The 138,093-nt window shown below is 36.0% G+C and overlaps 3 protein-coding genes across 16 annotated transcripts in view; all 3 read left to right on the forward strand.

Moving 5' to 3' along the window:
* Positions 1-30,280, forward strand: part of DPH6 (diphthamine biosynthesis 6) — a 177,631-nt gene extending 147,351 nt beyond the window's left edge. For all 9 annotated transcript variants that reach the window (XM_042813691.1, XM_042813696.1, XM_042813693.1 and 6 more), the window contains one exon: positions 29,969-30,280. In XM_042813691.1, the coding sequence (XP_042669625.1) occupies positions 29,969-30,084 (116 nt within the window). In that variant the 3' untranslated portion in view covers positions 30,085-30,280. The remainder of the gene's footprint in view (positions 1-29,968) is intronic.
* Positions 30,281-56,677: 26,397 nt separating this feature from the next.
* ZNF770 (zinc finger protein 770) lies at positions 56,678-64,896 on the forward strand. 6 transcript variants are annotated; one of them, XM_042814604.1, is made up of 3 exons: positions 56,757-56,771; positions 57,194-57,343; positions 61,467-64,896. In XM_042814604.1, exon 3 carries the CDS (start codon positions 61,599-61,601, stop codon positions 63,756-63,758), a length of 2,160 nt encoding a protein of 719 aa, XP_042670538.1. In that variant the 5' UTR covers positions 56,757-56,771; positions 57,194-57,343; positions 61,467-61,598; the 3' UTR covers positions 63,759-64,896. The 6 variants fall into 6 exon arrangements, with proteins under 6 accessions (XP_042670537.1, XP_042670538.1, XP_042670543.1 ...); XM_042814605.1 differs by lacking the exon at positions 56,757-56,771 and adding an exon at positions 56,961-57,029; XM_042814603.1 differs by lacking the exon at positions 57,194-57,343 and having other exon boundaries at positions 56,678-56,771.
* Positions 64,897-74,794: 9,898 nt separating this feature from the next.
* AQR (aquarius intron-binding spliceosomal factor) lies at positions 74,795-120,840 on the forward strand. Its single transcript, XM_042813985.1, has 35 exons — positions 74,795-74,906; positions 75,345-75,401; positions 76,435-76,475; positions 77,339-77,374; positions 79,034-79,154; positions 79,928-80,068; positions 80,901-80,969; positions 81,461-81,561; positions 82,267-82,343; positions 84,226-84,290; positions 86,113-86,229; positions 87,143-87,256; positions 88,008-88,111; positions 88,607-88,709; positions 89,678-89,798; positions 90,376-90,517; positions 91,244-91,422; positions 95,943-96,110; positions 96,537-96,706; positions 97,503-97,744; positions 99,148-99,291; positions 99,930-99,999; positions 102,245-102,355; positions 103,367-103,476; positions 106,146-106,281; positions 107,541-107,750; positions 108,047-108,184; positions 109,117-109,188; positions 112,818-113,005; positions 113,425-113,596; positions 114,651-114,821; positions 115,525-115,610; positions 116,505-116,679; positions 117,701-117,814; positions 120,335-120,840. Exons 1-35 carry the CDS (start codon positions 74,820-74,822, stop codon positions 120,572-120,574), a joined length of 4,392 nt encoding a protein of 1,463 aa, XP_042669919.1. The 5' UTR covers positions 74,795-74,819; the 3' UTR covers positions 120,575-120,840.
* The last annotated feature ends 17,253 nt before the right edge of the window (positions 120,841-138,093 follow it).

Genomic DNA, 138,093 nt, shown 5'->3' on the forward strand with positions numbered 1-138,093 from the left:
CATTAAGTAGCAATAAAAAGCATAATAGTGAGATTCTTAATTATCAGATTCCTTGAGAGAAACGTCCATACTTGTCCTTAAAGTCAGATTGTTTTCATTTTTACAGACCAAAAGCTTATATTTTCACATTTTTTGAGCTCTATGAGTTACTAGTAAGGAAGAACAACTTCATCTTTATCAGGTGATTTTGGAGGCTTTTTCTTTATTTAAAAGTATTTTTTATTTTTGCCCTGTTATCTCTTCAACATTTTCATATCAGTACTGTAAATTCAAAGTGTGCAGGAAAGCATAAAAAGTAAAGCAGTACAAGTTTGAGTAAAGTAGACAGCAATTACGTAGTGTATTTTTTTGTGTGCTGTCTCTCAGGGCAATGATGGAATTGTCTGGTATAAAGTTGTATGCTGTATGACTGGAGAATTTTGATTGAGAATATTTTTGCAAGCTAATGACTCAGTGAAGAGTAGATTTGTTGCTCTTGCAAACATTTGTCATATTATATAGACATTTAGGTTCGTAAGGTTCTTAAGATATTGGCAGATGCTAATGAAAGTTAGATTGGTACATGATCTCATGCATATTTCTTTCATTATTTTCTGGCTGAATTCCTAGGCTATTTCATAAAATTGGATTATTATTCCTTAAATATATATAATAAAAATAATATGTAAGAAGAAATAATCTTTTTTATTCTGTATTGTGCTATTCTGCTTCACAGAAATTCTTCAAAAGAGGCAATATGTAGTGTAACTGTGAATAAACTTTATTTGTGGTTGTGGCCAACAACGTCAGTGATGTGACTGTAGTATTATGTCTCACTGAAATCTTAAAAAACGTTGTTTTCTTAGGTTGGAAAAGAAGATAGATATTCACATCTATGGGTCTGAAAATAATTGCCACAATATTGCTTTTGCAGTTTTTTTCTGAAAATTTTATTGATGAAGCTGATTGAAATGTATAGTTCATATCTTACTTCCTTAACTGGCATTTAAGCATTATTATATATATTTATTTACATAGTAAAGCAAAGGAATTAAAAACAAAACAAATGCATCTCTTTTTAAAAGTATTTTCCCTTATATAGAACTAAAACGTAAAGTTGTCTCCAGAGCACTGAATAATTTAGAGAGATGAAAAAAAGAACTCCAAAAAATATACATTATTAGATCTATTTTCCTGGTGTATTATTCTCTTCAGTATGATTCAGTATACAAGCTATTGGGTTGAAACAGCATCTCACTTGTTTTACTCTCAAGAATATCACATCCATACATTGATGCTGTGGATGTACATTTGAAATATACAAACAGCATTTTGTTTGTGGCACAAAAGCATTAAGTGACTTGCTATCTTCATACAAAATGGTAAAATTATACAGCTTTATTTTTCCTGAAGCTCTTGGCTGAAGTTACAGATGCTAGGCAACTTTCAAAGTCAGGTGCTGTTTATAGGAAGTGTTCTAGTGAGACCAGGTAAGTAGAGCACTGAAGAATTGTTCATTGAAATGCATGCCTTGTTTCAGAAGGAGCTATGAGATCAAATCTGTTTTGAGATTGCTCTTCTATTGGGTATAACTATATAATTTTAGAATTGTCAAGGGATCTTGTCATTTCTATAGTGAGCATGAATAATTGAAGTATGCCTAAGGTATTTTCTACAGATATATACATGAAGATAAATATGTTCTAATTTAGCTGATTACTCTATTTTTTCTTTGCATTAACTGCATAGAATGTTATTGGAATTATTTTCTTTCATAACATGTAGCATAGCTTACCTGCTGTGATTTAATCAGGTATTTTGGTCACTCAAACTATAACAGTAACATAAATAATCAGGATCTCTATCTTTAGATTAGGCCTTTTAAAGTTTACTTTTCTTCTAAATTCAAACATCTTTTTTTGTTGGTAATTGTCTTTAACCATCTTGTATGCAAATCACTTGAACTTTTCATCTAATACCTTTAAAAATTCAGATGCACAAACCTCAGCTGTGTAACAGTGCTTTCATTAAAAGCACTGCTTGTCATTTTTGGCTTAACTTGTTTGAAAATGTGTAGGAGTTTTGCAAAATTTTTAAGCACATTAAGATTACCTTTTGATAGGAAACATGTTGTCTAATACTTCCTGGCTATGGAGATTAATGCTGTAATACTTGCTCTACATAAAGTTTACCATATGATATTTCTTAAAAAATGTCTTTGACGGGTATTAATTGGAAGGAATATTCTGGTATTTGGTGTTAGGTGGAAGTTATTCTAAGCAGACTGCATACAATGCTCTTTTACAATTTTCCTTGTGTTATGTTTCACTTTTCAATGAATACACTACAGACAGGCTGAAAAGCATTCCAGAATTTTCACCACAACCCTATTCAAAGTCAGTAATTATACTAAGGAGACTTAACAATTCCAGGGTACGCTGTGTCATATTAAAGAATATTTGATATAAAGAATATTTGGTATATTTTTAGCACAGAGTTGGCTTGAAACCCTCAATTAGTTATCTTAATCTTAATTGAAATATATCCAGTCAGTTCTTCCCACTACGCCATTAAGGAGAAAAAAGCAGACATCTTCTGTTAGATGGTAAGACTTATATATATTTTCCATAGTAAAGTAAAACGTAGGAAAACTTGTTTTTGTTTTCTGGCACACAAATAAAACTTGTCCAGGCATTAATGAAAGAGTATTATTCACTAGCCAGGAGGAGCTATGGAATTAGGGCAAGAACTTGGCCCTTTTGAACCAGAGCAATCATACTGAGAGATTGCAATCTCTAGTTCTTCTGAAGAATGATCCCTGTTCTCATGTATCACATGCCAAGACATGTAAAACAAGCCCAAGTTTCAGAAAGTACTGAGAACCTGGACTGTTAAATTGGAATCAATCTGAACACCAAACATCATTTGATATTGATGTTTTGTCCTTTAGGCAAAGGAAATCCTAATATATTGGAATTAATGGCAATTACATTATTAACATCATTGGGAAAGAATTTCAGCAGTGTGGAAGAGTGAAACTTGAGGCAGGTACAGTGTACCAATTGCAACAAAACAAGATGTAAGAACCAGCAGCAGTCTAAACTTCCTAGATCCAGAAAAAGGAGATGTGAGAATATAGAATGCAGAATATAACAAGCGGCATTATTAAGAAAAAGCTTCTGTTTTAAAAAATGTGTTGATCTGTACAGAAAATATGATAGGTAGCAAGTAGTGAGCAAAACTATGCAAAGTACAAGAGTAATTCAAAGCTTGGATTCTACTGGGTGTTTTTTTTAATTAAATTAGTAGCCATTAATATTTTTTTTCAGATGAAAAATAGTGGCATAAAACCAAAAGAAACATGATAGATCATACCCAGTCCTCACACCAGTCTACAAGCACCACGTGCTGATGGTTGTTGTTGATATTTTAGAAAGAACGGTTTTTTATTAACAGAAAGATAATAATTATATTAGTAGAAAATATCCTTCTTTAGACTCTTGATATAATGAAATAGTTATACGTCTCATGTGAACTGTTGAGTGCTTTCCATTGCATGGAGACATCTGGAATCCATTTAAAATAGGGATATGGTCAACAGCTCGAGTGGTTTATCTTTTATGAAGGAGGTAAGTAGTTCAGCTTTGCTTTAGATCATGATTCTTAAGCAAAATGGAGGATTCTTTTGAAGCACTTCTGATGCAATATGCAAGTTAGTGATTATTATGAACATACCTTGCATGATGAGGTCTTAAGTTTGGTTTTAATTTGTTGAATAGATACAAAAGTAATGTCACCTCTCATCATACAAAATAACTTCTTAGTTATTACTTTGTAATGATGGGCTGTTTTGTAAGCAGAACATTTCAAAGCCGTTTGAAATGTTCAGTTTCTTTGATTAAGTAGACTTTGAAAACGTGTCATTGTTGTCCCCTCTTTGATTCCATAAATTTAGCTGGTATTTGTGCAAGATCGCCAGATTGCTTAGAAAAATCGTGGTCTCCTATATAAAGCACTGAGAACAATTACTGAATTTAGATTTTGTTTGATTTATTAAAGTTTTTCAGAAGATTTTCTCTGTCCTTACAAAAGCAGTCTTTCACAAAACTTAATGTGTGTGTATTTAGGGCTCTGCCCTGTAAGTAACCTTATTTCACATTGATTTCATGTACTTACATGATTAATTTAAAATTTTGCCAAAATAGTAGAGTGAGAAAGAGGAAATTAACAGTGTATTTTCAGGGTTTTTGCTGACTCGTTACCTTGTAGTTTAAAAATAGAGCATTAAACAGCTTATGTACATTCACTTTATGGTATACAAAATTGAACTATGGCAGTACTAATTTAGCCTTTTATTCTTTGAATAAAATCAACTGATAATTAATATTGTTGTTTAAATGATTCTTACAGTAAACCTCATGTCATCAATTAAGAATGGCAAGGTGGTATGATTAGAAATGATTATGTTTCATTTACTGCAAAACACCCGTAGATAATGTGGTTTGTAGTGTAAATATCAATCACTTCTTTAGAATACAAAATAGCCATGAATTATTATTTTTCAGAAAACCCTTCAAAATAACAAATGAAATTGAAACCTTAAGAGAATAAGGGGAAGCTGCAGGAAATACCATTTTATCACTTATTAGAATATACTGGCATCGTGTCAACTGGGAAGCAGGGGCACTGTATGACAGTAACATGTACAGCATTATGCAAGAACTTCTTTACAGTGAGGTGACGGAGCACTGGAACAGGCTGCCCAGGGAGGTGGTGGAGTCTCCTTCTCTGGAGATGTTCAAGACCTGCCTGGATGCCTCCCTGTGCGACCTGCTGTAGGGAACCTGCTTTGGCAGGGGGGTTGGACTCGATGATCTCTGGAGGTCCCTTCCAACCCCTACAGTTCTGTGATTCTGTGATTATAAATTCTTCACATGTATATGCACACACATTGCAAATTGACAGACTTGAAACAGTTATTTTAAAGAGTTATAAATTAGTGTGTTTAAGAAAATTGATCTAGTAATCATGGCTCTAGGTGAGTATGTATGTACATACCTCATCCATCCATAAAGTAATTAAATCTGTGTGCACTTTTCTGAACTGAAGCTTGTCTAAAATTACCTTTCTAAAAGTGGCCCCATATAAAGACAATTGAAACAATAAGAATCCTGCAGCAGAGTTTTAACATGCCTGAAAAACTAAGTATCTAGTAGCTAGAGGATTGTGACGAATACCTTAAGGCATAAGTGGAAAATAATTGAAAATTGAAATTTTTTTCATTGCCTCCATAAACACAATTTATACATGCAACTTAGCCTTAGAAACACTTCTTGCAAAATGAATGCATTTTGAACAACCAATTATTAGTATTAAAAAAAGGTTATCTACCATGCCTTAGATACTTTCTGTGCTTAAAAGCACAATAGCTTATTCATTTTTCTGTACTATTTATGTCTTTACAATGTGTTTTTATAAATATTCATATTTTCTTTTTTTTTTCTTGTTATTCTCCTAAACAGTTAAAATTTTACTTCCAAAATGTAAATAAAGATATTTCAAACTTTTCCATGCAAATAAAATGAAAGCTGATGCTTAGGTATCCAACAGGATGCAGAGATAAAGTACAGTGAGTGTAGATCCTCAGGAGAGACTTAATTTAGACTTGATTTATCATTTTCTTCCTTTTAGAAACTTAAGATATTCTACAGCGAATTCTTCACTTTCACTTGTCTGGTTTTTCTAATGAAAGCTTGTCACATACTGTAGATTCTTTAGTACATTACAGTAAAATAACATCTACAAAACTAAAATATACAATTCCAATGTATGGTTATTAATAAAGGTAAAATATGCACTAATACATTTCTGTTATTTTTACCAATAAAATTTTCATTTTTAATAACTACTGGAAAAATTGATGTAAAAATGGATATTTTTTAAATGCAAAAAATCTTATATAAAATTGTGTTTCCTCTCCTTATCGTTTTACAAGTCAGTTTGATTTATCCCTGCTTGGAATATTAGACCAGACGTGAAAGGGTAGGAATATTTTACAGTTAAAGTACATATGTATGCACCATTGTATATACAGGTGAACGTTAATTTCCTCTGGCTCCCATCTCTGCCAAGAAAATTTTCCACTTGTCAGTCAATTGATCCTAACATTATCTTAGAATACAGAAAGCATTTAAAAATTTTAAACCACAGAATTCTTTTCCTTTCCCCACTCATATATTTAATTCCTACAGTGTTTGGAAAGGAAAAACTTTGTTTCCTGAAAGTAGATGGTCATAGTCAAGACTGAAGAAAATTAAGAGAGGATGTTGAGGGAATGCGATGGGTGGAAAGGTCTGTAGAGGCAAATGGGAGCCTGATCATACCATCTCAGCCACCTCTAATTTTTGGCCATTTTTCCTGTCATTATGGCTGCTGACTGTTGCTAGAAAGGAATGAAGGATGATTCTGGCCCCTTTCAATTTAATTCCTCTGCTTACTTCTGAGTTTGCTTGCATGATTCTGTCATGATTACATGATTACACAGAGGAGGATGTCATTCAGGTCCTGTGAGGTTTTAATATTTATATGTTTAAGAAAACACTTAGGTGACAGTTGTTTCTTCTCACTCCCAAAGTTCACTGGATTAAAATAGGCGATGCAAGTTTAGAAATGAAAGTTGCATATCAGAGTCCTCACTCTCTGGAATTTCTTTGCCATTGTCCCGATTCTTTCTAATATTATTTATGGCTTCTGTTGCTGATTTCTGTTGAAATTTTTCTGCATCATTCACATAGTTCCAATAACAATCTGACAATATAAAAAGACCAAAGAAACATGAAATCATATCAGTAGAGCAACACAGTCTGCTTTCTTTACATTTCAGACCGTACTGTTTTAACTATGCTTTATAGGTAGTTTAGAGTTTTCTTTTTACCTTTTTCTTGCTGAACTGTTTCACGTTTTCTGTGTTTTTCATGTGTTCATTATTTGTCTAAGCAGGCTGTTGACATTTTCATTCTGAATTTTTAAGAAATTTCAAATATTTTCTCCTAAGCTGGGATTCAAGCTCACTGGTTTTTGGAGTTCATTTTAAGTTTTCAGTGTTATGAAGTCTGTCTTGAACATGTTTTATGTCATTCAGTTTTCAAGCAAAACGCATCTGACTGCAGCTTAGCAAACTCATCTTGGCTTCTTCTTACTTTGCAGTGTCTAGCATTTGAAGTGTCTTTCTCTTCTTAAAATAGACACTGGCACTGACAGTCTTTGCTCAGGATTCTGCAAGTTCATTTTCTAATATCCTACTTGGATGCACTATTTCAAGTAACGGAAAACAAATGTTGGCCCTACACTCTTGGATCTTGTATTTGACAAACTGCTTCTCCTCCATTATTCTAAAGTCTATTCATCCTAGAGGACTCTCACAAGAGATGCATAATTTTTCTTGCAAAGGCTGAGTTACACCACAATGAAAAAACTCTGCATAATTTTCATATAATTGCAAGATAAGCTGCAAGTCTGGTAATTTGTATCAATTTGTACCAATATGTAACAAGTACTTTCTGATCATTTAGAACTCTTTCGAAAAACTTCACAACTTTACATCTTTTTACAACTTTAGAAATCTTAATGAAATCCTCATGGAACAGCACTTCCCCACACTGATCACCTTTACTGAAAAAAAAAACAAACAGATTTGCTGGTACACTGTAATCATTAGGCAGTATTTTGCCAAACAGCTGCTGGTGTTCCTGCAGCCACAGTTTCTTGATTGACTAGTAGTGTTCTGTTTGCAAAGTGACAGTTCCATATTATCTCATTTGAAAAATGTTCTTTGACCAGATATGAATCTTTATCTCCTCCTACAGGCTAAATATTTCTGCATGTTTGGAACTAATTGCATCAGCTTCATTAATCTGTTTCGCGATCTTAAAGCTCCTGAGGGTGTCTTAATCTGGTGTTTGAGGTTTTCTTGATCAACCCCTGAGCTTCATCCTGTAGCTGTGAACTGGAGTTGACTAGTTCACTAGGTTGAATAAAGCTGTTTGACTGTGATTGCTATTGCTTGCCTTCTTTATGGATCACAGATTTTATATCTCATAAATCTCATAAAAAGTCAAATAATGAATAGTAAAGAAATAGAATTTATCTCAAATTTATGAAAACCTTTTGTTGTCCCTAAAAGCATAATCATGACCTTCTGCTGAAGTGAGTAAAACTTGTAGCCATAGGGAACATTTCACACAGACTGTATTGCAAGACTGAAGCTGAAATGAAAGTCCAGATAGTTTACAGCCATTCTGTAGGCTGTGGACCAAAAAAAATTATAACTCCTGGAGTAAGTTCAAACTGTTAGTGATTACAGAAAGGCTGTCATCTTGCTCAGTGTTCTGTCCATGCAGAGCTTGTTGAAATTTCATTAAATGCAGCATTAGTGACATTTCCAAAATAATGTGAAATTTACTGTAGCGAAGAATTACCTGGAAGTAGAAATTCCACTGTTCTGACTTTTTCTTATTAAGCATATGAATTGTATTTTGATCTTCTGTTTCTCAACTATTTTCTTGTTATTTGTTTAAAGATGAAATCTTTTTAATAGCTGCCACTATTATCATCAAACCATTATCAGTTGATTTTTCTTTCTTATGTATTCTCATTACGTTTTTTTTTCTTGTGCCTTCAGGGATATTACATTGGTCTATCATGGAATTTAGTAGACAATGTTTTTAGTACAATAAAAAGATATATCTAGATGTAGCACAATTGCATCTTTTAATTGCAGGGTACCTGAGAAAAGAGTTTAGCACTGTCCAACTGTGTTTTGTAGAAAGAGCCTAGAGACAGGCGACAAAAGTAGTGACTAATTCAGGTTTTCTTAGTAAGCCTGTAACAGAAATTGAACTTTTGTCTACTGAATTCTTGCCAAATATTTTCTGCAGCCTACTCTCCTGCACAGGCACCTTTCCAAAGTGAAAAAAGGCATAATAGGAAGATGATGTAAACAGATTTAAATTAAACATATACATGTTCATGAAATTGTGGTTTTACTTAATTCAGTGGTAAAAAGCCCTTTGACTTTAGTGGAGTCAGGATTTTCTTCAGGTCAGATCTTTTTTACACTCTTAGGTCTTTTTTCTTTTAATTCCTTTTATGAAAAACGCACTGATCTGAAGAGGAATAAGTTTGGTTTTGTCACCATTATTCTGACATTTCTCTTTTTTTGTTGGGGTTGCTACTCTTCCATTCTCATTATATAAGTAGTATTTTATCTTTTGATAACTATTAATTACACCTCAGTGAAACACACAGTCATTTACATCGCGACCACAGAGTAATAGTTAGGGTAAGGATAGATTTTTAAAATTGAAATTAGTATGTTTTAAACTTAGAACCTTCTTGTTTGCCATTAAAATTATGGACAGCTTTTAAGGTTAGTGTGAGTTCATTTTGTTAAGTAGGATATTTAGTGACAGTTTGCAGATTAGCAATCAGAATTTTAGATGAAAAACATGGTTTGCTCCTGATAGTTAAATTTGTGATATTTGCTCTGGTTACTTTCTGTTTCTTCTCTGATTTTATTTCTTTAATTTTCTTCCTGAATTCCTATTTCCTCCTATTTTTCTCCTAAATGTGTTATGGCAGTGAAAGATTAGAGTTCACTGAGACATAGAAAACAAGAAAGAGACTTGGTGGCAAAATGGAAAAAAAAAACAACAAACATAATCAATGCTTTTAAAAGAGTCTGAGAAAGAAAGGTTTTTTCGTTTGTTTCGTGGTTTGAGTTGTTGGGTTTTTTTTTTCTCTGTAATGGTTGTAAATGATGCAACCACTGTAAGTAGTACAATCCAGATTGGGAAGTGTCATACAGTCACAAAATAGTCTCTTATGCAACACATTGACACCGGTTCTCATAAAATCAATTGAGAGAACAACTGCTTTCTTGAACAAATTATTTTTTGGAGGACTATATTCCTCCATTCTATTTCATCTGCTTATCATCTTCAGAGAATTCTGAGTTGTACTTGATTTAACTTCAATGGTTTCAAAAAGAATACAAGTTATTATTCAAGTTTATCAACTCAAAAGATGTATTCAATAGGTATACAAACTGAGAGAAGAAATCCTTGAAAGGAGTAGCCCTGCTGAGAAGAACTCAGGGGCCCTGGTTAATGGAAAACCTAACATAAGCCAGCAGTGTGTACTTGCAGCCTGGAGAGCCAATCTTATCCTGGGCTGCATCAGAAGAGGGCTGGCCAGCAGGGACAGGGAGGTGATTGTCCCTCTCTGCTTTGCCTTCATGAGGCCCCAGCTGGATTACTGTGTCCAAGATAGACTGCAGGAAGCCTGGAAAAGAGAAGGCTGTGAGACCCCATTGTGGCCTTCAAGTATTGAAAGTTATAAATGTGAGGGAAATCGATTTTTTACATGGGTAGATAGTGATAGGAAAAGGGGCAATAGTTTTAAACTAAAGGAGGGGAGATTTTGGTTAGATGTCGGGGAATTTCTTTACTGAGAGAGTGGTGTAGTGCTGGAAAAGGTTGCCTAAAGAGGTTGTGGATCCCCCGTACCTGGAGATGTTTAACACCAGGGTGGCTGGAGCCCTGGGCAATCTAAGCCAGTACTTGATATGGTGGCTGGTAACCCTGCCTGTGGCAGGGGTTTACAAGTTGGTGATCCTTGAGGCTCCTTCCAAACCAGACCCCTCTATGATTCTATGCTTATTCCTCACAGGATATTTTACTGTGGGGAGAAGTTATGTGCAGGATTTAAGACAAAATATGCTTATGAAAGTTTGAAAATTCCAATGAACATGGCATAAAATTTAAAAGATAAATTAAGAATAGAAAAATCTAATATATAATGTCAAATTTTAAGTAGTTTTAATTTTGTTCTATCTTGCCTTCTGTTTTGAGAGTGAGGAAATTAAAAGCATTAATGAATTATATCTGCACCAAATCACTTTCCATCATATCACCTCTAAAAATATGCCTCAGTAGTACTAAGAATAGAACAGTAAACATAAAAATAACTGATACAAAAATGAAACACATCTACTCATCCTGCAAAGGTGAAATTACTATTGCTTTTTTATTTGTGGTGCCATAGATAAGGCAGGGCATATATGTCATTTTCTTTTGACTGTTTGGTTTCAGTCTTTTGGTTTATTTCCTAACAATGTGTTTGATTTAGAAAATATTTTATTCCACTGAACTGACATGCTGTTGAGCAACAAAAAATCTTGGCTTACAACATATGTGTAAAACAATCTTTGAAGTGGTAGATACTGGCCTGGATAACTGGAACTTCAGTTCCATGTAAGTAAATGAACAGATATATAAATAAAGGAATATACTCTACTCTTAGCATGAAAGAATTAAGCCTTGACAGTTAAAATGGTTTCAGTGATTGTGATACAGATCAAAGACTAAGAATGAAGAATGCCATAGCTTTAGGCCAGACTTTTCAAACATGGTATATTTAAGACTAATTTTGCAATCATATAGGCTGTAGAATTCATAATTCTAGAACAAAATTAAGAATAGAATTCATAATAGCATTAACATACCAATGGAGTATTATCAAGAGGTAGTTGCATACACTTATTTCTTATTATCAGAACTAATATCAAAGTCATATTCCTATAATCTTTTCAAGTACAGACATGTCAGATGTAGTGTAGTATAAACATATGCCAAACTGTATCTTTATCTCAGAATATTTTCTCTGTGGTTTTTTTTTACATAATATGATAGACTAAAGCTAATCGTTGTGTAGGGTTTTGGCACTGATTCATTGGCATTAGGTGAAGATAGCATGCAAATTTGACTAGTACTCCAAGAAAAATTGAAGAGTACTCAATCTCAAAATAGTTCTTCATAAAACCATTTAATTCCCACCATATGATAATATCCAATTATTTAGAAGTCACATAATATTCAGTATTGAGGCATCTTTTGTTTCCTGGATAAAAACATAATTTTATGTGCATTTAAGCAACTGATAATTTATTTTCATGATGCTTATAACAAATAAGGTGTTCATATTGGACCCTACATGGATTTCCTTTAAAAGTAGTGATTCCTTTCCTTGAGTTATTTTGAGACAGCATAACTTAGCTCTGTTCTGCCTGGCTGACTTAATCTAGAAGACATTTGATTGATTCAAAGGTGACAGAAAACTGTCATGATTGAAAGACCTGTTATTAATTGATAATCAGTCTTCAGTGAAATTAGAAATTAAAACAAAAACTGCCAACCGGCTGGCATTGATTCAGTTTATTAAAATAGGGGAATGTGTTCAGTTAATATTGTTATGTAACTGTAGGTAAAGTTGACAATGTTGATGAGTGTAGTGCCTGAAAATTTTCCAAATTTTCCAAATTTAGAGTGGAGTCAGAATAATTTTCTTTAATTCTGTTCTAAACTATTTGGGTTTGAAGGTTCTTTGACATTTGTTTGTTTGCTTTTTTGTTGTTGGTAGTTTTGAGGTTTTTTGTGTGTGTGATTGCTTTGTTTCCTTGTTCAGTTTGGGGTTTTTGTTTGTTTGTTTGTTTTTGTTAGTCTAAGGTAAATTTGATTCTTCAGGAGTATAAGCATGTGCATATAGCTTGGATGTGATGTGCTTGAAGCACAGCTGAGTATATGATTCATCTATTTGACTTCCTTATGTACATGTTGCTGCAAGTGTTGCCACTAAGACAACCTCTGCTGTGCATGTCTTTGGGCAGATTTAAATAGCTTCCTTTATTTTAATTAGGATGTCAAAGAAAAACTTCTTTGTTTTTAACACTTAAAATTAAGCTTGGTCTGAAGTCTAAATTTAGCCCTACAGCAACAATAAATGCAAAGACAATTCACTTTCTTGCAGTTGCAAAGGTAAACTGGAAAAGAAGACTGCAAAGTAGTAGATCTGGGTAAGACGCTTCCAGTTTATGTAGTTATTTTTCTAATTATAACTGCGTCTAAGCAGCTGATCTATTTGCTTTAAAATTTCCCTTAGGCTAGAAATACTGAATTGCAAACTTCTCTATTCTGCATATTTTTAAAACTAAATTCTTCTGAGCAATAGAAGTGATAAGGAAAAGCTTACCAGACAAACAGATAGCACTATATCTCTCCATAAAGTGTGCCTAAAGTTTACTAGACAAATACATAGCACTGTATCTGAATAAAGTGTGCCTAAATCATTCTGAAATTAAAAGCGTTACATTGTTCTGCATGAACATTGATTGTATTTCCACTTGAAGCTGGTGTGTTAAGACTGGAAAGCCATTCAGGAATAACTTTGAATAGCAAGGGTTAGCTGATCATTTAATGTGAGGGACTATGTAATGCAGTTGTCTGCAATAATAACTCAATTAACCAGACACCCATTTAAATTCATTGTTGCTGTTAAAACTGAGTGTGATGCAATTCACAGTTGCCTGGACACCTAGGGTAAGATTATTTTTTTCTAACTGCCTGGAAGTTGACTGTTTTGTTTAACCTCATGGTCTCGGTTCTTTGTGCTGGGAGACAGACACCTTCAAGAACCGTTCATCCTATTTTGCAGTGGGATTAATAATCTTTTGGAACAGAGAGCTGTTTTGCTTTAGATGTCTAGCTCTTAAACTGTTAAGTTACGTGCAAATAGCTCCATCCTAAGTTTATAAATGAATATGTTCTTGGCCCACAGCAAGTATTTTTTGTTTGAACTTTCATATTTTAAAAATCATAAGACTCATGACTAATATCAGTGAATCAATATGTATTCTTGTGAAGTATTCCTCCTGAATATGATCAAGTCAGAATTAAAATAATAATTAAGACATTCATTTCAATGGCTATCCATTCTGGCAGGACAGTGTTGAAATCTGAACCTGTCTCTATAGATAACAGCCTATTGTCTGTACTGTGTCTGACTCTTCCAGAGGAAAATCTCAGCTAGTAACTTCATTCTGCATCTCAAACAGCCCCTTAGCCTTGTCTCTGTCATCTAGCTGCCACACTTCCCAGCCACTATCTGACAGTTTGACAAAATTATGTATAAATAACAAATATCCAGGTGATATGTAGTGAAAGATATATAGTGATATCCAGGTGAAAATACAGTGATAGTATAAAATACATTATTCTTGTACTTCAGTTTTTCTGTAGTGTATCTGATTGCATTCTTTATTTTCTAAGGTAAACTAATATCTTTCATTCAGGAGCTGCAAAGCTGAGTGCTTAAGAAATACACCAAGTCTTCATTTTAGCATGCTTACGCAATTGATTTGTAACTATTTAATTGAAAAAAAAAAAAATCAGTCTAATCACTTTTAGTGCATAAGTTATATTCAGCCTGTAAATTCCTCATTATTCATACACAGAAGGATGTGTTCAGTGATTATGACCCCAAGGATTTTGTTGATAGAATAATCTGCATTTCTAAAGAAAGAATAAGCAGCATGGTATTTAATTCTCTAAAAGAAAAGTTATGATGCACATCAAAGCATAATGGCATCTTACAGTTTTAAAAACAATATCCACAACTTGCTTGTCAATTGGCCTGTTCACTTGTCTATCTGTTCTGTACAGTCTTGATCTAATAATTGCTAATTATATCATTGTTTATCAGCTCATTTGAAACATCCTGAAATTCAGTCTAGTTCAGCAAATTGCTGTGCTTAAGGCATTTTTACATTCCAGGAAATTAGAATATCCCTAGAAGGCGAAGAATTAATAATAAAAATCCTCTTTTGTAAAAGATTATCATTACAGAGCAAATGGAGCAGATCTTCCCTATCTTAGTGCATTTAATATTCTCATTTTTTGCTATGAAATTTTGATGGAAAGACTATGTGGGGATCACTGTTTTATTAACTTGTTAAGAGAAAAATTTACTGAACCACTACAGCATACTGATTTCAGTATCTGCTATATGGAAAAGCGACAATAGTAATGGATGACATTTAGACATTTCCATATGGCAGCTAGCTCATTCTTCAGATGTTTCATGATCTTGACTTTTCTGACTGGTATTGTGGAGTTTCTTACTAATAGATCCAACCTTACTGAACCCTGGAACTTTGAGAGTAAAGCATTAGAGAAGCAAATCCACAGATTGTATCATTCTGTTGGAAAGGGGATTCTGACTGGTAAGTGGGCAGTAAGTAGAAATTTTAACAGTACATGCAGGGCATTTGTGATCAGTTACTAAATGTTGTTTGAATGATCACGCATGCAACTACCTCTAGAGTGGAGGAGATTAACATGTTTCTTGAAATCCATTATATATAGAGATGTCTTTGTCTAGTTATCTGCGTAACTATAAAATTACAAAGGTAAACATAATATCTAAGATATGTAATGAGAAGAAAAAAGGTAGATGTCACAATAGAGTGGCTGTCCTCTAGATAATATTCTTGGAGTTTCTCAAGTACATAGACACAAATTGTCTTCCAAGTTGTTTTTTTGTTTTGTTTTTACTGTATATTTTATTTAAAAAAAATATCTTGCAGCTTAATCTTGGTGTCCAACACTGTTTTTATTACTCATTTATTAATCATTTTGGCATTGCATGATTGGAGTCTTGGAAAAAAAGAAGACCTCTGTGATCTTTCATTTCATTCTACAAAGTGAGTGATCCTTGTAAGTAGAGAGGAAATCATTACAACACAATTCTGAAACTAATTTTGATATGTCTGTTCTTCTGTCAAGCTTTTAGACAAATAGTAGTTTATTTCTCAGCTTGTTATGTTGATCTCTTAGAAATCTCAAGCTGATTTCTACTATAAAATCTTAATCATTTAGGCAAAGTAAAAAGCCTTTGTATTAGTAGTATTAAGGTCATGCAGTTAAGTGATTTACAGGAATTATCTAGTTTATTTTTGCCAAGCCATTAGAAATATGTTCTGGAGATTATTAAGCCTAGCCCTAGAAATTGAAATATTTGACTTTCATGAGGTAAAAGAAATAAGGCATCCAATAATAATCCATTTTGTGCAGAAATGGTTTACTGCACTGGATTGTGAAGAATCTATACTATATCTCATAGTTTTTATCCTAAGTTTCAAAAATATGAATAATTACTCTGGAAATAGGGATACATGTGTAATTTTCAAGTCAGTAAGATTTACTTCTGACAAATTTATACTGTCAGAGTAAATCTACTGTCAGAAGACAGGGGATTTGGAACTTGATGATACTTGAGGTGCCTTCCAACCCAGGCCATTCTATGATTCTATGAAGTGCAGAGTCCTGCACCTGGGGAAGAATAAACACATGCTTGTTTAGCAGCTGACCTGCTGAAGAGAGGCTCTGCAGAGGAGGACTTGGGTTTCCTGGTGGACAGCAGGTTGGCTATGAGCCAGAAGCACGCCCTTGTGGCCAAGAAGGCTAATGGTATCCTGGGATGAATTAAAAGCAGGTCAAGGGAGGTTGTGCTCCCCTTCTACTCTGTGTCATGATGCCACACCTGGAATACTGTGTCCAGTTCTGGGATCGCTAGTTAAAGAATTTAACAGAATTTAACAGAGGACCTTAAAGATGATTAGATGCCTGGAGAATCTCCTTTATGAGAAAAGGCTGAGAGACCTGGGACTGGAGAAAAAAGAGAGTAGATCTATCAATGCTTGTAAATATCTGAAGGGAGGGTGTAAAAAGGATGCAGCCAGGCTTTTTCCTGTGGTCCCAGCAATATGGAAGAGGGGGCAGAGGGCACAAAGTGGAACACAGGAAGTTCCTTATAAACATGAGAAAAAACTTAATTACTTTGAGGGTAACAGAGCAGTGGAATAAGCTGTTTAGACAGGTTGTGGAGCTGGACTAGATGATCCCATGGTCCCTTCCAACCCTTACAATTCTATGATTCTGTGATTTGTAAGGTGCTATTTCTAGTCTGAAAAATGAAATTCTAAAATTTGGGGATTGAGTTTAGGAACCTTAAACTCAAAATACAGGCACAAAAGTCCCATCTAAGGCCTAAGGAGATAACTGCCTGTCTTTACACCACTGGCAGCCTTTGCAAAATTCAGTAAAGAGTAGCTCTATATGCATCATTGAGACCAAAAGAACTTACCTAAGGACTTCCAGTTACTCAGAGGCAGAGTTAGCAATGGCATTCCCCTCCCTGGATAATTTATGCTATGCCCTGGACCATCAGCATACTGTCTGAAATGTGAAATCATTGTTTTTCATATATCAAGATTAAAACAACAGGTGAGGAGTACTAAATATGAAGAGGTAGTTCATCTGAGAAATTCTGACAAGATCTACTGTACGCAAGTGAATCAGAAGCACTTTATGATACATTTAGAATTTCAAGACTGAATTATAGTTTTAGTAATCAGCAGTTCTCTTTCTCTTCTGTCTTTTTTTTTTTTTCTTAATATATTGCATGAAAGAGACTTATGGTACAAGTTTTATAAGCTTGCAATAAAAATATAACAACTGTTGTATTAAATTATTTAAGTTGTAAACCATTGTAAAAAGCAGAAAAAGTTATATTGACATGGAGCCAGAAAAATGATCATGATGGAGTATAAAATATATTGTGCTGATCACAACAGAATTTTTACCCAGTTCTGCATACAGTAAATCTTCATTTGGTCTCAAAAATGAAACTGTGAGTAGGATTGTAGCAAGTGGTTTTAAAAAAAAATAAGGTATAATAAGATTTATAATTTACAAACTAGTCAGAACAAAAATGCAACAGTAGCCAGAAAATACCTAAAAGGTCAGAGGAGAGAAGCGCGGCAAAGCTAAGGATCAATGAACTTAAAACTTCCAAATTTCCCCTGAGAAAAAGCTAGGATTCTGGAGGAATAAATAACCAAGTTTTATGTTTTGAGCAAGTAGGTTATGGCTTAAATACTTCATGTTATTTTTCATTAGAACTTTGGATCTGATTACATTAATACAGGTAGCATTTCAAACATTTGCCTCAATTGGTTGCTGAAAATGTAAACAGGACACAAATGTGGTTATATAGAGTTCTGACTATATATGATAAGATCCAGTTTTCCTCATTGCTCTTGGTAAGTCAAAAATGAAATCTGATCAATTATTGTTAATCATCATCATAACAAGCCTTTAGCATCTTCATGTTTCACCTTGTCTTACCATGATCTGTACGACTCTAATGAACCTAATGATGGCTTCTTGTGGCAGCTTGTAGGTGAGTTTGCTTTGCCCCACAAGGTGGTCTGGCAAAATTTCAGTTGGCCAACAATGTTCCGTTGTCTTCCTTTTCTACCCACATACGCATTCTGTTGTCGGCAACAGAAGGAAAAAAAAGATGTGCCTCATTCTGTTTGATCTTTCTGGTAATTGCATAATCTGTTTACCTAATGTAATGTAGAAGATACCAATAAGACCTTTACAGTGATTATATTCTTTCTGGGAGAATATCAGCCCTCTGTGAGCAGATTTTGATGGCTTTCTATAGTCTGTCTTTCTCACTACCATGTTCTGTAGTGCAGAAGGCAAGATATCCCCTGACAAGTTAAGGCCCATGGCATAAAGTATCGGTGTTGACCAAAGGGAGGGCTATGTGGGCATCTTTGCTTTAGTTTAAAACTGACATCTTTTCTTGAACAATTTATTTCCTTCTGGCAGTACAGCAGCATTGTTAAAACCAGATCATCTACCACAGATCACATTTTTAGAACAGCAGCAGGCACAAGGATAAAACAAGAGTATGTTTCCCTGTGCCTTATGGGTTGGCCTCCTTTCCATGGGAAAGATAAAGGTCACCTTTCCATCACTCACACTTTGTGTTTCTTATGAGTGATTAAAACATTGCATCTGTTTTTCTGCTGAGAATTTCCAGTTTAATTAATCTGACTGAGCTGACCTTGCTTTTGGTAGAGATGTGGCTTACAGCTCCAGAACCTAAAATTACTTTTGTAGAAACCAGTGTGCAGACAGAAGAGCTGTTCAGCACTGCTGATAGACTGCTCAGCCCAAGGAACAAGGAACCCTTGAGCTATAGGCCAGACCTGTACAGCTTTTCCATTCACTGAGGGACTATGCTATGTACTTTACCCATCACCCGCATGGCTATATAGAGGCAGTGCATTTTGTATAATATTTAAGCGTTCATAAGACAGTCAAGTTTGTAACATGATAGACTACTTTGACATCAAGACCTTACGTAACTTCCAGATATTCTGTGAACAACACCAGTGGATACTGTTGGTGAGATAATGAGAGAGGCTTCTAAAAAGTGAAAAGTGTTAAAACTCCAAAGCAGGTGAAACATGAATAGACAGTAGTGCTGTACAGGGGTGCAGTTTTATCTTTCAGAGATCCAGCAGCAAACCCCACAGTTCCTGGCCTTTGTATTATTGCTGCTACTAAATGTGCTGGCTGTGCTGTGCTCTCAAGAGGAAGAAGAAGAGTGCAGGGGGTCAGAGTTTGGGGTCAACTGTTTATTTTTCCAAAAATTGCATTAACAAATAATGTGTATTTTTGGCACATTTTTCTATGCCTCAGATTCCTACCCGCTGCACTTTCATTTTAAGCTCTATTTTTGTTTTTGTTTTTTGTTTTCTTATGATAGTACTAAACACTTTGTGGTAGACCTTGTCTGTTATTTAGTATTCATTCAGTGCCAGATAAAATGGCACATAAGTCTTAAGGAAGGCTTTTATAAATAATAATGTTAATAACTTTGAGTTAGAACAAAAATTACTCACAGCTCACATTGCTATCTGGCCAAATTTCAGACTTTTTTCTTTCATTTTGCTACCAGTTGACACAACTGCATGACTCTCCTAGTCTCCTGTTCCCAAATCTGTAAACAAACTATGAGCTCATATTGCACTGGAAGCACTAGCAGTGAGATTTATTTGTCATCTTTGGAGGCCATGGAGAGGAACAAAAGACTTTCATCTCTCTCATTTTCTTTCTTGACTGTAGGGAATAAGAAGGTACAAATATCTTGGGGCTCTGCCATATGGGATAAAAATCCAATTAATATAAATCTGCCAAATCCAGGGGAGGTGTCTGGGTGACCATCAGGAGCCTGCAAACTGCTGGATGGGCCAACAGCAACTTCCAGCAGCAGGATGTCCTGGCTGGAATGGCTACCAGATTTTGCTCCTTCTTTTTTAGCTTTAGCATACCCTTCTTTTTAGCTTGCTCCAGTCAATATCACATAAGTTGTCAGATGCAACAGTAATGAATTTTTAGTTATTTCTAGACTCTAAGATTAAATCAGTGACCTTGGGATGAAAGACGGTGAATGCCATGACCACTCTTTGTTACCTCTTTCAGGCAGCTTTGATTAAACTGTGCTGTGAAGCCAGACCTGGATCAATAAGAATGATCTTCATCGACCTAATAATGTATTTAACATGTTCTGTGCACTTTTATCTAGTTTTGTTACAACAAGTTGTTTGCGTTAATGTGGCAGATTGATTTAAAGTTTCAGAGCTCTCTCCAACAATAAACAGCTAGAAATAATCTCATTAGTCTGCACATGATACTATATATAAATATGTGATCTACTGTGCACGCTCCTTGGCAGGTGTATATTAGCACAGCTACAATGTACAAGAGTTAAGAATCTGGCCTAGAAACTGAAAATGCTTATTCTGACAATTTTATTTTAAATGATCATGGCATAATTTATCATAAAATAAGTACCATATTATCTTCTTTGTACCCAATCTACAGATTTTAGAATGTTTTAGAAATGTTTTTTGTTATTTATAGAGTGTATCTCCCCTACCAGTAGATGTATGTAATGCCCAGCCATTACATAAGCATCTCTTTGTGGTGGGGCAACTTATATATACCATGTGTAGTCAGATATTTCTTAAACCCACCAGTTTTAGAGACTAGTGGACTTGAATAAGCTATCAAATGTGGAAGCTGTACCAAGTATATATCATTCAGGGATGTCAAACCCCTTAACAAACACTGTTACAACTGAGTCCATGTGTAACCACTGAGGGACATATTTGCTTCAGTATGTCCCATGACAGCTTCTTAAAAAGTGTACTTCAGTGAATTTAACACTTGTGAAAGGTGCCAGATTGACAGGCCCTGGAGTTAAAAGTTCTTGAATTCCCAGCAGGCATAGCTGAGCTTCCTACACACACTGCCCCACCGTGTTCCCAGCCTCACCTGGAGGGCACAGCCGCCAACTGTCCTACAGCTTGCAAATCTGTGCTATATCATGCTCTTGAACTATGGGGCAGAAGGCAGTAGCTGAAATGTGACCTAAAGGTGAAAAAGCAAATTTCATAATTACTGCACAGGTGCTGTTGCAGTTGATCATTTTCACACCAAGTTTTCAATTAATCAGAAAAAAAAAAAAAAGTGCACATTTTTCTGATTTTGCATTGGAAAAATAGTGTACATGAGCCTCTAGTGAACCCTGCAGTTTTATATGATCACATAGGCACATTGAGATTACTATCTGAGCAAACAAATGCTTCCACATACTGTGAAGTGCATTCTGAGATGCCACTTGAAAAATGAGTCCTTACTGTTTTATATGTTTGTAATAATCTGTCTCCAGTCATAACTCATCCCTACTTGGTGTCATTATAGCCTATCCTCCCTAGAGATTCTGAATACAGCTAGCATACAAGTTCAATAACCATCCACCCCTTAAAGAGATTGGGTTCTTACAGGGTTGAAAGATAACACACAGAAAAAAAACAGGCTTGTGATCTTTGCACTCTGTCATGGTTCTAGAAAAAAACAGAAGTTCTTCCCTTAGTGATTGCACTTGGAAAGTTCAGTCCTCTGTTCTTTTTGAAATTATATTTAGACCTCACTGTGGGTACTGGAAAGGCGTGTTTAAGTGTTTCTTTATTTAGTGCTGAAGGTTAATGACATTTTAAACAAAAACCCACATTTATAACCTTGTATAGGCTGATTCTCAACCTGCATATAGGACATTGCTAAAAACAGAATACTGGAAAACAGAAAGAAATGAGTTTTCATGCTCTGCTGTTTTCTAAACTGTAGCCAGCAGCTTGAAAGAATTATTATGGAAGCTAAATCTTTATTCTTTTTACTGAGAAATAGCCATAACTAATGCACAGAAGAGCTCAGCAACATTTGTTTATCTTTAAAAGAGTCACATTTCTTTCTCTGGCTTGCTATTGATGTGCATGATAACATACGTCATTTGACTGGTACAGTGTACTTTGGAAGGTAAATCTATATATCTGGAGACAGTTAAGTGGCGTATAATTAACTAAAGGGCTGCACTTGATATGAAATTGCAATTCTTAGAAATATCAGTATAAATATGCATTTGATGATTATGTTTTCTGGATTTGCTTAACTCCTTGGCATTTGTGGTACATCTGTCACACCATAGAGCTTTAGGAAAAGCTCATGCCAGCCTTCAAACTAAGCTGAAGTTTAGAAATTTGGAAGGAAGTTTGGGGGAAACTGTCCAAGGATAGTTTACAGTGGTAGTATTTGTGAACTCAGTTTAAACGTCTTATCTCCACCTTCAGTTCTTCTCCTTTAGAGTCTGTCTGCTAGAAAACATAGATGGATCATTTTAGGTAATTTTCTGTAATCCTTCATGGGATTATTCTCTCTAGTATGTAGTTTCATATTTTGTCTAGTCTGGTTTTGAATATACAGTCTAGCCAAGTACCCTCCTTTGTAGGTTATATATCAGGTTTGTTTGGGCTGGGCTTTTTGTCTGGTTGTTTCTGTGTAGTAATTTGATGGCATTTTCATTTCCTTTATTTTATTACGTAGTTCCTTGTTTTAACAATATCATGTTATAAACTCAGCTTTAGTCTGCTACCTGGTATCCCCCAACTACCTTTTTAACATTGTTGAGCTAGGGGCTGGTCTTTTGCTTAGTGCGACATCAGCAGAAAGGCAAAAGGATTGTCAGAGTAGGAAGTGGGGTGCCAGGGCCCTTCTCTTAAAGAATGACTCCACACCCAGAAGAAATAGATTGTTTACCTGGTTTTCCTAAGACTCAGGCAACACTAAAGAGGTCATTTAGAAGCAAAGGCTTCCAACTCCATATTGAAGATCCGAGGATGTGTCTTAAGTTCATTAGTTTGAAAGCTCTTCATAGTTGTGAAGTATTATTTTTAATCTCATTTAGGCAAGGACAGAAAATAGAATCATATTAGGGAAGCAGAGAACAGACGTTTGTTCCTAGCTGAGTTAAACAGAAGCTTTCAGAAGTGTAGAAAGGGGTTGATTCATTCCCATCATCACGTAACTAGAATTACAAGGTTTAGTAAGGAGAAAGAATCATAAGCTAAATCTTTTGGAGTCCAGGAAGCACTAATTAGCACCCAGAGTAAGTTTTCTGAAATTGGTCCTTAATCAAAGTTTGCCTTGAAAACAAAACAGAATCACAGAATCACAGAATCACATAATCACCCGGGTTGGAAGGGACCTCAAGGATCATGTAGTTCCAACTCCCCTGCCTAGCAGGGCCACCAAACATACACATTCAGATCAGGTTGCCCAGGACGCCATCCAACCTGGCCTTGAACACGTCCAAAACAAGATATTGTGGCAACTTGATAAAAGAGATATATTGCCAAGGTCCATAATCAAACAAGTACTAAAGATAACTTTTTTGTCTACTAATTTTCTTTCAAGATGCTACAAAAATACATTAGCTACAGCCTAAAAAAATTTCCACAGTTATTCAGCCTAATGACTCTGCTCTAGAAAATTAAGATTTCTGTAAATGATAACACACTCTGTGAAGATGAGTGAGCCCTCTTTCTTCCCACACATTTCCATCTAGGCACTGAGGAACAGCAGAGAGTTCAGTGAGACTGAGATGGAGCAGGCAGTGGTTGGATTCCTATAAAGCTGGCTGTATGGAGCTGTCTGTTCCTCTTCACTTTGCACTGGTAGTGTGGAGCACAGACATTTTCATTGCCGACTAGTTTGGGCCAAAATAAATCAGTTGCTTGCCCGTCTTGAGTCAGCCAAACTGCTGCCTGCATACTCGCAACTTTTCCCCACACAGATTCAGAGAGCACAAGTTCTTGATGAGGCATGAAGGAAAGTAGCTCATTTTCCTCCTCTTCCTCTGATTCAGGAAGTGCTACTTGGGCCCTGATGCAGGCATCTATCTAAATCTACATCAGTTTGCATTCCAGTTTCACTCACTGTTGCCCATGTAAACACATTAGAACTGGGTGGGGTTTTTTTGGTTTTTTTTTTTTATTTACAGATTTGGGATAGATTTCAATGGATTAAGAAATACACTGCACAAACAGCACTAGCTGTCAATTATTAAAAAAAAAAAAAAAAAAAAAAAAAAAAAAAAAAAAAAAAAAAGGTAGTCTTCCTCCCTTTATAGAGGATTTTTTTGTGAGGTTGCATTCAGTGAGTTGTGTGCTGTGTGGAGTGCTACCCTGTTTTGTAAGTATTTCTGCCTATAACACATGGTATTTTATGACCAAAAAAGGCACTGAGTCCTATCAGTATGGGTGCTAACAAACATATCCTTAACAAACAGGGTTGCTATCTATGAGGATTGTTTGGTATTAGGAACCAGCTGAATGCTGTATTTGGTGTTTCAAATCCATTTTCATCAGTTCTGTGATTATGTGGAAAAGGCATTTTAATTTTTACTACTAAAACTAATTTGATGAGAGAAGCAAGAAGCCAATAGGCTTCTCATAGCAAGAAGGGTCCATAAAAGTGGGAAAAATCCTTGAAGTTACATTTTTATGAAAGAAAATGTTTGCAAATGCAGACTATGCAAGCCTGAGTGGCTGTTTTAACATCCTGACATGTATATCTGGATTCCTGAGTTCCAAATGCAGTCCTGCAACTGCCTCTGTAATTTCATTTATTTTCTTCTGGAGTAAATAAAGAAATAGGTCCATAATCAAACAAGTACTAAAGATTACTTTTTAGGCTTATCTAGAAATAAGCCTAAAACAATGCATTTGTTTTTCTTAAATATTCAAATTATGTCAGCTACTTTTTATTTTTTTTTAAACAGATATTATTAAGTAAGTTTCACAGCCTTTCCCAATAATTAAACTTAGGAGAGTGGAAATGAAACTTGCTTTGGAAGCAAACCAGTCTTGGTTATTTGTCCTGGCTATTATATTATTTTCCTTTGTCCTTCTGGTTTTGCATGAGTTACAGTCTGTCTTCACATATTTATAACATCAGGATTATGATGATTTCCATACTTGTAATGATGATCAGGGTATAACTGAGTTTTGTTAAGTGCTGGTAAACACAGCAGAGTTCTGTGACACGTATTGGCAGACCAGATTAGGAGCAGTTCTAGAGACACTATAAGCTCCTTAATGCAATACCGATGATGCACTTTAAACACTCTGGCCTGGAATGTATTTCTGAATAATAATTAAACAGATGCTTCAAGTTGCAGGGGAAGTCTGTTGCCATGATGTATAACACAGATGACCAGTCTGAATTTCAGTCAGGCTTTGAAACTGACTTAACTGATTACCTGAGCCAGTCTATGAAACTATGTAAAGCAAACTAATGGAATTTGTGTTCTCTGCTACATAACATTCAATATCCAGTTTGTGTTGTGAATATTTGTTATGCTGTGTCTAGACTTCCCTCTTTTCAAAATCAAAATGTGATGAATGAGCTTCTTATGTTACATGGTAAATGCATACTTTTCCTCTTTTTCTTCATGTGAATGTTTCCCACAGACTTTAAATTCAGTAATTTTGGAAGGTGTTTATAAAAGCACAGAATAACGTATCTTTGGCCAGTTTTCCTTGGAACTGATAGGCTCCTGGTAGATCAAGTTCACAAGCTTAGTTGTCAAAATGTAATCACAAGTATTTACAACATGTCACCTCAATTTTTGCTGTGGGCAGAGCAATCTTCATAGTTGCAACAACAACAACAAAAATAGTACAAAATCATATTTTGCAGAGCAATTCACTATTATATTCCAACAATGATTTTATTTGCTAGACTAGATTTTAGTTTGGACAAGGAAAATCAAGCAAGCCAATTGCACTGGTTTTAAAATCTTACATTCAAGTACATCATTTTATATTTTATATTATTTTTAAGTAAAACTGTGAGAAAAATCCTGAACTGATTTCTGTGACACTAAAGCCTCATAAAAAGCAGTACATACAGAATATTTTTTTAAAAAGCAAATTTTCTTCCCTTGCTATTGTTGTAACCCGGAAAGACAGGCAGCTGAATGCTTAAGGACGGTAAGGGGGGGAGCAGGGAGGAGGGGAGTGAGGAGCATGGTCTCCAGTTCCTTGTGTTTCACCCTTTCATTGCTCTGCCTGATCATTTAAGGCAGAGGCTTGTTCCAGGCAGCTTTAATTAAACTATGCTGTGAAACTGTATATAGATCAATGGAAATGATCCATAACAAGAGGCTAATAATGGATTTAACAGTGTTCAGTCCAGTTCAATCACCTTCTTCCATTTTTGTGTCTTTACATGCATGTGGAAAAGCCTTGGATGTGTACATGTATTTTTTAATCCATCTCATTAGTGACCATATGCTTTGACTTCAAGGGAGACAAGAACTGTCTGCAATCTGCCAGGGATTTAGGGACATCAATAATTTGTGAATAGTCATGTTGGTACTGGTCGAAGGGTTAAGTGTTCTGCACACCAGGGACACATCTTTTGGGACTGGAACTCTTAGTCAACTGTTAGGAACCTGATCCCCTGTGACGCATCTTTTCAAAGTACGTGCTTCATGTCAGACCTGTGCAGCTGAAGCAACTGAGCTTTATTAGCTCAGGGATTTAAAAACCTGCTCTAAGCATAAGAATATCTTTTGGTTAAAATGTGAAGGAAAGATAGTAGTTCTAATATGAAAGTGATTTTTTTTGTGTACTGGGCTAAATGTGATCTTCCTTTTTGTTACCGTTTTCCTTTTCAATTTGAGCTATCAGGTGGCTCCTCACCTGCAAATATCTGTTGAAATAAGCATATGTCACCAATAATAGGGACCTGGTTCTGTAAGCACCTAAGTGGAGTCTGTCATCTAACCTCATACTGGTTCAAATCCTACTGAAGCCAGTGACAGCACAGATGTGAAAACAGTCTTCCTGGTCATTTGGAATTAACCTTATAGGGACTACCAGAACATTGTTTTATGTACTTGGTGTGAAAAGCACCTTACAAAACAATAGCTTATGATGTTATATGCCATGTTACATGGAAGGGAGCTAAGCCAGCTTGAAATCATCATTATAAAGATCACTATTTATCTCAATATACTGTTCATACAGAAGAATGGCTGAAATAGATAATGCTAGAATTTCAGTTGAGAGAGGGAAGAATTTTTAAATATTTTCACATGATTTAGCTTATGGTTATATCCATATCCTTCAGATGTGCCTAGGTCAATAGAAAAGTGCATAGTGGATGAAAAGAAACTTGGTATGGAAGTTGTTCCATTGACTTTTGCTGTTTAGTTGGAAATAGAGGGCAATTCACTTTACAGGAGGAAGATCACCTGCTTTAGGAAAATGCCATGTAGTAATAATATTGAATTCTGTAACAGAAAATGAAAACATGCACATTATATATCACATGATTGCTGCTCACTAACCAGCTGCTTTTGTTTTTGTGTTAATAAACATTCTGCATAAGGGCAGACTGAGTAAATTTAAGATGATTATGCCACATAACTCCTGTTAGAGCTCCAGTAAACACACTATAATCCTCTGCCCTTTACACATTTTCACTTTCAAGATCACCTTTTACAAGTTCAGCATGCAACTAAGGAAACATTTCCCTAAGAAAACATTTCTTTGAATATAAAGCAAAGAAATTTTTGAACTCCAATGTGCATTTGAACAAAGAGTTTGAATGCGTCAGAAGTATCAGAAAGTGCTCACACTGTTGACTGAGATTCTTATTTATCTAAAAGCATAATTTGCAAGTTTTAATAAAGCATTGTGTCACATTAAAATATACAATTAGTACTGGAAGATTTATTTGTATGTAGTATTTATAGGAGGTTAAATGTACAGCTGTCCATTTTTGTACTGTGTCAGCCATCATTACACAGTCTGACACAGATTTACTTACTGTGCGTTATCTTTTGTGGGGACCTTACAATAAAATTTTACCTTTTTGGAAGACCTCATATCCTTTTTCCAGGGGAAATTTGCATAAGCAGACTTCTACTTACAGTTTTCAAATGTAAAATGTTGTACGTCTAAGGCAGAATATTTTCACATCATACCGTTTGATTTAGAACTATAATAAAACATTTAGAGACGTGTCCCAGATTTCCAGCTACATTTCAGTTATATGTGTAGGCTCTGCTGCAGTAGTTTGCACCTGCAGTAGAAAAGTGAGGAAGGTGTCTCTTTCTGATTGCTGAGCAAGTTCATTAGGTTATATTCAAATGTAAATATTTACAGCTATTTTGGCTGCCTCAAAAAGCAAAAGGATGCAGTTAAATTTCACATTCTTCCTTTGAAAGTAATATCTGGTTTTGTTATGGTAGCTCTTAGCACTGTTACACAACTTTTAAGGCTGTAAAAAGTAGAAGAATAAAATTATATTTTCACAATATTAATTGAAGAAAAAGAGGAAATGCTACTTTAGCAGTGCAGAATTGGTGATTTTTGAAGCTAATTTCCTTTACCTATTTCCATTTAATGCCTTCTGAGCTAACATAGCTATAAAGTTTACTGAAATTGAATTTTGGAATGAGAATATTAGCTGATGCTTAATTAGCAAGTCACTGAATATCTGAGATACATAAACAGAGCCAGTCTTTACACATAACATGAAGTCCTTTGGCCTTTGAGGTGACTGTTGATCTTTGACTCACCCCATCTGTTTTTGTCTTTAATGTCAATGTTGTTAATACAGGAAAGTCAGCAGAATTCAGAAGGCTGGTATCGTCTTTGCAGTATTTCATAGGCAGTGTTGCTTTGATTACATTAATTTATTATACTGCTGCCAGGTAACAAGATAGAACAGTTTTGGCACCCATGAATACAATGGCAAAATTCCTGTTTTATCCTATATGAGGTAACACTTTGACTGAACTGCCTATTCACAGTTACACAGGAAGTCATGCCAAAAAAAAAAAAAAACCAAGCACCACAGTTTGACAGTCTTCAAGTTCTGCCCTCTTTACACTCTCTCTAGCCAAGAATGCTTAGTGTTGTAAAGAACTGCAGTAATCACAGAAGCTACAGACAGAAATAACAAAACCAAAAACTATGCAGGTCATACCATGTCATTCAGAAACTATCTTTTGCAGGGCTGTTTGGAAGGGTTTCTGTAGTCTGCTTTACGGGCTCTGTGTGGCTGGATTCCTACCATGTCCATTGAGGTTGCAGCATGTCCAGAAATGTCTTAGTACTGCCTTTTAATTTTCCATTCTTTAGTTTTCTTCCTTTATTCTCCTGATTAGTTTATCTCTATCATCATTCCCCTAGTGGACATGGAATTTACAGATTTCTGTCACAAAACAGTCTTAACCAAGCTTTTTGTAGCTGGGTATTTTTAGTAGCTACAGATATGTATGCTGTCGTCCCTACACTTCCTTTGTCTTGAACACAAAATGCTTCCATTGATTTCAAACAGAAATCATATTCACGTTACTTAAAATGGCCCATTCTACATTCATAAATTGACGCAACAGGGTGAGACTTGAGAGCAGTAATTCACTTAGAGACAACCACACATTCATCATGCAATTATCAGAAATTACAAAGAACTATATTTCAGCTGGCCTTCTGTTATTTTTACTGCCTGCACTTCATCTGAGCTTGCTGTATGTGTTACTGACAGAGCACTCAAAGCTGGTCATGCTTTTAGTTATTTTGCTGAATCCTGGCCTTAAATAGAATCACGTACAGTTGATCTCAAATTAGTTGACTTGGAGGTTGGAGATGGTGATTCCTGCTGTATAAATTGAAAATTCAGTGTTGCATATCACTTTTGCTAATTTTTACTTCCTGATAGTTTTCAATATATTTTATTTTTGATTGGATGATTTTTAAGAGATGACACACAATAGTAAATAAGACAGGAGATTCATGAGTTGTTTTTTTCTGTTTTAGGGCTACAAGAAAACCTTGAAAAGTGCTTGGGCAAGAAGACCCCAGCTCTGATTTTAGTACCTGTGGTGGATTTACCTGGCAAGGAAGTTATTCATATAACATGCTGGCTAAGCTAGCAGCTTAAAAGAAATGAGCTGATATCAAAACACACATTCATCCAAGAAAGAACAAAGAATTGATCATGACTGTGTTGGATGCTTTCATTAAGAAACGTTGTTTGATTTAAGCAAAGTCGTATTTAGCTTGTTAATGATGCCTCATGATATGTGACAGAATCAGCTTTGTATGAACAATAAAGGTTTCTTTTCAAAATATTGTGCTTTTTTTTTACTTATATTTAGATACATTCTGGCAATAACAGGTGGATCTTGGGAAATGACAGTTGCTCTGATCACATCAGTTCTTTAGTTTGATATATTGAGGCCTGGTTACCACGAACTGATTATAACTTCAGAACCTTAGATCCAATACTGTTTTAAAGACTTTGTTCCCTTTCAATTTTATGTTGAATTTACTGACTTCAAGTGAACTCACAAATAAGTTATTTGTGGCCGGTTATTAATCCTTTTCTGGACTGAGGAAGTATTATTCACAAGGATATTCAGGACAAATATTTTACCAAAATGTGTGATGGAGGTGATGGTTAAACTGTAGGATTTGCCATCCCTGTATCTGAGGTGATAGTGCCTTCATGCTGTATATCTGGGAGACAGCTCTTAATGAAGAGCTACCAATATTCCCCAGGGCTTCATTCTTCCCTGGAAAATCAACAGGAGTTTTACCTCTGCTTTTATTAAAACAGTCTCAGACTCATAGGTGAGGCTCCTATTGATCTCCTTGCATTGATACTGTACTTATGACGTAGGATTGGTATAGGAGGGGAAGCCTTTTGGATATAGCATGAGGCAGTACAACTGTAAAGAAATCTTATTTTAAGGCAAAAGCTATACAATTAAGCCTTCAAGAAAGAAACTTTTGCCAGTGTTCTACATCTATTTTCGTTGCTTCTTTTCTCAAGTGTGAGTAATGGAGCTACATGACCAGTATGACATTTACCATTTTTCTATGCCAGCACGTATCTGAGGTAACTCCACCAAAGTCACATGAAGGGCAGGATGTTTATATAGGGTAGCACTGCAGCCACACTTTCTTCCCCAGGACCAGATAGGCACTTGGAGCTGATACAAAACCAGTGTCTAAAGATAAGAGAATTTTGCACTGTAAGATATCCAGCATGTCCAGCATATTATGCTGATTATTACCTGAAAATAGACTGTTAAATGCCATTTTGCTTTACCATTACATCAAGAAATACAGTAGAACTGCCATCCTCTTTTGTAACAATTATATTTGTCATACTTATTCAAATATTTTTAGAAGAGAGAAGGCAGAAAGCTTTTTGTACTACACTGTTTGAATACATGGATGCATTAAATTAAATTTAATAACAGGAAAAGGAAGAATCTGTTAACAACATATTGGTTTGTTTGCATTCAGCATCATTTTTAGGCTACACTAAAACACACGCATTTGATCTTTGCTCTTCCCCACAGTCAAAAAAAGATCTTGCTAATACCTGGATGTGCCTGTTTTATTTGAATTCTACACTTTTATAAGACTAAACCATTTTCTTACTTCTCCCTGGAAATATCAGTATTTTCTTTCACTGCAGTATGTCCACAGCCCAGGGTCTCACAAACTCACTTTTCCTCTAAGTTTTCCTTAAAGATTCGTGATTCAAACTATCCTTTTTTCCTAATACTGAGAAATGAAAACATAATGCATTGGTTTATAAAACGGTATGATATTTTCTTCTTCAACAGAAAGGTTGTTGGTTTTGGTTTGTTTGTTTTCGAGGCTAGAAAATCTTCAGTGGGTTTAATGGGTTTATTTTGTGAACAGATAAAAAAGAACTATCTGAAGACTTTCTCCTTGAAATGCTTCATACATCTTCTAAGTGTCTGAGTAACTAAAACTATAAGATGAGTCTGCTGAGCTTTAAGAGTGAACAATGTGAACAAGGCAATTTCTTCAACACCGATATGCAAGGTAAGTGGGTAAAATGCTGTTCTATATAGGAACCTAGGATTTTTATAATAGAAAGAAATGTCTTAACGCCATTTTATCTGCCTTATGCTGCAGATGCATCATAATTACTGGGTCCTACTGTGAATAAGTTGTTTCACAGGGCTTCTTCAGCTTCTTTGTAACACATGTGCTAGCTGAAGATAGACAGATAGGAGACAGGCACATGGGCACATAACTACACAAATGTTAGTTTTCATGAAAAGAGGGAAAGACAACAAATACTTAAAATTTATAGATGCAATTGTTTTGGTTTTTGTTTTGCTTTGGGTTTTGTTTGTTTACTTTTTTGTTTGTTTGCTTTATTCGTTTGAAGGATAAGCTTTGGTGAGTGTTTACATCAGCAGATGTTAATTTTGACTATATATATTCCTCCATGACACTAGTTTTGAGGATTATATATAAGCACACAGATTCTAACATTTGGGCTTGCAGGAAAATATGTTCTGCGTGTATTATGACACAAAAAAGGTTTGCTGATCATTCGAGAACTCAGAACTCAAAAAAGCTAAATAATTTCTGGGAAGATGTTTTTAAAAAGTAACCCATGAATTTAATTTCTTCTTTCTCTGATGTAACAAGTGTTAAAAGTATGGTAATCACTTTTTTTTCCCCCAAAAAGCAATCCATGCCCTCTTGCAGATCTCTGTGCCAGTGAAGTTCTGTCTCCTGCCTCTTTTAGAAATCTGTGTATTGAATTCTTTAATTGTTTAATATTTAATGCTAAAATGAAGTGGTCAAATGAGACTGCAAGACCAAAACTGATTTAATAACTTTGTGTGTTACTCATTTCAAAACCCAGTGATGTCTACAGTACCAGCGAGCCTTTACAATGCACATGGCTAAGCTGCTATAAAGTCACCAGGGCTGATCTTCCTAAAGAGATTTAAAAATGACATTGAGATATTTTAAGCAGAGATCATTTAATTTTTTCTCTGCGAGTTTTATAGTTAGGTGATTTGGGAGCTGATTTGTTACACCAGACAGCACTGGTGCATCTTTCCCCTTGGCTCTCCAAAGTCCAATGGGCAAAAGAAGCAGGATATCTCCTGAGTATTAAAGAGGTGAGCTGAAGCAGCTACTCACCTTCAAGGACGTTATGCTCAATCCATTATCTCCTGTCTACATGCAATAGTCTAGTCTATCAAAATACAGTGATTGAATAAAACTTTTATTTCATATAAATGAATGCAGTGATTTAATAAAAAGTTTGTACTGCACGGTATAATAGTTCTCTAAATGAATACTGAAATCCTAAAATATAGGCACTTCTCATGTTTCCAAGTTAAAGCATTGTTACTTCTTTCCAAACGGCTTTGCTGAAGCAAAGTTTATCCTATGCATTAAACTATCCTGAGCTCTCTGAATAGTATTTGACACTTATTATTTAAGTAACCTTCTTTTAGTATTATAAATGTCTGGCATTAGGAACACGTATTAAGAATACTTGACAATTTACTAATTTATGATCTCCTTAGTTGTATTTTAATATTTTTGGCAAGCCAGCCTGTGTTGATGTATTAGCCAAACATTCAAAATTCAGACTTGAAATCTTGAAAGTCTTTTTTTCAACTTTCATCTGAACGCTGAATATTTTTGACATATTTTAAATTTTAATTTTAAAAAACAGATTGGGTACCTGTGAACTGAACCCGTATGTTACACGCAAGTGCCCTTTTACTGATGACTCACTGCTCACAATTTCTTGGCTTTGACTTTTGTTGGATTAATTCATGGCTAGGTTTTGCCTTTCTCATTTTTTAAAGCACTGTCTGCTTTTTCCTTTTACTTCCAAGCAGTTAGTTAGGTTGTCCTGAGGATCTTCTCAAAGGTTAAGAGCTGGCAGCACTGTCTCGTTATTCCTTTCACTCCCGATTTCATGCAGAATTTTTGAAAACCATCTCTTGGACATGTCTGCTCACTGTGAATTTCCTGTTATATTGCTGTTTCGTGATTGTATTTTTAATCTTAAGTCATTTTCAAATAATTTTACAGTTTAATCAATCTGAAAAGACCTACTGTCCAGTAAAAACAGTAAGTGCTCAATAATGTGGTCATATCTCACTTCTCCCATCTTACAGCAATTCTAGCTCTTCTCTAAATTACACAGATCTCCCATTCAGAAGAAAACATTTTTTGAGAACAAAAAACTAAGCCGAACTAAATGCCCTGAACAAATTGACAGACACTCTGATTCAGTAACCTGTTAGGGGACTCTAGAGTCAGGAAATGTAAGTTAGGGTCATGCTACCCCTCTTCTGGTTAACTTTAAGCACTCCCATTACTTTTCATGTGCCTCTGTTACCATATTTGTATCTCTGAAATAATGTTTTCTCACTCTTGTAAAGGTGTTGGCAAAGAGATGCTAAGTTGTAGTCATACAACCTGCAGTAACAAAAAAGTTTAGACTGAGTGAACAGCACACCAGAGTGTGAAAATAATGTTGTAGTGGGAGCCATAATGAATGTGATCACAGATACCAATTTGCATGAGCGCAATCTGGAAAGCTTTTCTCCTAGCACACCGCCTGCAGCACTCTCAGATCGCAGGAGCAGTATGTAATCCACCCTGTAACACTAACGATACATTTCACAGCATGATTCCTCTGGTGGTCTCAACATGTCATACAAGCCCACGACCCACTGTCTGTGTGGGCCATCAAGGGAGCAGCCATGTACTGCAGGCCTCTCCTCACAGCACCGGCATGTTGGGCTATAAGCAGGCTTCCCCTCAGGGTGGACATGTTGGGGTTTGCTGCTCAAAGGGGAATTCTGCTGCTCCCTGCCATCTTCTGGGCAGGGATGTTCGTTTTGGCAGGAGCACAGTTGTAACAGAGATTCAGGCTTCAAAGTCACCAGGTAGTTAGTCTTGCTTTCTGTTGCTTGCGAGCTTTGTTCCACTTCAGATTTTGCCAACGCAGAAGGGAAAAAAAGCTCTCTGGTGGGTTCCTGCTATGGACAACTGTTGCCAATTCTAAACAATCGTAACTTCTCCAGTACATCCTTTTACTGCCATATCCCCACTTTACAAGGAAGATATTGTTCCTCTGACACAGAAATCATGATGTCGCATTAGGGGTGCAAGCTCATGCAAGCACAACTTCAGCTTCTGTGAGTCTCATGTTTTAATTGTTGCTGCCTTGACTTTATTTTGTTGCTGGTAGAAGAATATGAGTTCAGAAGGAAGAAATACATTTCTCAGCTGTAAGAGTTCTCTCTCCCTCTCTTTGCAAAGTTCAGCCCTTCTCCCACGCTGATCCATGCACTGCAGTGAGACCCAGATACATGCAAATGCAGAGAGGCTTTTTGTAACTGAACTAAATTCACATAGCACTGTTTGTACAGGTTCAAAGCAGGAGGTGTTAAGTGATACAGAATAATAGAAAGGAAATGCAGACAAGAGTCAGTGTAAAAAGAGTGGTGTTATTAGGAACCAGTAGGGAAGAGAAGCTAAAAGGCAAACAAAAGGTCTAAAGACCTAGTGGGATTATTCTTTATTTATAGGATGTCTTTGAAGAAGAGGACTCTGGGCTGCCTAATCACTGCTACTAGCTATAAGCAGTGCTTGACAAATGAAGAGGAATAAACAGAGTTTCCAGGAAAGAGATCCAGAAGTATACTTTTAAATGTAGCTCTAATTCTTCCAATAAGGCATACTCAAGGTAAACATCTGATTGCTCTAAGAGAGTGCTTTGTTCTGGCTTCTGAATGCCAAGATGCCCCAAATGGAGGAGCATGCAAGAGGAACCACACCCCGTGTGCCATGGTGCTGTTAGGGGTCACTTCTCCAGGTGCCTGGAGTGACCACATGGAACATGGTCCAGTTTGAGACCCAGAGCCCCTGGGTGCACTTCTCATTTGTATGCCTCCTCCACCAAGGCAACACAGGGCACCAAGATTCTGACTGAGGATTTGCTTTCCGCTGCTATGGATGTAGTTTAAAACTATTTAAATACCAAAATTCAGAATATCTCACATTGCCACATAGATTAGGCAAGGCAAATGTGATTCTCTTTATGCTGCAATCCCCAGTGCAGACAAAGCTTTCTCAGGTTAAGATCCTGCCACTCACATAATTATTTAGAGAGAGACAGCTCCAGTTCTTCAGCTCAAGTACTTCACGAGGGGAATGAAAACATTAGGAAAAGTTTTTTCTTTGATGTAGAATACACTGCCCCTTTTTTTGTTATTAAAATAGGAGCTAACTTTAAATAAATAAAATTTTGCCTGGAGGCTTCTGAAAACTAATGTTGTGTTTTGACAGTGTCACTTTTCTGATTCCTGAAAGCATTACGTGAGTTAACTTAGGACTTCATTATGATTTTTCTTCTATGCTACATACAGTGAATTATTTTTTCAGCTCTGTATCTTGATTTATTTATTTATTTATTTATTATCTCATGCACACATGCACACACAGCCACATCACTGCTCAATTTCTTATCTGACAAGTGCTCCCCAAAGCTGGTTCTTCCCCCTCTTAGAGGACAGGTGGATCAACCCCCTGCAGTGGAAGTGAGAGGGAGTGCAGTGGAGGGGAAGAAGGTACCATTGTTTTGTATTGCAAAAAGAAGTGGATGAAAAGCAGTCAGCTTTGAGTCTTTGAAAAGGAAAATAAACTACGGAAATGAAAGAAGGTCACACAAAAAAACATGTGAAGGGAGAGAATTTTGTTTTAAAAATAACACTGTCACTGTCCGACTTGTATGTAATGTCTCTTTAATTGGACTTACAGGTTTTATATCCTCTGAATTCATGCTTTGCTGTTAAGAATATTGATTCCAGGATGATATAGGACTTACAGCAGAAACAGGGTGTGTTCAAATAACAGCTGATTTCATACCCTAGTCTTTGATAATAATTTATGGTCCTCTTTTAAAAAGGTAAAGATTCTTTTAGGTGTATGCTCAACTAGAAAACTCAAATAATGTGTGCTTAGTGAAAGAAAAAATATTGCTAACAGCACAATGTGTCTTACAGCATAAAGTGCGACCCTAAAATTGCATGTTGCTGAGCATTCTTAATGTGCTGTGAGCAATTTCATTCACTGTATTTCAAACCCTGAGTGCACACTCTAATATGCACATATATCAGGGGTGGCCAAACTTTTTCATGTGTGTCACAAAGTGATTTCAAGACACAAAAAGAGCTGGCCGCAGGCTTCCAACTCCACCCTACAACTATTTGAATGAAAACAAAAATCTTTCATGTTTGCTTTTATTGTTGTTTGGGATGTGTGTATGTTATTTTGAGGGGTTTATTGCAGGAGGTTTTTGCATAATGGAATTATGTCAAAATACTTCTTTACTGAGAAGCTCAGATTTTCGGTTCAGATTCTCTTATTATCAGAAGTAACAGATAGCCTTGGATCTTGGAAACTTTTCTGTTGCTCATTTTGTTGTAATTTATGTCTCTTAAAAGAACCCACATTCTATTTAAAAGATATTTTTTTTTCTTATTCTTTGAGATGTCTTTTTTCCAATACAGAAAAAAGGCCTTATCTCTGTAATGTAAGTAGAACCAATTGGTGTGAGCTAAGGAGTGACTTGCTAAAATGCAGTGCTGACACTGAACTTTGCAATGGTTGTAAGTTATTTATTTATGATCTTTTCCTCTCTGTAAAGTAAGAAATGGGTTGTAATGCTGTGAGGGTTTTCTGGTAAGCAGTGCTAGGTGTACAGTAAGGTGTGCTGCAGGCATTGTATGTTAGCAGAAAGGAGAACACGTTGAGTGCTCATTAAGCTCTCAGTTGATAAGGCTGATAAGTCCTTACTTAGCTGTGAGGAACACAAACTTCTTAAAACAGTATACTGTGAGAGTCTTTACTTGCTTTCTTTTTTTAATTTTTCCTCTTTGTAGAAGACCTCAAAATGAAAGGGAGATGCTCTTGGCTGCACTGAGTGATGGAGAAGTGTGAAGCACAGCACAGCCAGGTGCTGCCTGCACAGAAGCAGACGAGCTACCCTCCTTTACATATCTGGACTTCTGTGTCCCTGCACTATGCAGCAATAGGTAGCATATGCATACTCTTTGACTTTTGGGGCACATTTTCTTGTTTTCATTTAGATCTTCAAAAAGCAGAAAACTCTGTTTTGGATATTACTGATTTTTTCAGATATTTGCTTTACAGAAAGGGGGAGGTTTGGGGTAGTAGAAAGTACAAAAACAGTGCAGGAGAAGTGAGAAAATTACTTATTCTCTACTAACACTGGATGTTCCCCTTTGGTCTTTAGACAACTCTTCTACCATCATGGGTCTCTTTTCTCCCCTTTCTATTCTCTCTGTATTCCCATTTCTTCCTTTTGGTGTTCTTTTCTCCTCTTTTTCCCCAGTCTTGATGTGCTGTTCAGTGTATGTCCAGAAAGAGGAAAGTTCCATACAGTATCTTTGTGGCCATTTCTAAGGACTGTAACATCTGCACTGGGATGAAAAGCACAAGGATAGGACAGCTGACACACAGCGTCACGCTGAGCCCCCCTGGGGACCAGTATATATATATGTATTTATAAATACACACTGCAACCATCAGGGAGCTTCCTGGATTACACTTTTATATAGTTTCTGCGCATCTCTCAGCAAGGAGACACGGCAGTGAAAGATTATCCACTGCCTTTAAGGAGCCCAAGCATTCTGCTTACATGTTTCAACACACCCACATGGCTGGGAACACCATTCTCATTTTGATCTGAGGTTGAGTGTACACTCCCCAATCATGTAAGTGCCCTTGACATAGTGCTTGTTGGGATGGAAACTTTTCATGACTCAGTAGCTTGAATAGAGATTACCAAAATTTAACAAAACAGACCTTGTAAATAAACTGTAAGATCAACATACAGGAAAAGATAAAAAAGAGGAAGAAGAAAAAAAAGGGGGGGAAAGGAAGATGAGAGAAAAGATAAGGGGAGTAAAGAGATTAAAGGGGAGAAAAGTAAAGCAGAGAAAAGGAGAGAAAGGAGAAAAGGAGAAGGAAAGGGAAAAGAAAAGGGAAAGGAGAGAAACACAACTTCTTGTCTGTATACTTGTCAAGGTGCAGCACACAACTCCTTGCAACTTCTTGTCTGTATACTTGTCAAGGTGCAGCACACAGCTCCAGGCTGCTCGGGCATGAACACTGGAGCCCAACACAGCCTGTCAGATGGCTCCCAGGCTGGGCGAAACGCGCTGCTTCCATAGGAGCGCTGCGCTGCCGGCAGCCTACCCCGATCAACCCCAAGCCAACACCGCTGCTGCAGGCGGCCCAGCAGCGCGCTGCACAACGCGGCGAGTTACCCGCCTCCTTTCCGCCCATCCCCTCTCGGCGGCCGCGCAAGATGTGTCGGGCAATGCTGCCCCCTGCTGGCAGCGAGGCGCAGGGCTGCTTCCTTGCCTCCAGGGCGGAGATGGAAGTGAGGCCGCGAAGCGGGACGTTGCCACCGGCCTCGTTGGCTGTGCGAACGCTCTTTGAGCACGGCGGAGGAATGAGCCCTATGAGCGCAGGGGTCAACCTCGAAGTTTCTGCATTTTGCTTTCCTGATGCTGCGCTGAGCATCGCGATCCACACGAAGTGGAATGTGTACTGAACAGTCTTTACCTCTTTTTCCAAATTGCAAGCATTTGTGTGTGTGTGTGCTAATTTTGTATTACAGATTGCATCTTTGTGGGTTTTGTTACCTTTTGTGACCTAGAGACAGAAATACAAGAATTACATCTGTAGCATATATAGAGGTCCAAGTACAATGTAAATAACCGTTAGGGCAGTTTACAGTTAGCAGAAGGGCTGAAGCATTGTCCAAAGAGCTAAAATGCACTAAGAGAGAAGTCTGCTTTGTTTTATTTATTCTTAAACATTCTGCTGGTTTCCTTCCCATGCTGCGCTCTCTTCCATATGTTCCCTACACCCACCAACACACCCACCTACACACACTCACAATTTACCAACATACTTTATGACTTTGCTGAATTAAGATCCACACCACCATTCAAATAAGATAAAATAAACAGCTGTTTTCTTTCTGCAGAATGAGCGTATTCTGACTTGGCACTTCTGAAGCATCTGAAAGAAGGAGGCTGCCAGAAATGTCTTACACCAACACTGCACTGAAAGCCTAGGTCTGGAGTATGTGCAGCTGTGTGCACTAAGGAGCATTGGGATTTGCAGTAGGAAAATTTCTAGGGGGATCTTGCACGCATGCAAGCCACGGTAGTGTGTTGTAGGTCACTGAGAAGCCAGAGGAGGTGCCCATGGAATCTCCAGGCTTGAACACATAGTCAAAATAGCATCAACAGGGTACAAGAGAAGCCCATTGCAGACATTTAATTCAAGACCTCCCTTTCTGCTGGAGAATTACAGTCCCAAGAAGTGCAAGCAGCAGAGACTGACTAGATTTGCCCTGCCTCTCTTATCTCCTGCATTAAGCTCCTTGATTTGGGAGCTGACAGAATTTTGCAGTGCCCAGCAGACACACAAATAACCTAGAAAGAGTCTGAAACAGGTTATATTACTGTGAATCCTGTTTTGCTATCCATTTCTGCTGCTTATCAGTTGTAGGCCATTACACCTCATTCTGAAAATCAAAAGGGCTGAAAACAAAAGCAGCATCTCAGATTGTCACCTTGGTATTTCTCCTTGCTGTATGTATGGTAACTGTTGAGTCACAACCTGAACTGCTGATTGAGCACCTGCAGAAAGAACCCAGACAGCCTTGGGAGCACAGGTGAAGGCAATTCTCCTGTGCAACTGGAAGGGGTGGAACCTGGTTGCACCTCTCTTAGACCACATTTAAGGGCTGATTGCATTTGAGGAAGGGTCTCTGGTTGGAGATCCCCCCCTTGTGGAGTCTTTTCTGTGAGCCTAGATCCTCAGAGGTGGGTGAGCACTTTTCTGTTGTAACACAACCTCATCTGTGTTAGTTGCTTTGCTGTTACACTGCTCTATTACCTTTCCACTGCGCTGACCTTTTTGATTGTTAACACCGTAACCACTTCATTCTGATTGAGCCTTGTGACACATAGCCACCACAGCTAGAGCAGGAAACGTTTTCCTAAAATGTGCTACTTCAGGGCTCTGGGACAGGGTGCCCTGGGCGCCTTTAGTTCAGACATAGGAATGGTAGCTAGTAAATACTAACTATGGGAAGCAGCCTGTTCCAAGACTGGTGGCAGTAACGGGTGAAATGAAAAAGAAAAAAGCGAAGAGCTCTCAGTAGTCTTTTTGTGGGTATTAGGGAGATAATTTTGGCAGCTTTGCAGGTTCAGAGCTCTGCTAAAATGCATTCCCTCAATATTTTAATGAGCTGAGCAATTGACAGTCCCAGCTGAGTACTTCTTTTTGTTGCTGTTGCTAAGCAAAATAAGGGTAAAAAAAAAAAACAAACAAAAAAAAAAAAAAAAAAAACAAAAAAAAACACCACCTCCCTTTTTCATCATGTAAATCATAAATACAACCAAACCATTTGATTGATATATGCAGAAATTCATTCCACTTCCATGCCAGATCATCCTACATAGCTTAGTTCATTTTCTCATATTTTTTTTATACGTATTCAATCTCTACAACATGTCCTGGGGCACATCATGATTTTATTGTCTTCATGTCCTGTACAACCTTCAGGCCCACCCAGTGTCTACTCAGCTTGGACTCTTTATTTGATCTCCAGCACAACCCGTGTTTATATGTACTGGTACAGGTTCTTTGTTCTTCTCTATACGTTTTTCTGTATTGTGCCTTGACAGCTCATAGAATTTTAGATTTCAGCAATGTTCTAAGAGATGCTGAGAGATTTTTTTTTCATTCTTTCTCTCTCCTTCTCCAATGACTTCCTGCTTTCCTCCAAAAGCTTCCTGTCTTCAAATTAAAGCAATCCTTCAAACTGCATACTCTGTTGTCTATTTATCAAATTTAAAAATTCTTATTCTCTCCTTAACTTTTCCCTTCTCTTCTATGCTTTGTTTAGCCATTCATCTGCGTTTTTCTTAGCCAACTGAACTTTCTTTCACCCGTGAATATTTTCTAGAAATTCTAGTACACGTATAGTTTGAGGAAGTCTGATATTGTCCTTCCAAACCTGTTCTTGGAGCCTACCATGTGTTAGTAAGAATGTCTTACCTATTATGATGAACACTTTTGGCCTTAATGTGTGTAAGGAAATTCCTGGTTTAAATGTTAGCAAGTCATATCTAGCTGCCAGGTCCAACTTTGCATATTCAGAAAATTTTCCTGGTCCCACTCTTCAATCTGTTATTGTATGTTTTTGTTTAGAGAAAACTCCGCTTAGAAGTTGTTGTTAGGATGTTTCCTCCACATCAAAAATGAAACAATCCCTCCTGAGAGATGTTGGTCTCTGATCTTGAACACTAACATTTAACACAGGCACGGTCACCAAGCATTTTGGAGGGCTGCAGTAAAGGGTTTTATCGTCTCGGTTAGAGTGGAGAGGCAGAGCAAAATAAGTAAGAGCTCCCACTGTCTTTCTACAGGTCATTGCTAAAAGAGCAGCAAGAGGGGAAAATCTCTACCTTCAGTGAAACCATCTAACATAAGACAAAGAACAGTCAGACAAAAGAACAAATGGAGAGAATATTTTAGTCATATTGCATCTTTAGCCTTTGTGAATCTTCCTTTGACTATGAAGCTCAGTGCTGCAATTTTGCTATTTCAAGGTTTTAAATATACTGATGTTACTCTAAAAACAACTCCTATTACTTTAAAAACTAGCAAGCAAACAAAGAACCGTGGCATATCATCATTTTTCATGTTCCAATGTAGCTGTACTTCTTGCTCCAGTATAGGAGTACTCCAAGCACACATGCACTCATCTTCAATGACCATTTCAAAAGCAGTCTATTGAACCTCAAGAATCTTTTGTGTATTTACCACAGTTCCTTTTTTGTTTGCCTGCTAAGCACAAATCTTGAGCAAGCTACAATGCTCTACCTCATTTATTTCTGCCTTTTTTGTCTCATCTCTGGATTCAACACCTTTCAAGTGCATTTAACCACTTGCACAGGAAAAAGGAATTTAATAAATCGCATAGGCACACTGTAAAGGATTTTCTTGCATTTCTTTCCTATGTAAACGGTCTGTAGCTTTTCCACAAATCAGGCTCATAGACTCTTTATTTCGCACTTCCATCTTCCTTTTTCTGTAGAACTGCAATTTAAATTATCCTGAAGCATTTGAAGACAATTACAGGTTAGCCTTGCAGATCAGTGACATCTGATTTCAGGAATGGAACAAAATATTTGTAGTTTGTAGGGATCCACAAGGATCATCAAGTTCAACTCCTGTCAACTAGTTCAACTACTAGAAAGACAGAATTGTACTCTGAACTCTAGGTAGGGTTGGCATATAGCCCCAGAAGACATAACAAAATAGCTACTTTCTATTATTTACTCAGAGCTTCACACAGTTCTAGAACACTTGTGGATTGCCAGGGCTTTTTACTTCCTCTATGTTGTGAACAATGCATAAATCATTAGGGGGCTTGGAATGTCGTTTTAACAAAATTGAAGGGAGCTTCACAAATCACGTTTTGGCAGACTATATGTTGTTACTTAACAGTATTTTTTTTTAAGAAATTGTATAGCCTGTAATCCCAGTGGCTGAAGTGGAGACATAAATGAAGCTGTCTTACAAAGAGCAAAGTTGTGACGGGTGAGAGATTTAAATTAGTATACCATACTGTGCAAAAAAATAAAAAATAAAAAGTAAAAAATAAAAACTGTTATTTCTGCATTGCAGCCGACCCACCAGGCCTGATCTGCATGGGTTCTTAAAGACAATGAAGGCAGCCTGACAGCTTGGAGTGAACACATGAGACTTGATCAAAGGTGGAGTAAGAGTTACCAACCAGTGGGGACTTCTGCAGGGATTGTAGCAGCATACATTTTGGAATCAGGGCTTGAAATACAGCCACAGAAACTGCCAGGAACTCAGCATTTAACTAGATGTTGAGTCAATTGTAAAATATTTGGACAAGATTCTTTTCCTTCCCCTTTAGCTCCTTCCAACATCCTCCCTCTGGAAAAACACTTTAATATGTGGAATATAAATTAAGAGGTCTCCAAAAGAGTTGATACGCGTTTGGGAAAATATTGTTGCACAGCGTGACTGGACAGTTTTATTCCATTTGAGACAGATTGAAAAGATGGAAATTACTGTGATACTGGCTGATGGAATAGCTCCAAACTCTTTCAGCTTTGTCTGGAACAGGCATGGCTTAGCTACTGTTGTTTTACATAGTGACTAAATGTAAATACTATAAAACATTTATGAATAATGAATGCCAAACTGATCACATTGTAGATTTTTACTGGAGCATGTATGTCTTGTTATTAACCTGACATTTATAGTATCTTGCCTCTTATCACTTAATCAAGTCATCTGTCCATATACTTCATCTTCTGAAATATGAGAAGTTGGAAACAGTTCTGTGATTTATTTAAAATCTCTGAGACTGTTTCTGCCAGTGTGTGTGCTGATAAATGTTATGTTAACAGGTTCTCTGTTTGTTTAACATTCTCCTGAGGAGGGTTTGATGTGATTTAAGCAATCTCATATATTTAAAGTACAGCATTAATTTCAAGTCTGCAGTGAGAACGACAGGAAGGGTCACAGGCAGCACAGCCACTAGTATGACAGTGGATAGCTTTTGTATTCCTAACTAGAAGTTTATTCACATCTCAAGCTACTACTGGTCTTGAAAATCTTGATTTAAGAAAACATAGTATAGAAATTAAGTCATGCATTGCAAGACTAACAACAGTATAGGAATTTGTCCAATAACAGTCTAATGTCTGTTGTTCAATTTTTGTCTGTCTGCATATGGTTTGCTATACATCAACTTTCCCTTAGAGGAATCAGAGGGCTTTTTACAACATATAGCTTCAACATGCGCGTGCGCGCGCGCACACACACACACATTCACAGCCTTGCTTGCTGTTTTCTAGAATGTTTTTTTCCCTGACAGTACTGCAGAGGTAATAAATCAAGCCTCAATTATGCATACCTGTTTTCTAGAGAGCATTTGGAATTGCTAAAACACTTCAAAGTCTCTGATTATTGCCTTTTTGTCGTGGATATCTGTTATGCTTTGCCTGCATTTGATGGACACCTAATTAAAATGGAAAAAAGCTGAATCCATATGATACCGCGGTTCATTATTATCACTGTATACAGACTGTAAGTGAAAAACACTACAGTGCAGAGCCAACTAGATCAAGTAATTCTGGTAAGTTTTAGCAAATATGGTTGTTCTGGTTTGTTTGTTTGTTTTTTAAATCAAATGTTATAGAAGACACAATACCATTGAGCACAGGCCCTGGGAAGCTCACACTTTTGCAAATAATGAAATACTTAGTGAGAAGAGCTGATAGAGACTCCTGAGTGCCCAAGTTTTGATTCAGTTGTAACTGCCGAAAGCCATGTGTCTGGCTCCAGGAGGAGAATGCTCATCTTTTATTAGATGATTTATTAGGACTTATTAGATGAAGCTGTCAGCTTTCCTTTGGGTTAAATGATAATTCTGATAAGCACGCAGTTTTAATCTTGAATCAGCTGGCTCTGAGGTGGCAGAGAAGATGCTGTAGCCCCTCTGTTATCTCCCCATAAAAATTACCTTTCATGTAATGTGGTATCTGGTGTGTATAAATTACCCCTAAAGTATATTAATTCTGAAAGTTGAATCTGCTATTTGTTCATAGGTTCATAGAACCATGGAATGGCCTAGATTGAAAAGGACCTCGAAGATCATCTAATTTCAACTCCTCTGCTGTGGGCAAGGTCACCAACAACACTAGACCAGGCTACTATTCAGATAACGTTCACTTGGTATCACAGCCCACAGGATAATTGAAGATTTCGAAAGATCAGAGACTGAGCAAGTCTATCACTGGACATACAACTTCCCTTAGACGTTTTTCTTGGCTTTCTACAAAGCATCAACTTACTATAAGGATCAAGATGATTTCTTTCAATAATATCTTGAAGATAGCTGACTACTACCTTCAGTGCTGATCAGCAACAACCTCTACTACCTGAGTAACTATTGACTCATCATTATCATCACTCCCTACAGCCCACAACAGGCTATTAGAGAAAGTTCAAAACATTTTCCACTTTCAGAATTACTAGAAAAGCTGGAAAGCTTCTCCTAAAGCATTGATTTAGTGACTATCATAGTCACAGGGAGAAGTTCTGATGCCTTTCAGTTAGGAGCCACATCTCTAGGCAGATGATTATTCCCATAACAGAAGGATTTGCCAAAAGAAAAACAGAAAAAGAAAAAATTCTGTAATGTTACCCCTGAAGTCATGTTTTTATTAGATGAAGTAAAATGTCCTCCAAGGGCATGAATTCTACCATCTTTCATTACAATTTATTTAGTTAGAATATTATGCATGCCCAATAATGCATTGCTTGTAAAGGCCCTTTGTCAAAAGTGTTTTTAGAGGGGAAATACAGAGATGCCACAACATAAGTAAATGAGGTTCTGATTATTCTGTTTACTATAGTTTTCAGTTTCTTCACCTGATTTGGGTGAAACCAAATTTTTGATTTGTGGATTTAAGTGCATTGGACGTTTTTGTACAGGGCATGTTACTGGGGACTGGATGCTCCCTAAAACACCCAAAGCAGGTGTTTAGGTATCTTAGAACACAGAATTATGAAAACTTTCTTCGCTGAGCCAGAAAATTAAGATTTTTATGTCTTAGAATTTAGTGATAATAATAATCGAAGACTGTAATACAGACAGTGAGGTTATCCTTACTATTAGAATGTCCAATTCAAACAAAATAAAAGTTAACAACTTACCAAATTAAAATAGAATCCACAGCATACCTACTCATTATGTTTTAATGGCATGTAAAAAGCACATGGGTGAGCAGTTGATTCTGAGAAAATCTTTATGTACAGTTGTCATGAGTAATTACTTACCTTAGCTCTCTTTTCTTTTGAGGAGCTGCAAATTTAAATCCAAATGTATCATTTCTTAGGGATTCTATGCCCAGAGAGCTGAATCTGATCACTTGTATGAGAAAATCCAGTCCAGCATAAAAGAAAACTTTCCCATTTTAGTACAGTTTAAGATTATGTGTAGAGAACAATATATATAAAAGTCACTCTCTTGTCCTAACATCAAAATCCTGGAGGTTCTTTCTGTCCTCATTAGAGTCTGTCTGATTCTTGCTATTAACCTCAGCAGGAACGGGACTTGATTTTAATACTACTTCAGGGGCCTCCTCCAGATTCAGTCACAAATCTACTTTTATATGTAAATCACATGAATCATTGATTTATTTAAAAATGAGGGAAGATGTCTGTGATTTTTCTAGGTGGAGAATCAAGGACTAAATGATTGTCAGTTCTCAAGAGTTAAAAAAAATGAAAAGAAAAACGAAACCCTCCAGAACAGCCAAAGTATCCAGTTGCTCATCATTCTGCATACTGGCACTCTTGATGATGTTTGCTCTTTTTCTTTCCCGTTCACAATGTTCTTAATAATTCAGTACTTTTTTCTTTAACTTTATTATTAAAGGCAATGGACTGATGATTCATTCTGCTTTCTTTGCTCTTTCAGTGATGTCCATTAATGAAGACTTACTTTTCAGCATCATTGGCTTACTTAACTAAATCATTTATTTAGTTAAGTAGTTCAGTGTACTTTTTTTTTTTTTTTTTTTTGCTCAGTGTAACAGCTAGTTATAGCTCAGATTAGAGTTGCATATTGATTTTATTCTAGAAAATGTGTATGAAATGGACTGAGCTTCATGTACCAAAAACTGGAAAATGCAGGGCAGAAGAAAGTACAGCAGAACATAGCTGCATAGGTAAGAATTATTCCCCTTTCTGTAGCAATTTTTTCACTTGTTCTCCTTTTCATTTGGGAAGTCATTCTCCTGCGAGTAAGGGTACTAGTCTAATATATGAAAGTAAAAATAACCTTTTTCCTACTTAATTTATTGAATTTTAATCTTTCCAAATCAGACAAAACAGAAATGAGTGCCTTTCCAATCCAAGGCCTATACACTAAATCATCACTTGCAGAAGACTTGTAAATTTTCATGGGAAGAATGTGACTAAGAACGTTTTCTTAAGAGAAGATTTTTGAGTTATTTCTTGCGCAAGTTTTTGCTCACTGCCTTGTTTCTCCTGTCTCCAAGGAAATCTTTGCTGTTTGTGGCTCAAATTCCTTTTTCTTTATTGGATGTTTTGCTTGTTATTTAATTTATACAAAGAAGCTTCAAATGCAGAAATATTGAAAAATTCTTCACATTAAATTGATTTCTTCCACTCTTAGCTACACCTGCAGAATGTGACTCCAGGAGAAACAACAGAAGCGCCTTCTCTGGATAGCAGGAATGTTCATTCACAGACATTATGTGCCACTGGATGTCACCAGCGTTTCAACACTTGAGAAGTAATAACTAATTTTATTTTAAAGCTTATTTTGATCAGGGAAAGATTTGCTTTCTCCATGTTTCAAAAAGTAACTGAAGTACAGGGGAAGTCTGAAAGTCATATTTTCCTTTGTACTATTCCATTTCTGTGTGGAAGATGATTTCTATCAGATTGAAAGGCATTTACCTCACTCTTGGGAGTAAATAATGGAACAAGATCGGTTTTTAAATGATTGATCCATAGTAAAAATAGAATTTTTTGTGTCAACAAACTGAGAAACATTGCCCAAATCTTTAGATCTTTAGAGCCCATAAGACACTCTTTAAAAATATATATTGGTAACACTAGGTTTTCAGTATAGCCTATTTTTGCTCCTAAATTCCAGCACTGCAGAGCAGATCTGTTCCTCATTACTACTGGTGTCAATTGTACAGTAGTTATAACAAATAATTTCCCATTTCACTCCACAGCAAATCATATACATATTATTCAAAGCCTTTGTAGTCCATGTTTTCAAAACCTGAAATCTCCATCTCATCTCCTCTTGAAAGATAAACTAGTAAGATGGAAAGAGTTTTGATAATGGTTGTCTGAGGGTTTAAATTGGCTTTTATTAAATATTTGTTCAACTTAAATGTCCACTGAATAATTGGAAAAAGATTGTCATTGTTAAAATATCAATGCTGTAACTTTTGAATTAGTGAAACCTCTCTGCATAAGATTCTAGACACTACTTAGGGCACAATGCTTCCCAGCCAGCTCTCCCACAGCTCAACAACTTTCTTCTACACAAACCTTAAATTAAAATGAAAGATGAGATGCCACTCACCTCATCTTGACTCTTAAGATGTTTCACCATAAAAAACTGATTAATGTGAAAAAAGTAACAAAGATAGAGGTAGGAAAAAACTGTAGACATTTATCAGTACCCTGAGTGCCGCCCCATGGGATTTGGCTGCAAGGGATTTGGCTGTCTATGCTTTAGTTAGCACAGAATACAGTGCAGCTGCACAAGCTGGATTCAAGCTACTGAGAGCAGAGTAGTGTGAGAAATAGCTGGAAGAAGGGGAGTGGTTTCCTCCTTGCCAGAAGCTGTGTTCAAACCAGTGTCCTTGCTCTTGGATCAGTATCCCTGTCAAGGATCCCATGCCTGACAATGTATCATTTATTCAAATTTGTCACAACCCACTGACTTGACTTGGACAAGTCCAGCTAGGATTTGGACCTGTCTCAACACCACAGATTTGTCTGTCAATCCCTGAACTGACGGCTGGCCCTCATAACACTCACCAGACATGCTCTGCTCTTCTTTGGGTACTGTGGGACTGCCCCTTTGTCAGTGCTGTTGAGGTTAAACATTTACCTTGGGTCACCTTTGGCTCTTGCTACCCAACCTGACAGAGGATTCTAATTCTACTGCTTCCCAAAAACTTGTTTCGGTGTTAAGAAATCTAGGCTTAATACACATACAAATGAGAGAAAAAATAGAAGACAAACAGAAAAGGATAAAAGTCTTTTGTGAGTCACCTTAGGCACTTCTTTTTGATGGAAAACAACTGGAATATTTATTGTTAGGCTAAAACCCATGAAAATACAGTTCAAAATGGGAACATTGACCCTTACCTATTGAAATGCTAGTGAATGCTCCCCAGTCAAAGTATCTGTAAGCTGCTTGCAATTAAAAAATAAAAATAAAAAAAACCTGCAAAACACAACACATAAACAAAAAACCAACATTCTCATAGTTTCAACCTTCTAAGTTCCAGTCCTCTGAACTGGTTAACATTATCAAGGGAACACTTGCCTGACAGAAAGTAATTTAGGATCCATTAAATATGATTACTTGGCCTTGAAAATGATGGATATTGAACAGAATTATAAGATCACTTTATAAAAGAAAGGCCTCTTTTACATCTCTTCTTGTGGGGCATTAAATAAAGTCTGAGAAAACTCCTAAGGGATTCCTGGCATTTATAGGTTACATTTACGAAAAGGAGGATTGATATTCATAGTAAAAACTCTAAAAATTGAATAGGCAGATGAGGCAAGCATGTGGACAGCTGTGACATGTCTAAAAAGTGAGTGACGTTCACCAACTGTTTTCCTTGCTTCAATTATATTAGAGATATGAAAAGTGCCTTTAATTTCAAACTAATCTTTCATGTTCCCTACTGGAATATTAATCCCAAGTGATTTCCTAAATTCTCTGTATTTCTCACTGTATCATCATCAGTAACTGAAGCAAGAGGTTTTCAAAATCTCAGGTTGCTGTTTTCATCATACTATCCATATTTGAAGGTGAACTTGTCTAAAGACATGATGTGCTTAAGCCACTTTAACTGAAATCTAAGCATGAGACAACTATATTTTAGGCAGAGGGGAAGTTTAGCTTTTTCTTTTCTAAAGGATCTATCCTGAAGCTCAAACATACAGTGCAAATCCATCACTTTTCTCCCACTTGTATTTCTGATCAAAATTGATAAACTGAATTCAGACTAACATTTATTTTTATTCATTTTCCTAAGGTGAGTGTGGGCTGGCTAATTTATTCTATGGAGACAGCTACACCTACACACACAGGTACACAAGGATTTAAACTAAAGTTTCACCAGAATAAAAGCACAGATGTGAACTGAGATTTTCCACATTTCCTATCAGTGCCTAAGCTATTTATTTGTTCAGGTTATGGTGGGGGTTTACTTTGACAGGAGATAGCTCACAAAAACACAATTTTAGTGAACCAGAATTTCCTGCTAAAAAGCTGATTTCCTTAAGCAGCCCATGACTTCTTCCCCTAATGTGACTGACCTCTTCATTAGTTTTGATAACTTCCTAACATATAAGAAAATGAAGAATAAGGGCCTTATATTATGAACTTGAAATACACTAAAAGTTTTCCTGATAGTTATCATCATAATTTTATAGCATGCAAACTAATGCAATATGAATTACATAAGCTCTTCGTATTTTAAAGGAATCTATGATTCTATGCCTGGGAATAGTTAGTAACAGGTAATGTTTCTTTTTACCTGATTATTCTTTTCATCAAGTAAGTAGATTTTCTTGGAGATAATAATATCTGAAAAGTTCTGGCCGCTAAGTGTGAAAGACAGGTAGAAGAAAAAGAGAATTGGTCATAAAGGAAGGAATACTAAGGAACCCTTGATTTGTCTACTGTGTTTCAAAATTTATTAACCTTGTTGCAATGTATGGAAATACATAATTCTAATTATGCATAATTCAGCTATTCCTTAGACTAGTTTTCCTAGACTAGTATTCCTTAGACTTATCTTGGGTAGCAAGACTATGGCAGAAGTGCTTTTTTTTTTGTGAAATAATCCCTGGCAAACAAGAGCTTATAATGGAAGAGCTGACACAACTCTCATGCTTCAAGTGCAAAGGGTGCGACTGAATTTAGAAACAACTGAATCTCATCCATTAACTCTCTTGTCACATGCTGGTAGTACTACAGGAAAGTAGTTAACAACGCATGCAAGCAAAGTAAACCAGGATTAACTGATGCTGTTTGCTGTATGTATTTCGTAAACATAAAGATTAAAATATGAAGATCCCAGTGTTTATAAATGTTGCCAACTATGATGCTGAAGTAGTCAGGCAAGTTATGTGGCAGTACACATTTTCTCTCACGTCTCTCAGTTCTTGCAATGAGCCTGTTGAAAAACCGCAACAACCATAATCATCTCATCTTTTTTTTTTTTTTTTAACTTTCTAAAACAGTGTCATTTTCAAAATGCTTGTAGATGACATAAAGAACATTTTAAAGACCTGTTGTTCTTTACTGTGATTAATATAAATGCTGAAAAAGTTTCTGAAGTTGTATTGTGATTGTAAAGCAAAGATGCTAAAAACATAAATGAAGACACAGCTCAGCACACATTGAGCAGAACTGAGAGAAACCCTATAGTCTTCTCAGAAAGCAGCATAGGGACTGCAGGACTGCAGTGAACAGCAGTAAATCTGTTGTAAATTGGCCAACATCTCTGACTATCACTGATTATTAAGTAGCTATGGTGGTATGTTCTAAGTTAATCATTCATTCCTCTCAAAAATTAGATATTTTCTGCTACTGTGTGTGTGCTCTGTCTCTAACTCTTAAATCAGAAACATTTCTTTGTGGTTATTAGGTTCTCAAAAAGTACTAAGAAAAGTAACGGGATAAAATGAACTATTTTCCTGTCAGTCTTCTTTTGGATTGATGCTTTGGTTTCTAATCTTTCTATACATTGCACTGGTCTCTTGCCAGATGACTTACAGTTGTTTGGATTGTCTGCTCTGTCTGTTCATTATCTGTACCTGTACAGTTAATAAACTCTGATTAGTTTTCTGAAATTATTGATTTGTTACTAAAGAAAAGAGAATGGTTTTATAACAAATGCCACATGTAGATTTGGACTTCATCAGTGGACCAGAAAATTATTTTGTGATTTTGCAGGACCAAAGCCTGACCCTTTCTGATAACATGGTTTCAGCTTTTGACTTACAGAGACAAGACTTTGAATGAAGTTACCAAATAGACCCCAGGAAGGTGCTTATAATATTTTTAGCTTTCTTAGTAAGTGATTAAGCTAAGTCAGAATCAAAAATTTAGATATTATACACAGCACATGCAACTTTATATCTTAATTTTTCACTTCTAGATCATCAAGAGATTCCTTTTAAATGGAAACAAACATACCTACAGGAAGGAAGTGAAGAGAAAGGAAACATTCTATGGAGTATGTCAATCTGTAGATTAATTAATAATTGATTCCATTTGAGAGTCTGTATGTACCTGTCTTCCCACTGAGATATCTACTATGCAATCAGTGGTAATTTGAAAATCAATTGCTCTTTTGTAGTACTTAAATTTGTCCATCTAAACAGATATAATTGATAGAGCCTACAATTCATTTCAAGGCAGTGATGGTTAAGGAATCCTAGAGATAAGGGATGTAAGCTAGCAAACTGGGAGGTTTTACCCAACAAATGACAGTCAAAATTAACAGTTTTGTATTGGTTTTAAATATAACATAGTAGATATGAAATCTGAATTGAAATATACTGCTAAAGTAAAATATATTTTTAGACAAGGCAAAAAAAGCTGATAGAAGTGACTGTATTTAGACAAAATTATATCTTATAGAATTATGTTTACATGTTACAGAACTAAATTGTTGTTTTTTAAAAATTTCATCATATTCTTTTAAAACTGATATTTTGAATATGTTGATCTAGCTGCTTACAAGTCTGGATGAATAAAGTTTACTTTTCTTGAAAATGTTATTAAAATTTGCCTTTTTTAGTGTACAAAGAATTTTTAGAGCTTTTGCCATACACACTGCTTAATTAAATACAATATGATACTTGCACGTGTTGAATACATATTTCCAGATTCATTAAACAACTATTTCCCCTCAAGGCAATTCATTGTTATGCACTAGAGGACTCTAAGATGGACTATTTGGTTGGGGGGATAGAGGGAGGGCAGGGGAAGGAAAAAAAAAAAAAGCAGAAAATAGGAAAAGAGAGGAAGGAAGAAAGCTAAGACTAGCACAAAATGTGTAGTCACAGTTCTAAAAGTCTTTGCAATTTATTTCAGCCCTGAGGTGGCATTAATTGACACATTAGCAAGTTATTTACCGTGTTATGTGCCTATTTAATCTAAAATTCAATGAAAATAACACCAGGGAAATAACTGTAACACATTGCATATACAGCACATGTTTAAAGTACGGAACACCTCTAAAAAGCAGACAAAATATTAATGGTAATGTGTCACAGTTAACTCACAGACTGTCCCTGCAACTCACATAATTGAATTACCAACTGTCAGTTTGCAGAGGCACCTTTACAATACTTTAAGGTAAAATCTTATAATTCCTAAAACTTAAAAAGAATTGAAAATTATTTTCATATCAATATACTGTAGTTTCCATCAACAGAGGAAGCAATCAATCATTTTTTACTAACAGTAATTAAATCCGAGATGCTAATTCCTTTCCTAAACATTGTACATTCTATAAGAAATGAAGAAATACGGATTTATGGTAAGATAAAAGGATTACATAGCTTATTTTGTTGTTGCAACTAAGGGGTAGCTTTCATTCAGAAAGGAAGAGATAATTCAGCATCCAAGATCTCAAATTCAGTTCTAGATAGCAAAACTATAGCATTGTCCAGTTTTACCAGTTTAGAAAGGTGGTTTTTTTTTTTTTTTTTTTTTTTTTATATTTTCCTTGGAAAAATAAACGAGTAATAGAAAAATCTTTCATGTGACACTATAGCTATCACCAGAGTCAGATTTACTTAAATTCTCAAATGCCAAATTAGATAGCAATCACACAGACTACTTCAGTATGTCCCTGCTTTATTTATTTATCAAACACTGGAGCCTGCAAAAGTACCTTATGCTTAAGCCTGTAAATGCTGTCATCTTCTTTTTCATTACTGTGTATAGAATCCATGAGTAGCCAACTAGTATTATTATTATACATTTTTTTTAGCAACAAGACATCTGTTTTCAGCAACAAGGAGGTAGAGGTGATTAGGCATGTCTTCTACCCAAAGAGGGAATAATAATCAAATTCTATGTTTTAATATCATTTACTCACATGGCAGTATACTGCAGTGGTTTGTACTATTTAAGTTGTATGCTCCAAGGTTCAGAATGGTGTTATTTTTATTGACAAATATTTATGTATATACATAGGTTTTGTATACAGCCCAGTTCTGAGACTGGGAAAAGAAATACGTGGCTGCTGTTCACAAAAAAGTCAGTGCTAGGGGCCATGACCCTCTATGGATGCAAGCTTGTCTGGTATGTGCTTTTGTTGACCATGCCTTTACCACACTGGAGAAGGGGGAAGTCCTCTGGTTGTTAAACTTGAGAAGAGTAAATATTACTAGGACTGAAATGTCACAGCATGTAAGATAAATGGTCTGTCTCTACTAGATTACATTTCCAACACCTTGTATTCTTTTATCTACAGTTTGGCTAAAGAAACTGAAAATCACATGTGAAGTCACTGGTCCAGATGGAAAGACTCTTCACAATGCCATTAGTCTGAGTGGATTTTTATTTTTTATTTTTATTTTTATTTTTATTTTTTGTTCTGAAACATGAATCTTTATGTCATTTCCAATCTGCCTCATTTAGTTATTTTTTTTTTTTACTTATTTATCTGCTGGATATTGCTGCTTTCTAGATAAATATCCAGTTATTTCTTGAATCCTGCTCAGTATTGTATCACAGCAAGAAAACACCAAAGACAAATGCTCACCGTGTGGAACCTTTTGTCACACCATATCAGAACCATTCTGGTTGCCCTTTTACCATTATTCCATTATTTTAAAACTCTGCCATAGCCCAAGACCCTCTTATACTATGCACTGTACAAAAACGTCCATTCTCTCTTTTGCAAAGAGATGTTGTGCAGTCACCCTTGGCGCTACATATGTGGGAACAACATAAGTGGAAATGTGGCCCCCACCCATATTTGCTATGAAGGTAAATATGTGTCTGTAATTTGGAATGTCTGTCCCAAAGTGGTTACATACAGTTTAGGCAGAAGGATGGAGAAAGCAGGCAGATAAAGGGAAGTAGAGCAGAACAGTGCCCATCAGCATAATAATCAGCAGTCTGAGCACACCACCAGCCTCATCCATATCCTTGCATTCTATTAATTATTAACAGACTTTTGTGGCAAATCTCTTATTCTCTGCTACACCATCTGCATGTTCCTTTCTGAAATAAAGAGTTTTTGCCTTTTTCTGGCAATTTTTGGCCTTTGCCTGGAAGACCTGAGGACAGCCGCAGCCAGGCAGCAGCTGATGGCCCTGCCATTGTCCCTGGCATTTCCAGCCACCTTCTTCTGCCCATGAGCTACTCTATTTCCATGGCCCCTCTCTTGCAGAAGAGAGGCTCTGAAAAAAAAAAGTTATTACTGGTGCGTGCACAAGCTACTGGAGATCTTTTTAGACAGTGTTACCTCCCAACCTCCTGGGCTACAAGCTTTGGCATGTTTGTCCACTTGGTTGTGTGACAGTGTAATTCCAGAGAATCATAGAATGGTTTCAGTCAGAAAGGGACCTTGGAGATTTAGTTCCAACCCATCAGAGGTGTCACATCAGCGAAAGTTTCAGACGCAGGATGAGGGTACCCTCGCGAACTGAGGTACCCACGTTTCGGTCAGGCCAGCCGCTCCCCGGTGTCCGCAGCAGGCGGCGAGACCGCATCGAGCATGGGAACTTAAAGCTCCTGCCCACGTTTCCGGGCTTCCCAGCGTCCGAGCGCCATCCGGGCGGAAGCGTTTACGCGACGGCAGCCACGAGTGGGCTGGAGGTGATGTACTTGTGGTGGATGTTTCTGTAAGGTTTTTCCGGCTTTTCCCCATCTGCCCTCGCCCGCTACCGGCAGCACGGCGCGATGAGGCGCGGCGCAGCCCCCGGGCACTGCCGGTGCTGGGCTCGGGCGATGCCCGCTCGGGCGGCCGCGGGTAGCGCTGAGCCGGGCCGCCGCGGCCCTGCAGGGACCCCGCTTGCCGATGTGGAAAAGCTGCCGGCGGTTGTGTGCCGATCTGCCGTCTGTTGGAGCCGCTTCGTTAGTTGCTTTAATTGTTTTTAAGAGGGTTTTGTTTAAAGGAAGGGGCGAAATTGTAGCAACGTTTGGGGTAGTTCAGTTTCAGGTCACCAGTCTCTTCAGCAAAACTTTATTGTGGGGTTAAACTAGTGCTGCTACTCCTCATCTACGTGCTTTTGTTTCAGATAATGCTTTAAAAAATAGATGGAAAACAGAGGCAGATGAGATGCACAAGCTTCGAGTAGCTTGATGCTGATTTCTCTGTTAAAGATCACGTTTCTGGTAAGCTTTTCCCTCAGTGCAGCATACCAACCTTGTCCCCTGAGGAAGGACAGGTGAGGAAAATAGGTGGAATGTGTTTGTTAAAGTAGGCAGAGTTGTGCTTCTTTTTGATCCTGTGTCTCATAGATAAGCAGCTAGATTTTCAATTGTCTGTTTTGCAGGTAATGATACAAGGAACACTTTATCTTGCTTAATGTGTTTATTGGCATTACTCTTTTTGCACCTATCTGGAGAAGTATATATATTCGTGTTTCTTGAGGCCTGAGGATAAACTAACAAGGCATAATAATTTCCAAAGCGGCAAATTTGGAAACACTGAATTTTCAGCTCTTAAGTTTTGAGAGCTGAATTAGTGAGTCATAGGAAAACAGGCTAGAACATTAATTTGTGTTTATTCCCATGCATCAAACCAGAGTGAGGGAATCTGAGATGCCTTTGTGCAGATTCTTCTTGAAGACGTTACTGGTGTGTTGGGAGACTGTTCTACCTCCAACAACTTAGTTATTGAGAAAGACTGTATAACTGTAAGGAAAATGTACTTGAATCCTCTCCTGTAATTTGAATCCATTTGTAGCCACAGCTTTATGTGGCTTGAGGAACAATTTTTCTTTTCAGCAGACTTTTTTTTTTTTTTTGCATGTTTGTCTTGCTTTTTTTTTAAATCAGGTCTGCTCTCCTTTAAAACATACATTCCCAATTATTTTAATATTTTTCAATATATTATGCATATAAGCTCTGATCTTTATTGATCCTCTCATCTAGTCTCATTCTATTAAGTTCATATACTTGATTAAATTTGAAAGGCATTGTTCAAAACAGGATAGGGTATTCCAGTTGTTGAATTCTAAGCAGTAGCATGGGAGATTCATGTGCCATTCAAGTTCTGTTTCTGCTTATATATCCTGGCATAACAGTATGGTGTTGGCATATTCAGCGTCTGTTCTAACTGCCCCCAGGTCTCATCTGTGTAACTGTTGCCTAGTAAGGTGTTCATTTTCCAGAAAATCTTGTCTTTCTTCTTATTGAAGTGTGAGTCCAGTTTTCTGGGTTTTTTTTTCCCTTTAGACCTTCTCTGATTATCAGCTTGCTGTCATCTGAAAAATAATAATATGTATTTAAATAATATTTAGACGTAGGAGAGTACTCTGTGGACCTTCAATGGCTTGCATCTTTATTTTATTTTTCTGCATGACCTTGCAGCCAAGATGAAAAGTAGTGTCAATTTAATATTAACTGGGCCTAGTCTACAAATGAAATCTGTAAACTAAATTTGTATTGCATAGGGAAGTACTTCTAATTAGGACAAGCCTGTGTATTTCCAGGGCTTGCAGAAAAGAATATTCCAAACTAGTCTTTTGTTCTTTGATCTTTAGCAGCAGTGTGTTTATTCTTTAGATTTGGAAGGCACAGTTCATGATGAAATAGATATGGAGAAATCTATCCTTAGTAAATACAACTTGAAAATGTATTTTGGCCACACAAAGCTGCTCTTATCATTTTTCTCCTTCCGCACTGCCTCATTTGAGCCTAAAGTTTTTCAGTGGCAAATGACCAGCTCTACTCTGCTTTTGACACCTTTTACTACAGAACACTTTCCTCATTCATCAGATAGAATCTTTAATACATTTATAAGCTAAATACAAAATCCCTTGTGTAATATGCCACAGCTGTCTTTCGCTTTGACTTTTTTCTTTGCATGTCACTGTACTGTTTGAGTCCTTTCCTCATGTGTAAATTAGATCTGTATGACAGCATGTTAGCTAAAATTTGTCAGTCTTTACAGTTCTTTCTCAGGAGGCTTTCCTTCAATTCTAATGGAGGTTGCCTTGAACCATAGCTGTACAGGAAGTTCCAGCACAGCTGAGAAGCATGCTACTTTTCTCAGCCTACCTGTCTCTGCATTCACTGAAGCACAAACTAGAAAGCATTTGGTGTCAGACATTTACTCTAAACTCTTTGCATTCATCTGATGTGACAAGTAGGAGGAAAAGGGAGTCTCCTAAGAGCATTGTTTTGCATCTTCAAAAGGCTGAAACTGAGTAGCTGTTAAAATTATACAGGAAGCAAATAGGAAAGGAAAAGTTGACTTTTTCATTTGCTCCATGGTGTTAAGTCTTATCTTGAACAACCAAGATTAGATAACTCCTTGGTACAATAACACCTGCATCTAAGGCACACATGCAAACATTATTTCATTAAGTATGATGCCTATGAGAGATGGAAAGATCTTACAAGATGAACAGGTTTCTTTCTGTTGAACATAAGAAAAACCTTGGTTTATCAAGTATTTTATTGTGCATATGTTTAAAATCTCGTCTTAATTTGCTTTACATTGCAGAAGGCTTTTATTCTTTGGAACTACTTTAAATGAACTTTTCAGGTATTTCTGAATTCTTAAAAATGAAGGACATTGTCTCCTTCGGAGGAGGCAGAGCTTTAGAAACGCTGAAACTTGTAAAAGCTTTAGAAAGGTTGAATAAATTAGTTCTGGTGGCATGTAAGAAAGAATAAACAACTTGTGAGTAGTATCATTTATAGTGTCAAAATACCACGAATTATAGTTGGTGAAAATGTATACCATAAAGTCGTTACATGCCTTCTTAAGCTGTTGTTTTGAAGTTTGTTCCTTACATCCTTTTCCCATTTATATAAGGGGATATAGATAATTCTGCAGAAGTATTTTCATGCTGTTATTCTTACTTTTGTGGTCTGGAGTACTTCTACTGTCTCAGATGCTGCAATTTAAGAGTTAATTGAAGAGGTAGTCCAGTGATGACTAAAAACACCTATCAGTTTTTGTGTTTTTTTTGTTGGTTTTTTTTTTTTTTTTTTTTTGAAGGGGAGGGAAGGACTTTTCTATTACCAAATAATAATAATAATAATAATAATAATAATACACAGAGTAGGATCAGGAAACAACATTTAATTGTTTTCCATGTTCACTGAATGAAGGACAAAGGAACTAACTTCGTAGTAAAGAGAGGTTCAGCTGAGCACAAGGAGAGCTTGGTGAGGAGTGGAAGTGCTTTAAATCTCTTTGGAAGTTGTCTCTGATATGAATGGAGGGCTTGGGCTAAATAGTTGCTTGAGATGTTCCTATGAATATTTTATTAAAAATACCAATAATTGAGAGCATGAGAAGTTTCTTATTTTCAAGTCATTGTGCTTCAGCAGAGACGCAGCATATTGCTGAAGTGTGCTCTGATTTGAAAATTCCAGGAGGATAAAACAGACTGGTTCATGACTTCAATTTATTCTAAATCATTCACTACAATGATTTAAGATAATGTTTATGTTTACAATGACATAAGAACATATGCATGGTTAAGTATCACAACTCAGATGTGCTAGCTTGGTTGTGGTATAGCAAACAGTCTGTGTTCCATCCTTGTTCTGATGGTAGTTAACAGTTACATTCTGCTGTGCTTTGTGGCTGGCTCTTGTGTGTGCCATTCTGAGCAAAAATGATTACTGTTTGTTCTGTATGCAGTTGAGAAAACATACAAATGTAAATTGTAACTCTGTGCTTTGTTTCAATGTATTGTTTATTTTCACTTCCTGCAAACACTGCATTCCCTTAATTTTGATGTTCTAATGCCAAGAATCCCTAGCTCTTACCTCTTTTTATCATTATGAATTCCATATGTGGGATTTAGAATTCCTGTTCTAGGGAAGAAATTTATTGTAATAAGTTTTGTTGATTTTTTTTTTTTTTTTTTGAAAGTATATTCTTTATAAATATATTATAAGTATATAATACTTATATTATATACTTACATGTACTTATATATATATACTTATATAAGTATATAAGTGTATATATATATAAATATATATATATAAGTATATTATTTGTAAATAATCTATATAGTATAATGTAGCTGAACTACACAATTTAAAAGTAACAGGCAAGATTAAATAATATCTGTTTTAAAGCATTGGTTACTTAAACTTGCTTCTTCTGAAAAGTAGAAAAGATTTCAATATTATGTAAAATAACAAGCGAATACTCTGTAATCAGGAAAGCATTTTAAACTAAACTAAATCACAAATATTGTTATCTGGATGTTTTTGATCTCCTACTGGGGGGGAGGAGGAGGAAGGAAGAAAAGGGAAGAGGGCAAACAATCTTGTATTAGTATAGGCTAAAATACTGTTCTTTTTCTCTTACTTTAGGGTCCTGTGGTATCTCTGTTAAGAAAACTTACAGCTTGTACATCCTGCTGCTTTAGTGCACAATTGATGATTTCGCTTGAAATACTCACCTGAAGAAATTAACAGTAGGCAAGGTATAACTGCTTTTTAACAATGTTAAGAATTCAGCATTGTGTAACAGCTAACAGGATACCCAAGAAAAAGCCATATATATGTGACATTTGCTATAAGCAGTTTGAAACTCCATCAAAATTGGCAAGACATTATCTGATACATACTGGTCAAAAGCCATTTGAATGTCATGTGTGCTATAAAACGTTTAGGCAGTTGGTCCATCTGGAGAGGCATCAGTTGACCCATAATTTGCCTTTTGAGTGTAATTTTTGTCATAGAAACTTCAAAAATGTAATTACTTTGTTGAAGCATCAGCAGCTTCATAATGAAAACTATCAGAATTGTATCAAGCAAGAAGAAAAATCTGTGAGTTCTGAGCAGGATGGGGTCACTTGTGGCATATTTCGATGTTCTGTGTGCTGGAAGTCTTTTACAACTGAAGAGAAGTGGATGCTGCATCAGTGTCAGAAGGCAGATTGTCTACATGGTACAAGAAGGAGAAAGAAAACTCACCCTTGTGAATTGTGTAACAAGACATTTCCATCGAGATCTAAGCTAGAACGACACTTCCTTATTCACACTGGCCAGAAACCTTTTAAGTGTTCTTCGTGTGGCAAATCTTTCAGACAGTCAACACATTTGAAAATCCATCAGCTCATGCATACTGAAGAAAGGCCTTTTCAGTGCTGCTTTTGTCAGAAGGGATTTAAAATACGGAGCAAACTCATGAAGCACAAACAACTCCATGCCAGAAATAAGGCTGTCTCCAATATCATACACAAAGGAAAAACTAAACATCTCAGACTACAGAAACTGTCAGAAGGAAAGATGGATAGTTTTGAGAATGCTGACACATTCAAATTGCAGGAGAATGACCCACATGATGTTTATTTGATTTATGTCGTACCATTTCAGTGTCCAGTGTGTGAGCAGTGTTTTGACACAGAGGAAGTCCTAAATTTGCATAAATGTTATCTAAGAGGTGAGAAAAGCTCAAGTTGCACAACAGCATGCAGTCGCACAGTCAGCATGAAAAGCAAGATCCAGATGAAGCTGAAGCACACTGGAGGAAAGCTATCAGATTTTTCTTTGACTGGCAGAGAAAAAATGAAATCAGGTCACTTTAGGAGTCCTGACCTGGTTGCAGTGAGAGAGCAGCAATCTGATAAAAATGTTTCCACTAAATCTTTCAAGGACTGCTGTAGCAAGCTTGACCTGTGCAAGGCTGTCAATTGGATGAAAAGAAGGTTTGCTGTGCCATTACACTGGCAAGAGCATCTAGAACCTCTCAAGGTAGGAATTAATTTAGAAGGTGTGCTTACTGGTGAAAGCATGTTAAGCATCAGTAATGGAGTGCATAACAGGGATGATGCTTTTTATGGTTCATCAGGTGATAGCTTCCTTGATAATTCAGAAATATTTCACTATGCTTTTTCAGCTCCTAAAAATATACATAACAGACACAAAGTGTGTAAATGTGACAGATGTGAAAAAATATTTCCATCTTCATCCAAGCTTCAAAGACATTACCTTATACACACAGGACAGAAGCCCTTTGGCTGTAGTGTTTGTGGGAAGACATTTAGACAGTCAGCTCACTTAAAAAGACATCAGCTCACCCATACTGAAAATAACTATAAAAGCCCTGTTTGCCATGTAGAATTTGAAAATCTGCACAAATTCTTCAGTCATCGGGAAGATCACATTGAATTTGAGTCTTCTCAGCCTGAGAGTTATTCAGATTATTCTCAAGCACCTTCAGAGGCACCTGGCTTTCAAGAATTTGAGCTGACTCAGTCAAATCAAGCAGCTGAAATCAAAGTTGAAATTGAGTCAGAGGCCTTTGTTCTTGACACTGGCAGTAGAAACACAGAGCCTTATTTGTGTAGTAAATTGATGGAAACGGAGCAAAACTGTTGTAGTTACTGGCCTGATTTTTCTGAAAGTGTTGAAAGAAGAAAACTATACCAGTGCAGTCTCTGTTTTAAGACATTTAAATCATTTTCTAAGCTTGAAAGACATTACTTCATACATGCTGGACAGAAGCCATTTGAATGTTCAATTTGTGGTAAAAGTTTCCGACAGTCTCCACATTTGAAAAGACATCACCTTACTCACTTTAAGGAGAGGTTAAAGTTGAGTTCCAGTCAGCAACAGTCAGAAACATTGTTTTCTCTCAACCTGGATACTGTCCCCTGAAGTTATACATTAATATTTTTGATTACATGATTATTAAAAGGATTATGTTAAACTGAACAACCAACTGAACAGGATTATCTTTTTACGTTGTGAAGATGACCTAATGACTTTATTTGCTCTTTTCAGAACTGCCCACTTGATTGTAATATCTGGTAACTGTGAGAAGATGGTAAAAACAAAACAAAGCAATAAGAAAGCTACTTCACATTTGTTTTCTTCACAAATGTATTTTTAAATACATATTTTTACTGTATTGATGGTGTCATGGCAATCCGCAGTGTTCTGTAGCTGTTCAGTGAGAATGATCAAAAAGTAAAGGCAACTTGTGGAATACAGGAAAAATGGTCCTGCTGCTTTCTTCTGGCTCTCTGTACATTGCAAGCATTAAAATGTGCACATTTGCTGTATTTAGTCCATGTTTTATTCAAGAAAGAGTAATAGTTAATTTTGGATGAACAAGATGCAGGAAAAAAAGAACAAGCTGAAAAAGTGGAAAATAATATTTAATGAGGAAAAACTGTTGACTAGAATTATAAAACAGTTAATAGAGGAAAAATAACCTAACTCCATATTTGTAATGTGCTTGGAGATCTATGGATGAGAAATTACATCCTTTCCTTATTAGTGGTAAAATGAATAGGTAGTGCTAAAGTAGCAGGGTTTTTAATCAATCCCTTTTAACACTTCATTATTTGCACTTCTTGCAGAATCCCTTTTTTGTATATTTTTTTTTCATGCAATAGTGAATTATTTTTCTGCAAGCAAAGAAAGCAAAAAAAATATCAAGGATAATACATGTGCAGTTATTTATTCCTTCTGTTGTGCATATTGCACCATTATAAAAAAATGTTCTCCTAGGTGTTATAAACCAGGCAAGTAGTTTTGTTGGGAAATCGTGTTCTTGTTACATTAAATATAAGAGACTAAAAATAATTTTTCGCTCAAATTAAGTAATTTTGGTTTTGTGAATAAAATCTGTGGTTATACTTCTGGTAAGTAGAGAGCTTCATCTGTTGTTCATGTGGGTCTGACAAAAAATGTAAGTGCAGTGGAGCTGTAATCATCAAGGAAAAAAAAATGAAGTTTCTCTTTTTTTTTTTTTTTCCCTCTGAAGAATCATTGTAGAATCACAGAATGACTTAGGTTGGAAGGGACTTAAAGATCATCCAGTTCCATCACCCTGCCATGGGCAGAGATGCCATCTACCAGCTCAGGCTGCCCAGGTCCCCATCCAACCTGACCTTGAACACCTGAGATGGGGCATCCACAGCTTCTCTGGGCAACCTGCACCAGTGCCTCACCACCTTCCATGTAAAGAATTTCTTCCTAACATCTAACCTAAACTTTTGGTACATTTTGCTTTGTTATGCAACTTCTGAACATTTTAATCCTGAAGTTTTTAATCCTACATCTAAATTAACAGAATTGTAAGTTCTGTAGGTAAACTTTTTTTTTTTTTTTGTCTTGAAGTTATTTCTCTAGGTCTTGCTGTGGAATAGCCTTTGTAGTACTTGATATAAATGAAGTGAAGGATGAAGAGAGTTCTTACCATATTTTTGAGTGTGTGTATCTCCACTTTCAGAGCAAATGAAACACTACGATTTTTATATGACAGGCTAGTTGAGTATCTTAAGAACAACTGTGGTTACGTACCGAGATTGTTTTTCTTCCCATGTGAGTTGTTTTGTATCGAAAGAGAATACTTCATAAAATATTTTGGAAGTGTATTGTAGAGCTCTTAAAAATATTTGTAATAAACTATTTTATTTATATTGCACTTTTATTGTATACTTTTTGCGCAAACAAAATAATGTTAAAACTATGTAACATTCAGTATGCGGAGAAGATAGACTAGATATTAGAATATAACACTTTGCATGTTAGAACAGAGGTTTTCTTTCAGAATTTTTTGCTATATAAATAAAGTTAAGTATTTTAAAAGAGAGAAAGTGGTGTTTTTTGTTTTTTTTTTTTTTAGAAGTCAGTCATTTGAAAAATATATTTTTAATCATAATATTTGGAGAAAAATAAACCGAGTGTTTTCAAAAATATTGATTTTAGTGAATGAATACAGAAAGCTAAATTTGAGGGATAAGTAGAAGAAAGAGTATTAATGTCTGATTAATTGGGAATCTAAGGTAATATGTGGGCTCCATGGGATTTTTAGAAGGGCAATAATGGTCATTTTGCTTATCTGGCTCTATTATTTTTATCAAAAGTTTAGTGCTGGATAAATTCACAGTTGTAGGGGAATTATAGCTTTAACCTGCTAGACATGAGTAAAAAGGTTTCTGCAAGTCCAGGGAAAAAATCTAAGGTTGAAATTGTCACTAAAATTCTCCAAGTTCTTTTGAGAATTTGAGCTAGAGTAATTTTTCCAAGTGTTAGGAATAATAGTTCATGTCATTTATTATTAGATTAGTCATTTTCCATCATGCTTCCAGGCAAGTTCAAGCCATTGATCTCAAGTATATTTGGTGGCATAAACATTGCCAGTAATTAATTTAGTTGGAATGAGCTGATAGATAGCAGTAATAACCCCATAGAAACATAGTGGGTTTTTTTTGTCTTGTTTGTTTTAAGATTATGCACAAAACTAAAGCATATTGTAAAGAGGAAAATGGAAGGTCCCCCTATGATACTAGCAGACTTCTTTCAGGAGAGCTTATAAAATGCATGAATTTAGCTGTGAGGAAGTTCTATGTGATTTAGAAGAAGGGACAAATAAACAGAAAAAGGTTAAAGGGATTTTTTTCTAAGGCAAATAAAGTATGCAATACTAAATTCATTGGAACTGCAGTACTACCTGATCACGGTCCATTTTCTGTCTAGGAAAACAGCTATGGTTAATTTTAAAACATTAATGATTTTACGTGGTTGTCATGCTATCCTTGCAATGCTCTTAGAAAGTCACAACTTTATGTACAGGGAAAAAAAATTATCTAGAAAAAAAGAAAACTTTTTTTTTTTTTTTTTCATTTTTCTAGCTACCTCTCACTAAGCAATTAAGTTTTCGCTTGTCTTTGATCTCTCGCTATTATTCCTATAGCCAACAAGAAAAGTTCATGAGGCAAATGGGAAACAGATACAAAAGAAACTTAATTGAAGGTAATAAGACTTTTAGGCTTGTGATTGTGATGTGAATTGTGATGCTGGTTTTAATGCTTAGTTTTTTTGGTTGGTTTCTGACAACAGTACCTCACTTAAATAACGTACAGTTGGATGACTCTTATATCAAATAGGCTATAGATTTGGTTTTTCTAAAGGCCCTGGTAATAATGTTCCAAATGTCTAGGTGTCCTAAATAACTAAAGAGGTCATGGTTCATGTTCCTAGCACAAGGTTTTGTGGATTTTTTTGAATGCAAATCTGAACTTAATAGCCCAGCTTTTATGGTCTGATGACTGAGAGGCAGTTACAAGGAAAATGGAAAATACAGAAGTGACTTCACTGTTATACACCTATGTACATGTACATATGTTCTCCAGGTTGAGCATTCTAATTGTGCCTTTACATGTAAGTCTGTCAACCAGCTTTACACAGCATCTTTTTTAGCATCCATTTAAAAAGTGAATCTTCAAAGTCCATTAATGTGTTAATCACCCTTGTATCAACAAAATTACAAGTAGAATTGATCATTTCCTTGTGCAAAAACTGTTTTTCTAACGTGAACGTTTTCTGCCACAAACCATCACAAGTTTTTAAATTCTGTTCTACATTTGTACACTTCACTATCTGAATTCCTGTCTTCTTCCGGGATCTGCTGATGTATGACTTTATTCTTGTATGTATCTGATAAAATTTGTATATGCAGCTAAAATTCTTCCTCTTCACTGGAATTCTTTCAGTATAACTGATCCTAATTTTTATGGATCTGTGAAACCTCATAGTGACCTCAGAGTCACAGAGTTGTTTGTCATATATGTGCCTCCATGGTATGCAGAATGGTGCCTTGTGTACGTGTCCCAAAAAGCTCCATAATTCTCTGATTGTCTAGCTATGGCGGACTATGAAGAAAATAAATTTTGGGGCTGTACATGAGATGCATGAGTAATGAAGAATATGGTATGCAGAAGGTGATTGAAGCTTTTGCATTGGAAGAGTTTGTAGAGGGAAAGTGTGTCTTGACAAGAATGTTATGTGAAAGCAGTCTGAGGGCCCATGTATGGGTCTGAGGAACTGGTGAGTTTAGGGCCACACACTTGAAGGAGTGATATGAGAAGCACTGCATGAGCAGACGAGAAGATGACCAGCCATGATGTAAACAGTGGAGCGTGTCCTTCACTGCAAGTGGTTTGCGTAATTAGGGTAGTTAAGAGCATATGGAAATGGTGGCTACTGAGCTTTGCCTCTTGCTGCTTCACTTGATGTGGCACTAGAATGTGAGGAAGGCAGAACGTTATTTGGTCACCAATGTGGAAAAAAAAAAAAAAAGTCTATACCCATGTTGTCTCCCATGTATACTGCTAATGCATTGGACTAATTAAATTTCTACTGAATTCAAGGGAAACACTACTTTCTTGGTGTGCAAATTCGTGTTATCTGTGCTTTTTTTTTCTTTCTTTAAACAATATACATTTTAATGCTTTGTATTTGTTTGAAAACATTGTTTGCTGAGCTCCAGAACCTCAGCTGATATCCTCAGTTTTTATTTCATTTTTGAATAGGATCCAGTTTGTGACAATGAAATCCTATTAAACTGAGTAAAAATCTGCTAAGCCTTCTATACACCTCAGGTGTCTGTCAATTTGAGGATAGTTTTTAAGACTGATGTTAGGATTTTTTTTCATGACGTTGAGATCAACTTTGAAGTAGTATCCTGTCAGCTTTGTTTGCCATAGCTAATTCTATATTGTATTTTATCCTGTACGTCTCAATATTAGCAGTCCTTAGGTACTGAAAATAGCATCATAAGAATTTCCTCAGGCATTTTACAGTGTGTCTGATGCCAGTGCAATTTGCAGAGGAATAATCTGTTTGACAATAAGCTCAATTTTTTTTGTTATGTAAATTGCTGTTTATATTACAGTATTTTCCAGCAAGAGTTATTATTACTTGATTTTTCAGTATTACACCAAAATGGCTTCTGTTTTCAGTATTATGTTTTACTCTCATTTTATCCCTTCTTAAAATCCTGTTGCGTTACTGAAAATGTCTACCAAAAAGCTAAAAAATATAAAGGCAAAGATGAAAAGTTCTAGGAATATATCCTACAGAAAACTCAACGACAACTGGAGATAGCTCTCAGCATCTTACAGTGGTTCTCTACTGATTAACTGTTATGTTACATATTAGACAGGCTTCAGTTTTCTCTGCAGTATGTTTTTTCGGTATTGTGAGAAAGGATATATGATTGAAGGTCTATGTTCCCAATGATTCTCCAAGTAGGATCAACTTTTCATAACATTTTTCATGCTAGTACTAGCAGAAAGGAAACAATTTGCTTTTAGAATCTCATTTCAGTGATAAAGTTCTTGTGTTCTTCCATCAAGCAGATTTATTTCTCATTAATTTTTTTCGTAAGAAAGAGTTGGTGCCATAGGATTTGTAGCTTGGACAGAATATCACTTGCAATGCTGAACTGATAGCATTGCTTCTGAAAACACATCAAGGCATATGTATATATTTCTTTTTCATTGTTATTATTTTTAAATCTAAGGTGTCTTAGAACTTCTTTGATTAGACTACTAGGAAAAAAAGGATCTGAGTTGTTTACTGAGGATGTATATAGTACATGCACTCAGTAATATTAACTTCATTGGTTAGAAATATTGAGTCTGTATTGTAAAGACTGTTTACTCTTTGCTCTAGTCAAAATGCCATCCTATGCTACAGTGAACTTTTTTATGATTAATAGCATAGAGTTGAGTAATCAGGAAAAAGCAAAATAAAAGGCTTGATAGTATACACAGCTGTGGAGAAAAGCATATCCTGAACATCTTTAGTAGTAACTAGTAATAGAATTCTAGATATTGGTGTAGAAACTTTGTTACAATCAGTCTGTCATATTTTGAAAGGACCATCTGCAATTTTGTTGACTTTTTATGCTTTTTATGATACTGTAATAACTAAGAGTTTTTTCATCTCATATTTCACAGTTGTCCAAATCTTCCTAAGGGGGTTGTCTACCTTTTTTTTTCTTTTTTTTTCTTTCCTGTTTTTCACTAGTAGAGAATTTCTACTAGATGCAGCATTTCTGTTACTCATATCTGGTTTCTGAGACACATAGAGAACCATAAGAAAATGATAAAAATGAGAAGACATTTTTGAAATGCTAGAAACTACATGTAAAGAGATTAAGCTGCACTACAGATTTAAGAAGGACACTTCCTCATAGAGATGTTATCATATACCAGTCTCACAGGATTTCTAGCAACTATTTCTAAAACATTAAGTACTGGCCACTGGTTTCTTATGTTTATATCACTATTCTGTTCCAATTGGTAGGAATCCAGGTAAAAGTATCTGAAGAGAATTGTGCTAGCCCATAATCTGCTCTAATATGAGCTGTTTGCCCAGCAACAGAAAGCTAAAAGTGACATAAATTCCCATACTTATCCATCTCCTTCATTAGAGGCACTGCTTACTGTTCTGGAATGTAAAAGCAGCTGGGCTGTGGAATTTGCCATATTTTTTTCTAGTTGTGAGCTCAGATTTTCCATTGAAGTTACTGTAAGTTTTGCACAAAAATCAAGGGCAGTACATTGGCCAGAACGTGTGATAAATAAATATTTATACACAAATCAGAATGCTACTGACGGCTGCTTTGCACTTTAGAATTCTAAATATTTTAAGAAGCATCTGTTACTAAACTGAGGCATCATTTCTGAAAGTACCCATATTTACTTAGTGAAAGTACACATACTTGGAAGTACACATATTTACTGTGATGAACATAGTGACAAACTCTTGGGTTACAAGAATACACTTAAAATTATAAAGGCAATATAATATGATTGAATTAAAATTATAATGAACAGACTGAATATTCAGTCTATGTGAATATTCTCTACTGTGAAAGATTAATGAAATGAATAACCCCTGATATTGTGCCTCAACTTCTTAGAAGCTGAAAGATTCCTGTGATCTATTTTGAGAGGCTTTTCTGATTTACTTACTTTTTAATATCTGAAAGTAAATATAATGAATACATTTTTTTCCTATTACTTCAACAACTAAGGGACACAGGAGGTTTCTGGTCTTCAGAGAATCACAGAATATTCTGAATTGGAAGGGACGCATAGTGATCATCGAATCCAACTCCTTTCTGAAGAGTAGAGTAATGACTGCAACCTGAGGGAAGTGCTGATGTTTATTATATTCCTTGGAACAAAGCATTCCCACTGATAGATACATGTTACCCATACATAATCTGTATTCCTCCATGCAGAGTTTTTTATTTCAAAGAACTGAAAGAAAACATTAAAAGGCTTAATTCCTGTATTTGTTTGAAAGAATAACAACTCTTTGTTTCACAAAGAATGAAACAACTTTTAGACTAGAATATGTAGCTGCTGCATCTAGTTTAACTGATGAAGAAATTCTAGTCCATATATATACTGCATCTTCACAAGTAGGATGGTCATGGTTGTGGATTCTTACCCCTATGTGTTTCCAGTTAGGAAAATTCCACAGGCATGGATTCTCTCTAGACTAGTACATTAGTATGACTTAGAGTAAAAACAGCCTGTAATTCAAACATGACATAATGTGTGTATATTACTGAGATTCTTTCCCACTGAAAGTGAATTAAGAATGATATTTACTCCTTACATAATACATATGAAATTCAAAGTGCTTTGCAATTTTATAATGTTCTTGCATCGCTAATTAGAGGTTAAATAATATACGTATACCAAATTAGCCTCATAGCTAAGATACAAGCCCACAAATTTATTACAGAATTGTCATCAAACTACTGAATTGTTTTAAAGAATCAAAACATCAGCAGTTTCCTGTGAATTAAGTCACATCTCACTATAGACCCTAGCATAACAATTTTAAAAGATGCAATACTATAAACATTTAGGGATGAATGTCATGATGTGCTCTCCCCTACCCCCTTTCTTTCTCCCAACTCCCTACTCTGGTCTCGCCTTGCACAGCAAACTATGAGTAACAATGCTGACAGCACTCATAAAAACAGAGTAACAACCACAAATCTGTCTCAAACTGAGTAGGCTGAATGAACTGATAACAGACACCTGGGTCAACAGCTGAGGGCTATTTGGGCATGTGCCTTTTTTAAAATAAATAAATAAATAAATAAATAAATAAAAGTACGACTATGAGTCAATCATCCCATAAATAGAGAGCAGCTCAAGACTCCCATGAGTTTGCCTATGTGGTAGCTGAATGCATAATGGGATTCTTCCTTGAGTGGAGATGTCTCTCAAGGCTACACCTGCACAGAGATCCCTTACATGTTGATGACAAGACACCTTGCCAGTACAGATCCTTGGTAAGTGACTAATAGTTTGGTTTAAGCTTTGATAGATTCACTAAGATCATATGTGATCATATGCTTCGTCAATTTTGCTAAGATTAAATCTTTGATTGATTGTGTACATAAAATCCCTCAGATGCAAGCTGTTGGCTAAGTCTAGGGACTAGGAGTGGATCCAGATGCAACTAGGCTTCTTACCTCCCTGGTTCAAGAAGGTTAGGAAGTAAGGGGGTCCACTCTGAACCTGGTGACTCAATGGGAGGGCCTCCTGTGTGTTTGTTTAACCCTACCATTTATGCAGTAAGTAATCAAGTGTACCCAGCTATCTTGAATCTTGTTAAGTCACTCTTAAATCAGTATATAATATTATGTCAATAACTATATTCCTTCTTCTCTTTTATAGGCAAAGTGTATAGTGCCATTATTTCCTTCTGTGATAATGAGCTTTTGAAGTTTCAGCACTACAAATTAATTATTTATGTGTCTCTAGGTAGAACCCAAAAAATCTAAAATACAAGATAGAACATAAACTGAATCCATGCTGATTATCACTAGATACTTCCTGAACCACACTGTATCTGGGAGAATATCATTGATATAATAAATAAATAAATAGACAGCTTATTTATGACATTGGCTTGTATACTTTACAAATAAAGAAGCTTTTTTTTTTTTTTTTTTTTTGGCTGCAATAATATGGAAGGGTAAGGGTCTAAAGCAAGAAGAGCTATGTAAGCACCAAAGCAGCACTGATTATCAATTGACCAGGACTATATGCAGCCTAAAAATACATAATATTTTGAAATCATTTAAAGCATCTACTCAAACGCATGGCTTCTTCATAAATGAATTCCCAGATTTATATATTTTTTTTAAGAAAGAATATTTGATGTTCTAGATGCATTAAGTCAGCGAGTACAGAAAGGTGGGTTACTTCACAGAAGGCTTTGTGGAAGATGGGGTACAGGGTATTATTTTTCCCTTAACAACAAAGCAGTTTGGGGTGGAAAGTGATAGAAGTGCCTCCACTCTGGAGAAAAGTGAGCATAGCATTCAAAAGATGAGCGTTAACACAGCTGTGAGCAGGAGTGAGAGTTACAGATGGGTACATACATAAAATTGTGGGTATCATGCCTGGTCTCACAATTCCTCTTTAAAGGTTCAGCAGCTCTTGAGGCTTGAAAGCAAAACTTATGTACAATCTTGATGAACAAAGCTCTGCATGCCATGCTTATAAAAATCTGCACGGCCCCCTGAAATGTGGTTTGTCTTTCACATTGTTGTCATCACTGCCGAAACACACTGCTCACTGTGCTCATATCCATTGTTTGGTCTCCATAAACATTCAGCAAGTGTCAATGAATGCCAAGAGGTGCCATTTTTTCTCACATGGAAGAATTCAGTGACATACCTTTGCTTCATACTCATTTCCAGGTCAGATGCCAATTTGTCAGACTGCTCCTCTGCTGCCAACTGTCATACAGCAACAAAATGTAATGGATTATTGGAGGGAAAGTTCAACCTCTGCTGCCACACCATCAAACATCTGCCTCTGGCATTGTGGACCAACTTGGTAAAATAGGAGGCATTATTTTTGGAGCAACCCTCGTACCTTATTTTGCTTACTTTTATCACCATTTAAGTGTCAGATAGGGTACGATGGTGTAAGTGTATTTTAATTGCTTTGCATTTACGTGTTGTCATTAATTGCAGGTCTCTCTAAAGGCTTCAGTCATCAGACAAGGCAGTGCTCAGCCCTCATTGTTCAGAGAACTTGTTACCAGCACTTTTGTGACTTCTTTGTTTTACTAGTTTCCACATAGAAAACTTAGCTTTTCTGGAACTTTCAAAGTGAAGGCACGAAGGAAGCATATTTATCTGAATACAGCCATCCTCTGATCCTATTCAAGGTACTGTCATTACTTTTTTCTCATTCCCATTGAACATTCTAATTCAACTTCAAAAAGAATGTTTAGTTTAACCTCTGCTTGAAGAAATGAAATGGTGATCACCTTGTTATCAAAACAAAGGAGGTCACATTCAAACAGACTTCAGTGGTGTCTGCCTGGAAGTTTAAAGTCTTTAAACTGGCAGGTGCTGGATAATGAGCACAGACACAAAGCACTGGAACTTCTCTAGGGATTCTGATAATTTCCTCCTTAATTAATGTGTTTACCGAATTCAGTAAGCTAACTGGTCTAAATAACTGCCAAGTTGCCGACTTAAGCACTGAATTTTGCCTTTTACCTTTGCTTCTCCTCTGCTCCATGGGTTGGCAGTATCTAGCAGGCAGACTACAGCTGTGCTTGGCTCTGGGTGCTGCCAGTGCGGTATCAGCAAGAGCGGGGGTCCGCAACACCTGGACCGCAGCATGCGCTCCGAACAACAAAACGCTAACGTTTAGCCTCCCCTCGCTCCAGCCTTGCCTGCAGGGCGGGGAGGGTACGGCAGGTGGCGCCACCGCCGCTATGGAGGCTCCGTCAGTGCCCGCCCCGCAACCCGGAACCGCTTCACGGCGCGGAGCCTTTCCGTTCCCTTCAGCGCCGGCACGCAGCGGGCCCCGCGCTGCAGCACGGGCCGCTCAGGCTGCCGGGCTGCCTGGAGCTCGAGGCGTGATGGCGGCGCCGGCGACCTCCGCGACGCCGCCGAAGAAGATCGTGGCACCCACCGTGTCGCAGATTAACGCGGAGTTCGTCACCCAGGTGGGCTGGTTGTGCCGAGGCGGGGCCTTCCCGTCCTCGGGAATCTGAGGCGTGGGCCTTAAGGCTGCAGCGCACAGCCACAGAATAGCAGGTCTTGGTGAGCTGTCTTTGCGTCTTGTCAGGTGTCTCAAGGGGTCTTTGAATGCCCTGAAAGGATGTGTTGTAGCTTTGAGGGATTTGCTAGAGGGAGCTTAAGAACAGCAGCAATTAAAAGTGTTATATAGCAGCCTCTGCATCTAAAACTAATACAGAAAATTGCACTTCAGTTCGAAAACGTGTAGGTGTAGAAACTTTAGCAGTGAGAAGCACTGTTGTACAAACATTGTAGTTACTTAGAAACTAATGCAATAAAACGTGTGCTTTGGGTCTGTTGTAGAGCTATCATGTCATTACTAAAAAGTGTATATGCTTACCATGTTTGTTTGTCTCTCCATACAGTTAGCAAATAAATATTGGGCTCCCCATGCGAAGAAAAAACTGCCTTTTGATTCAAAGGTAAATACTTCCATTTAAATTGTAGTGGGATGCTGACCAACCCTTTTATGACACACTAACCTCTGATGGTGCCTGTATCATAAAAGGGTGTGGAAAGCTGCTTGAAAGGTCATCATTTACCACACTGTAGTTAGAGGTTATCTTTTTTTTTTTTTTTTTTTTTTTTTTTTGTATTAAAATAGAGGCACTGTCATGAAAATGTGCTGCAACAGTGCAGTTCTTTTGCATCCTGTTTGGTTTATTTTAGCCAAGAATTTGCGAGTAAAAGGATCTTGGGGGTGGGGATACTCCTAGAAATTCATGAAGAGTGAAGGATAAATATAAATGAATGATAATGCTTATTAAAAGTTTCTTTTGAGATTGGAAAGCTTTATTACTGTTGTGATTGATATCTTTGTTTTTAACGCTTGAAGTTTAACTGTATATGTTTGGTTCTATGTTGGCATCCTGTAGTGTAAGATCCTCTAATGTTTTTTTCCCTTGTTATTTGGCTTAATCTCCCTTTTCAGCCTCTGCTTGATCTTTGTAGTATGTTGGTGATAGGATTTGTATGTGATTGGTAGAACTAGGATGAAGATAAGCAGTTGAATTAGAAGTCTTTATGATGCAATATCAAAGTGTGCATATTGCATCAGGTAGAACAGATTCTTTTATTCCCGGTGGAAAAGCTGGGTAAGAATGGCTGGTTTTGGTTTGATGCTGTTTAAAAAACACAGCAACAATTGATGACCAGGTTGATGCAGGCTCTTCAGGACTATTTTAAATTCGACAGTAAGACAAAGATTAGTGGTGAAAAAGACTTGCATATCATTTTGACTTTTATATAAAACTCTGAGTGAGACTTAGGTAATTTCTTCTTTATCTCTGAAGCCTTTGGTCTGACCAGAGCTGAGATGTGTTTGGTATGATATATTTAACCAAATATAGTTAATCAGAGAGTAACTAATGCACAGTAACTTGGAATGCATAAAACATATGAATGCATTTTCAATAATTTTATGACGTATAGTTTTTAAATTGTTCTTACCCATAGGTTATTGAAGATGTATATGCAAAAGAAATTGTCAAATCAAAGTAAGTACACTGGTCACTTTCTGTTAAAGACAACCATTTCAACGTTATGTGTATTGCAGTTATTTCTGATGCTTCATAGAGTGATTTGAAATACATTTGTATATTGAAAGCAGTCGGGAATGATATAAATGCATTGCAGTATAGTTGTAATAATAATAATTACGTTATTTCAAAGTTCAAATGTGACAAAAAGGAAGTTCATGAGCTCATACTCCTTGTATATGAGTGTTGGACAGCTCTTGTTTGGTCTGGCACTGTATTGTGATTTGTTTGTTTTGTGTTGTGATGATTATAGAAGGCTGATCTCTTTATTGCTAGTTGTAGTGCCTCTGGCTTTTTGCTTTTTATTTATTTGTTTGTTTATTTATTTTCTTTTTTCCCTAGTTTTTGTAACCAGATTTAAAGCAAGAATCCTATTTCATTGAATTTCAATGAATGAGGTAGACAAGGAAAAAGAAGAGTTCTTATTTTTACGTCTGTGTGTATAGAAATAGGTGGTAACAATAGAAGTTGGAAGCTCTTCAGGACAAATTCGAATTTTGAAGGCAATATGGTTTGTAATTGCTTTATGAAAGTAATCTAAAATTGCCATGCAGAATCAGAGCAAACTTGCATTTTCGTTAACTCAGAAGCAACGCTGTTACAAACTGAATTAGCATATAGTCATAATTTTCCAGAACATGCTGTTAGCTTCTACCAATTTATGTCTTCAAGACTGTAAGAAAATTGTCCCCGTACTGGAAGGTCTGGATGGACTCACTGCATGCAACAAAACAAGGGGGGGAAATAACCATTTTTTTGTGCAGCTGTGCACAGAAAGCTTTTTTTGCTATGCTAATTGATTACTTTTCTTTCATTTTTAGGTTTGCAATTAGAAAGATAATGCTTCTTGAATTCAGGTAAGCTAAATGGAGTAAAATTTTAAGTCTATTTTCTGTAGAAATTCATAAAAGTGGAGAAACAGATGCAGAGCAGTTAATCTGCTTGAAGTTTATATACTTGCTTTGTTTCTGTCTCGAGTCTTATGAGCAGGCAGAATTAGATAGATTTTGCTTGAAGAGGCTGAAATATGTAAGTAGTAGCACTAGCTAGAAAAATAGGATAATTTTTTATTTATTTATTATTTATTGTTTCCTGCTTCCTTGTTAGAAAAGGTGCAAGAGAAAAAATAAGCTGTCATTTTGGGTTTGACAGAGCAATACCATGGAGTTACTGTTTCAGTCATTTTTGTGAAAATTCATAATATAATAAGTTTGTAATGTGATTTAAGTACTTTTTGTTGTATATCCACATCTGCTACCATTTATCCTGTAAGTCATGTTCTCTGTTTTTTCCTTTCCTCTGTCAGTCCCTCAGGCTCTCTTGCCTTCACACACATGAGATTTTTCCATTCATATTTACATAGATTTATCCTATATAATTCTATAGATTTGGGAACATAAAAATATTTTTATTAAAATGTATTGGAAGTTTATTGGAGTTCTTGGATGGAATGAAATATGGAACTCCCTCTTGATTTGCGGGAGGATGGAGGAATTTCCTTCTCCTTGGAAGCAGTATACATCCCATATTGTATGTCTGAAGTTCTCATTTTCTTTATCTGATGCTACACATCATCTGGGGAATAAGCCACCAGGAAGTATAAATCCTTATCTGACTCTTATTGAGACTTCTGCTCCTGGCTATATATACGTACAAACCCTTGCTGTTTTGTTGTTTCCTTTTTTTTTTTTCCCCTCACTGTTCCTGGTACTTGTCTTACCCAAATTATTGGAAAAGTAAATAAGTAAAACGGGCTCGTAAAAGGACAAAAAGAATGTTAGAGCCAGCATTAAGATGAGAACGAGTAAGCAACTGAATTAGAAACAAACAAGAATTTCTGGAGGCATAAGGTGCAAATACGCTGTTGAAAATAATGGATTTAGAGATTTTTCTCCTAAGGAATAGCTATCCTGCATAGCTTCAGGGGGTAGCTAGAAGAGGGAGGCAGCTCTGTGTTCAAATTGCTTCTTATCTCTAAGCTAGTTTTAAGAGATTCTTCTGTGAGAAAGGTACCATCTTAATGAAGAAGCAGTGCTTGTTGCTGGATAGCTGCTATTTCCCAGAGTCCAGTTATTTTTTTCAGATTTCTTGAATTCACTTAATAAAGGTAACAGTTATATAATTACTCAGATAGTTTTGCATGGTGGTTGTCCTTTGCATCTTATGCTAGGAAGTGCATGTGACATTCTGTAGTTAAGTGAATTTCTTTTCCTTCTGGATAATCAGTATGAATTCTTTTTCTGATTATGTGTTGAGCTGTGGCTACTTAGGGCATTTTTAAACCTCTCTTATCAGTTTGTTATCCCGATGAGAAAATCATCTGTCTCTTGTAGCAGTTACGTGAATCTGCCATTACCAAGTTTGCTGAAGTGACCTGATTGAGAGTTAGCTTCAGGAACTGCTCAGTAACTTTAAAGATGACAAACCAACCTCGCCTGTGAATAATTGCTTTTTTGTGTGAGTGACAGATTATGTGGGTGGCAGCAACTAATGACATGTTCTTTGTCTTTTCAAAGCCAGTACCTTGAAAATTACCTATGGATGAATTATTCTCCAGAGGTGTCCAGTAAGGCGTACTTAATGTCAATCTGCTGTATGGTGAACGAGAAGTTCAGAGAGAATGTCCCTGCGTGGGAGGTAACCAATTACAATTACAGCTAGAATTGACTTTTATATAGAAATTGCAGTTTTTGCAGTGTGTTCTCTTATACTGATGGAAAGTAGCAAAGCTTGCGATGTTTAAAGTAAATGGTACTTCTGCTGGAATATTTCATATTATATAGTGTGAGTTAGAGAAAGCAGTACATGGATGAAAGATCACCTGATTATTTTTTTTCTGTGCATGAATCTTTTGTTCTGCTTCAGTGGCACTTTACTTTTTTTGCACTTGAAAAGGTCTGGCACATGCAGAGAAGTTATTTCTCTGATAGTAATAGGAAAAAGAACTTTTATATCTGTGCATATGAGAAGGCACTATTGAGAATCTGACATTTTATCTAATATCATTTTCCTTGAAACCTGTGAGTAATGGTTTTGTGGCTATATTGCATGAAATTTTAAACTGAATCTCTTATTGCTACTTCTGTGTATTGTTTTGTTTAGTAGCAGCTTTGGAAATGTTTTTGCGTTTCTACAAATGGTCCACTTTTCATGGTCTGTGTCCTATGTATTGCTTATGTTAGAGGGCAGATATAGTGCAGTAGTCCCTTTAAGAGTTCTCCCACATACTGGGGAATCCCTGATCAGGAGAATATCATTAAGACTGTGTGTTGCCTAGTAAGAATAAATGTCAGAAAAAAAAATTCTTCCTTTTATGCATTTGAATGAATCTGGAGATCTCAAGTTATGCTGTGTGATTGCAGTTTGAAATTTGACCTTGACTCAAGATTAACTTCCTTTTCTGTTCCTAGACATTCAAAAAGAAGTCAGAGCACTTTCCCTTCTTTTTCAAATGCATTCTGGAAGCATCACTGGTTGAGGATGATGATGAATTCTCTCTACATGAACAGACAGTTCTCCTACTTTTCCTTGATCATTGCTTCAATAGTTTGGTATGTGAAGTGTAACTTTTATAATACTTACTGTGTGGTTCTGCCCTCTTAGCAGCAGTTCAGTTTTAGCAATTCTTTAGGAGACAGAATTTTCATTTATAGATGATGGTGATGTTGGATGGTGTTTACCCTTCTTTTTGAGGCTTGGTTTCTCTCTACACACAAAGTTGCAAGAGACTCAAGATTTGAAGTAATGAATTTAGAGACGTATATTCAGTTACATTTCAAATGGTGCTTAAAAATATTTTTACTAAAAAATATGTTTTACCCTTAAATGAATTTGTTACTACAGGTCTCTTGTTTGGTTGCAAAATTGCATAGAACTATTTTTATTAACGTATTGCTGCATGTTATGATTTTTATTATTAAGAGAGATGATGGAGTTTTTTCACCTTTGAAAAGAGAATTTGGGTTATACTTGTCTTCACTTTTCATATGTTAGTCCTAAGGAACCATATGACCAGATTATTCTTAATCTGTACTAGAAGCTGGACACAGTTGTAGATTCTAATTTGCAAGTGTAGAGAGGAAAAGAAAAACAACATGGATGTTATATGAAATATGTCTCTGTTAACTCTCTTGTCAGTGTATATATTGGACACAAGATGTATTAGTCAAAATCAAGGTTTATACAAGCAGTGAACAGTTCTAAGAGTTACTGGGGAGTGATGTTGTGTAATTTCCTGTTAGGAAGTTGTGAAATCTAATACAGCAAATACATGTGGATCGCAATGTCCACTGATTATTTTACAAGATTATACTTGCAATACAGGCACATCAGAAAGTATAAACGTCCTTAAAAATGCTTTTTATATCTCTAACTTTCTGACAGGAAGTGGATTTGATAAGAGGTCAGGTGCAGCAGCTCATTTCCTTACCGATGTGGATGGCTCTACAACCTGTAAGCATAATAATGTAACCTTCTAGGCAAAATGCAAGTTCTGCAATGTGAGTTGTATAGTGACTGTCCAGTATTTGAAACGGTCTGCATTACAGTGGATCTGTATTTTTGTGTGCTTGGCAAACTCTTTTCTGTTTGTTGCAAATTTCTATGTTCATTTGCAATTGTATTTTTTTTTCCCTCCACAAATTTAAGCTTTATTGATCATTGCTTTTTTGAAGTATTGTTTGTAGGCTAGGACATGAAAATGCTATAGGACTGGGAAATTGACTTGCTATGGAAATGGGAAGCAGTGAAATAGGAAAGCAAAGAATACCAAAAAGCCAACTGAGAAGGGTGTATGTGGTACTACTGAGGGAATAAGTTTTAAATAGATGGATGATGCAGATGTGTGTCAGTGACTTCTATAGACATTTTTTTGAATTACTACTTGGTATTATTGAGTTTCATTATTTGCTTTTCTTGTAAGAAAGACTTTCTTACCTTTTCAGAAACGGCTGGAGCAAGAGCTGAAAAAGACACCAAAACTAAGAAAATTCTGGAATCTAATTAAGAAAAATGATGAGAAAATGCATGAGGAGGCAAGAGTGCAGTATGTTACAACAGATTTTTTTTTCCATTTAAATTCAATGGCCGATGTATTGGCCGTTGTAATTCAACTAAGTGGAGTTGTTATAATAATAATATTCATAATTAAAAAGCAACAGCGAAAGCCAGACAACCAATCAACAACATGTAAAGCTCACACATGAGGATCGATTGTGTTTTCTCTCTTGGAAACTATTTTGTTTTCCAGTAATCTTCATATAAATTAATGTTACAGAAGCTAACATTTTATTTGATCTGTGAGTTTATGATTACAAATTTTAGAGCCAGTGGATAAGGGCTATATAACAGTATTGTATTGTATAGTTGCTCATGTATTTTTTTCATGGCAAGGTCTTCACTCTCACTTGAATTAAAGTGCTTAAGTAAACTTGTGTGTATCTTACAGAAGTTAAATGTTCAAATAATTTTTGTATTATAATGTGATAAAGTGTAGGTGGTATCATACTTCTCTTTTACTTAGTAGAAGTATGGGATGTTAATCCATTTTTTTTTTCTATAAGTTAAGAACCAATTCTGCTAATCTGTTTGCCGAGTGGAAGAAAGTTTATCATCTAAAGAAATTAGGAATGGCTCAAAACAAGTCATTACCATTATGTATGTCTGAAAGCAGCTGACTTCGTACTTGTGAAAGATATTTCTAGTCTTCATTTCAGGAATATTAATTCTTTTGTCCTCTATTTGATTTTAGAGCATATCGAGAGAGAAGATTTCTTTCACAGCTCATTCAGAAATTCATTTCTGTGCTAAAATCAATACCTGTCTCAGGTAACTCCTGGTTCTTGTGTTATTTTGTTGTCTGTTAATGTGTCTTAAATTCTTTTCTTGTATTGAAGCATAACTACTTAGGATACCAGCCTGAGGTTGGAGACCTTATCTATACGGGGTTTTGGTAATAAGCCTGTCTGCATGGATTTCATGTCAAAGTTAATATTTGTATTTATGCTTTAAAAATGAAATAGCAGAAACTTACTTTAAGCATGTTTTATTTAGGTTCAATGTGGACTTAAAAATATTTTCAGGATAGTGGTACTCTTAATTGTGTACTTATATCTTCCATACAATATTAAAACATCTCAAAGCATGCCTATATGGGTTGTTATAAATGCATATCATGAAGCTGTCAGTAATATCATATTCTGTCAGTAACGTTGATTTATGGTGAGAGCAGAAACGTGAGTGAAATTAAATGCTGTGAAATTTGACTACTCATGATTTATGAGAAGTCACACTGACAAGAAAAAATTATATGCTTGCCTGATTGAGAACAGAAAAAGTGTTTCTACAGAAGGATAGTAGCATTTTGACAAATAAATAAACTGCTTATAATCCAAGCACAATTTAGATAACATCACTTGCTAGAATTCTGCTTTTGTTCTTAAGAGCTAAAACTTGGAAAGAGTTTGTGAGCTTTACGGAGAATTTCTGCGTATCAAGGCTTTTTCAAAAAAGGTACCTAACTCATCCAGCTTCCCAGCTGTGCAAAGACTGGTTTCCAAAGACTTGCTTTAACAGTAGGCTGAAGGCTTTTGAAAATAGACATTCATTAAAGCGGATTTCGTATTGTGTTCTGACTTGATCCTCTTAGCTTCTCAGCAGTCCACTTAAACTATACGCTGCTTTCAGCATTGTAGCGAAGCCCTTGATGATACATCTTGTAATGTTTCAGTGGGTCCGGTACTGGTGAAAGTACTGGTTCTTAGGTCATTTTTTTCTTTTTTTTCCATGCTTTTTAGATCTTTATTTGAAGAAAATCTTCACACCAATCACATTTCTCTTTTTTTATGTATTTTTTTTCTTAAGAGCACTTCGTTTAAATGTTTTCATAGGGTTGCAGAGTAGTTGAGATTGGAAGGGACCCTTATGTGTTATATAGTGTTATATAGTCCAACCCCTTGATCAAAGCACAGTTAGTTAGAGGAGGTTGCTCCAGACCTTGTCCAGTTAGACTTGAGTGTTTCCAAGGGAATATAACAGGCAGTTGGACAGTCAACTAAGGACTTTCAGCCAGTTGACCACACGTGCCACATACATACTAAAAATATTTTAGCTGAAAAGACATTTGTGGGAATGGGGTGAGATGTGGAAAGAGATCTTCGTGGGCCAAACATGTTTGAAAGATACTACACTTTACCTGAGTATATACATTGTTAGACCATTTGACCATTTAGGATGCAAAACTAATAGGTTGATTTAATGCAGCATTCAGTACCTTTGAATTTTGTGACAGCCTTTTGCTGATTTGACTGCAGTTTTAAAAGTTAATCTATATATATATATATATATATATATATATATGTATATTTTAATTTTTTAAATTTTATTTATTTTTAGGACTTGACATGAAAAGTTTTTAAGAAATGTAGCAGGCCTGGTGTCATGTGAAAGTGAGCATTTTTGTGTGGCATATTGTTTGTGTTTTTCAGTGGAAAAATTGACTTCTAGGATTCTAGCTTCTTTTATTTCTTATATCCAACTATGTTCTGGTTCACAGTGAAGGAAAGGATTGTTTGAGGAAAAAGAGAAGAAGAATGTCCTGGTTAGTTTTCTAACCTTGTTAGAAGCTGATACTGATGTACTAGCAACATTCTAGTATGTTTAAAAATATATTGTGGTGTGGATCAATTATAAATATTTTATTCCTATCTAGGTCCTGTTTCTATGGACAAAGTTCATTATTGTGAGAGATTCATTGAACTCATGATCGATCTTGAGGTAAATTGTTTTGTTTCAGCCTGTTTCTAGATGTGCTTTCTACTTCTTTTTATCATAAAGTTGTCATTTTAGACTTATTCCAGTTAACAAGTAGTTAAGTTACAGCTGTGCATAAGGTTGCTTAATAGTGGTTTTCCAGCTGTAAATAAGAGGTTGGAGCAGTGCAGCTACACTGGGACTTGATGGAGCATTTATCTGATTTATAAATGATTAGAGAAGTCTAAGATCCTAGGTTGCTCTGTGAAGACTCCTAATGAGAGCAGTAGTAATTTCAGCAATTGAAGAAAATGTGTGAAGCTTTAATCCATTAGGATTAATCTAGGAAGCTTCCTTTCAAAGCACCATGGGCTACGTAAAGTATCTTTTGTGTTGAAGATTATAATCCCAGAAGGCATGTGTAGTTCTGAAATACAATGTTTTTTTATTTGACTAGAATTCATTATTTACAAGGAACAGTTCTGGTGATCTGAGTTTGGTTCAGAATAATAGTAGGAGGCGAAGTGAGGTTCTCTGAAATTTATCTGCAGATACTGAGAAAATGGGACAGTTTAAAGCTTTGCAGTACCAGGATAAAGCATAAGATATTAATTGACACCTTCTCACATGAGTAACAACTTAAAGTAATTTCAGCTTGAAAAGACATTCTGGAATAGGACGATTTGCTGAAATGCTAAGCACATTTAAATTAGGGGCTGTTGTCCTATGGACGTAATACATTTTTGTAACGGATTGATGTATTTGGTGTTAAGCTTAAACCTTGTTTCTGGCCAAACCACTTAGAGGCAGTACATTTAATGTTGTCATTAAGTGTTAAAGGAAGGTTGGAATTCAGAAAGTTTATGAAGCCTAAATGACAAAAACAAGCATATGAGAAATTAGCTGTAAATTCAGGTCTGTTTGCCTCTGTGGCATGTATTGTTTTAATGGGTTTTTTTTTGGTTTTTTTTTTTTTTTTTTTTAGTTATACTGAGGTATCTATTTCTATTAAAGTTTGTACTCTAAAATAGAAACTTAGTGTTTTCATAAGTCAGAAGGAACAGTTTCTTAGAAAGTTCTTTTGTTGATTGAGTTCGCTTATTTTGGTGGTGATTGTATGTGACAATTAACATTCTACTGTAAAATCTTTTCTTATCTTTATCTTAGTTCTAAATGTCACGTTGATGTCTTTTGACTTTCTAAATTCATCTGTACGTTCCACTGGGAACAACTCATTTTTAAACAGCTTAAATTCATTTGTAAAGCAGCTTGAACAATTTTCATTGAAAATGTGGTCTCAACTTTTCTAAGCTTGAAATTAGTAATAAAACTGAAAAAATATTAGAACTACTGTACATACCTTATGAATAATGGAAGTTAGAGTACTGTAGATAGAAAAAAAGGGAGTTCTCAGTTCTGAGATGCTCAAGCTTAATATAAAAACAAAACAAGGCGACTGAAATGAGTGTAGAACATGCACATTTAAAACAGTATTGCAGCAGTTTGTTGTTATCATGTGTGGCACACAAGGATTATGTAGACACTACTGGTGGAACAGTTGCTTTATTTAATTTACTTTTATTGCTAACAGGGTGTAATCTCACTCATGATGAGTTTATGCCTCGTTGCCAGACTAGTAGAAGTTCATAGCACCCTTCCTGCATAAAACCTGGTCTTAGCACACAAATGCTGCCTTAGTATGAGGACCTGTATTAGGGTTTTAGATAAGTTAATAACTGCAGCAATCTATCATTGTCTGCCTTCATGTAATGGAGAGAAATTGAGAAACCAAGATTTCTTTAATTTTGAAGAATTGTTTGTACTAATATGACATTATTTACCACAGGCTTTGCTTCCCACACGACGCTGGTTTAATACAGTGTTGGATGACTCCCATCTTGTTGTTCACTGTTACTTGTCAAGTCTTGCCAAAAGAGAGAAGGAGGGTCATCTTTTTTGCCAGGTGAAATAAGAAGTTTTTTTTTTTTTCATTCTGCAATTCTAAATATTGCAGTTGTTTTATTTCACATTTGGTAGTTAAGACAGATTTTTATGAATATTTCTGATGAGTGCAAACTACATGTTTATCATAGTCTTTCAGGCAGTAGTCTTTTCTTGTCTATACCTATATGTGCCTGCTTTCATGTTTCTGACTTTTGTGCATTTTTGAAAAGTAGATCCTAGAAAGTGATGCAGTTTGTGGGTTGCTTTATCCCAGGTGTAACAGAAGATGTTACCAGTGCATTCTCTCCTTTATTTTAACCTCAGACAGTTCTACAAGGGTGCTATCTATCAATAATCTCCTTCAGTTTACTTAGCCACAGACAGTTAGTTGTTTACAGCAGGATCTGAAGATTTCTTCTTTTCATCTGCGTTTTTTTGCTGCTTACTGTCTCCTATCTCTAGTGTTTTTTCAGTCTCTCCTAGGGTCTTTGTTGTTGGAACAGAAAGCCTGAAGCTCATTGGTTTAATTTTCTTCTTTTAAGCTGCATCCCGTCATTGAAAAGTGCGAAGAATTCTAGGGTGGGCATAAGATAGGGATGGAGTGAGCAAGACTTTTGCCTTTTGATAGCAGAAAGCCATAAATTGGATTTGGCATCTCACTGAACCTCTTCCTAGGTCAATGCAATATACTTAATTTCTAGAATTGATGTATTAAAAAAAAAATGGTGATGATTGTTGGCTGTGCTGTAATTTCTGTGGCTGTATTTCAACACTATTTCATGCATCAGCCAAACTTGGATGTTACTCCCTGATTCATTTCTTTAAGTACTTTGACAAACTACTGTTTGTGCATGCATTTGTTGTGTTAAATAGTGTTTACATTTGCAGTAGAGCTATTGTTAATTGACTTAATTATATGTGTGTTGTCTCAGCTTTTAGATATGCTTAAATTCTACACTGGCTTTGAAATCAATGATCAAACTGGAAATGCTTTGACAGAGAATGAGATGACAACAATTCACTATGACAGAATTACTTCTTTACAGGTAAAGTGCTTGCAGGACGGAAGGGATGTGGTTTTGCTGTTAAAACTGTTGTGTATACAAATTAGAGTATTTCCCAAAGCATGCTGTTTATTATTCATTTTCATTATCAGGAGTAGTTGTAACTTGACTCTTTATGTCATTTGGAAGGTTTTGATTTATGGATGTGGCTGCAGCAAAATAATGCACTCTAGTAAAACAACGCAAGTTTTGAGATTAAGGTGAACTGCTTGTGTAAGGTTTAGAAGGGAATTTAATTCTGTTATGCAGTAGGTGGCACCATTTCATCAAGACCAGTACATGCATGATAATAGTAGTCCTTTGTACATAAGAGATGAAAAATGAAGTTCTCATCATCTGTTCTATATAAAGATAGTTATACTCGTCAGGGTTTTTCACATGGGATTTAACAAAAAAAAGGAAGCATGGTGAAAATAAACCTTTTCCGAGTTGACTAAAAACTTTACTTAGTTGACTAAAAGTCTACGTCTGTCTTTTTACGTTTTTGTTTTAATGGTAGAACAAGTACTAATATGAGCTCTATCAGAAAAACAGTACATCAGAAACACAGGAATACTAAATAGGTGGTGCTAAGAAAAATGGTGATTGTACCTGTTTTTTATTTCTATCCTGGAGTTGCCTGCAGGGTACTAGAAATACAGAAAGACTGTAGTTTGTGTAAATGCTTAGATTGTGATTAAACTGTTTCATTAATGTGCTTAAGTTCCATTTCTTTGGGGTGGATCTTTTATAGAGAGCAGCATTTGCACACTTCCCGGAGTTATATGACTTCGCACTCTCAAATGTAGCTGCAGTAGATACTCGTGATGCACTGGTGAAGTTATTTGGACCACTCAGGTAAATAATCAGAATTACATTTAACGTAAAATTGATATTCTTTGTTCTCAGTGTGTTTTAATTTAACAAAAATCTAGCCATTTTTCTCTGTTTTCTCATGTCAGTGAAATTAGGGTGTATGGGTTTTTTTTGTTTGTTTGGTTTTTTTTGTGCCTTTGTATCTGTTGAAAATACAGAGACATTTAGAGTTTGGGCCCATTAGTACAGTAGAATGGTACGAACTAGTAGTGAATTACTGGAGTTCCAGCATTGGAAAAATTGTTTTATTTTGCTAATGAGCATGAAAAGCAGTAGACTTCTGGAAAATAGCTAGCTGCTTTTAAAAATTAGACTTTAATTATTGTAAGTTAATTACTGCTACAGTGATTTTTAAATTCTAGTACTTTAGTGACTTCACATTTGAACTTCTTTAATTAAAAAAAAAAAAACTAACTGTAATCTTTAATGTAATTATTAATTAAAAATGGAATTTTTTTTTATTTTGTACTGTTGCAGCTCAAATGTACTCCACCAGGTGGCATCATACCTCTGCTTGCTGCCTTCCCTTCCAGAAGGAAACGATACCAGCTATGAGAAGGAGTTTCTGCTAGAGCTGCTGGTAAAACCATCATTCATGTAATTTAGCACCTACACTGTCCTAAAATAGCTGTTTAGGACCTTGGTAAACCACGTGGGAACCACAGCAGCATTATAACAATAATTTGGATAATAAGCTGGAGCTCAAAAAGATACAAATTAAGTATTTGAAAATCTTGAAATGTTGGAAAATCTTTCTTAAGAAACTAGTATATGTATTTTTGGCATAATAAGGAGAGTCTCAGCAACAGTTTTGAGCTCTTTGGGAAAAGCTGTTGTTTATTTAATTACCTGTTTTGTTAGTTGTTGGGTTTTTTTTCTTAAAAAAAAAAAAAAAAAAAAAAAGTTCAGTGTCTGTTTGGTTCCTCAAGCCTATTTGTAATTCCAGTTATTGCACAAGAGGGTCCTTTTTTTTTTTTTTTTTTTTTTTTTAACTATTCAATTATAATGCTCATTTTAGGCATCTAATCTTCTTATATCTTTCATAAATTTTTTTGTGGTTCCTTCTTCAAAAATTGTTTGCATGATTTTATAAGATTTAGGTGGGAGTAATATGATGCTTATTGATACCATAAACAGATATTTGTCCAGTTTACTCTATAGTAGTATTGGGTGGATTTTTTTCTCCGAAAGGGGAAATGAAGATTAGCTATTACTGGATGACTAGTGTTTCAGTCAGCTACTGAAAATGTGTGCAGTGCAGAACAGAACAAATCAAACCAAACAGAAACAAACAAGCAAACATTTTTCATCAGTTGAGAAAACAGATGATACTTTGAATGACTGATAGTTGGAATATATGCATACTCATCTTTCAGTATCTTTATGTGGATTTAGTTGTGTTTGACTGGAGGAAAAAAGAACAAAGAGGTTATTAAAACAGAGGAAATGGCAAGTGACCACCAGCATTCTTCTGGATTAATGCATATGTTTTAAAGATAGCTTTATTTTCGTGTTTTGATTTACAGAAATTTCAAATGCGTCCTTTAGGTTTCCCGTCATGAGAGACGAATATCTCAAATTCAGCAGCTCAATCAGATGCCTCTTTATCCCACAGAGAAGATTATTTGGGATGAAAATATTGTCCCAACTGAATATTATTCTGGAGAAGGTATGATTAGCAATTTATTGAAGGCTGAAAGGAGCAGTAATTGCCCAAAAAGGGATCCTGTGCTCGTTCTGTCTTCAGAGCTCATGCAATTATAAGGCGTTTTTTAATGAATAGAGTACTTAAATGAAAATCTGAAGGCTTGTGTTTATGCAAAGCCACTTCTTTACTTATAGTCTGTAACAGGTATGATATTCTCAGCAGTACCAGTGCAGGAGTCACCTGGATATACATTCTGTGCGTGTGTATACTAATCACAGATCTTACGCACACACAAATATATACAATATAAAAAATAAATATATGTAAGTGTATTAAAAAAAAGTATATAAATGTGCACTAATCGCTATGTATTGTTGAAAATTTAGGGGAGGAAAGGATGGAAATGTGCATTTGTTAGTAAAGTATATCTACAAAATGAGAAATCCTTGGGAGCTCCTATAATAAGAACTCCACCAGTTATAGCAGTTATATTATGTGTTTACGTACTTGTAATTATGTGGAATCAAAATATTCATTTTCTTTTTTTTTTTTTTTTTTTTTTTAATCATCAAATAACACTTTTCCTTCCCTTCCTTAGGCTGTCTTGCACTTCCCAAACTGAATCTACAGTTTCTGACTCTTCACGATTACTTGCTAAGGAACTTCAATCTCTTTCGCTTGGAGTCGACTTATGAGATCAGACAGGATATTGAAGATAGCGTCAGTAGGATGAAACCATGGTAATATTTGTTAAATGACCTGAACCAGTCAACTCAGCTTGAACTGTAAACAAAGAGCATTTGAGAATGATTTACTAATGTTGAGTGTGTACTAAATGCCTAGTAATGTGTTTTAAATTGTAAGATGCTGTGTTCTGTACTAACCTCTTACACAAGGTGTTTCTGTTCTGTGGGATGATTTTGCAAGAATGAGTTGGTAAGTATACCTGTAGTCTTAACTTGAAAGACTTAATGCTAGATATGGATGCTAACAAACAATGTTTGTGATATTATCAATTATGTGGTGGTTTTCTAAAAGCACTGAACATTGTCTGACTTTATGAAATACAGAAACACTACCTCTAGTTCTTCCATTATATAGTGTTTTATGGCCTATTCTTGAATCTGCCATATTTTGATCCTGTTTAGATTTCAAGGGGATCATTTGGTGTGGCATCTCTTATGTATTGTATCTCTCAGTATTTGCTTTTTGTTACCTTTTTTCTCTGTCTGCCTTCCGTTTTATTAATAACATTGGCATATGTTGCCCTCATGTCTTGAAATACATTTAAAAAAAAATCAGTTCATGTTATACAGTTTGAAAAAAATATGGGATTACATGAGCATGTAAAATTAACTTTTTTTTTGAGTTGACTTTGAGGTGAATTTTTTCACGCTTTAAAAACCAAATCTGTTATTGGATAACAACTAACGAAACTGATTTCTTATATCTTGTTTGTTTTTCAGGCTGTCAGAATATGGAGGTGTGGTCTTTGGTGGATGGGCCAGGATGGCACAGCCCATTGTGTCTTTCACAGTGGTGGAGGTTGCAAAGCCCAATATTGGTGAAAACTGGCCCATGCGAGTACGAGCAGATGTCACAATTAATTTGAATGTTAGAGATAGCATCAAAGATGAATGGGAAGGTACTTGTCATGTTCTGTAAAATAAGGTGCTCAAAATAACTGCTCATCAAAATGTCCTTTGCCTTGATTTTATCTGTAGGAAAGATTTTGTCTGAGGTAGACTTGTCTATCTTAGTATGCTTCAAAAGTATGTTATTCAAGTTCCAATTCTAAGAAATTTAGCCTTTTCTGAATGCAGAATTAAGATTATTGAAATATTTACACTTACGCTGGGGGCAGAATATTTACCATTTTACTGTGATGTTATTCAGTTGGTAACTGTGAAATTCTACACCATAGAGGCAGAATGGAAAGATGATTTAGCATTTGAAATTAACATGCGTGCTAACCATGTCTTATTGTAGAAGTGGCCGAGAATGTGAAATCTCTCTACTAAAAACACAGTAAGCACTTATTCACTGTACAGATCGCAGAGCACTGTCACCATTTGCCTAGGTTGCTTGTGAAGTCTCCTCTATAGAGATCTTCAAAAGCTACCTGGACGTGGTCCTGGGCAACCTGCTCTGGGTGGCCCTGCTTGATCAGGGTAGTTGGATCAGGTAACTTCTGCAGAGGCCCCTTCCAACCTCAAGCATTCTGTGAAAGATGAAAATTTTCATTTCATTAAGTGAGTAGATGTTAGTAATATTCAGTATATTTGAATGTGTTTAGGAAGTGCTGACTATACTAAGTAAGTAATGTTTTTATCTGCAAGCAATGCTTTTTTGCTTGAGGAATTGAACTTTACTTGACTGTGTTGGCAAGTGGCCTACTAGCATGTACCTGTACTTGGATTATCAGTAAATGTCAGTTCCTCTTCTTTTGTAGAGAAACATTGGTGAAATGTGCTGGAGCTACACAATGTGGTACACATTGTGGTACAATGTGGTCAGATCACATAGCACAAATGCTAAAGCTGGAGCATGTAATAAACAAACAGATACAAAATATTTTCTTACTAGTAATGTTAGGATTATTGTTGTCACATGGAGGATGGAAGCAGACTTTGCTATCCTGAAGGCAGTTAATGGCAGGTTTTAAAAATTTCCAGGTTTTATCAGAGTAATCAGTGGCAACAAAGTGATCTTCAGCCTTAACGTAATCAGGCATCCAGCTTCTTACATATGTTGGCAGAGCACTTAAAGAATTTGTATGGAACTTGGGGCAAGTCCCCAGAATTTGCAGTGTTTTAAAATAGTTATTCTGCAATTTCATTCTCAACATTTTCCTGTATTTTGTTATGTTATCTGAATCATAGAATGCCTTGGTGTGAAAGAGACTTTAAAGGTGATCCAGTTCCAATCCCTGTGCTGTGTGTGGAGTTGCCACTTACTAGATAAGACTGCCCAGGACCCCGTCCAACTTGGCTATGAATGCCTCCAGGGGTTGGCTCTCTCCAGCTTCGCTGAGTAACCCGCTCCTGTGCCGCACCACCCCCTGAGTAAAGAATTTCCTCTTAAATTCTAAAGTAAATCTCCCCTCTTTTAGTTTAAAACCATTCTGCCTTATTCTAATGCTATCAAACTGTGTAAACAGTCAGTATCTCTCCTGTTTAAGTTCTAGAGTGCCACAGTGACATCTTCCTGGAGCCTTCTGTTGTCTAAGCTGAATAAGCCCAGCTCCCTCAACCTTTCTTCATCTGGAGAGCAGCTCCACTCCTCTGATCGTCTTTGTGGCCCTCATCTGGGCCTGTTCAACAGCTCCATGCCTCTGTTTTGCTGGGTGACCCAGACTTGAAAACACTACTCCAGATGGGGCCTCACAAGGTCTGAGTAGAGGGGGGAAATCAGCTCCCTTACTTGCTGGCCACCCTTCTTTTGATGCAGCCTGGGATTATGTTGGCCTTTTGGGCTTATGCTTGCATATTGTTAGCTTACACAAGCTTTTCATCCACCACTGTTCATCCCTCTCTGTAAGGCTGCTCTCAATGGGATCTTTTCCCAGCATGTTTGCATATGTGAGATTGCCATGAACCCAAGTGCAACACCTTTAACTTGGCCTTGATATCTTATTAAGTTCTTGTGGGCTCACTTTTCAAGTTTGTCCAGGTCCCATTGGATGGCATCCCTTCCATTTGGTCTGTTTCTTCATGGAAGCCTTCAGTGTAAACAACGTTCTCTGATAGTAACCTATTATTTCTATACTTACTATCCTTGTGTTTTCCATTATAAGAATGATAGAAATTATAGTTACTAATTTATGATTATTTTGAAAACACAATCTTCTCATATGCTTTGATAAGGTTTATAGTAAGTCGCTAACGCTCCTTTACCATTCATCTCTTTATCTGTTAGGTCCATATTTGTCAGTAAAATTGTAATGTAATTTCTTAGCCTACTATTGTGTCAAAATAATTTTATATACTTCTAAGCACTTTAAGATTAGTTTGTGTGTTTAAATGACTGATACATTTTTCTATTCAATTATTAATCCTGTTAATAGGGTTAGCACCAAGGAATTTTGTGTCTGCATATTCCAAAAAGCTAGTTTTTGCCTCCAGTGTAGTTTCATTTCTCCAGTGTTTTCCAGTTATACATGAAAAACAAAGATAAATATAGTAAAATAAGTATTTAATTGATGATAGTAAAACTCTGCTATTCAGTAACATATTCTGTCCTAAATATTGTTAGATGATAGAAATATTCCAGTAGCTAATATCTTTTCTATGGCTCTTTTTTACCAGTGTAAGTAGATATAGATAGATATTATCTATATTATATTATATTAAGTTTGAAAGCAGTATTGCTTTAAGGTAGGTAAATTTTTAAAATTACTGCTGAATCGACACTGAGGTGAAGAATGGATAAATAATTGTCCACTCTGCTCTACTCTGCCCTGGTAAGGCCTCATCTGGAGTACTGCATCCAGTTCTGGGCTCCCCAGTACAAAAAAGACAAGGATCTCTTGGAAAGAGTCCAGCGGAGGGCCACGAAGATGGTGAAGGGCCTGGAGCATCTCTCCTATGAGGAAAGGCTGAGTGAACTGGGTCTGTTCAGCCTTGAGAAAAGAAGACTGAGAGGGGACCTGATCCAGGTCTATAAATATCTAAGGTGTGGGGGGCAGAATGGTGAGGCCAGACTGTTTTCAGTGGTGAGTGGAGACAGGACAAGGGGAAACGGCTGGAAACTGCAGCATAGGAAGTTTCGCACAAATGTGCACAAGAACTTCTTTACAGTGAGGTGACGGAGCACTGGAACAGGCTGCCCAGGGAGGTGGTGGAGTCTCCTTCTCTGGAGATGTTCAAGACCTGCCTGGATGCCTCCCTGTGCGACCTGGTGTAGGGAACCTGCTTTGGCAGGGGGGTTGGACTCTATGATCTCTGAAGGTCCCTTCCAACCCCTACAATTCTGTGATTCTGTGATTCTGTGAATTGTCTTAATGACCTTATTCAAATACCGTCGTATACCTTCTTCAAGTACCTGAAAGCTGATTGCAGTGAGAGCGAGGCTGGTCTATTCTCCCTGGTGACAGGGTAAGGGGAAATGGCCTCAAGTTGCGCCGGGGAGGTTTAGGTTGGGTATCAGGAAAAGCTTTTATACACAAAGGGTTGTTAAGCATTGGAATTGGCTCCCCAGGGAGATGGTTCTGTCACCATCCCTGAATGTGTTTAAAAACTGTCTGGATGTGGTGCTCAGGAACATGATTTAATGGTGAGTTGTTAGAGTTAGGGTAGTATAGTTAGGTTAAGGTTGGACTTGATGACCTTGAAGGTCTTTTCCAACCTGAGCAATTCCATGATTCTATTAAACTTAAGAGGGATAACAGTATTCAGTGAACAACAAGAGAAGTATCTGCCTCAGAAGATGATGATCCATTTAGGTCTGGAAGGATTTTTCTCTCAACTCTGTTTGAGGTTTCTGTTAATGATATAGAGGAGTACTGTGTATATTCATTAAATTTTGGAAGCTTCTCAAAAATGTGTGAATATGTTCAAAATGACAATGAATTGGAGAACTGACCTTTTAAAAGCAGAGTGTAATTTAAGAGAGATGAGTAGAAAACACTAAAGCAAGAAAATTCACTGCATTTTGAAAATAATTTATTGGGCAGTAGCTGTGCATGAGGAAAAGAGTTTGAGTTCAATATGCTACTACTGAGGGAAAAACACTTTATCAGGTCATACTGGGATTTATAAACTGTAATACAGCAAATAACATGAGTAAGTGGCCTTCTACCCTACTAAATAACTGACTTTGTTTGGAATTTTGTGCCTAGTTCAAGGCACACATTTTAGAAAACAATTGGGAAGAATATAGGTTTAGATATGCAGAAGCTTGTTGTTATGAAAAAAAATTTTCTTCTCTTTGTACATGAGATTGTAGCAGATTCTAGTGTGTAAGAGTAGTGGAAAAGAAAAAGACATTTCCTATGGTTTTGTATCTTCAGAGTTAAAAGCATATTTTGAAATTGAGTACATTATGGTCTAAGTAAGCATGTTTTTTAAATTTAAAAAGTCAGATATTTTATTGTGTATATTTTTAAAGAATGGGAGTTGAAAATGGCATTTTATCAATTTACCGAATGTTCCTTTTTGGAATCAGGTCTACGGAAACATGATGTCTGCTTTTTGGTGACGGTACGTCCCACACAACCTTATGGCACTAAGTTTGACCGAAGACGACCTTTTGTTGAGCAAACTGGCCTGGTATATGTTAGAGGCTGTGAAATCCAGGGCATGTTGGATGAGAAGGGACGTGTTATTGAAGAGGGTATGATACACCAATCTTCTTTGAAATATGGTTTTTGGGTATTTTTTGTTTTGTTTTGATTGATTGGCTTTTGCTAACAGCTTAAATTCACTTGCTTCTCTTTTGAGTGGTACTCAATGAGTTATTATTTAATTGAAAAACAGACAAACTAAGTTGATGAGCAGTCCTTGAGAGGTTATTTGTTTACCTCTTATACAAGTTGATATAATGAAATGGTATTTAGCACACTTTCTTTTTAGGATTTAGGGTATATTCTGAAACTCTCGTAGAAATGCAATGAAAAACATGGAACAATACCATCCATACAGTAATTTCATTATATGAATGTGTCTAAAATCTGCTTTAAGAAAGATAATGGATGACTTATTTGAGTACTAATCTGCTTTTGTGGTATATTAAATTCTTTTACTGCTTCATTATGAGCAGGACCTGAACCCAAACCAAGACTTAAAGGCGACTGCAGAACATACAGAGTATTTCTGGACCCAAACCAGTATCAACAAGACATGACCAATACGATCCAAAATGGAGCAGAAGATGTATACGAGACTTTTAATATAATAATGAGAAGAAAACCAAAAGAAAACAATTTCAAGGTAAGGTACCACTCATCAACACTTCAGCCATACAGGTGAACTGTTATCCTAAAGATTACTGAAACTTATTCATTTTAGTTGCACGTGGTGGGCTTTTCAAGTGGAGTTAGATCGGTTCAGCAAGTGATAATTTCCTGCTTACAGCTAAGTAATAGAGTAACTGAAAATCAGAAACTAACTCAAGTAATAATAAGAAAATGAAACATTAGTTTATAATTTTAGTCTTTTGCCAGGTGGCCTGCAGTGTAGTTATATTTGGCTTTTAGAGGCAGGGGAATATGTGGAATATAAGCCTTGCTTATGTTTCTATTCTATAGACATCCAGAACTTCTAATACAGACAGGATGGTCTGAGAATCCTGGAGAGGAATACAGAGCAGAAATATTTGTAGCTATTGATGTGATCTGGTAACTTATTGTATAAATAGAACTGCAGGATCATATCAGACACTATTTTCTTTCAAGATATTTGGATTATGCTTTCGTTGTTCTCTTTGTCCGAGTGTTCTAGAATGAAAACTTTACTAGTAATTATGGTACTCTTTTAGCTCTTCACTAAGAGAACAGTTTAGGATTTTTGTAGTTTGACACGGGTGTTTGTATTCTTTTTTTTTTTTTTTTTTTTTTTAATATATGCGATGTACAGATATAGACCGTAATTAACCAGATATTCATAAGTGGATGACTGATAGATATTAGTATCTTAGAATAACTTGATTAGTCTTTAGTGTGTTATATTTACTTAGTTAAAAAGTCATTCTCCAATCTTCTTTTTCCCTGTTTTTTCCCATTTTCAGGCTGTTCTGGAAACTATTAGAAATCTAATGAACACAGATTGTGTGGTTCCTGACTGGCTACATGACATCATTCTTGGATATGGAGACCCAAGTAGTGCACACTATTCAAAAATGCCAAATCAGATTGCATCTCTAGATTTTAATGACACCTTCCTGTCTATTGATCACTTAAAAGCTAGCTTTCCTGGATACAATATTAAAGTGACTGTTGACAATCCGGAACTACAAGTACCTCCCTTCAGGTGATCTCAAGATTTCAAATACTCGTGGTCTGTTATTCTTGCTGCAGTGCATTTTTAGATGGAATTGAGTTCATTGGTTGAAGGGAGGCGCTCTTTCTTTTAGGAAAATATATTCATATGTTAATATGGAGACTTACTTGTATAGCAGTATACATATAGTTAGTATATACTATGATATATATGGTACAGCATTGCTTGTAAATTACACTATTGCATTTATGGGGAAAGGAACAGTGTAAAATAGAATAAAGGCATGCAGTATTCACTCCTCTATTGGTATCCAGTCTCTCCAAGTTCAGCCTAGTAGTTTTTAAGTTAAATTGTTTTTAGGTCACATTAAAGCAAAAAACAGTGCAGCAGTTTCATAATCCATAAAAGTTTGAGCTTGTGGAAATACTGTTCAGTAAAAACAAATAATCAGGTTTGATGTGCTAGTATGCTTGCTTTATTTTAGGAATTATTTCTGAAAGAAGATGCCTACCTTTCTGAACACTAAATGAGATTTACATATTTTGTTTCAGTGGTGTCGTTGTCCAGCCCAAAACATTAGTGATTAATTTTTAGTTTTGAAAGTGATGTTCTTCATTCTTGGCTTCTTTATACTTGTGCAACTGAGTTTCTCAGTGTATGTAGCTTTTTCAGCTTTTTTTCAAACATTGCATGTAGAGTACATGTGGAGAAGGCAATAACAGTATGTCATTTCTATGACAGTAGTTTGAAGAAGTTGCATATACATACCACATGCGATTTCCTGTGGTGAACTATTGTTAACTTTCACATTTTTTTTTCTATATGTAGAGGTATTGCTGTATTTGTCTTATAAAGAGACTAAAACATTATTGATGCTATAAATGTCTCTCCATTGTTGTATCATGATGATTGGATTGTTACTGGAATTCCTCCTCCGTAATTTGCTGCTGAATTAAAGTATAGATGCTTGACAACATTTACTATAAAAGTAAAGCTGAAGTGGGTGGATAAAAGTCCTTGCATTGAAACTGTTTAGAACATTGACAAATTTTAAGGTGTCCATCAGATCTAGAACAAAATCAGGTTATTACAGCTGACCAGACAGTGCCAGTGGCTTTCTGTTCTATCTTGACTCCTGTCCCTTCCAGTTTCGTTTTTGAACTCTTTGCTATCAGCATTCTTTCACTTGTCTTAAAGCACTGCTCCTGTCTTTTCAAGCTACGTAAAGTACACTTTTGATGTGCTTTTGATGTACTTGTCAAATATACTCTCCTAGTCTGCTTAAGAGTCCTTTCTCTTGTCCTCATCTATACTTTGTCTGAATCTATATTATGATTGTTTAGCTCAACAGTGACAAAAGAAATCTTTCTGTATGAACTTGTAAGACAGTCTGGTGCATGTTTTGAAGCTTAGATTTGAATTATATGTTACAGGATAACTTTCCCAATAACAGGAGGTAAAGGAAAGAAAAGAAAAGAGGATGGGAATGAAGAAAAATCTGAAGAAGTGAAAACATTGATTGTAGAGCCTCACATCATTCCAAACAGGGGACCATATCCATATAATCAACCAAAACGGTAATAGATGTATGTGAATTTGGTTAAAAGCGCTAACAGTTCATTTTCATAACTAAACATACTTTTTTTAAAAAAATGTAATTGTGATATCATTACCAAAAGAGTCGAATATAGGAGTATTTCATCGGTGTTTTTATCATCTCTATTTTAAAAAAAAAAAAAAAAAAAAAAAAAAAGTATTATGAGAAATACTGGCATGTACTTCAAGCATGTAGAGTAGAGCCTTAGTAAAACTCTTCTTGCTTGTGGTAGTCCTGGAAGTGAATTTTTGACAGGCCTGTGTCAGATTCCTTACTGAAGGGAGAAAAAAGTAGTTCAGTTTTCTCTATATCCAGGTAATCTAATAATGTCATTTAACTTGGTATTTCAACATGTCACTGTATTATTCAAGAATTAAAAAGGAGAAATATAGCTAAATAATTTTACAGTACTCTCAGTAGATAGTAACTGAAGACTTTGGTTTAGCTGGGTGATTTTGTAGTGATTTGGCCAATATAATTTAGTGTCTTGTTTAGAGGCATGAAGTTCTGGAGAAATGTGTAGCCAATTAAGTTAAAGCAAATTTGTTTTTAAAGTATTACTGAAACTGTTGGCAAAATCTGTGGGTTTTTTTGATCTTTTATCTTGCTTTGTTACAGCAATACTATTCAATTTACCCATACCCAGATTGAAGCTATACGTGCAGGAATGCAACCTGGACTAACTATGGTAAGAATATTTTAAACTGCTCTTGTTTGTTTGATTCTAGCTTCTAGGTACATTAAATGAAACACCCATAATGCCTTTTTCTGTAGCCTTTGTGAGAGTTCTTATTAAATAACTTAGAGCAAGAGAAAATAATACATAAATATTTCATATTGATCTCTGTATTTGGCTGAATCCTCTCTTAATGACTGAAGACTTTACTCAACAACTGAATTTTTTTTTTCATTGGTTGGATTGATAATTTTAGACTTCTAGCTTTTGTCATGTCTGCCATTTTTAAGCCACTTTAAATTACTTAGATCAAAATAAAACTGATACAGGTTCGTTAAAAGAGATGAAAGTTATTGAGTTTTTTTTCTACTGTCCTGTGAAATTTATTGTACTATCCCTTATATCCTGCTGACTTATATCTATAAGGAGCTGTTAAAAAATAAGAAAATAAAAAAAATCACTTGCAGATTTGTTGGGAAAGTAATTTTTGATCAGTGAAATTCTGCAGCGGTCTCCAGGGCTTACCTGACTACAAGTGCCTGTATTACAGTGAAGTACAGATTATCCTGGCAGTGATTTCTCAGTGGAGTACTCATGTGACTTCTCTGCTCAATGCCGTTAATCTCTTCTTGGACTACATTGGCATTAATGCTAGTTCTTAGGGTGTTTTTTTTGTTTGTTTGTTTGTTTTGTTGTAGTAGTAGTAGTATTCATTTGTATATATTTTTCCTCCTCCATATTCTCATGTTTTTACCACTCTCTAGACACTGCATAGCTAGCACAAAAAATGCAGCTCAAAGGAAAAACCAAATTTCAGTAGAATTGTTGTACGCCTTTTGTCACTGCCTGACTAGATGTGCTGAAACTAGTGTTGTCTTGAAGTGTACATAAAAGTTCCTGAGTTCACAGTGTTTTTGAGTGTGGTATGTTCTCTATTACAGCACAGCAGAACTGTTTCCTGATAGGGTACTGATTTTAGGTTTTTTCATAAATAAAAAGTCTCTTTTTTAAATGCTGTAAAAATGCCACAGTGATAAATTTTAAATTTGATTTTTTAACAATGTTACAGGGTGTGGTGGTTTTTTTTTTTTTTTTTTTTGAGTATTTGTTTAAGAATGCACAAGAATGAATAGGAGTGTTTTAATAGTTTTATTTCATTATTGTACTGTCAACAGAAAGAAGACAGAAGTTACAGTCTTTACTACCATTATTGACTATTTAATTAACACAAAATACCAGGACCAAGGAGAAGATTATATTTCCATCACCTAGTGTCTTTTTTGATTGTATTTTAAATAGTATTGCATACTGTTTATTATTCTCACTTAGTATTAGTTGACTATAAATGACTTTCTAATACAACTGTATAATGCATCATAATCTATCATGTGTCGTGTTTGAGTGGGTTTTGAAATGATAATGTACTACACCTAATAGTCTATCACCTAGCATAAATCTTTGACAAGAGGGTTTTTAGAGAATTCTAAGTTTACAGCTAAAAAAATCATTTGTTAATTTCTTTTAAAAGGAGTCACAGGGTGGAGTCTGGTGGCCTAAAGGGGAAAAACAATGACAAAGCCATTTTTGTTTCTATGAGTGTTTTGGTTTTTCTTTTTTTGTTTAAAACATCTGTGGTATTTTGTGAAGAGTAGAAGCAGGCTACAGTTAAACAGTATAAACCTGTGCTTTGTTTTTTGTTTCTGTCACTTGTTTCTGTCAAATATGATTGAGAAACACAATCCTACTTGTTTTGAAGTCTAACAATTAATAAGATGCTCTGTCTGAATAAAACAAGCATGATTTTTTTTGCAGTTTATAAATTTTATGTGTAGATGTGTGACATCTGCTATTTTTTCTTCTACTGAAAAAAAAATATTTTGAAGTAGTTTATAATACCTAAAATGTCTTATGTATAAAATTTCTTAAAGTTGATAGTCTAATTGAGCCTATGAAAACATTAATTATTGGTATTGTATCATTAGTTACAAATTTTTCTGAGTAAGTGAAAAGAGTGAAGTCTGTTTTCTATTCTTTCCCTTACCTTATTATTTTTTAGTTATGTTTTCCTGTTGTTTCCTGTATACGTAGCCTGTCTTGAGGCTGAATTGTTTTTTGTTTTTTTTTTTCTCTTAGGAGGTCTTGTGAGCTTGCTCTGTTCTTCCTGGCAGGCTAAATTTCTGTCCTGTGGAATACTGTGTTAAATTGAGTGGCTTTTTTTGTATTTCACTACTTTATTTTTTTTTTGTTTTGTTTTTAGGTAGTAGGTCCACCTGGCACAGGGAAAACTGACGTTGCAGTCCAGATAATATCCAATCTCTATCATAATTTCCCAGAACAACGAACTCTTATAGTTACCCACTCTAATCAGGTAAGGTGATAGTAATGCATGAAATTTTCCCGTGATTAAAATCAAGAAGAGCAGCGTATGTTGAGATCAGTAGGTTTGAAGCCTCAGTTGTCTCTTAGAAGTGTAAACTTATGATGACTTGTGAGCAGTTTTGCGAATTCTAAAATGGTAGATGAAATTTTTGAATTTCAGGTAACTCTAAGATATTTAGCAAGATTTTCAGGGTATTTAACTGTTTAAGATATTTGAAATCAGGAAGTGTTTTTCAAGGGGAAAAAAGTTTATGCAGAGTTTTACAGTCACAAACATATGCATGCTAGACTTGACTTCAGATAACGAGTTGTATTTTAGTACCATACTTTAACGTGTTTGCATGATTTCCAGTTGAAATAAACATGAGCAGGCTCCACTTGTACTTCATTCTTAGTTTCATACTTTGATAACCCTGTACTTAAAACTTTGTACGGTTAATACTAAGCTTTAGAGAGCTGAAGAGTTTAAGGCATCAGTCATAGCTCACCTTGAAGTTTAGCAAAATTTATTTATCCGTATGGAATAGTCATGGTTCCTGCCAATCAGTACCAGATTGCATTCTAATTCTAATTTACAGTAAAAATTAAATGACAAAATTAGTTCAAAGTAATCTAAAAAAAAAAACCAAAACACAAACAAACAAAAAAAAAAAACAACCCAACCCTATGTTTGCAAAATGCAATTCTTTAAGAAAATATTGTGAACTGATAGCTTTATCAACTAGTGGGTTTTTTTTTTTTTTTTTTTTTTAACTAAGTGATTTAATCAGAATAAGAAATGAAAATCTGTGAAGCACATGAAGAGGAGTTTCAGTAGACTGATGTCTCTTGCCAGTGTCAAGATTAACACAATCAAACTTAAGCATACACTTCATGTTTTCTTTGGCTTTCATTGTACCATAATATACATTATTTCTTAGCTGGTTTATCAGTCATTCTTTGGTTTTCTCTACAACAGCTTCTAAAAACTACCTTTTCTCCTGTTCTTGTCAATCTTTAGGCCTTGAACCAGCTGTTTGAAAAAATCATGGCTCTAGACATTGATGAGCGCCACCTCCTGCGCCTGGGTCATGGAGAAGAGGAATTGGAGACAGAGAAAGACTTCAGCAGGTAAGAAAGAAGGTGCTAAAGATAGTTTATGTAAGTATTATAGCTAAGATGTGTGTTGTAAATGTGCAAGGAGCTGCTTGGCAAGTTTTTCATAGTGTTGAATCCCAATAATGCAGTTTTACTTTCAGAATAGAATTAAGTAATTTTGATTCTTATTCAGTAACAAAAGTATTCCCTTGAGAATCCAAAGGCAGATCTGGCAGTTACTTATTCACAAATTCAGCTGCTTCAATAAGAGTAGATTATGATGTTCTAGGCATGTATGTATTTTATAAAGTTAATCTGTTTTATTGGAAAAGTTTAATAAAGTTTTTGCAGTTAGAAATTTTTGTGCAAATATATCACCTCTGAATACTGTATGCACATAAAGTAGAAATAAAACTTTGTGCTTCCAGTTTTTCAAAATATTAAATAGTACTAAAATTACTTATTTTATTGGTAGTATATTTTGAAGAATGCATCTGTAAGGCAAGCTATCAAGTGTGCATCAGTACAAAGAATTAAGAACCTATTCTTGTAAATGCTTCTATACTTTACGTTACATGCCAGTCCAATTGACGTCAGTGGGATTACAAGCATTCATAAATGCAAGCAGGAGATATAAGGGTCATGGAATGGAAATAACTGGATTGTCTAGTACTTGATTTTATAGCAATACCTAGACTTCCAAAAGATGCAGTAAAAATTTTATTTAGTCATGAGAAGTTAATCATGTACACGTTATTGAGATTCATTTAGCAAAAGAAATTCTCGGGATTTTTTTCAGATTTGATTGGTTGAACATAATCTTTTTTTTTTTTTTTCCAGAAATTTGGTATCCAAAATCTTAGTGAAATGATATCATGGTAGATATGTATTTTAGTAAAATCTATGGTTTCCACTTTCCTGGAAGTGTAATGCTCACAATTAAATGAAATTTTCTATTATTATCTATTCTCATTTGCTTTCAGAGTAATTGTAGACCTACAGGTCAGTACTGCAAATTTCTGTGGGTTCTGGCAGTTTGAGAAGGAGAGTTGTAGTGAGGAATGTACTACAGGGAGAAGTTTATTTCCTATATACCTTTTGTTGTTTGTTTGTTTTCTTCTAATGTTGCTTCAGAGTGGTTTTTTTTCTGTGTCAGGCTGCTCTAGAGAGCTGGTACTGCTTGAAGAATTTTGACTACTTGCAAACTTCTTGTTCACTTTTTGCTCCCTCTGCAGACACAGAAATATTGGGAGTGTTAACAACATAAGATGGAGAGGAACTGTTTAAGCTGGTACTTAAGAATAAAGATGATCTCAGCTAAAGAAAATTCCTATATTAATGAATGAATGAAGCAGGGAGTTCTTATTAAATCATGAAAAACAATAGCACATCTGGAAGCATGGAAAAAAAACCTGATTATAGTAACTTGTAATAATGATGAATTAGTTTTGCTGAAGGGAAAAAAAAGATCTAATAGTACAAGGCTTTTGACTGTCACAGTTCCTGAGAAAGTTAGTTTTTTAGTTGTGAACAATACCACATTCAGTTGTCTTTCTAAATTGAAATCACCAATTTTAACTTTTTAAACTGTTGTAAATAAGACAGTAGAAGCCACTGAGATCCCAGGGATTTCCTTTTATTTTTCTTATTACAACAGAATCACAGAATGGCCAGGGTTGGAAGGGACTTCAAGGATCATGAATCTCCAACCCCCAAGCCACATGCAGGGCCACCAACCTCCCCATTTAGTACTAGACCAGGCTGCCCAGGGCCCAATCCAACCTGGCCTTGAACACCTTCAGGGATGGGGCATCCACAGCCTCTCTGGACTGCCTGTTCCAGCACCTCACCACTCTCTCTGTAAAGAATTTCCCCCGGCATCCAACCTAAATCTCCCCGCCCTCAACTTAAAACCATTTCCCCTTGTCCTGCAGTTATCAACCCTTTCAAATGGAGGACTCCCCTCCTATTTGTAGGCTCCCTTCAGGTATTGAAAGGCTGCAATGAGGTCACCCCGCAGCCTTCTTTTCTCCAGGCTGAAAATGCCCAGCTCCCTCAGCCTGTTTTCATAGGGGAGGTGCTCTAGTCCCCCGATCATCTTCATGGCCCTCCTCTGGACCCTCTCCAACAACTCCCTGTCTTTTTTTGTACTGCGGGCTCCACACTTGGATGCAGTATTCCAGATGGGGCCTCACAAGGGCAGAGTAGAGGGGGACAATTACCTCCATGTCCCTGCTGGCCACCCCTCTTCTGATAGAGCCCATCAGCAGTTTTTTAACACCCAAACAACGTACAAGGTTTTTCCTGAGCAGCATTGAGTAGAACAGTGTCCTCCTATGTATGGATGCAGACCTGTCTGTTATGGTAGGCTGAGCATTATTGCAAGGCACTTTGTATATTGCCAAAAGAAGTTAGACTTACACGAAAGCTTGGGTTATCAGTTTGGTTTCACTTGTGATTATCCATATATTCACACACGCACGTGCACGTTTTACAACATACAGCATACCACACCACCAGCATCCTCTGCTGATGTTGTGGTCTATTATAATAAAATAGGAAGCATTGCTTTTGGAGCAGCCTTCATAGTTGTGGTTTTGGGAGAAGTGTTTGTGATCTCTCTTTTTGATTCTTACGTAAACCAGTTTGGAACTAAATAAGTCTGTATACAAAATAAGTAAAACCTTAATTCATTTTTGTAGGTATGGAAGAGTGAATTATGTTCTGGCTCGAAGACTTGAACTCCTGCGAGAAGTTGGGCGATTGCAAGAGAGTCTTGGTGTTCCAGGAGATGTTTCTTACACTTGTGAAACAGCTGGCCACTTTTTCTTATACCAAGTAAGGATTGAAATACTTTACAGAGACTGTATGACCTCAGTGTGTTATGAAACACACTATGAAAATTAGAGAATTTTTCAGAATCAGGTCTCAAAAAAACCCATTTTCTTTAGTGGTTCAAAATATAAGATGTCTAAAGCCCTCTTTATTATTTATTTAGATTGCTATTGTTTTGATTTAATATTGTCTTAATTCCTGACATTAATTAAAAGACTAACACGCTTTATTACTACTGGCAAGATTTCAAACCTGGAGTTTTCCCTTCAATTATGAAAATCTGTGGAGTGCTTTGTATTTTGGACAAATATTACAGCTGCTACTTATTGCTCCTAAAGAAAGCTTTTGTGTTTGAAATCAGATGCATAGTCTACAGAACAGTGATTTTTCTGTATATTGTCAACCCCTCATTTCTGTTTGATATAGACACAGAGTCATCTTAAGCAAGTAATGTGGCTTAGGCAGACTTGTAGAGTGATAGTGAGAGTTAGGAACAAATTTCCACACCATATATGTTTTGAGAGAAGTTACCTTGGGTTAGCAGTAGCATGGTTCCAAACATTAAAGGAGTTGGTGTGTACTACGATAGAAGCACTGATCAAGTTCATCTTCTGTTTTAATTTCCTCCTGAAGGAATCCATTTTAGTATTTAAACAAAAGTATTTTAAGTAGAGATAATTAGGAAAATATGAAGATGGAAGATAATGTGAGAGAAACAGCCTCATGGACACTAAAGTCAGTGAATAAAGAGGGAAAGGAGAAGAGATTCCAGGTGCCAAAGCAGAAGTTCCTCTGGAGCTCTGGAGAAGAGGACCATGGTGAAGCAGTTTTTATCTTAACAACCTATGGAGGACTACAGTAGAGCAGATCTCCACGCTGCACCCTGTGGAGAAGCACATTCTGCAGCAAGTGGATGTGTCTTCAGGGAATCTGGAGCCCATAGAGAGTCTATGATGGAGCAGGCTCCTGGCAAGAAGTCTTTTTGTGAAGGACTGTACTCTGTGGGAAGGACATATACTGGAACATTTCTTTATGAGGAGTGTGGAAGAGGTAGAATATCTGGGAATGAAAGAGTAAAGCGTCAAACATCCTACTTTGTGTTAAGATTAAGTGCTAGTTTAGACATGTGTTTTGTGGTTAAAAGTTATTTAAGAGAATTGATTTAATAAAAATAACCATTTTAACTAGGTATACAAGATGACACATATCCAGTGACTTCATTATATAAAAACACATCTGTATGATACTTTTGTTTGCCATAGGTAATGTCTCGTTGGGAAGAATATATCAGCAAAGTGAAAGTTAAAGGTGGAAAATTACCAGATGTTACAGATGTGTCCAGTTTCTTTCCCTTTCATAAGTATTTTGCAAATGCTCCTCAACCAATTTTCAGAGGCAGATCCTATGAAGAAGATATGGAGATTGCTGAAGGGTGTTTTAGACATCTAAAGAAAATCTTCACTCAGCTTGAGGTAAGACCTGTATCTGTTAAAGGTTAATAATTCTGGTAAATCCTAAAGAAACTTCACGAAGTTCTAAAATTCTTATTTGTCCTAAATCCTAGAAGTAGTATATACCTCTAGGCAACTTCTTTAGCTTGAAAGGCATCCTGGTGAGCATTTCTCCCTTCAAGTAATTTAGACATACTTTGCAGTAGGGACAAGAGTCTAATCTGTTTTATTTTGAGCTTAGGAAGCACCCATTTTATGTGCATTTTGTAAGTTTGTATATAAATTTTCTCTCAATTCAATTATTTTTTCTATCACAGGAATTCAGAGCATTTGAACTTCTCCGCAGTGGCCTGGATAGATCCAAATACCTGTTGGTGAAAGAGGCAAAAATCATTGCTATGACTTGTACCCATGCCGCTCTGAAACGACATGACCTGGTTGAATTAGGCTTCAAAGTAATTATATTTGTAATAGTAACACTAATCATGTTTTTTAGATTTTTGTTGTTGTTTATGATGTTGTCACTTCCTCTCCTTCCCCCTCCTAGGCCACCTTATTCAGACCTTTCATCTGTCCTAGATCTAAGTGACTGGATTATTTTGAGTTGCGTGTTTTTACCAGTATGTTTCTAATAGTAATTTTTTGAAGAAAACTCTTTCTAACAGAATCAGAAGTTAAAGATGGTAACATTTTAAGTTGCACATATTGAAATGCTTGAAAGTGCATGCATATTTAAAAAAAAAAAAAAAAAAAAAAAAAAAGTTTTGTCATATTAGGTGAACTGCCATTATATGACTGGGTAATAAAAGAAAGGATGAACTGGGAAAGACACTTGTTACAGCATTGCTTACTTTACAAAGGAGCAATTTGAGAAGAGCTGTGTTACAGCGCTGTTTTTGCTCTGCACTGAGATTCATTTACTGCAGATTTCTGACAAAAATTGACAGATGCCCTCATCTCTTTCAGTGTTTTTCTCCTATAATGCACTGGATCACAGAAGTGCAACTTTTCACTGCAAGTTGGTTTCACACCAAGTTGGTTTGCCTCACTGCAGAAAGCTTTTCCCTTGAGGATGAATTATGGCGTATGGAAAGAGTATAATGTAGTTCAGATGCAGGTTGTTTCTAGATCTGAGGACTGATTGGTATGGATAGGTTTGCTGTTGATGTAATAAGATTTCACCCCCTGAAACTGATTTTAGTCTATTGGTGTTTTGCTTATAGAGTAAAATCCTGCTGTGTAACTGTCCTACTTAAGAAAAATAAACAAACTAACAGAACTTTTAATTCCCCAATTAAGCAACTGATGCTCCCTTTTGGTAGATTGAATAACAGTGTTAACTTGTATTATTTGACTGATGGACTTCTGTATACTTTTTCTTTCTCAGTATGACAACATCTTAATGGAAGAGTCTGCACAAATTCTGGAAATAGAAACCTTTATACCTCTCCTGTTACAGGTTAGACTTATAAAACATGCTGCAAAAAAATGAAAATTGAAAGTCCATGTTCTTGAATAATATAGCATAATAAAAGGAAAGTATCTTGTGTGGAAGGTAACATAGAACTGGTATTTCCTGTTTTGCCGACACTAAGAACTTTCACGTTTTTCTTCATTAGTTGTGTATCTTGTGTTTTGACCTGAGTGTTTGTGACTGCCAGGGTTTCACTTTCAAAATGTGAAGAAATGTGAGTGAACTAGTACCTTGGTTTGTCATTCTTTTATTCTTTGCTATTTCATAGCTGTTGTTAAATCTTTAATAATTTTATCAGTTTTTTAAATTGGCAATTATTGTGAAATAACTGTTTTAACTGCTTCCCAAGAGCATAAGGCCTATATAATTGCTCTCTATCATCTCATCTGCCAGTTTTGTTTGGCCAGTTGTAGTTAAAATTGAGAGATTAAGTGGATGTCTGTTACCTACAACTTTCAGGAAAACTAGAGCCTGGTAGAAATTAGGTATTTTAACTGATGTTACAACACTGCCGCAGGTGGGAGGGGAGGAATAGAAACTGGTTCTTTTTTGTCTACTTTTTACCAATAATTAAGCGACTTTTATCTGGCTGCATTGGTCAATGTCTAGCTTGGAATCATCTGTAGCTTGTATTTTTCAAACCTAGAATTGGTAGATAAAGTAATGTACATGTGATACAGTTGAATGAAAGTCTTATCCCCTATCTTTGTGATGGTAAGGGATTGTTGTGATAGAGCAGCTAATGCTGCTACAGTTGCAGTTGAGTGTCCAGAGATGTGTGGATGCTTGTTTCCTGGAGACTTTCAAGGCAAGGTTGGATCAGGTTCTGGGCAACCTGACCTAGCTATGGACGTCCCTGTTTGTTGCAACGGAGTTGGAAAGGGACCTTTGTACAACTCTGGGTATTCTTTGATTAATAAGTATCTTTTCCTAAAAGCATTTACTCTGATTGTACCAAACTCATTGTGTTTAGTTAGCCTATCTTTGAATTTGTTGTGCCTCAGGTGAAGATTGCTGGTCCAGTTCTGGGATTGCTTTTAGTGACCTCAGCTTGAGATGCATCACTTCCTTCTTTTAAGAGCTGTAGGCCTTCAGGAAAAAGAAAGCTGTGCTTCTTGCACATCTGTGGCTTAAATGACTTTCAAGTTTTAAATCAGCTTTCTAGTATTTTCTGTATCTCAAATTGTCATGAAATAAAATTTCACCATTGGAAGTAAAGTGTGGATTCTCTCCGGAACTGTTTAGCTGCTAAGCAGAAAATAATAAGTGGGAAATTAGTGAAACTAAGAGCCTATGTTGTTCATTTGATTCTTACTCTAGTGGATTCTGAAAAATACAGAGTCTGTGTTTGCTCATTTTCTAAAAGTGACTTTCCTTTCTGGAAGTTTTGTTTGAAGGTGGTGGTTTTCGTTGAAAAGGAACAATCTAAATTCTTCTAGAAAACTATATCCAAAGAATTTTAACAGAATCTCCATGGAGGATTTCTATATTTTAAATACAGCTCATAATTTTTCAGATAGCTCCTTAACAATAGAGTATCAAATACAGTTAGAAGGAGTTCATTCATTATAAGCCTAGTGCACAAGACAGTGTACATGTCCAAGAATGATGTTGCTGGTAAAGCCCATGCTTTCCCAGTTCAGTTGATATCTTTCTTCAGTTTGGGAGACATCAGTGTTGCATTTTATCACCTTTTTGTTGTGGTAAAGGCTACCACGTTTTGATAACTCAGAGCAAATAGGCAACTAATTAATTAACGCATAGATTTTAAATGGCCTGAACTCTGAGCAGGATCATAGATTTCTGTTATTTTGGGAGTGTCTGGAGAGAAAACAAATTCAATGGGGCTTCTTGCAAATACAAGGAGATTTCTTTTTTTGCTTAGTTAGGTGCTTCTAACTGCCTGAAGGGAATATAGGCATAAGTTATAGTTTAGGTGACTTCTAATGGAAGCTTTCTCAGTCCTGAATTGAATGCTGCTAAGGTGCTGTGTAACAAATGACTAAATCCTGCATGGCTCTTACGGTGGTTTTTGTAGATCATAGAATCATTAAGTTGCTTATGTTGGAAGGGACCTCAAGGATCATCAAGCTCTAACCCCCCTGCCACAGGCAGGGCAGCCAACCTCCATATCTAACACTAGACCAGGCTGGCCAAGGCCCCATCCAACTTGGCCTTGAACGCCTCCAGGGATGGGGCATCCACAGCCTCTCTGGGCAGCCCATTCCAGCACCTCACTTACCTTTGGTGAAGAACTTCCCCCTGATATCCAACCTAAATCTTTCCTCCTTCAGCTTTAGAACTTTTTCTTCTTGTCCTGCCATTATCTACTCTTGTAATGATTTGATTCTCCTCCTGTTTGTAGGCTTGCTTTAGGTACTGGGATGCTGCAATGAGATCACCTTGTAGCCTTCTCTTCTCTAGCTGAGAAGCTCCTTCAGGCTGTCTTTGTAAGAAAGGTGCTCCAGGCCTCTAATCATCTTTGTAGCCCTAATCTGAACCCTCTTCCCTGTGTCGGGGCCTCAAAACTGGTTACAGTACTACAGATGGGGCCTCACAAGGGCAGAGAGGGGATATCGCCTTCCTGACCCTGCTGGCCATCCCTTTTCTGATGCAGACTGGAATATAGTTGGCTTTCTGGGTTGCAGTCACATGCTGCTGGCTCATGTTAAGTTTTTTATCTACCAGGACCACTAATTGCATCTCAGCAAGTGCAACCAAAGTGTGCTTGCTTTGTTGAACCCTGTTAGGTTCACATGGGCCCAGCTTTCAAGTTTATCAAGGTCTCTCTAGATGACATCCCTTCCTTCTGCTGTATCTGCTGCACCACTCAGATTGATGTCTCGTGTTCTTTGTCACTGATAAACATGTTAAAGAGTACTAGTCCCAGAACAGGCCCCTGTGGGGGACAGTATTCATGACTGACGTCCACCTGGACATAAAACCATTGACCACACCCCTCTGGCTGTGTCCTTACAACCAATTCCTTATCCGCTTAATAGTCCACCCTTCAAATCCGTATTTCTTCAGTCTTCATCCAGAGATGAAGATGTGGTGGGGGACCATGTCAATGGCCTTGCAGAAGTCCAAGTAGGTGTCATCAGTTGCATTCATTTTGTCCATCAATGCCATCACTCCATCATAGAAGGACACAAAATTATTTGGAGAGCTCTTTGCTGTCTGAGCTTGAAACTGCTGATAAGAGCAAATTATTCTTGTTACTTGAACTTCTCCAAACCAGTAACTTCTTTTTATCAAAAAAAAAAAAAAAAAAAAAAAAAAAAAAAAAAATTTCTATTAGCAATTGAAAATAATTTTCATCCTTTTACTTTCTTACTAGGGTATCTTCTGTCATGATGAGGTGGACAGAGTTCAGTTTTCCTTCCTTGCACCCTCGTTAGAGAGGGCTTCAGAGCTCTTCAAGTGTCAAGAGAAGGAACTTCAGGCTCTCTCAAGTAGTTCTCCTGTGGGAAAGTATTAGATATGAACTGTAGAGCTGGCAGGTAGAAATCTTCAGGATTCTAATTCTTGGGTGAACCACTTGACTGTTCATGTGTTTTAATTGAATGCCTTGATTATACTGTAGTACTTACAGTTGTTTTAATTGATTTTAGAACCCTCAGGATGGATTCAGTCGTTTGAAGCGGTGGATTATGATTGGTGACCATCACCAGTTGCCACCAGTCATTAAGAACATGGCTTTTCAAAAATACTCCAACATGGAGCAGTCCCTCTTCACACGGTTTGTTCGTGTTGGAGTGCCAACTGTTGATTTGGATGCACAAGGAAGAGCAAGAGCAAGGTGAGTGAAATAAAACTGCATGTCTGTCTAGTGCCAGGTTAAGAATTGGAAAAGCAAACTTACAGTATTGGAAACTTTGGGTTGTTAAGACAGGAGTCTGTGCAAAGTGAAGATTTAGCTGTTTTGTGCCATTGGTTTCAGCTTAGACTAGGAGGCAAGTTAGCACAAACAAAGTTTGTGGTAGCTGCATCATTTGAAGAACGCTGCCGAAATCCTTTCTGAAAGCTTTACAATTAAAATGTTTGTGTCTTTGTTCTCAATTTGAAAAATGGAGTATACTGTGGTTCTTTCAGCAGTTTTTTGAGTTTTCTGCGAACTGGACAAAAATCAAAAACTAAAATAGTAATAGCAATAATAATAAAATGTTGAGTGTTGAGTTCAAAAAACCCATGTTAACTGCTTGTGTGTTTTTCGGGCAGTTTATGTAACCTCTACAACTGGCGTTATAAAAATCTGGGTAATCTACCTCATGTGCAGCTTATGCCAGAGTTCAGAACAGCCAATGCTGGGTTTTTATACGACTTCCAACTTATAAATGTAGAAGACTTCAATGGTGTGGGAGAGTCTGAACCCAATCCTTATTTCTATCAGGTAAGAGAAATACTGAATATATACTTTATTTAATCTAGATATGTTTTTTTTAATCTGCAATGAATCAAAATTCTGTAAGCTGATAGTTATGTTCTCAGATTTTTGGTTGTGTATATACATGATTTTTTTTCTCCTTGTAATCAATTTGAATGTTGAAAAGGATGATAATTTGTTATGCCCTTTTGCTCCAAGTGAATGATTCTTCTTGCTATCTCCGTTTGCTCAAAGTCACTGGGGGAGAGAGATTTGGTATGTAATTAATTATGAAACATTTTGGCCTATGGCAAAGACGTTTAGTTCTGCTGTATTGTCACGACAGTGAAATAAATGGTAGAATTCTACTGTATAAAATATCGAAGTTTGCTCTGTGGTGCATACTTGAGTTTGAGGAGTCAGTGTTTTGATTTAATCTGTATATAAAGATCTGTATATTTTAAAAATCTGTATATTTTATAAAACTGCATTCATAAAATAATGAAACCTTCCAACATCCAGAAGAATGATCTGGGACTATTATTTTAATTGTAGAGAGAAAAAGGAAAAAAAAAAAGAGTTGAAAGAAGTTTAATTATTTTAGTTCAATTCTTGCAAATACTGGAGAGTGATTAATTGCAACTTTTTTTTTTTTTTTTGAGCCTTATTAAATTAGCGCTAAGCAATGCTCTTTTTTCATTTCTCTGTTTTTAAATCCTTCAATTTTAAATACTAATATCTCTACACTGTCAACTTTTAATACTTAACAAATTATGGTTCCACAGTTTTACATAAGAGATGAGGTTTTGTGTGTATTGGCACTTGTTGAGTTCTGTAATGCTGTAATAAGATGACATTCCTTTGGGCAGACAGCTCTAGGTATAGAAATACATTCAGGTGTGAATATTTCAGACACTGAACATTTTAAATTTTTCAAACAAGTAAATATTAATATATTTTATGGCTAATGAATATTTAGATTTTAACAAGTAAAATAGTACTTCTTGTAGATACTAGAAAGCATCAATGAATGCCTATCAAGCTTGCAAATAAATAACTTTCTTTTTCTCTGTCCTTTCAGAATCTTGGTGAAGCAGAATATGTTGTGGCACTTTTCATGTATATGTGCCTGCTTGGTTATCCTGCAGACAGGATAAGTATCCTGACAACGTACAACGGGCAGAAACATCTGATCCGAGATGTCATTAACCAGCGCTGTGGAAATAATCCATTGATTGGACGGCCAAACAAGGTGACTTAAAAAATATATTGGGCATTGAAGTGGTTCTGTTTTTTCATGATTATCATATTATGGAAGTGATTAAATACATTCCCCACTTTTTATGCAAGTATTCATTGATTAATGTATACGTATAGCATGTATTTGTCAACATACATTCTATTTCACAGAGTCATATCATCTTCTTTGCGTGTTTGAAACTAGTCGTACAAAGAAACTGTGAAATCAGTCAAGTTTGGTATGTCACGGACTATATGAGACAGAAAAATTCTTTTCTTTGTCATATATTTTGTCCTCCTTTTAAAAAATAAATATATTCACGTAGAGTGGATATGGTTTGGATTTGGTAAAATGCATAATGAAGAATATTATAAAACATACAGAAATGTATTTACATAAGTCTGGTGTCTACAGGTTAAAATATGATGTTACAGAATTTGATCGTTTTCTAAAAACTTTTGGTATTATCTTGCCAGAGTTATGTCTGAATTAAATAAAAATAAGAAGTGGTACGTAGAGTCCCAGCTTCTCCCAGGAAGAGTAGATTGATGTTTTTTAGTTAAAGGTGAATTAAAACAGAATCAAATGTTTTTGTCTGTCTTCCCATTTGCTACAGTTTGAATCAGAAGTTCGTGCTAAAATTTTGATGTCAGGCTGTAGTTAAAATGGCAAAGATTTAACCTGTGGTGGTTTTTGTTTTGTTTTTGTTCTCTAGGTAACAACTGTGGACAGATTTCAAGGTCAACAAAATGATTATATTCTCCTTTCATTAGTGCGTACCAAAGCTGTAGGCCACCTTAGGTATGTAGAAAAGAACTCTTGCATAGTTGCTAAAGTATACGTTTTCCACATCAGAAAGATGTTTGATATGTTGCAGAAAGTTTCAACTCCTTCAGTACATAGCGGAACTGAAGTTTAATGCTGTGCATTGGAGGAAGTTTAGACCTGGTTTATTTTTACAACACTCTGCTTCTCTCTTCGCAACCACTTTATCCTTTACTCTATATTACTATACTATATTCTACATACTATACTAGTACTCTATAAGAAGTTTATGTTATTGCACGTAGTCTTGAATAGTAGGTAGTTGAATAGGTAGTCTTGGATAGTTACTCCTGAATTTGAATTTTAATTTAGTAGACTAAGAGGAATGTAATTAATGCTTGTTGAATAAATGCAGGCTTAAACTTTCTATAAATGAACTTTTCTATAAGTGAGCTTTATTTGTTTTGTATCAGAAGTGTTTGGACACTTTGTAAGTTGTGTTATTTGTAGTCTAAAATGTTTGCACTTCAGCTTTGGAGTAAGGTGGAGTAAGACTTGTCTATTTAGGAGTAGTAAGATGATATCAGAACCTATGTTTTCTTATTCAGGGATACAGAAAGGCTATTGTGATTTGTTCCCAATGTAAAATATAACTGTTTTTCTAGTCTTCAGAGATAAAGGGTAATTTTAATATAATTAACAATATGGTAAGCCTTTTTATATGAAGGTTCTAGGATTTTAGTAGTTATTTTAGCAGTATGTAGAAGAAAAATTTAAGACAAGAGTGTTTAAGATTACTTCATGTTTTCTTAAAAGAAGCATGCTGAAGTCTTAATTCATGTTTTATTGAAACAATGGAATCAGTGAAAAAGTATATGATTAATTTGGCTGTTTTGTTTTTAATTTTTTTTTTTTTTTTTTTTTTTTAAGAGATGTCCGACGATTAGTTGTTGCCATGTCAAGAGCCAGGCTTGGGCTTTATATCTTTGCTAGAGTATCGCTCTTTCAGAACTGTTTTGAGCTGACTCCAGCTTTCAGCCAACTCACAGCTAGACCACTTCACCTCCATATAATTCCCACAGAATGTTTTCCAGCAGCAAGACAGGTAGGAACAACTGCTATGAATGTCAGTGGTGTGCTTTTTGCCTGTCTTTTTTGAGTGGGCTACAAGACATGGAACTGCAGTGTCTTTGCTTTTAAACCACTGCTTCTTCGATAATTATATCCCTAGAGTTGACTTAGATCGTTTTACACTAGCTGCTTTTAACTGATTTTTCAACAAAACTAATTTACCACTGTAACTGGTCAGTTTTGTCTACTTATTTGTAAGTTCTGCCTGTGGAAGTGATGCTGTATTTTTATTTCAGGATAAATAAGTAAGGTTTTGCAGTGTGTTATGTATTTTTTCTTATTATAGAACAAAATGTCATTTCTCAAAAAGAAAGTACAAAGCTAGTTTCTTTTTATTAAAGGTTAAATAGCATTCAGCTGAGCAATTCAGTATAACAGAAGTATTGCTGAACTAGATGCCTAAGTAAAAAATTTAATACAGCACTAGATCTTTAGCACTTAATCACAAGACTCGCAGTGAATAGGATGCTAAACAAATAAGAAATGGATGGAGAATACCTGCTTTGCTACCTGGAGTTTGGAGACGGGTACTTGCATGAATCCAAAACTCCATTAGAAATCTTTACCTGGTCTAAAGTGCTGTTAACAAGTTTGGAAGAAAGCCCTTTGTTTGAAACTGCTGCATTCTACAGCAAAGAACTGTGAGTGTAGGCAAGGAGAAGCTGAGCTTTGGTAGTCATTGACACTAATCTGAGCTGAAACTAGTTAAGTTTTAGTTAAATCATCCTTGAATCCAAAATATACTTTACAGATTAAGTGTTGGAACCCAGCCTGTCCTTTTGAAATTGAATTTCTTCATTGGACTTCAGGATCATGATAAATAACGGTTGCCAAAGAGTGCAACCTGTATTTCTTGCCTTTTGAAAGAATTTTGCTAGTTCTTTCTTAGAAAGCATCTTTTGAAATTTCTTCAGTTGTTTTCTAATACAATAAAATAATTTTTTGAATAATGGTTGTGTTTGCTTGCTGAATTTCTACATTTTGTACTTCTTTAGAATGGGGAACCACCGACTCACCAAATACATGTTATCAAGAATATGCCTCAAATGGCTAACTTTGTTTACAACATGTATATGCACATGATACAGAGTACACGCCACTACCAACAGGTAAGGACCTTCTAACTATTCAAAGGTATGCATACAAAATAAGCCTTATTTTGGTAACAGGAAGTGCTGTTGTGGTTTGAGACTGTTACTGTTACATTTAAAATTCAAGAAGGCTTTAAAGCTGACAGGGAGAATATTGAAATCTCTAAAATCTTGCAGTAGCAAGTAACTCAGGATGCAATTTAAGACCCCTCTAAATAGATGTTAAAAAATGCTAGACGTGATTCTGTCTGGGTGCAAAAGTTCTTTGTTAATGCCAGGGAACTAGCTTGCCCAGTGTTTAATTGAAGTAAACTTGTGCGTTATATTTCAGTAAGTGCTGCCTGGTGGAATAGTATTTTGTAATAGATACTTTCTTGACATGGCTGCAGCCTACAGAGTTTTAGAGTTTCCTTGCCTTCAAACCATTTTAATCGAGTTAGCTCACTGCATTATTCAGTCTGGTTAGCAGCTGTAGTACTTGTGTGTGCAAGTCTGGAAGAATATTTTTTTTCAGCACTGGTTCAGCACGTCGCTTAATAGTACAGTGTAAGAGGTAGTGGTAGATGACTTTCTCACTTTTTATACTTAATTGTATCACTGCTTAATCCCTGGAGCAGAATTCAAAACCCATTAGGGATCTTGAGTCCTTACTATGTATGTAAGCAGAGCTTTAAAACAGTTTAAGTAGTATTTGAGATCTGCTTTTAGTCAGTGTATTTGGATCTGCAGATGGCTAGAGATAGTTGACAGTTAGCATAACCAGAGAGATCTTTAATGCTATTCCTGAACTGGAACACCTTCCATTTAATGTCTGGGTATATCATGTTACTTATAATGTACTCTTACTTAGTATTTATTCCCTTGTTGGTTTTTGCTCTTCTGAAGAATTTCTCAAGGCGGAAAATACTGATGTAAAAGTAATGCCATCTGATTGTGCAGAGAGCATCAGCATGATTCCATTTGTCTGAGAGATCTAGTTTCTGTTCTCTAATGCAAGGTTTATTTGACTCCTTAACTGAATGTGCACCTGAACCTTCGGCTTATAAACAGATATTCTTTTTAGCATCCTAGTCTTATGTTGCTAGCTAAAATTAGTTTTAAAAAGAAAAAAAAACTGGTTCCCTGCTGTGGCAATGAATCATACTACTGCAGCAGAAGCCAAAAAATGAAGTTTTCCTTATCCTTTCTGATATTTTTACATCATTGTATTTTTTTTTTCCATTGGTCTTAACAGTAGTCCCAAAGCACGGCATGAATCTAGCTGCATTACAGAAAATCTGAGTTTGTCTCATACTTTGAGGTTATATATATATATATATATATACACTTACATATGAGGTATATATATATATGTAAGAGGTAGTGGTAAATGACTTCCTCACTTTTTATACTTTTCTATACTTTATATATATATATATATGTTGTTTCAAAATCAGAGCTCTTTTAATTATTCTTTTTTTCCATGAGTAAATGGATTATGGAGATTAGTGTGATAACTTCAAAGTGTGTGAAAAAAATGCTTTTCTTTGCTGGTAGTCACAATTTTTGCATAGATTGGCCCAATGCTTGTCAGAAACTTGTAATATTAATGTCATCTAATTGAAGATAAGACTTTACTGTAATTAAACACTTAATTTGTCAAGTGAAACCAAATTGCCTTTAAGCAAAATGTGACTAAACAACCATCCTTGCAGATTTATCAAGCTTCTATTTCATTAAAATATTTTAAGGAAATATCTGTCATGTAATTAGATAATGTCTGGCAGAAGTATAAGCATTTCTATACAGTCTGAGGTTGAATAGCTTCATCATAATCTTCTGCTTACTGTATACTTGGTTGTTTGTTTTTTTTTTTTTTCCCAGGTCTAAAGTAGTTACTTTAAAGTAGTACTGCTATTTGTAATGCTTTCTGCTAGCAAACCAGGTTCTTGGTTGTGCACTTTGCACTAAAATACTTTTACAGAAGTATTATGTGAAAAATATCTAAGCATTACCTAATCTGTTACTGGAGTTTACATTTTTCTACACTTAGAGCTGTGGGTGAAACTTGTATAAATACAGATAATGTACATGTAAGACTTTATAAGATATTTCAAGGGGAAATTACTGGAATAAGTTATTAAAGACACTCATAAAAAAGATAAGTCCAGCTTATCTAGGAGTTTGTAATGGTAATAGGTGAGGTTATGGTAGAAATGAGCTTGTTGCTTCAGCAGCCCTGTAGTCCCATTACTTGAGTGGCTGAAGTGTTTGATATCCTTGAATTGAAAGTACTGTGTTTTAACACTTGCTTTTCAGGCAAAAAGAATAAGACTCGTGTGTGAGCCAAGATGGTTCATTTTATGTGTATAGGAGAAAAATGCCAACAAATGATTAAGTCTTCTAAATTTTAAGTTCTTAAACTTACCTGAGGCAAAGCCCTAAATCTAAAGTGAACAAACAGCTTGAGCTAAAATAGAAATAAATGCCAGAATGATATATTTGTTGTAAAAACTGAAAACTCTTTTTTTTTTTTTTTTTTTTTTTTTAATCATCCAGCGTTTATTACCCCCACCTGCCATGATTGAAGAGCCTGAAACTACTCAAACTCAAGAGTCTGAAGCAGAAGTTGAAGTGCAGGGTATTCAGGAAGATGCAGAAGAAAATAAGGTAGAAGAAGAAATGGTAAAGGAAGAATTGAAGGTGTCAGAAGTGGATGAACATCGAACAATGCCAGAACACCCTGGAAGAGACAGTGATAGTGAAGACAGTGAACCTGAGGATGAGAATGAAAAGTGATCCAAGTGATGTTTGTACTCTTACTAATTCTGGAAAACAAATGGGAAAGTGCAGTTAGAAATATTATTGCTATTTTTACATTGACTTTTCTTAAATGATTCCACGTGTGATGTAACCTCGTTTCCTTGTTTTCACTGAATGCTTTCTGGGCAAAAAAGATAATTGGCAGTCATTTCACTGAGTTCTTGTCAGTATCAGTAATGTAATTTGCTTATTCAACTCAAATGATATACATAAGTTTTTTAGTAAAGATACTTTTACACAAATTTGGAATTTTTTTCTTATGCCTTTAATTCAGTTAATGAGTTAGCTTTTAAGCTTCACTGGTTACCTATATTATAAGGTGTAAGGTATACCTACCTTAGGTATTTACCTATTGCCTTCACTGAGTACCTATATTTAGTATTGATCAGACACTGTAGTTTCTTTAATATTTTGCAGTGGAGAATTTTTTACATGGAACAGTGTTTATATACACTGAGATGATATTGTGGGTTTTGGCTCGAGTTTAGTAAGCTACTTATTTGCAAGTTTGAGAAATGGGAATTACCATGGCACTTTGAAATTTTGAAAGAGTTTTATTGAATTGGGAGTTTAACAAGTTCTCAGAATAAGGTACAGGTACTTGTAGCAACTGTTCCATTGTTGACTGCCACTGCTGTTGCTACTTGATTGTCCCTTACACAAGAAGTAAGGATGCAACTTCTAAACAGCATTATTTTTTTAAGTTAGAATCTTGAAATAAGATCTATTTCATTTTTAAGAGAACAACAGGATAAAGCCCCATCAGGAAAGCAAATAAAAGGAATTCCGTGAAGGCAGGATTCACAAAACATGTAATATCAATATTAGAGATATAATGGGTGAGTATGTTTTCTGGAGTGATTTCTAAACATACATCTTTCATAAACTGATTAGTGAAAGCTTTTTCCCTAGCTTATTAAGAATATCTGTCAACTGCAAATTATCCAGTGGTTCAGGAAGGTTTATGAATTCCCAAATTTAATTTTCAAACAAAACAGGAACATCTTTCCTGACAAAGGGAAAATACTTAGTTTTCAAATGTTGCAGTTCTGAAGATTCCAGAAGAATTTCTTCACTAAATTGATCAGAAATGCATTAGCTTACAAGCTTTTATTACCATGTTTGAAGATCTTTATCACAGAATTGCAGGGTTTGAAAGGGATCTCAAGATTGAATCCAACTCCCCTGCTAAAGCAGATACCCTACAATAGGTTGCACAGACCTAGAGGGATCTTGAATATTTTTTTTTTTAACTTCTTATTCACACAAAAAAGAAAAACTACTCTTTTGACTGAAACTGTGTTATTTCATTACTTGTTCTGAGTGGAAGATGATGTAAATTCTTTGCCATTGGAGAACAAACAGCAATGTGTTTAATATTAGGATGGTAAGCTTTATGTGGTAACATTCATGTGTTCAAGCAGGGCAGAATAATACTGGGCCTTCAAGCAACATGCAACAAGCTCAGCTGATGTCTATCATCTCTCTTTTCCAAACCATTTTTACAAATATTTGAGCCAGGCAATCATTTATTATACTTCAGAATTCTGGGGAAAAAAATTAGTAAAGGATTCTGGAGGGTTTTTTTTTTTAAATCTAAAATGGATGGTTTAATTGACAGGGATTCCATCAATACTACAGGGAAAAAGCAACCAAATCTAGAAGAGACTGTAAAGATGTAGATTTGTATATGGCTTGCAGTGTAATCTTTCTGCTGGTGTATGAGCACACCTAGCCTGTTTAATACTGTGTTCCATGTGCAAGCCTATGTATCTGTTCCCTTCTGACTCATGGGATCCTCTTAGAACAGCCAAGTTAGAGTCATCAAATGTGTTGCCCTAACATGGTGAGCGGTGTTGTAAAGGAGCTCGTTGCTGACTAGCATGAAAGCAGAAGCAACTGAATCAAAAGCAATTGCAAAAACATTACAGCCTTAATACATACTTTTCTGAAGGACCAAGCATTGCCTATACTAGAGATGGAAAGTTTTGCTGAGTTGACTTAAGCTGAGCAGGTCATTGCTGCTACTTTCCATGTACTTAACTTTACACTTTTCAGTGATGGAAAGCGTTTTCGAATGTGGGAAGTCGTGTTTACCATGTAGCAGTGGTTAGAAAGTTCTTTGTACTTGTGGAATACAAGATTGGTAAAGTGATGTGGCTTTTTTTTATTTGTAGATGTTCTGCATTTAATTTTTGGTAAAGGATGAATTGTCTTTCACACCGAAATATGTTTAGTTTTGGTGTTTTATTGACTCTTCTTTACAAGAAAGAATTGGTGGGAGAAGTGAAACAGCCTAAAAAACCTACAGGTTTGTCAAGGGGGGAAAGACAATGCAAGCCAAAGGTCTTAACGAGCAGTTTACACTATGATGACATCCATAAACTTCATTTAAAAAAAAAAATATTTTTTTTTCTCCTAGCCTGCTCAGAATTTGCATTAATTCCCCAGTATGTGTTGGATAAGGTTCTAACTTTTTCCAAAAGGTAAAAAAGCATCCTGCCACTTCACCTCCTTCTGAAAAAGGGTCTTTGCTGTTTCATCAGACATAAAAGGATATCAGTCGTCAAGGAAGGTATCCTGATGAGGACTAGAAGTTAAGATTGCTGACAGAATGACTTTGCTGACGGAAGAGTCATTTTATTCTTTGAAATCAGACTTTTTTTTTTTTTTTTAAAAAAAAAAAAAGGCAGTCAATGTTGTTCACTTTACTGGATGAACAAGACATACAATTCCATTGAAACAAGAATTAGATAACACTCGGAAAGTCATAGAGCAAGCTGACATAAGTAAATGTCCTAGCCAACAAATGAATCACAACCCACAGCAGTCAAGAATCTTTGAATGCCATTAAGACATATGGCAGTGTAGTTTCCTTTGCCAAACATGATAGTCTGCCTTGCAGAATCAATCAATAGAAAAGGAGGAGTTCAGGGGAGTTTTAGAGGCTGTTTACGTGTTTCCTGTTACATGGCTTTTCTGTGTAGTTTTCTTAGAGTCTCAGGATTGATTGGTTAAGTACCTGACGAAAGAAAATCTCTGTGCTGTAGTACTAACACATTTTAAAATAAAGCTATTAAAATTGTGAATTTAAAAATAACTTCCTTAAATGATTTCAACTCAGCATCCTCTGTTAAATCCATTTATTTGCCTAATTTTATGTAGATTCTGAAAAGGTACAATTCTCAGCTCTCAGAAATTAAATTCTTCCTTACTCATAGACGTATCTACGCAATCATTACCTAAAATGGATGCAAGAGGAAGAATCAATACCTGTAATGCTACTTGCTCTCTGTAAGTAGTTGTTTCAGAAAACTAAATGCCAGTATTGGAATGAGAAAATGATCTTTTCCTCCCTCCCATAGTAGATAACAAGGGCAGATTATTTCTCCAGGCCTTGCTCTGGAAGGGCTTTAATCAGCTTAATCTAGCCCATATCAGAGGTCACGTAATATAGTGCTATTGAGAAAAACAGTTGCATTTAATTTAGCTTCCATCATGATTTTCATTCACCTTGAAAAAAGAAAAATGACAAGGATCTTTGAATCAAGTAATAACATCAATGTAATGCAGAGAAGCCCATTGCTTTACTGTTAATGTCTGGAGAAAAAAAAAAAAAAAAAAAAAAAAAAAAAAAAATCAAAAAAAAAATTACTTTATATATGAGTAAGAAACTTTCCAGAGTTCAGGCATTATCTCTTCGCTTGAAAAACAGTATCAGAACAAACAGAGTATGCTTCTGTATGCATGTATAATTAACTTTTAGGAAAATGCAGATGTAAGCAAAACGTTGAGCTGACTGTTGTCAATTATATAGTTCATCTGTAATGTCACTGAAAAAGTATATACATAGCTATATCTATCTATCTATATAAGCTATATATGTAGCTACAGTGTATGTTTGCCTAATGAAACATTAGAATTTTGCCATTCCAGTGAATACCATAAAAGAATAAGCTAGTGATCCAAATAAGGGTCAGGAATATATCAGTCTTGGCACTGTTTGTAAGAGATAAAAAGAAGCCGCCTTTATTGCATTTATCAACTGTGAATTCCTAAATTGCCACAGTCCTGTGTAAGAGAAGCCCTGCTACACATCCAGGGACGCTTCAGCATCCTGCTGCGCTAGTCTGACATCTCTTGCATGTCAAGAGCACTTATTTTTAGATGGGACAGTCATTAGGGACATAATGTATTGTAACTACTGTAGAGGAAGTAGTCTAGGGACAGCAGAAGCGGATTGGGAGAAGCTCAGTACAAAGACACTAAGATTCTGTTTCTGACCTTAATCCACAGCAGTACAGACTTGCCCTATTTTTGGGAGTGATTTTTGGCAGCAGCAATCATGTTCTATTGGGAAATACCATGTTTTCTAAAATGAGAAATTCTGTGTTATGCATGCTGAGTCAGAGGGGAGAAAGCGCCTTACCAGTAATCCTCTTTAGCTTGAGGGCTCATGTGAGAGCACTGAAACAAGACTTAGGAAAAAGAAAAGCCCAAGAGTAGAGGAGTTGTCTTACTGTTTGTCATGGCTTGTGCTGGGATAGGGTTAGTTTTCTCTCTAGATGTTCATATGAAGCTGTGTTAAGTATCTGTGATGAAAAGAATGGTGATAACACACCGGTGATTTTAGTTGTTGGAAAGCAGTGCTTACACAGTCAAGGACTTTTCTACTTCTGTTTTCATAGACTCTGTTTTTCAACTCTCTTGATCTCTAACATACTATGAATAAATGTTGTTCCTACATACATAGATACTTCAGTGATGGGGCTGTTGTCCTGGATTGCTCCTTGCTCCTGTGGTGTTCACCTCCCAGCTCTATCATTTTGATCTCTGCAATGAAATGAGACACAAAGGACTGCTGCTGGTTCTGACTCATTTTGTTTGGTTCTTGATCCTACGCACAGTCGCCTCCTGCAACACCGAGCTGTAATACATATCCTTATTAACTGGGCAGAAGAACTTAGCAAACGTGGGTTTAAATGCTCCAGATGAATTCAGTGGAATACACGTGAGATCTTGTGTATAGGTTTGTCCTGCAAATTCGAAATTCAAATTTAAAAAAAAAAAAAAAAACACCTCTATTTGGATTTGTTTTACTGTATTTAGTAATGATGTCTTACAGTGTTCCAAGATAAGTATAATGGAATGAAAAGCCAGTGTAAGTTATTGTTGATGATCCTGTACAGTGTTGGAGAAGGTTTAAGAGAGCAACCTGTCTGAATTCCACCAACAGAGGTAAGTACTAGAGGAGAGCATGTTGCATCCAAACTCATGAGGAACCGAGTCAAGAATTTTCGTATTACTTTTCCTAGGCCATAGCTAGAAGTGCTCAGGTTATTTGTATACAAATATAACTTTATCTGGGTATGGGATGTCTCAAATGCTGATTTCAGGGTCCAGTCTGTAGCTATTTCATCTGCTTCAAAAGAATTACAAGACTACAGTAATTCCATGAGAGTACTGGAGGGAATCAATGCTAAAAACACAGCAAGAATCCTGGGATCTCCATTAGTGCATTCATTTGTTATGGATACCCTTAGGCTTTCACCAAATAACTTCCCTTGTGGCACCTGTCTCCCCTTCAGGCTGCCTTTCTCCTATAAGAAGGTAGAGAACAAACTACTGCTCATAACTTCTTATGCTCATTCAAGAAAAAAGCTGGCTTTCTCAAGTCAGCCAGTTAAGTATTAAGCAGGAATCTTCTCTCTGCTCTTCATCATCTGGCATGAGTACATGATCACAGCCTACTGGTCACTGGACCTTTTTCTTTCTACTCAGTAACTTTTAGCTGTTTAGAGCTGAAGGGAAAGACACATCCCGATACTGTATGCCTGAAAAGATGTAATATGAAAGTCACTGTCCATGTAAGTAGAAATATGTATTAAGATGATCTGCCTAAACTGCCAAACTGCTGGTAACCTATTGTTGCTGCCCAATTCTGAATTTAGGCCACAAACATCAACGTCTCCCATAAAACCTGACAGGGTTAGGTGGGAACAAAGTCTCAAAAGCCTTTTTTTTTTTTTCTTTCACCCCATGTCCAGCTCTACGCTGCATAGATAAGAACAGACTAAGAAAATGCAGTGCATGATGCAGCACCCTTTTCAAATCAGCTATCTTGGAGACATAAACAACTAGAATGATTTTTTGGTAACTCTAAGAAAAGTCTTTAATATATTCATAGTGTTTCTATTAAATTTTGTGGGCTATTTAGATACTAAAATCTGCTCAGAATAGGAAAGTCATTCAATAGAACAACACAGACTGTATTTTCCTTTCTTTGTCTGGCTTGAAGCCAGATTTAGGACGGCTCGGATACATTAGCACCTGAGATGTCTGGAGGCAGTTTTAATTAGCTGTTTACCTAGTTGGTTCATGAAAGATGATAGGACATTGAGCACTAATTCTCAAGATTATTTCAGTGATTACGTGGTCACAGTGAAGATTTGCCTGTTAAGTTTTCTACTGGGAGAGAAATAAAGCTTTACGACAAAATTAAGCACTTGTGTATCAAAGATGAGATTGAAGATGGTAATACTAGTGTTTGGCTATGTCCTGGGCAATTTCTTTACTTGAATTTGCTCTTCAGTTTAAGTTCTCTGGCTGTTTAAAGCTTCAGCTGGCTTACCTGCGTGTTAAAATTGGGAACCACAGGGCACTGATACAGTTATATATTTAACCTTTTTCAGTTACATTTCCAATGGTCGTAGTGGTGCTGGCAGCAGGTGGTGCTGAAGAGAGCAGAGGTTAAGAGACTAAGCAGAGAAAGTGTACACGTTTTCATCTCTGTGAGCAGAGGATCTACACCAGGTGAGGAGGCAGCCAGGTTGGCCTTGGTGAAGCAGAATTGTCTGCTTTGAGGAGGCGGCTGATGTGCAGCCCCAAGGACCTGCCCTGCTCCTCTATGGGTTTTGCACAGCAAATTCACCCAAGTGGCAAGTGGTGTAAGAAGTGAGAGGGAAGGACATTGGTAGGAGTACCTGAATTTGTGGAAGGTGTTTTGTCATTTTTTGCATTGTTCTCCACTGTATTCCATGTAAGATGTCAGTTACCAGAGGCTGGTCAAGTTCAAGCGGGGAAAAGGGCTTTTGTCAAACAATGTGCTCGTATTGATTTTCTGCTTTAGTGAATGCCTGGAAGAGAAAATCTGATCATTCAATGAACCATGGTTATGATTTAAAGGTAAGGCTGTTATCTGTATTTTTCTGGTTTTGCTGTTAATTAATACTATGCTTTTCAGTACAATATCATGAAGCAACATAAATTCAGCAACTAAACACATGCCATCCTGTCCTGTGTCTTGCTGTTGTCACAGTAAGCATGAAATATTAGTATGAAATTAGCCGATGAGCAGCTCTGTCTACCTACAGTTATCTTATTCAAGAGCACATTATTTCTGGTCCTATTTTATCCTTTCTGATTATATTTTAATGTTTTTGAAACAAAACATTGCTAAGTAAATTGAACTGTTTTGGTTATTTCTCATGACACTGCTTACTCTTTCACAGTTTGAAAGCACTGCTTGTTGCTGTACTCCTCATTTATTTTATAAGCATCTGAATTAGAGCAAGCTTTCCAACTCAGTAATACTCTACCCCCTGCAGAGTGATCGCTCACTAGGCAGATAATAATACTTTTCACTACCCTAACTTGTGGTTATATTCACTTTATCACCTACATATATATGGGTGGTTAGCAATCCTCTTATAAACATAGGTAGTAAATGCTTATTGTAAAAGAATTTACATAGTATATAAACAGTTTATATTTTTTAAAATGATTACAAGTAAAACCAGGAGAAATGGCCCAATGTTTTAGTTATAGTCAATTTATCTTTTTCATTACCTTTTTTTTCTTCTTGATTTATCCAGCTTCTTCGCATCTCACAAGGGTAGCTGGAAATGCTAAGTTGTATTACGGACTGCACTCCATTTTTAAATGTATAACTAAATCTGTATTTTCCCAGACAGCTGAAAAAATGAACAATGCAAAGACAAAGTGCTCTGACAGCTCACAACACTTCTCAGACATTGGGGGAGATAACTATTAATAATCTTGTTGGATAACAGGTTTGATGAATCCATTAAAAAAAAAAAAAAAAAAGTGGATTTTGAACTGGAAATTTATTTTTGTGAATACTTTATTTTACAGTGGACATTATTCGATAGTAAGAGATGTGAAATTCTGATGTCTCTGTATATCTTTTCACTTTTACCTGTTTCCGTTCTTTCTTGCTATCTTTCCTTTAAAAAAGACCTTAGTGATCTTTTGTTCTATGATCTCACTTTGTATTAATCTCCTGTGAACAGCAGTTTTTCAGTGGAACAACTTTGCTGATGTATGTTCACTGCACTGATTTTCAAGTACATTAGATAAATAAAGAACTTCTGTAAACACACTTACTGAAGCATCTCATACTTTATTCTTTTCTTTTTTTTCTTTTTTGCCAGTTATTATCCTTTTATCATAGGTAGTATCCTTTCTTCCTTCAAAAGGTATTATATAAACTATAGTAACCAGCTGACAGCGTGACAGTGATTTTTACATTTTTCTATGTATTTCCAGAAGTGTTACAAGGTGATAGAACCTAGAAGGCAGCTTAAAGAGTTTTGATTGATGACATGGATCTCTGTGACATCTGGAAAATGGCCTTGACAGTAAAAGAGAATTTTGCCAAAACTGTAACCATTTGGTCAGAGATTTTTCATGTAAAATGTAAATTGAGATATCTGAGGTTGGATATTTTGGAAAGTCCCAAAATTATATAGCTATTTTTGAAAATGAAATCAGAAAAAAAGGAATGTATGCTGTAAGGGTATGTAAGTACAGCTGATTTGTTGAGAAGTTCCAATCTTTCCATTATTTACACATTTGCAATTTGATGTAGGGACACGTAATTATGATGGGTAATTTCTTTTGCTATTTTCAGAACAGAAGAGGATTACATATAATGTTTACCAGTAAGCTACTGAAATATTAAAAAAAAAAAAAAAAAAAAAAAAAAAAAAAAGACGTTGTAAAGTTTGCAATAACTGAAGTCTTTTTTATTTGTTTCTTTCAATCAGAATTGCAAGAGGCTTGAGCCCTCAGAAGATGGTTTCAGGGTATGAATCTTAGCTAGTAAACAAGAAGACCTGTGGTTTGAACAGGAATAGTGTTTCATAAAGACCCTTGTCCTCAATTGGCCTCAAATATTTAGCATCATCTTATGCTAAATTAGGTGATGATATATAGAATTTCTTTTGTTAGAGGACAAGATCAGAGTAAAAACAATGCTGACTAAGGAGATTTGATTTTTTTTTTTTTTTTCCCCCTAACTTTGTTCTCTGAAACATTTAACTCCCGCTGTGCATTATCATTGAATACAAAAGTTGTGAGTTCTGCTATGGCACAATACATAGCTGAAATGTATGAATTAGTTTCAACATCTAATGTGCATTTTAAGATAAAAGCTGGAAATACGTGATTCAGACTGACCATATGTGTTCTGAATATGGAGAGTGAAGGAGAAAAAAATGCAAACTCAAACCCTAAAACTATATGTAGGGCTCCAGGAGCCTTCAAAGTGGTAGGACAAAAGAATACTTTTGTGTTTGACTCAGCACAAACAGAATTGCTTGAATATTTTTTCTCTTTATCATTCCACATAATCAAAAAGTATTGAAATAAACTTGAGATAAAAATCAAAATTTTTGTTGAAAATACTGACATATCTGTCTACGGACATGTATTTTTTTTCTGCATAGAAATAAGCTTTTTGAAAACAACTACAAATGTTACTGTGTGACCTTTGTATACTTGTTTTCTTCTCAGTTCTTTCTTTCTTTCAATTTTTCTGAACTTCTATAGTTAATGCCAATTTTTCCTCTGTTTGGATACTTAGAAACTTCACAAAGCTGGGTACAGCAGTAAGGTAAATAGTGTAGGTAATTCTTATAGCAGTCATCAGCACATAAAATGATTTAAGCACTGGAATATGCCAGAGAAAAGCTGAAGTAATGACTAGACCTTTAGCACTAAGTCCTGGGACACGTCTGAAACCTCATTCTTTTCTGGAGCTAGTTTGCATCAATTGGTGCAGCTAGCATTTACAGTCTGCTCATTTGGGAGTCAGCACCTGGAATTCTTGAAGAGATTATCTGTATCATTTCCTCCTGAGAATCTAAAAAGGACTTATTCCTTATTGTTTCTGTTGGATTGTCTTTTTAGGTGCACTGGGATAAGGAAGAGGAGGTGGAGGTAGAGAGGAAACAAGTGTTTCCCCCCTTCGTTACAATTCTGAGACTTGAATAGTCTCCTGAGATGTTCTATAAAAGTTCAGTGCTCTTTTCAACTGTTACGTTAGCATCCTAAGCACCATAGTGAACTTGTTCTTCTGAACACCTACTGTGCTTCAGACAACAGACTAAAACTGTATTTTCAGCAACATTCTCCCCAACTGACTTAAATGGTGAAATTTTGCTTATGAGAATTTCGCTGATGCCATCTGGTATTTCTCTGATGTTGGATCGCTGAGATTTTAGGTAGATGACCTGTCATTTAAATATGTATTTAACTTTCTAATTCTAACCTTCCTTTTTAGAAGTCCTTTCAGGTTTTCTAATATTTTGGCCGCACACCTACAGTTGGCCTCTGTTCCCAAATTCAGGACAGTTTCTGTTGGGACCATTCTTTATAGGAAGAATGGCAACAAACACAAATTATAGCTATGCCTGAAAGGTATTTTAAATGCAAGAGTATGTTGCTGCTATCTACAACTCCAATTTTATCTTTGGGACACAATGAGCATCTTTATATGACATGCTAATTTATGTTTGACTTTTAAATAATTTAGGATTATTTTCTTTTTATTGAATGTCAGGTCCTACTCAATCTTAACACCTACCTAGTCTATTTATAACTCAAGAATAATTTACTAGACAAACAATGTGATGCTAAAATAAAATGTATAATTAGTCAGGATGAAGAAATTCAAATATTCTGTGTAATTTGTTTTCAACATCAAGAAATTAGTATGAAAAATTATGAATCTGACCTGCTGATCCACTGAATGTTTTTCTAGTCAAATTCAGAAAAAAAGTAAGTTGGGGTAAGTCTGTAAATAAATTGAAAAAAAAAAAATGTTAGCTGAGAAATTTTGTTCAGGAGAAGCATACAAGAGTATTACTTGAAAATGTGGTTCGTTGTTTCAGTGTTTCAGTATCTCTTCAGTATCTTCTTCAGTATCTCTTGTCACATTGGTAATATCTCACAGTGCTCTTGTTTTATAGCACCTTTCAAATATTTTCTCTCAAAATGTTCTGTGAAGGAATATGTTTCACAAGTAACACAAAGAACATAGTCCATATTTTTGATTGGCATCACTGCATCTTTGTCAAAGTCAGCTGAATGGCAGGGAAAATTGTCATTCTATTATAAGTAAGACAGTATGAAAAGCTAAAGGGACTTGAGTGCAAGACAAAATAAGCCCAGATCCCACCCTGGTATCAAGCGTAAGTATTTACTATGTATTAACATCCTATCTTAAGGATGGCAGTAACTGAAATGAGGTATTTTAATAGATTTGAAATCAAGCATTCCAGAAATGCAGCTACAAAATATTTGTTATTTTAATGAAGCATGTTAAGCAAAGAATGAAATATGTTGATTGCTTACAGGAAATGTATGTAAGAGACAGTAAAAACTTCTTAATAATGCCTTGGTAAGTGCTTAGCCTTGTCAAAACAGAGCTTCTTTACAAACAAACAAATAAATAAATAAAGTAGACCCTGGCTTTGTTTTCTTCAGTAGCTAAAATAATACTATTAAATAATATTCCCCAATGTTATTCTAGAATACTATTTGGAAAACTATTAAACTCTAGAAGTAATTTCCTTCTAAAGCCTTCAAATGTGTTCCATCACCAGGCATTTCAGAATGGTTCAAAATGTTTTTTGTTATTTTCATTTTGGTTCGACTCTGTTTTGTCTGTATGGTATTTTTTTACCTTGTGTGTATGCAGTAGAACTAGCTCAGTAAACACTCTCAGAGATCTGGAAAGTATGTTATGCACATGCTAGTACTGTAATTGTGTCACATATTTTATTGCCAAAATGGCAAATGTCAGTCTGTTATGAACTCCTTTTAACTGCAGGGAATGTATTACGAGAGTGTTGGATTGAAATGAAGATATTACTGATATTTAACACGTTGTAGAAAACTGTTTCTGGAGAGATTTGTACGTTCTTTATAAACACAAAATACAACTAACCATTCACAAAAACTCATAGATGAAAAGTATCCCAGCCATTACATTATATTATTACATTATATTACATTTTATTATAAATAAAATGTTATTTAAATTATGAAGGCACCATTACAGGGTTTGGTCCAATATCTGATGAAAATCTAGAACATTTGATCAATATATGCACCTGTTGTCTTCACTGGGAAGTCTAGATTTTTCCGTGAAGCTTTCTCACTCTCAATTCCAATTGGACATAAGAAATAAATTGTTAAAAGTAGATAAAATTTACTTCTGCAACACGATATGTAGTCAAAATATATATGTTTACCCTTGTGTGTGTGTTTTATATTGCATAAAGTCTGTTTTAAAGCTGATTTGTTGAGGAAAAAAAAAAAATATATAGTTTCTTTTTCCACCCCTGCAAACTTCTGTCTAGCTCTTTACGGTCAAGGGATTCTAGTGGCCAGCGTGATTGCAGAGAAACTTCATTTTGATGACAAGGTTTTAGCTTTGATTAATAAACTGCTATGTGTGAGGGAATTTCTTCATTCTTTAAAAGGTTAGATAAAAACAGTTTTCTGATAAATTTTGCTAAAACTACTCAAAGAGTTTGGGGGAAAAAAAAGTGTCATTTCTGTCAAAATGTGTCTGAATTATGAACAAAACAGTTTTTCTGAAAACTAAATATACAGTTTTCTTTCCTTCCTTCCTTCCTTCTTTCTTTCCTTCCTTGCTGCTTCTTTTAGCCCACAGGAAAATGGGATGAGCTGATTTAAAAACATTCTTCAAAAAACTGAGTGAAATGTTTCTGTGTTAAAAAGAAATATCTGGGTTGGTTGGTTTGTTTGCTTGTTTTTTAATGGAGAAAAATAATTTTGCCAAATACTTCTGAGCCAGTCTCACATACTCCACTCCTGCTTTTTACTTCCCTGACTAGTGTGGTGTTTTCTGCATAGTATGGTCCAGCTATCTTTTGTGAATAATCCATGTTTTTATATGAATTGTTTTACAAGTTTGCAAAACTGTAGATTGGGGTCATTACATTTTTGTCATATTCATCAAGTACCTTAGTATGCCTACCAAAATAAGTAGAATCTGCCAGTCTTGTAAAATGATACTTCTTAGGATATATTGTAACTAAGTGTTTCTGTGTACACAACAGATTCAGAGAGCCCTACGTATTCATATTTGAGAACAAATTAATTAAAAGTTGATTCCTTTGCTAGAATGCAATTAGAATAGATTGCTTAATTGCTTCTTTTCCTATAATTCTGAGACATCTGTCTCTGATTCTGAAAAACAGAAGTCAGCTGAGAAACAATCTGGAAAAGCACACAAGGCTTTGCAGCAGCTGGCAGATTCAGGTTCTTTCAGGTTACTGAACTCACTGCAGTGGATTTCAAATGAGAGCTCATGAAGATTGGTGACACCAAAGCAAAGGGGTGGCTTATAAACAAGGAGAGTCCTAGGTGATATACCAGGAAAGACAAGAAAGATGCATTAGATTTTATCTTCTTAGAACTACATGTTATCTGGGGAAGGAAACAAGGCTGTTTCTTGTTTCTTTTGAATTAGACTTACAAATAGTACACAAGAATGGGAATTGCATGAGGAGAGTGATGAAATAGAAAATGAGATGTATGTAAACCATAAGTAAAATAAGGGAACTACGTGAAGAAGGAGAATGTGAGAAGCAATAAAGAAGGGAAAAGATCCAATTCCTAGTATGCAACAGTCTGAGTAGTTCTTAACTGACTGACTCAAATCATTATAGGCGATTGTGACTCGCAAGTAGCTCACAGCAGAAAAACAGATTATATTTAAAGGCAATAGTAGTGTGCTAGAAATGCCACCAGATGGGCTCATTGATATCAGGGGTCATTTGCCTCTGCTCGTGGCACTGGTCTGGTAGCAGTTGTGATGCTAAATTTGAAAAGCAATACGCAGATAGACTATGAAGTTCTGATGACTTTCTTTAGACCAGGACAGGTGCAGAATCTATGGCGAAGAAACAAGAGCACAGTATACTTGTGGAGGAGACTGAAGGTGGAGTAAGACATAAATCAGAGTGAAGTGTACTTGGCTGCCATTTCTGGAGTCTCTCTCTTCTTCCTTTCTCTCTTTTTCTGTCTTTAACTGATCTTCTCTGACCTCTTTAAGTATGTAGGCATTAATCTACATAACTGATATTGTAAGTGAAACACCTGCTTGCTGGATTTTCTGCAAATTTGAGTTGCATATGACAAGGGAATGTAGTTTAAATGAAAACAACCACATAATTAAATTATCTAGGTAGAATATAGCCTTGAACATTGGTTTGTTTGTTTGTTTGTTTTTTTTAATTATACCTGTTATAAAAGATCTTCAAACCAGCTTTGGTACATCTAGCAATTACCCATTACCCTTGGAATTGTTATTTGTTGGTGCTGTGCTAACAGCCAGACACTCACTGATGATGATGGGGTGACAGTGAACAAACAGACACACAGATGTTCTTCATGCCCCATCTTTCCTGGTGTTAAGGTCTGATATTTTTCTAACTAAAAAGCCAAACAGCTGAAATGAGACATGGAGCCTGCTAGAGAAACTGCCTGTCAGCATTCTTGTGGAAGGCAGGTAATCTCTCAGAGACACTACACAGGATCAGCAACCAAGATAGGGAGATGCTGGAAACTGCTGAAGTGTTCCAGACATATTTCTGTCCCCCTAAACTGCTCTGTGTCCCTTAGTGCCAATGACAGCCTGAGGAGCCCATGCTGCAGAAGCTTTCCTAAGCTGCATTTAACTTCCAAGCAGCCTTCCTCTGCAGTACAAGAATCTGGCATCCTACCCCTGTCATGCCTGCTATGCTGCGGCTTGTGGGAGAAAAACAGCACTTCTGGAAGCGAGGAATTCTTCCTGTGTTGGCCTTGCGTCTGTAGAGTCTCTAGGCTCTCCTTGAGCCCTGTTTCTGCTGCAGAGGGCATTTAATGGGAGTGAGAGACTTGGCTGTTCTTTGCAAGTGACATGTGGCAAATAATGACTATGGAAGGTCAAACTCACAAGCATACATTCCTTTCACCTCCATTGATGTTGCCTGTGCCTACTTCTCTCAGCTTCCTAACATGATGGTTTAGCTACATCTTCCACTCCCAGTGCCCACCTCATTACTCTGTCATTTCAGAGCACACTTGAGATGTTTTAGGTTAATTATAGATGTGCAGCAGTGCACAAGTGAGTGAGAGAAAGAGACGCAGAGAGATGATAACAATAGCCTGCAACTATGCAAAGGCTTTAAATGCTGAGACAATACGGAAGGTATTGAGGGAATGTATTAAGTATGAACTAGGGTGAATGGGACATAAAAGAAAAAGGAGAATTCATCAGATACTTCCCAAGAAGTCAGTCTGACAGTATGGTTATTACACTGGGAGACTGTCATCTAGGATGAGAGGAGAAAGATTTCTCACGTAGGAGTTTCAAATTCAGATTGTAAAAGTGTACTACTGGGGGCTTAATGGGGAACAACTTTGGGTTGCTGGCAACTGCAGAACAGTCATGCTTCTCTTTGTCTGTCTCCACATGCAGTCACATTCATAGCTACACAGATGTAGATAACCATACACGACACCTTTGTGACAGTGAATCAGTAGTGACAGTGGTATTCATGATATATGTTGTATGTTTAACATTCTCATCTCATCAGGACTCCTGCCCATCAGTAAGACTACTGTGATGCTTCTAATATTTCTAAAGCATGTATTGCTCCAAACAGCTGTCATGGGACAAAATAAAACCTGTCAGAATGGTATTTGTGTCTTATTTCTAAAAAAGTAAAATTTCTTCCAAAGATTACATTGGCCTGAGGCTTAAGAGACGTAACATTCAGCTCTGTGCTAGGACAGATTTTGTATCTCATGATTCATTGGATTTGGAAAAAAATGGATTTTAAGTGAGAAAAAAAGTCTTGCGTTCTAAGACATACATTGTACTTTTAAATCAAAATAATGCCATGGTTGATGTGTTATGAAAAGTTTATTGTTTTTGTGGGAACATCTACAGATAAAAAAAAGAACAATGTGAAAGACAAAAACGAATCATTCTATATGTTTCCATTTTCTGAGTTAGCGAAGTGTTACCTACTGTAAATAATCTGAAATTGGTGGTGGTGTTTGATACTTCAAAGTGTTTAAAGAATCAAAGCTTTATCTTTCTGCTAAACGTCTCCGTTTGTTTGTTTCTAACCCAAAAAACAGCAATTGAGAGGATTTCAGGGAATCACAAAACCATGTAACCTCTTTTATTTGGGGATTTAGTATGCAGAGAGAACCTGTTCATGTTCTGCTGCCTTGAGTCTTGGCAGTGTCTTGTTAGTTGGGGAACACACACAGCTTTGCCTTGGTATCATAGACAGCATTTATGCTACAGCAATAATACAGTGTAGATAGTCCCCAAGTGCTCAGGCTGTTTCAAGTTATTTGCAGCTCAGGTTTATTGCAGATTTGCCTGCACACTCCACACTACTGCTTATTCCTTTGTCACCACAGTGCTGCCAGTAGTTGTGTCATGAGAAATGCATACAGCATGTGGGACCATTGCCAGTCAGATGCTAGAGTGTTTTTGCCCCAGATGGCATGCAACACATTTCAGTAGGTTCTTGCTTCTTTGTTTGTTTTATTTGAAGCACTGATAGCACTTTGCTTCAGCAAACAAGGTGAATTTGGCCACAGGTATAAGTTTATCAGGAGACTTTTCAAAGGGCTGCGAAGAAGCAAATGCGATTTTGGATTTATGTGCATTGTGTGCTACCGTTTTTGTTTGACCTTGCAGTATGCAGTAAAGAGAGAGAGAGAGAAGGGAGAAAAGAGACTGATGAGGTCTGAAGTGCATCAGAATCCTGGATGTGAGTCCTACAAGATTAGAAATCCAAAACTTGAGGAAGGCATAGAGAAAGCCGATATTTAGTTACAAAGGAAGCAAGAAAATACAGACTATTTTGTGCAGATTTTGCAGCCAAGAGCTTACTCTGTCTCAGTTTCAGCAGTCTCTTGAGCCAAAGGGAATGCAGGATGTGACAGGAGAGTCTGATTGGAAAGGAATTCAATGCAGCTATCAGCAGCAAGCTTCTATGTAAATACTGTAACACCTCTGCATGGAGGAACAGCTGAGATAACACTGTAAACTAATCTCTAGTGCTGGTGAAGCTGGCCAATCCCTCACACTGTAAGGTTTCTGTAGAAAAGATGTGCTAGAGAAAAAAAAAAAAAAAAAAAAAAAAAACAGA

The sequence above is a fragment of the Centrocercus urophasianus genome, unplaced genomic scaffold (assembly GCF_019232065.1).
Source record: "Centrocercus urophasianus isolate 14NV4802_14NV808 unplaced genomic scaffold, USGS_Curo_1.0 seq_14, whole genome shotgun sequence".
NCBI lineage: Eukaryota > Metazoa > Chordata > Aves > Galliformes > Phasianidae > Centrocercus > Centrocercus urophasianus.

Bases quoted from the DNA above. Each gene is read 5' to 3' on its own strand.
- ZNF770 (XM_042814603.1), top strand. From the start codon at position 61,599: ATGTTAAGAATTCAGCATTGTGTAACAGCTAACAGGATACCCAAGAAA.
- AQR (XM_042813985.1), top strand. From the start codon at position 74,820: ATGGCGGCGCCGGCGACCTCCGCGACGCCGCCGAAGAAGATCGTGGCA. The intron at 97,745-99,147 runs GTGATCTCAAGA...TATATGTTACAG, and splicing joins CTACAAGTACCTCCCTTCAG to GATAACTTTCCCAATAACAG. The intron at 107,751-108,046 runs GTAAGACCTGTA...TTTCTATCACAG, and splicing joins AAATCTTCACTCAGCTTGAG to GAATTCAGAGCATTTGAACT.